The sequence below is a fragment of the Musca domestica genome, unplaced genomic scaffold (assembly GCF_030504385.1).
Source record: "Musca domestica strain aabys unplaced genomic scaffold, Musca_domestica.polishedcontigs.V.1.1 5, whole genome shotgun sequence".
NCBI classification, from domain to species: domain Eukaryota; kingdom Metazoa; phylum Arthropoda; class Insecta; order Diptera; family Muscidae; genus Musca; species Musca domestica.
In genome coordinates, this window is record NW_026712346.1 from 20,873,246 (window position 1) to 20,998,570 (window position 125,325).

At 32.8% G+C, this 125,325-nt stretch overlaps 1 protein-coding gene and 4 long non-coding RNA genes across 20 annotated transcripts; 3 read left to right on the plus strand and 2 right to left on the minus strand.

Annotated features, from left to right (window-relative positions):
• Positions 1-16,630: 16,630 nt before the first annotated feature.
• On the minus strand, positions 16,631-17,364 carry LOC105262289 (uncharacterized). The gene is made up of 2 exons (XR_891735.3): positions 17,320-17,364; positions 16,631-17,257 (listed from the first exon to the last, which is right to left on the minus strand). It is a non-coding gene; the product is annotated as an uncharacterized LOC105262289 (long non-coding RNA).
• A 2,182-nt stretch (positions 17,365-19,546) lies between these two features.
• LOC109614093 (uncharacterized) lies at positions 19,547-69,676 on the minus strand. Of its 8 annotated transcripts, none has more exons than XR_009343431.1 (8): positions 69,509-69,676; positions 69,367-69,451; positions 69,247-69,307; positions 69,016-69,189; positions 65,788-65,867; positions 65,646-65,732; positions 20,223-20,375; positions 19,550-20,042 (listed from the first exon to the last, which is right to left on the minus strand). It is a non-coding gene; the product is annotated as an uncharacterized LOC109614093 (long non-coding RNA). The 8 variants fall into 8 exon arrangements; XR_009343430.1 differs by having other exon boundaries at positions 19,552-20,042; positions 65,788-65,887; positions 69,509-69,674; XR_009343427.1 differs by having other exon boundaries at positions 19,553-20,042; positions 65,788-65,929; positions 69,509-69,674.
• On the plus strand, positions 49,851-52,693 carry LOC131804964 (uncharacterized). Its single transcript, XR_009343433.1, has 3 exons — positions 49,851-50,881; positions 51,818-52,057; positions 52,148-52,693. It is a non-coding gene; the product is annotated as an uncharacterized LOC131804964 (long non-coding RNA).
• On the plus strand, positions 54,765-57,197 carry LOC131804963 (uncharacterized). The gene is made up of 3 exons (XR_009343432.1): positions 54,765-55,795; positions 56,735-56,974; positions 57,065-57,197. It is a non-coding gene; the product is annotated as an uncharacterized LOC131804963 (long non-coding RNA).
• Positions 69,677-72,369: 2,693 nt separating the features above from the next.
• LOC101896598 (uncharacterized) lies at positions 72,370-110,118 on the plus strand. 9 transcript variants are annotated; one of them, XM_011296468.3, is made up of 8 exons: positions 72,370-72,608; positions 76,705-77,150; positions 91,528-91,579; positions 103,676-103,734; positions 103,847-104,003; positions 104,076-104,256; positions 104,324-104,632; positions 109,437-110,118. In XM_011296468.3, exons 2-8 carry the CDS (start codon positions 77,057-77,059, stop codon positions 109,482-109,484), a joined length of 900 nt encoding a protein of 299 aa, XP_011294770.1. In that variant the 5' UTR covers positions 72,370-72,608; positions 76,705-77,056; the 3' UTR covers positions 109,485-110,118. The 9 variants fall into 9 exon arrangements, with proteins under 9 accessions (XP_011294770.1, XP_011294767.1, XP_019894299.1 ...); XM_011296465.3 differs by having other exon boundaries at positions 72,370-72,543; XM_020038740.2 differs by having other exon boundaries at positions 72,370-72,543; positions 76,770-77,150.
• Positions 110,119-125,325: the final 15,207 nt, after the last annotated feature.

Consider the following 125,325-nt stretch of genomic DNA (forward strand, 5'->3'; position numbering starts at 1 on the left):
CATTTCCGGTTAATAACTTGCTGCTGGAAAAATAAACATGTGTGCAAAATTTTAGCTTTCCATCTTAATTCGTTCGAAAGACAGACAGTCAGACAGACAGGCGGACGTCGCTAAATCGACTTAGAATTTTACGCTGATAAAGAGTATATATACTTTGTTGGGTCTGACATGAGTATTTCCAGGAGTTACAAACGGAATGATAAAGTTAATATACCCTCCATAGTATGATGGATATGATGACTGAAAAAGCGTTATGGGACTCATTTCAAAAAGTGGATCTACTTCTTTCATATGACAATAATCCGTCCAATGAAACATTTCCAAATTTGAAACATTTCCGGTTAATAACCTGCTACTGGAAAAATAAACATGTGTGCAAAATTTTAGCTTTCCATCTTAATTCGTTCGAAAGACAGACAGTCAGATAGACAGGCGGACGTCGCTAAATCGACTTAGAATTTTACGCTGATAAAGAGTATATATACTTTGTTGGGTCTGACATGAGTATTTCCAGGAGTTACAAACGGAATGATAAAGTTAATATACCCTCCATAGTATGATGGATATGATGACTGAAAAAGCGTTATGGGACTCATTTCAAAAAGTGGATCTACTTCTTTCATATGACAATAATCCGTCCAATTAGAGCTCAAAATGCAAAATTCTTTGGGACTGCAATCAGTAAAATACCGAATATAAATGGTGCAAAATAGTAGAGCGCATTGGACATTTATTTCTTTCCAGAAATTCTTCCCAAACATTCAATATACCTTAAATCGCTTTTGCATAAATCGCTGGGTCATAATCCCCGTATAAGGGTACAAAACAATCCCAATTACGTTTTACATTTTAACCATATTCTCATGCTAAATTGAGAAGAAACCATCCTTGCAATAAATGATCACTTTTTGGTATAACCATCATATGTTTTAAACTATTTTCGGAGCCTTGGCCACTTTTTATTTTATTTTTTTGTCCCTTATTTGGCACCTTTGTTTCTAAGGGGGTCGAAAACCATTTCTCATAAAATTTTTAATTTTCGCAGTAGGGTCCATTTTAGTCTTGACTACATTCATCAATTGATTTGGCTAAAAAATTGTATTTATGCTACTCTGGGGCAGAGAGCCATCCTTCAGGTAATTGTCCACATAGACATTTATGTGTACCCCCATGTCCACTTTCCTAACCAATGTGTGCTCAGAAAAGAAAATTTTGTATTCTATTGAATTTGTAACCCCCAAGACAATTCAGGGTTGCCATATTCGACGGACCCATCTGGCAACGCCATAATTTTTGACAGAGATGTCACATCGCTTAATGACATACCGCGTTTGAAGCGTCAGTCCAAGCAGATTTTTACCATGAACCAATACACGCGCTCTGAAATAGTTGAAATTTACAAGAAGTTAATTGTGAAAACTCAACGTGCTTTTAAAACATTAAAAAATGTGAGAAGTGCGCCTTCTAAGAACACCATTAAGCGTTTATACGAACAATTTTCGACTGGTAAGGCTCTTCTAATCCGAAGAGGCCATATAAAAGTCGACCAAGGCGATCGGCCGAGAATATCGCTGCCGTACGAGCCAGTGTTGAGAGGTCCCCAAGAACATCCCAAAAACGCCGTTCTCAACAGTTGGGCATGACTCGGTCCACTTTACAACGGATTATTCGTATTGATTTGCATTTGTTCCCGTACAAAATTCAATTGACGCAAATAATGTTGCCTGCGGACAAGCCTCGTCGATTGGAATGGGCCCATGGTTCCGTCGAATATGGGCAACCCTGTATATGAAATAAACTGTATATAAATGTTAAACTGGGACTCATTCAGTCGGAAATTGTGGCAGAAACATGAAAAAAATACGAATATTAGAAAGTAGCATGAGACCGATCATTTGTTCAATCGTCATTGAATCATAATATGATAAAAAAAACAGACTTTATGGGGTCTCCAACGCATAATTTAAATGCCCAAAAAATTACTCCCATCTTACGGTAATGGGTGACTATTCTAAAATCATTTTGCCCTTAATTACAAGGTGGGCAAAACTAAATACCACGCAGCACGGTATTCTAAACGTTGGAAATACAAAAAATATGCCTTAAAGACTACAAATACGGGCCGGTAACGAGAAACGGGCCAGCTAGTTTAAAATATTTACTTTCGATGTTCCAACTCTTAGGAAGGTAAATTATATTTATCTTGTATTTAGCTTTAACTTAAAAATAGAGATTTTAAATACTTTATATTAAGGAAAATTCATGGTAGAAGAATATAGGTAGATGCATCAACGCTTAGGAACATTGATATGTCAAATTTTTAAAAATGTCTTATAAAAAATAAGTATATTTTTAAATATTTTCTTATACGACGCAAATCGGTGGTTGTTATAATACCAATTTTTCAACAACTTTTACAAATTTCAATAATTTTTCATTCAACATTTTCAATTCCAAAATCGGTTTGACAGTTCATTGTCCCAGCAACTGTGTCGATGCGACTACTTGTATTCTTCTACCATGGGACACTTTCTCAGTGCTGTTAGTTCCTGTATAGACTTTGAATGACGTTTTATTTTAGGGTAGTCTTTAAAGATCAAACCCCTGAATAACCAATAATCGGTATTTTGATGATGTTAGCCACATTTTTCAATGGAATTGTCTGAAAATCCACACAAGTAGTTCCTTGTGGGTACATTATACCTCGGCAGAGAATTATCTATATAGGTCCACAATATCGTATAGCCCCTATAAAACGGTACCACCCATTGTTCGGCATTTTGATGATTTTAGCCACATTTTTCAATGGAATTGTCTGAAATTCCACAAAAGGAGTCTCTTGTGAGCATTTTACCCCCTCAAAAAGAATTGTTTATATAGGTCCACGATATCGTATATCCCCCATATAACGGTACCCTCCGGTATTCGGCGTTTTGATAATGTTAGCCACATTTTTCAATAGAATTGTCTTAAAATCCACACAATTAGTTCCTTGCGAGTACTTTACCCCCTGACAGAGAATTGTCTATACCACGATATCGTATATCCCCCATATAACGTTACCCCCCGATATTCGGTATTTTGATGATTTTACCCACATTTTTCATCGGAATTGTCTGAAAATCCACACAAGGAGTTTCTTGTGGGTACTTTATACCTCGGAAGAGATTTATCTATATAGGTCCACGATATTGTATAGCCCCCATATAACGGTACCCCCGATATTTGGCATTTTGATGTTTTTAGCCACATTTTTCAACGGAATGGTCACAAGGGGTTCTTTGTACACAAGGGGTTCTTTGTGAGCACTTTACTCCCCGACAGAGAATTCTCTATATAGGTTAACGATAACGTATGGCTCCCATGTAACGGTATCCCGCGATATTCGGTATTTTGATGATTTTAGCCACATTTTCCAATCGAGCACTTTACCCCCTGAAACGGAATTGTCTATATAGGTCCACAATATCGTATATCCCCCATATAACGGTACTCCTCTATATTCGGTATTTTGATGATTTTAGCCACGTTTTCCAATGGAATTATGTGAAAATCCACACAAGGAGTTCCTTGTGAGTACTTTACACCCAGACATAGATTTGTCTTTATTGGTCCACAATATCGTATATCCCCCATATATCGGCACCTTCCGATATTAGGTATTTTAAAGATTTTAACTGAATTTTTAATGGTTTTTATTTTTTGAAAATTTTCTTATTCGTTCCAAATGGTGGAGGGTATTCATGTGAATACCCTACTTGGTTTTTCCAATGTTCCTACAGCTAACTTCATATTGTATTTACATACGCATTCATAACTATGAGTTTCTTCAGATACAGTTAGTTATTCTCATGCCATCAGACGTCATACTTATCTCAGCAAATGGACAAAATTCTTTTCCTAAAATCACCTCGACGTCGATTGAAGAATTTGATACGACATGGAATGTAAAATTATATTGTTCGTTGTCTATTCTACGTTCAAGTTTCCTAAAAGTTTGACTTTATTCTTATACGCGTTTTTACCGAATCCAACTAGATAAAAATTTGTCGTGTCGCCGAACTTCACATTTTTTCTCACAATGTCATCCGATATTAAATGTACATTACATTTTTCAAACATTCATCAGATTTCGATGGGCAATTTCTCGATATGTGGCTGAACTTTCCACAACTGAAGCACCTTTGAACTTTTAATTTATCTTTAGACGATTTCGACTAGTTATTACAGAGCAATTAGGACACAAAACTTTATTGTAAGTTTTGTAATTCGATTTTTCAGTAGAATGTGTTGTATGTATTGTTTCTGTATTTAAGCCACATCATTTCGTTATGTGTCTGAACTTTCCACAACTGAAGCAGTTTTGAACTTTTAATTTGTCTTTAGACGATTTCGACGAGTTATTACAGAGCAATTAAGACACAAAACTTTATTGTCAGTTTTGTAATTCGATTTCTCAGTAGAATGTGTTGTATGTATTGTTTCTGTATTCAAGCCACATCATTTCGTTGCACCCCAGTTTTTCTTTGAATTTCGTTAAGTTACGCGCAAAGCACTGTCTTCAATGAAATAGGAAGTATTCATGCACACTTTCGTCTTTGGCTATTTTTCTCTCAGTTAGAAATTTTTGTAATTGAACACTATTCATAGACGATCCGAACTCACATAACAGAACTTGTTTAGTTTTGTCCATTTAGTGAAGCCTCTTTTTCCCGTCAGTAATTTTTTTCACGAATACAAGCCTCTGGAAATCATCCCAATACATCACGATTGCCATTTCTTCCAACTAATCTTTTATGCCCTTTACCATACTATGGAGGATATATTAACTTTGTCATTCCGTTTGTAACTCCTAGAAATACTTATTTTGGACCCAATACAATATTTATATATTCTTGATCAGCGTAAAATTCTAAGTCGATTTAATGATGTTCGTTCGTCTGTGTGTCTGTTTGTTGTAATCTCGCTATATTTGGAACGAATTCAGATTGAAAGCTTAAACGTGTATTTTGCAGTATGCAGGTTAAGCTCGGTCCACGTTTACATATAGCCCCCATATAACAGTACCTCCCAATATTCGGTACTTTGATGATTTGCTTAAAATTTCGTATTTAAAGTTCGTATAGGTACTAGCATGTGACAAAAATCGGGTATGCACGTTTTCCTGTTGTCCCTATATAACGATGCCTCCCGATATTCGGTATTTTGATAATTTTGGCGGCATTATTTACGTGTGCCCGGCCGTAAAATCGGTTGCTAAGCCGACAAGAAATCCCTCCCCCAACAGAAAAGAAAGCGGATAGAGGAAACGAGTAAGTAGCCGCCATCTTATGCCAAAACAGCCAAGAAACATTATAGGGACGACGAAAGGTTCAGGCAATTTACCAAAAGACCACCTGGAAACAATAAAGGAAATTGTCAACAATAAAATCTTGGATCACATAATGGAAGGCGGTGATCAATTCCCATCACGAACAGCGACATAAAGAACGATAAAAGGTTCTTTAAGCTTGCTGCACATGCAAACACTGACGCCCTAAAGGAGATTATCGGGAAGATAAAGTCCTCTTGGGAAAACGGCATCCTCAAATTGGTGAAGAAGAGCGAAATTCCTCACCTAATAATTTGGATTTGGCAGCAAGTTTAAGACGAAACGTATGCTTGAAGTCTTTTCAAGACAAAACAAGGCTTTGGACGTGAAGAGATGAGAAGTCTTCGAAAGGGAGGAGAAGGAGGATGGCACTCTCCGTGTGATTGAAGTTGACGATCTCTCCATGGTCAGTCTGACCTAGACTAATATCATTGCTTTCTATTTGTTAGGAAAAGAGGTCCGAAGGCTTTACAATAGAGCTCAACGTAAAAAAACTAAGAGTATTCTGGTATAGCTGCCATAACAAACTTAAAGAATACAACAAAATAGTACGAACAGTAAAAAGCACCTCCTGTAAGCTTTTATGCGGATGTATGATGATGATAATGTATCAAAAATTAAAAAATTCTTTCAAACCTCCATATACAAGGCGAGGCAATGGTGGGTGATATGGGTAACAAGATGGAAACAATAGAAAAGACCCTAGGGCTTTTGATGGGCACACACTTCCCGCTGAGCATCATAACACACGTTGATATATCGGAAGACAGAGGAAATGGGACAGCAGGACGATTGGATAAGTATAAATAATCAATGGAACACCTTGTACATTAATTTCTACCTGAGACTAGTGGATCGACGGATTCCTATCGCAAATGCTGACTGGAAACTGTTGTTATACAGACGGCTCAATGCTAGGGTAGAGCGGGACTAAGTCTTTTTTATTCAAGAACCAAAAACCGTAATCCCTTTCCGCTTGTCCGATTATAATACGATCATTCATGGTGAGGTCAGGGAGATTTTAGTATCTGACATGGCTTAATGCTAACACGAGAGCGGCTACATTAAACGTTCTAACGGACATGGATATGGGTATCAGGTCATGCGGGAGTTAGAGGTAACGAGATAGAGAACTGTCCCGCCAAAACAGGCAATGCCGCTAAATACGTCACGTCTAGAGGTAAGAAATAGGGAAAAAAACGCCCACATATCCCTGTGAAACAATGAAGGCGTAGGAAAACCCAACAAAAAAAAAAAAAAACAGATCATGGTAAATGAAATAAAACAATTAAGGAATTTTGTTAAGGCAACTGAATTTCAGATATAACACACTGTAAACTACCGGTCTTCTTACAACAACCTTTTAGTCTAGAGCTCACAACAGCCCTGTACTGGCTCAAGTGTATGTCCACCAGGACATGTGGCGATTGTTTCGCCCCTCTTTTCAACTTAACGTAATCTATGTTTTGAACACTAGGCAAACTTTGTTCTTCGTAGTTGTCATTCTCTTCGTTTCGGTGCTCTCGTCTTCACCATCATCAACAGTAGCAACAGTCAGCAACTTCCGCTTTTTCAAATTAATAAAAACATGTTTGATCAATCATTCCGCATCCAACAAAGAGCAAATAGAAAAAAAGGTCTGACGTTTTCATGTTTGTCGTAACATTTTCCTTTTTTGTTGTTGTTGTATTGTTCTTCGTCGTCTTCAACAAAAGAAAAACCTCCGAACATCTTTAGCCGTTTACTATTATCTCTGTCTCCTTCATTTTCATAAACAAATTTATGAAACGTTGCCAAGTTGTTTCGAACCAATGCACAGTGGTCGACGTCGTATGGGAACAGCGGCCAAAAATACTTTCAATGCAGATATCAATATGATTCTTTGGTTATGGTACCTTGATGGGATAAAAATAAAAAATATGACAAAATGGATATGGTCGATGCATGTTTTGGCATGGTCGCCTTAAAACGTACCTCCCGAATAAGGGTTATTTGCCCAATTTTTGTCACATTTCTACACTAGATTGTTCTGTTATTTGACATTTTACGTTCTAAAGAGCTAAAAAATAGTCTTACTGAAAATTATTTGGAACGGCCCGCCTTTAGGTAGAGTCCCCATGTAAAGGTACCTTCAAAAATAGAGGTATTTTTTATACAAATCAATTCCAAATTTGAATATTTTTTTGTAAACAAAATAGACAATTTTGCTGTAAACAAAATAAACAATTCAATATAAAATTAAATCAAAGTTACTAATGGATATTTATATTATATTCTAGTAAATCAAATGCAGATTTTAATAATATAGATTTTTTATTGATTGGTAACGTTCGCTGTCCCGTTATAAAAGGGTCAGAGCTCAGAAGACGACGGACACGAGAATTTTTTCGGGTATGATTTAGTCGAAACTTTTTTATATCTTTGTTTCTAGACTCCACGGCCACCTCCTATAATTCTCCAATCGATACAATGGCATATTTTATAATGTCGGGAGCATGTATTAACATTTTATTAGCTGCGGGTGGAACATAGTGCCATGGATATCTATTTGTTAACTCTTTAGCCGTTTCCTGTGCAGAGTCCTTAAATTTTTCGACATTAATATTATACCCAGAAGACAATGCAGGCAACATTATTAAACACCCCTCAATTATATCCTTATCAATCCCAAACAACAATAACATATCCTATGTTACTAGCACCATAGAACTGACAAAATTGGAGCGAAGTCACTTCAGTATATTGGGCATAACATGCAAATCTGACAAAATCTGAAAGTTAAATTAGCACTTCTAGAATCTTAGGACCATTACTAATGGCGTGAAAAAAATCACATTGGAGGATTCAGGGGGGAAAACAATTAAAACTTTAACTGAAATCCAATTTTATTTTCAAAATTAATCTTAAAGGCCACTCAGAACACTCACATCGTCTATATTATACACAACTACTAAACACACAAATTACTGCACTAAAAATAAGTCAATACCTTGCTTTTCAATAATAATGCCAAGAGTTGTCATTTTAAAATGTATTTAATTTTGTAATACAGATCTATTTTTACTCTTTTTTTTACTGATCCCACTAAAAAAAGCAACTAACTACATTTTCTCTTTTTTGATGCTAATTTCGAAGTGTACCGTTAGAATGAAGTCAAGATTATTATGTTTTCTAAAAAGTTTAACCTCTTAAGAGTTCATATGTACACATTTGACAATAAATATCTGATTTTTAATTTTTGAATTTTGGCCACTGGTAGCGACCACTGTGCAATGTAAAATCTCCGAGCACAGTTATTTTGGCAGTATCTATTTTCTTTTATACGCCTCTTCACTTGAATGTTATTAGACAAACTCTCTGACGCTCGCGACTCGTCGTTTTTTTCCATCGCCGTCGTTTTAGAGATTTTGGTTGCCTAACCCTAATTTCACAATATAAAGTATTTCGCTCTGTAGTTCAAATATCATTATTTTGTCCATACAATTTTTCATTATGAACATATTCTTTTACCGTCTTCCTTAAATCTTAGATTATATTATATATAATAATCATATTAATATAATTATCATATTGCCATAATAAGTCTATTTTTTAAATTTCTTCCTTTAAGGTTTTCATTACATTGTTGCATCATATTTGCAGCATGCATTTGCGAATGCAAGAGAGTAAAGAATGCCTCATTATCAGAATTTGTCTCCAAAATTAAAATAAGCTAAGCTATCTATGTATATTATTATTGATTTACCTTGGATAAAACAAAATCGCGTAAAAATGCGAAATTTTAACATTTTCATTTTGACTTTTGAAATGTACAATAGTAATGTTTTATATTTCATGATTTTTTTTCCACTTTGACTTACTATTTTCGAATGTATATTTGTAGAGTTTTTTTTTTTTGGTTTCATGTATCATGTGTAGTCTGTTTGGGGAGTATAAAGCGACAACGGACAAAGATTTTATGATAGATTTTATGTATTTAAGTGGAACTATACGAATAATATCATTTCAGAAGAAGCTAAGAACAAAAAAAAATCAGTATTTAACCATTTTACCCTACCGTTTTTTCAATTTGATGAACTTCAATTAATCTACTCAATTTCTTTAAAACTGAAATTGCAGGCGAGTTACATAAAAGTGTAGTATCGAATTATGTGATGTCGAAACTGAATAGACGATTTCGAAATAATTTAACGTTAAATATACCTACTTACTTTTTGAAAATCGCTAAAAAATCACGAAAAACTCTTTCATTGCAAAAATTCTAAAATCGAGAAAATTCAGCTTCAGCTGGAAGATGCGAACACATTTGAACAAACAACAAGCTAAAAAGCAGTAAGTTCGGCAGAGCCGAACTTTGAATACCCTCCATCTTTTGGAACGAATATGGAAATTTTCAAAAATAAAATCCTTAAAAAAATCTGTTAAAATTTTAAAAAAAAGCGAATATAGCCGTTATATTGAGGTCTGTACGACGTGGAGCTACATAAGCCATTACCATATTCAAATTCGAAACTTGATATAAACGGTGAATAATGTAGCTAAAATTTTCTGTCACAGGCTGTAGCATCCATTACGAACTTCAAATACGACATCTCAAACAATTTCGGTGGGTATTGTACCTAAACTCGTCAAAATACCGAATTTAGTATATATATACTGTAGTTCCCATTACAAACTTCAAATACCAAATTTGAAACATTTCCGGTTAATAACCTGCTACTGGAAAAATAAACATGTGTGCAAAATTTTAGCTTTCCATCTTAATTCGTTCGAAAGACAGACAGTCAGACAGACAGGCGGACGTCGCTAAATCGACTTAGAATTTTACGCTGATAAAGAGTATATATACTTTGTTGGGTCTGACATGAGTATTTCCAGGAGTTACAAACGGAATGATAAAGTTAATATATCCTCCATAGTATGATGGATATGATGACTGAAAAAGCGTTATGGGACTCATTTCAAAAAGTGGATCTACTTCTTACATATGACAATAATCCGTCCAATGAAACATTTCCAAATTTGAAACATTTCCGGTTAATAACCTGCTACTGGAAAAATAAACATGTGTGCAAAATTTTAGCTTTCCATCTTAATCCGTTCGAAAGACAGACAGTCAGATAGACAGGCGGACGTCGCTAAATCGACTTAGAATTTTACGCTGATAAAGAGTATATATACTTTGTTGGGTCTGACATGAGTATTTCCAGGAGTTATAAACGGAATGATAAAGTTAATATACCCTCCATAGTATGATGGATATGATGACTGAAAAAGCGTTATGGGACTCATTTCAAAAAGTGGATCTACTTCTTTCATATGACAATAATCCGTCCAATTAGAGCTCAAAATGCAAAATTCTTTGGGACTGCAATCAGTAAAATACCGAATATAAATGGTGCAAAATAGTAGAGCGCATTGGACATTTATTTCTTTCCAGAAATTCTTCCCAAACATTCAATATACCTTAAATCGCTTTTGCATAAATCGCTGGGTCATAATCCCCGTATAAGGGTACAAAACGATCCCAATTACGTTTTACATTTTAACCATATTCTCATGCTAAATTGAGAAGAAACCATCCTTGCAATAAATGATCACTTTTTGGTATAACCATCATATGTTTTAAACTATTTTCGGAGCCTTGGCCACTTTTTATTTTATTTTTTTGTCCCTTATTTGGCACCTTTGTTTCTAAGGGGGTCGAAAACCATTTCTCATAAAATTTTTAATTTTCGCAGTAGGGTCCATTTTAGTCTTGACTACATTCATCAATTGATTTGGCTAAAAAATTGTATTTATGCTACTCTGGGGCAGAGAGCCATCCTTCAGGTAATTGTCCACATAGACATTTATGTGTACCCCCATGTCCACTTTCCTAACCAATGTGTGCTCAGAAAAGAAAATTTTGTATTCTATTGAATTTGTAACCCCCAAGACAATTCAGGGTTGCCATATTCGACGGACCCATCTGGCAACGCCATAATTTTTGACAGAGATGTCACATCGCTTAATGACATACCGCGTTTGAAGCGTCAGTCCAAGCAGATTTTTACCATGAACCAATACACGCGCTCTGAAATAGTTGAAATTTACAAGAAGTTAATTGTGAAAACTCAACGTGCTTTTAAAACATTAAAAAATGTGAGAAGTGCGCCTTCTAAGAACACCATTAAGCGTTTATACGAACAATTTTCGACTGGTAAGGCTCTTCTAATCCGAAGAGGCCATATAAAAGTCGACCAAGGCGATCGGCCGAGAATATCGCTGCCGTACGAGCCAGTGTTGAGAGGTCCCCAAGAACATCCCAAAAACGCCGTTCTCAACAGTTGGGCATGACTCGGTCCACTTTACAACGGATTATTCGTATTGATTTGCATTTGTTCCCGTACAAAATTCAATTGACGCAAATAATGTTGCCTTTTCATCGGAATTGTCTGAAAATCCACACAAGGAGTTTCTTGTGGGTACTTTATACCTCGGAAGAGATTTATCTATATAGGTCCACGATATTGTATAGCCCCCATATAACCGTACCCCCGATATTTGGCATTTTGATGTTTTTAGCCACATTTTTCAACGGAATGGTCACAAGGGGTTCTTTGTACACAAGGGGTTCTTTGTGAGCACTTTACTCCCCGACAGAGAATTCTCTATATAGGTTAACGATAAAGTATAGCTCCCATGTAACGGTACCCCCACGGTATTCGGTATTTTGATGATTTTTGCCAAATTTTTCAATGGAATTGTCTGAAATTCCACAAAAGGTGTCCCTTGCGAGCATTTTACCTCCTCAAAAATAATTGTCTATATAGGTCCACGATATCGTATATCCCCCATATAACGGTACCCCCCGATATTCGGTATTTTGATGATTTTACCCACATTTTTCAACGGAATTGTCTGAAAATCCACATAAGGAGTTCCTTGTGGGTACTTTGTACCTCGGCAGAGAATTACCTATATAGGTCCACAATATCGTATAGCCCCCATATAGCGGTACCCCCGATATTCGGTATTTTGAAGATTTTACCAACATTTTTTCAATGGAATTCCCTGAAATTCCACAAAAGGAGTCCCTTGTGGGCATTTTACCTCCTCAAAAAGAATTGTCTATATAGGTCCACGATATCGTATATCCCCCATATAACTGTAACCCCCGATATTCGGTATTTTGATGATGTTAGCCACGCTTTTCAATGGAATTATCTCAAAATCAACACAAGTAGTTCCTTGTGAGTACTTCACCCCCTGAGAGAGAATTGTCTATACAGGTCCACGATATCGTGTATCCCCCATATAACTGTACCCCCGATATTCGGTATTTTGATGTTTTTAGCCATATTTTTCAACGGAATGGTCACAAGGGGTTCTTTGTGAGCACTTTACCCCCCGACAGAGAATTCTCTATATAGGTTAACGATAACGTATAGCTCCCATATAACGGTACCCCGCGATATTCGGTATTTTGATGATTTTAGCCACATTTTCCAATCGTATTGTCTGAAAATCCACACACGGAGTTCTTTGTGAGAACTTTACCCCTGAAACGGAATTGTCTATATAGGTCCACAATATCGTATATCCCCCCATATATCGGCACCTTCCTATATTAGATATTTTAAAGATTTTAAAAGAATTTTTATTGGATTCTATTTTTTTGAAAATTTTCTAATTCGTTGCAAATGGTGGAGGGTATTCAAAGTTCGGCCCGGCCGAACTTACTGCTTTTTTACTTGTTTTTTAATCGTTTCGTACTCCAAACAAAACGAAACCACAAACATTTCAATGCCAGAAGTACACAAACAATACGATTGCCTTAATGTACTTCGGGTGTGTGCAGCCGAGCTGTATCGTTTACGAACCAATCGCCACGAAACTTTTGCAAACGTCTGCTTGTCTAAATGATGACAGGTACGTCAAGAGTTGTTATTCTTAATATTGTTTTTTTTTGCGCTTTTTACCTTGTATGATTGTCAAATAAATGAATAAAAATAAATAATTCTAACTTTTAATTAGTTTGTACATTATGTGTATTGAGTTAATATACAGGAAAACGTTTGCAAACATTAGCAATGAGTATTGTACTGTTTCGTTTCCAATGTTGCGTCATCCACCAGAGTACATTTCAGTTTAGTTTTTCTTTTCACTCATCTACACAAACAGTACAAAAGAAGAAACAAGTCCCGTTATCTTAATATCGGTTTTGTTTCGTTTCGTACTTCGAGAAAAAACAGAACGAAACGATTGCAGACGTTTCCAATAGTTCATTTTCGTTCGTTGATTCTATGGAGGGTATATTAGCTTTGTCATTCCGTTTCTAACTCCTCGAAATATTCATAATAGACCCTACAAAGTATATATATATCCCGTCTGTCTGTCTGTTGCATTCACGCTATATTTCGAACGAATTGAGATAGAAAGCTAAAATTTTGCATACAAGGATATTCGGTATTTTCACGATATTAACGACATTAATTACCTGAATTATTTAAAATTTAGTATTTGAAGTTCGTAAAGGGACTACAGCCTATGACAAAAAATTTCGTATGCAGGACCACGTCTTCGTATAGCCCCCAACGGTTTTCAATTAAGTGTTAGTTTTCTGTTTTTTATACCCTCCACCAAAAAAGGTATGGAGGGTATATTAATCTCGTCATTCCATTTGTAACTCATAGAAATAATCATTTTAGACCCAACAAAATATATATATTCTTGATCAGCGTAAAATTCAAAGACGATTTAGCCCTGTCCGTCCGTCTGTCCGTCCGTCCGTCTGTCCGTCTGTTGTAATCACGCTACAGTCTAAACGAATTAAGATAGATCTTTTGTCTGCAGGCAGGTCAAGTTCGAAGATGGGCTATATCGGTCCACGATATCGTATATCCCCCATATAACAGTACCCCCGATATTCGGTATTTTGATGATGTTAGCCACATTTTTCAATGGAATTGTCTGAAAATCCACACAAGTAGTTCCTTGTGGGTACTTTATACCTCGGCAGAAAATTATCTATATAGGTCCACAATATCGTACATCCCCCATATAACGGTACCCCCCGATATTTGGTATTTTGATGGTTTTACCCACATTTTTCAACGGAATTGTCTGAAAATCCACACAAGGAGTTCCTTGTGGGTACTTTATACCTCGGCAGAGAATTATCTATATAGGTCCACAATATCGTACATCCCCCATATAACGGTACCCCCCGATATTTGGTATTTTGATGATTTTACCCACATTTTTCAACGGAATTGTCTGAAAATCCACACAAGGAGTTCCTTGTGGGTACTTTATACCTCGGCAGAGAATTACCTATATAGGTCCACAATATCGTATAGCCCCCATATAACGGTACCCCCGATATTCGGTATTTTGATGATGTTAGCCACATTTTTTAATGGAATTGTCTGAAAATCCACGCAAGTAGTTCCTTGTGGGTACTTTATACCTCGGCAGAGAATTATCTATATAGGTCCACAATATCGTATAGCCCCCATATAACGGTACCCCCGATATTCGGTATTTTGATGATTTTACCCACATTTTTCAACGGAATTGTCTGAAAATCCACACAAGGAGTTCCTTGTGGGTACTTTATACCTCGGCAGATAAATGTCCATACAGGTCCACGATATCGTATAGCCCCCATGTAACGGTACCCCCACGGTATTCGGTATTTTGATGATTTTTGCCAAATTTTTCAATGGAATTGTCTGAAATTCCACAAAAGGTGTCCCTTGCGAGCATTTTACCTCCTCAAAAATAATTGTCTATATAGGTCCACGATATCGTATATCCCCCATATAACGGTACCCCCCGATATTCGGTATTTTGATGATTTTACCCACATTTTTCAACGGAATTGCCTGAAAATCCACATAAGGATTTCCTTGTGGGTACTTTGTACCTCGGCAGAGAATTACTTATATAGGTCCACAATATCGTATAGCCCCCATATAGCGGTACCCCCGATATTCGGTATTTTGATGATTTTACCCACATTTTTTCAATGGAATTCCCTGAAATTCCACAAAAGGAGTCCCTTGTGGGCACTTTTACCTCCTCAAAAAGAATCGTCTATATAGGTCCACGATATCGTATATCCCCCATATAACTGTAACCCCGATATTCGGTATTTTAATGATGTTAGCCACGCTTTTCAATGGAATTATCTCAAAATCAACACAAGTAGTTCCTTGTGAGTACTTCACCCCCTGAGAGAGAATTGTCTATACAGGTCCACGATATCGTGTATCCCCCATATAACTGTACCCCCGATATTCGGTATTTTGATGTTTTTAGCCATATTTTTCAACGAATGGTCACAAGGGGTTCTTTGTACACAAGGGGTTCTTTGTGAGCACTTTACCCCCCGACAGAAAATTCTCTATATAGGTTAACGATAACGTATAGCTCCCATATAACGGTACCCCGCGATATTCGGTATTTTGATGATTTTAGCCACATTTTCCAATCGTATTGTCTGAAAATCCACACACGGAGTTCTTTGTGAGAACTTTACCCCTGAAACGGAATTGTCTATAGGTCCACAATATCGTATATCCCCCCATATATCGGCACCTTCCTATATTAGATATTTTAAAGATTTTAAAAGAATTTTTATTGGATTCTATTTTTTTGAAAATTTTCTAATTCGTTCCAAATGGTGGAGGGTATTCAAAGTTCGGCCCGGCCGAACTTACTGCTTTTTTACTTGTTTTTTTTTTTATTAACTGTTCGGTCCGGCCAAACTTAGCTGCTATTTTACTTGTTTTAAATTAAACTGGAGATAAAGCATTAAAAACTGAGATACCTCTAGAAAATTTTGTTATCTCATTTTCAATACCAACCATCTTTGACACAATACAAATTATTCTGCTAAATTTTGACGCTCTACGTCAAATAATGTGGGCTGTACCGTGATTTCAACAGACAGACAGACAGACGGACAACGTCACATCGATTTAGAATTTTATGCTGATTATGAATATATATATTTTATGGGGTCTACGACGAATATTTAGGAATGTTACAAACGGAACGACAAAGTTAATATACTCTCCTTTCCAAGGTGGAGGGTATAAAAAATGTTTGCCAAATTATATAAAAATCGGTTCAGATTTGGATATTGCTCCCTTATATATTTTATTCAAACACTGTAGGTTTGTCCGATTACCATAAAATTCAAAATGAGTGATGAAATTTGGTACCAAAAGTAAATTTACCAATTAGGTATATTGAAATCAGTTCAAATTTGGATATAGCGTTCATATATATTTAAGGCCGATTTCGTATATATTTGATGCACCAAACACGCTTTATATCTCAAATTTTAATCAAATTTGGTACAAAAATAAATTTGAAAATTATATTGAAATCTGTACAGATTTCGATATAGCTCCCATATATATTTTGTTGCGGAACCACCAAATTCTAAGTCCCAAGCAAAAAAAAATTTTGCGTGACGGGTACTTAGGAGAGGCATATTTTTGCATCGTGGAAGCCTTTAATCACCTTAATAATTGAGCCCAGTTTTAAGTTCTTTTTTTTTTTTTGCGTTGTGTGTATATTCATGAAAAAGGCACTTGCTGAGGGTAAACTTAAAATGACGGCAATGGTTAGCCATGCCTGTAAAACAGACATTTGATGCGGGTAACCTTTAATTGTGGTCAGGTTTAGCCATGCCATTAATTTAGGTTGTGGAAATGCTGACCATTTAATGGTAGGATTCTGCAGGGGGATACTTTAAAAAACGCAGTACTTTATCCATATAGAACCATCAACCTCTGTCGGTAGAACAATCTACGTTCCTAAAGAAATGAAGAATTGATCTACCAAAAGTTTGTGGGGCTTCCTTCACACAGCAACATGCGGCAAAACCTGAAACGAAAAGAAAAATATATATTAGTAAAAATAAAGATAATATTTGTTTGGACGTATACGAAGAATGCCGCAGCTGCTCGGTTATTAAAATACCTTTTGTTCTTTGTTTACATTCTTCTATTCGTCATTTGACAGCAGACTATCGCGTTGCCAACGAAATGTTTTGATAACAATGTATTAGGTGTGTCTGGTTACCCTAAAATTTGTAACAATTGTTACAAATTGTTACTGGAAGTCGTCTGTTAACCCGAAAGTTCTGCAAAAAAGAGCGGTTGGAGAGAGATTTTGACAGTTCTTTCAGTGAGAGTTTGCAAATTCTTGCTGGACAAATTTCTTCTTGCAATCTCTTGCAACTCTTCTTCTTCTCATTCATCGACATACAATCAGATGTTTTCTATTGTTTATTTATTTATTTTTGTGATTTTAATTTGCAAATATTGTTTTGGAATTAGCAAGACTAATTGTTTTTGAAGAACAACTTTACAAAATGTGAAAAACATAAATATTAATATGTAATAAGAAAATAAAAGACTATTTCCAACATTTTTAGACAAATGCCATTAGCAACAGGTTTAAAGGATTTCGCGGAACACATCAAATCTATCTTCCTTTTATTGCTCAAATTTTCATTTTATTGTCAATTTCCTTTTTATTTATAAAATTTGTGAAATTGGTGGTGGTACCTTTCGTTTAATTCTTTTAATGGGGGACAAATTGGTTTGTTTTGACAAATCAGCTGATTAGTTGCAAATTTCTGCAGGAATACCGTCTGTTTACTTTTCGCAATTTGCTTGCAAAAGAGAATAACACTACCTTACTCTCTCAGAAAGATGTTGCTGGATAATTCCTGCAGGAAAAGTAACCAGACACACCTATTATCAGCACAATGGCGGAATATTCATTCTTGGTGGAGACCAAATAATTGAAAGCTTTCTGAATTAAGAGGAAAACCTATGCATAAGGGTACCGCCCAGTGAAAGGGACAAATACTAGGGACAAAAGAAGGATAACAATAAGGGATAGATCAATATGTCGGTTAATGGAAAGCTGCCATTTTTTCTCTCTAAGCTTATAAATAAGTGTTAAAACCAGAGAACGGTGATTTTAAGCATTGGTGCTGAGTGAGAAACATTAACTTCTCTGTGGGAATAAAGTACAAAGTTTTTGAAAAATTATAAAGTGAATTTAAATATAATAAAGGCGATATCTGCCGAACATTGATTTGATTAAGATAAAGGTAAAATAAGAAAACAGTGTCTTATGAACGAAGAAGTTGAATTTTTTTATCGTGTAAAATAGGTGACTATCGCAGGGTGTTGTTATATATAAAGTGGTCAAAGCCCAATTTTATCCTCAGACGCATTATTGAACCAGCAATTAAGAAAGGTAATATGCAGATTTCGGCGTTTAATAAGTATAGAGTAATGGTAAGACATGGTTTGTTTCGTTTAGGCCACCAGAAACCTTGTTTGTTGGACGGAAGTATCGTAGAGGAAATATAGCCACTAAAATAGATTACCCAAGTAAAAAGTCGGAAAAAAGGTAGGACATTAGTATTGCCAATTACCTTACGGCGCATAGCCCACTGCCACCTAGAGGAAACACCCGAGCTGACAAAAACTTTGCAAAAGCTCAGTACCAGAACTTTACCTGAGAATATATAACTTTGTGCCCGAGCGAATTTACGTATAACAGTTATAATTCGCCGAAGTATCTCTGCCACAGTCAGTCCCGTATAAAAAGACTGGCATTTGGTTATGTGACGACTGAATGAGATCAAAATAAGCATAACCAGTTAAAATCGTCAAAGAAAATAATTTTCATAAATTATCTTTAGTTTCTAAGTGTATAACGTATTGTATGATTTATTTATATTTTGCTTTGCATATTGTTTTTATTTTTTTATCCAAATTGACTATTTTTATTTGAGTGTAAATGATAACGTTTCCTTTCCTCGTCTAGTTTACGTCGTATTTGCTTCACACTAGGAACCACAATTGTGCATCTGGCGATATAGTTGATCCTAAGCCTATAATAGAGCTCTATTAGGAAATCTAGGGTATTGGAGTTTATTGAGCATTGTCCACTGATAAGGACGTAGTTTTGCAAAGTATTGTGGGTTCTAATAGACCAGTCGGTCAATCGTTCTGTTTATCAAGACTTCTTTTATTTGGTTCGAAGAACCTTTCGACATTCCTTTGGTCAGAGAGAAGATATTATAAAAAAGGAGAACATCAAACTATATTTTATTAATTTTTTTGTTCTATATTTATTTTAATGTTTCTCAGTTTTTTTATTAGTTTTAAATAGTAATAATTAAGGAAAAAGGATACCTAATCATAAAATAAAATCAACATTTTTCAATAAATATAATGTGAATCTTTAGACAATTAGAAATATGATAGTTTAACTGAAAAGGAAAGGAGGGAAAGGAAGATGAGGTGAGTGGTGGTACTTCCAGCGGTAATAGGGGTCATCAAGGCAAGATTGGTAGGATGACTATGGTCGGGTGGGCGGCTAAGTTTGACTCTGAACCCGGAGTCCGGAGTTTTGATGGCAGAAGTTAAAGTAAATTATCAATAGGAATAGACCAAATCGATTGTGTGCGTTCCTGGGCAAGAGATGTCGGGATGGAACCTGCCCCAAGAGAGTCGGCGATATAGAGGCATCGATCTGGCTCCGCTTAAAAGGACACGTAACAATATGGCGCCCAAACCAAAGAAACCCTTGCGGTGTATTAATATAGGAAGTGTACGTCATCAACACACTTAGCAATAGCCAACTAAATAAAAAGAGAAAAAGACCAACATTAGTTTCTTGGAATCTGAATAGACAAATCAGTGAATGTAGTAGCCATTCTGGACAATGGGCCAGAAAGTGATGTACTACAACCACTGATAATGGATAAGTCAGAGAAATAGAGGCAATGACAAGTACAAACTGGGGATAAAAGGTGACATACCTCTTAGATTATTAACAAGAGTATCCGCACTGACCATCCTAGATAAAACAAAAGTTATAGAATTAGCAGTATGTTTGGTAGTGATCCAGTTTATATGTCTGGGTATCCGCTCTGGAGGAGTCTAGAGGACCGTTGTACCTAAAAATATATAAACTAATATCTGATGAAGTATGGAATCAGTGCATATATCAAATCAAACGTTTTGCATTTTCAATTTATTTTGTATTTTTGGTAGTAGTTGAATGTACCATCACAACCATAGCGACGGATATAGCCAAAAAACCGCGTACCCCACACCTCATCATAATAAACCTCCTAATAAAAAAATTTATACATATAAAAGAGATTAAAGGATTATAAAAAAAATTACTCTCATTTTAAAATTTTTTTACTTTTGAAATTTGATTCTAGAAAGTGATTTAAGAAATTGTTTTTTTTTTAGAGATACTTCGTTGTTTTTATATACCTGTTAAAAAGTCTTTGTGGTAAAAAAATAAAAAATATAGAGACCAAGGGTAATGAGTAGGGAGACTCGCTCCAAATCTAAAAGAAGAAAAAGAGATAGGCCAATTTTATTTGACTTGAATAGGACCATAAACATCTTGGAAGAAAAACAGCAGAAATCTCAAAATCTAGAAAAAATGGCAGAAGAAAACCAGCATGGCGAGGGGCAAATTAAGGATTTTTCTCAAACCATTAATTCGAGAGCCCCGATGTCCAATGCCTTAGGTCCTTTATATCTTCAGGGGGCTGGAGAGGGGTCGGAGACCCAGAGAACTGTTCATAATCCTGAACAGATTAAGGTCTTAGAAACATCCATTAAAAGGGTTCTGTCCGAGATGGGTGATATAAGAAAGACACTTGGGGACTTGACATCCGCAATGGACCAACTTTTGAGAAAACAGGGTGGAAATGTCAGCAACACACCTGAACGTAAATCCAATGGAATGCTAAACCATGGGGGAATCACAGCGCTCCCGTCTACGGACACTCGTCCAGAAAGGCGGCCAAATGAGACAAAACCTAAAGAGGTGTCCATAGCACCAACATCGTCTAGTTCAAATAATGGCGGAACAAATGGTTCGCACACTAGGACGGTAACCATGGAGACTGGAAAAGAGTTTAGTATAGTTCGACTTAATAAATTGGGTCTTACGTTTGATGGAGGTTCCAACAGTTTAGGAGTTGAAGAGTTCGTTTACCGATTGGAATATTATCAAAAGCAATATAACATACCATAGTCGGAAGTCATAAGACACTTTACCCTTATATTGTCCGGTAGAGCTGAGTCTTGGTATTGGCTATTACAAAAGACGCATGAAATCCATAGCTGGGACCATCTTAAATATAGTATTTTGAGCCAATACCAATCGTCTAAGTCAAATTTTGAAATCCTCACGGAACTTGCCCAAAGGAAACAGCAAATCAACGAATCGGTAGACAATTTTTTTCATGCAATGGGTCAAGTTCGAGCCAAATTGGTGCAACCTATCTCGGAATGTGACATGATGAAAATTCTGAAGAAAAACGTTACAGACGGTATAGGAACAATTGTATATCCGATTCAAGTGTCATCAGTTGAACAGCTAAGAGTGGAGTGTATTGAGGCCGAGAGGAACTTTTTAAGGCGGGAAAACCGACTGACATGTTAGGTTTTCGGATGAACAAGAGGAGGGTGAATTGAAAGAATTGGCTGATATGCAGTACAACAGGCAAGTAAAACCCCAACTAACCTGTTGGAATTGCAGGCAATTAGGACATTTTTTCCGCGATTGTGAGGAAGCGACTAGGGAATTATTCTGTTATAAGTGCGGCAACCCTGGAACTACTACCCCCAGATGTAGAATGTGCCAGCAGGAAAATGGGAACAAGGGCGGGGATCAGGAAGGGAGACCCCGTCCGAATTAGACATCCCTGTGGTAAAACGTTTCAGCCTAAAAAAAGTAAAAAGTAACATTAATATTATCCCGGGTATGAGACACTATTTATCTGTGAATGAACGAAAAGAAAATTATGTCAAAGTGAGACAAAAGATATTTGGATGTCCACACAAAAGTCAGATAAAAAAATTCCGAAAGTAGGGGAAAAATTTAATTCGAAACGAAAAAATTATCAAATTATTAGTGAAGCAATTAGCAGGGCTAGAACCCAACATGACCCCAGACCTTTTGCGGAAATCGATATAGATGGTCATAAATTAAAGGGCCTGCTGGACACCGGTGCTTCAGTAAGCTTACTGGAAAAGGGCTGTAGGGAACTAATAGAAAGTTTAGACTGCGACTTAAAACCGATATTCTCTAATATAAAAACCGCCACAGGAAGTCAACACAGATTGATTGGAAAAATTATTAATATAAGTTATAATAACGTTAAGAAAGAAATGGAATTTTACTTGTGTCCCGACCTAGAGCAGGAATTGTATTTAGGGGTAGATTTTTGGAGAGTGTATAATTTAGCCCCCCAAGTAATACCAGTGGAGGAGATGAAAATAGAACAGTTCCAAAAATACATTATCGACGGAGATATTTACAAATTAAACCCTCACGAATTGTCCAAAGAACAACAAAAACAGTTGGACAAGGTAATCAGGGGCTTCGATACCTTTTCGACTAGCCTGGAGAAGCATTCTATAAAGCTCGTCGAGGGTGCTGAACCGGTCAAAGACAGGTATTATCCGATCTCTCCGGCGGTACAGGCCATTGTCTATCAGGAAGTAGACAATATGCTATGTCTAAATGTGATAGAGGAAAGCAATAGTCCATGGAGTAATAGGACCACAGTCGTGAGGAAACCCGGAAAGAACAGGTTCTGCTTGGATGCCCGTAAATTGAATAAACTAACAGTAAAGGATGCATACCCGCTCCAAAACATAGACGGCATTCATTTCAATCGATGAAACCCATTATATAAGCAGTGTCGATTTGAAATACGCCTTCCGGCAAATCGAACTAGATGACACGAGAAAAACCTACACAGCGTTTACAGTCCCAGGTCGCCCTTTATACCAATTTAGGGTAATGCCTTTCGGCCTTTGCAATGCGGCTCAACGCTTGTGTAGGCTTATGGATAAAGTTATACCATCACATCTAAAAGAAAATGTGTTCATTTATCTAGATGATCTGCTTATAATATCGGGGGAGTTTGAAAATCATTTGAAATTACTGAAAGAGGTTGCAGAATGCCTCAAGAGGGCGAATCTGACGATTGGGTTAAACAAGTCCCAGTTCTGTTTCAGGGAACTTAGATACCTGGGTTTCATTGTAGGTATAGACGTTTTATTAGAAACTTTGCCACAATTTCCGCTCCCCTCACAGATACTTTAAAAGGGGTAAGAAATTTGAGAGTAATGATGGTGCGGTGCAGACTTTTGAAAACCTTAAAAAAGCCTTAAAATCCGCCCCGGTCCTTCGACATGCTAATTTTGCGAGGCATTTCTACATTCAATGCGATGCGTCCGAATATGGCATAGGGGCGGTGTTATATCAAATAAATGATAGGAATGAAGAACATCCAATAGCTTTTTATTCCCAAAAGTTAAATGCCTGTCAACGCAATTATAGCGTGACAGAGAAGTAGTGTCTGGCAGCAGTTATGGCGATTAAAAAGTTCCGACCATATGTCGAACTAATGTCATTTACCGTAATAACTGACCTTGCCTCACTAAAATGGCTGATGGGCTTGAAAGACTTGACTGGAAGGTTAGCTAGGTGGTCGTTACAATTACAAGCCTTCGATTTTAACATAGAACATCGAAAAGGAACTGAGAACCTGGTTGCCGATATGTTCTCCAGAGCACCAACGCTCGATGTTAATGAGATTACTCCTGGGGAAATGTTAAATTTTGAGACTACGGAGTTCGAAAGTGAAGAGTACAGGGAATTAATCAAAAATATGGATGAAAATAAAAACATGTTACCCGATCTGGAAATAGAAAATGGGTACATGTATAAGAAAGTATTTCCGGGTCAAGATGAGGATGAGGAGGTCCGATGGAAGCTATGAATTCCCTCAGGCCTTACTCATGAAATAATCAAAAATGCTCATGACATAACTACGGCGGCACATGGGGGTATGGTAAAAACTCTAGAACGAGTTCGAAGATTTTACTATTGGCCCCGAATGACCGTGCAAGTGAAGCAATATGTAAGAAATTGCCAATTATGCAAAGAATCAAAACCTAGTAACCAACACATGATGCCGAGTATGGGAAAGGAGGTGATAACTGATAGACCTTTTCAAAAAGTATATGTGGACTTCCTCGGGAAGTATCCTAGGTCCAAAAGAGGGAATGCTTATATATTTATCGTTGTGGATAACTTCACCAAATTTATATTTCTTAAAGCCATGCAAGAGGCCACTGCAAGAAATGTAGCAAAATTCCTCGTCAAGGAAATTTTTCACAAATTCGGCGTACCTGAGGTCATCCACAGCGATAATGGGGCGCAGTTTGCATCCCAGACCTTTAAGGACCTAATCGAAGGTTATCAAATCAGCCATATAAGAACAGCAGTGTATTCACCCCAATCCAACGCTTCCGAACGTGTCAACCAATCGGTAATAAATGCAATTAAGACTTACCTTGATAAGGATCATAAGGATTGGATATGTATTTGACAGAAATAGAGTGTGCCCTCAGAAATTCGATACATTCCTCAACAAGTGTAACTCCCCATTTCGCACTTTTTGGTTTTCATATGTTTTCCAGTGGGAAAGACTACAAGTTAGCCCGAAAATTGACGTCACTGACTGATCATGAACTAAAGGCAATGAATAGACCGGGAAAGCTCGAAATTTTAAGGGAAACAATTAAGGAAAATTTACACAATGCATTTGAGAAGAGTTCGGAAAAATACAACAAAAGAGCGCGAGTGATAAGTTTCGACCGGTACAGGAAGTGTACCAAAGAAACAATGTATTGAGTTTTGCCTTGTTAAGGCGAAGATCATATGTTTTATGATTTAAGTGTTTGTTTTCTCTTTCGAGACGAGCTTAATGATCTGAAATTTGCAGTGAAAAGGAAAGCCAGATAGACACTATCACACACTCACCACTATGCGACGCGTTTCGCCGTTGGTTAAGCAGCTCATCAGGCATATTTGATGTGGATGATGGCTTACAAGGGCCGTTCTCTGGAAAGTAGTATATATTTCGAACTTATTGCAAATTAGCATATGCGAATTATACACTAGAAACTCTCCAGGTTCGACTCAAGTTCTATTGGCAGATCTTTTTTCTTTTTCTTTCCTTTTCACTGCAAATTTCAGATCATTAAGCTCGTCTCGAAAGAGAAAACAAACACTTAAATCATAAAACATATGATCTTCGCCTTAACAAGGCAAAACTCAAAAATTCAGCCGAGCCTGGCTGTGGGATTTGAACCGCGGACCTCTGTGTGCAGCCAACTAGAAGTTGCCGTCTCTACGTTCAGAGCCATTAACCCGTCTTCCTAAAGCAGCACTAAAACAAGTGTATGCATTGGAAGCAATGTAGTTGTTGTGGACAAAAAATCCATCACTACAAAAAACAAAACGTTGCTGTGAAAAAAGATCTTCCAATAGAACTTGAGTCGAACCTGGAGAGTTTCTAGTGTATAATTCGCATATGCTAATTTGCAATAAGTTCGAAATATATACTACTTTCCAGAGAACGGCCCTTGTAAGCCATCATCCACATCAAATATGCCTGATGAGCCGCTTAACCAACGGCGAAACGCGTCGCATAGTGGTGAGTGTGCGACAGTGTCTATCTGGCTTTCCTTTTCACTGCAAATTTCAGATCATTAAGCTCGTCTCGAAAGAGAAAACAAACACTTGAAACAATGTATTGTCGGATTTTTCAAAAAACATAAATGCAAAATTCTGTAAAAAGTTCATAAAATGTCGGGTCGTCAAGCCCGTAGGTCAAAACATGTACGAATTGGAGAATTTGCAAGGGAAAAGTATTGGAGTTTATCACGTAAAAGACATAAAATATTAATGCAATATGGACAATTCTGTGATATGATAAGTGCAATATTAGAAATAAGAATAGGCTTAATATATGTTGTACTTGTCCATATCCATAAATAAGTATCTATAGGCAGTATTATTTTATATCTGTGATACACTACCGATGAAGTACCTGGGTGTAACATGTATATTTTTTGTCCCTGTGTGTGGATAAATTTGTATACCTTAATCTAGCTAAGTGATGATCTCAACGACTTACCTGGGACCAAAACTTTTTCCTATCTCACAGATGTTGCACAAAGATCCCAACAGAAGTCCTGAAATGAATTCCAAAAATTAAAATTGTAATAGTGAGAGAGTTAAACATGTATACTTCCCTAAAGTCTAGTTAAGCTGTAGAGCCCGGCTAGAAACTCAGGGCGTGAGAGTTCCCCACGTTGGAATTACGCAACTACATCATAACATAGCTTTATCCGCACACCAGTCCTGACTTTATTCAACACCAGCCCTGGAGTTTTGTTGCGGAACCACCAAATTCTAAGTCCCAAGCAAAAAAAAATTTTGCGTGGAGGGTACTGGAGAGACATATTTTTGCATCGTGGAAGCCTCTAACCACCTTAATAATTGAGCCCATTTTAAGTTTTTTTGGGCCTTGTGTGTATATTCATGAAAAAGGCACTTGCTGAGGGTAACCTTCAAATGACGGCAATGGTTAGCCATGCCTGTAAAACAGACACTTGATGCGGGTAACCTTTAATTGTGGTAAGGGTTAGCCATGCCATTAATTTAGGTAGTTGAAATGCTGACCATTTAATGGGAGGATTCTGCAGGGGGATACTTTAAAAAACCCAGCACTTTATCCACGTGTTGCGATGTAGAAGCCATCAACAGGTGATTTTAAGTATTGGTGCTGAGTGAGAAACCTTAACTTCTATGTAGGAATAAAGTACAAAGTTTTTGAAAAATTATAAAGTGAATTTAAATATAATAAAAGCGATATCTGCCGAACATTGATTTGATTAAGATAAAGGTAAAATAAGAAAACAATGTCTTACGAACGAAGAAGTTGATATGCAGATTTCGGCGTTTAATAAGTATAGAGTAATGGTAAGACATGGTTTGTTTCGTTTAGGCCACCAGAAACCTTGTTTGTTGGACGGAAGTGTCGTAGAGGAAATATAGCCACTAAAATAGATTACCCAAGTAAAAAGTCGGAAAAAAGGTAGGACATTAGTATTGCCAATTACCTTACGGAGCTGACAAAAACTTTGCAAAAGCTCAGTACCAGAACTTTACCTGAGAATATATAACTTTGTGCCCGAGTATAAGTATAACAGTTATAATTCGCCGAAGTATCTCTGCCACAGTCAGTCCCGTATAAAAAGACTGGCATTTGGTTATGTGACGACTGAATGAGATCAATAAGCATAACCAGTTAAAATCGTCAAAGAAAATAATTTTCATAAATTATCTTTAGCTTCTAAGTGTATAACGTATTGTATGATTTACTTATATTTTGCTTTGCATATTGTTTTTACTTTTTATTGACTATTTTTATTTGAGTGTAAATGATAACGTTTCCTTTTTGGGCATACTTTTTTGTGCCTAAAATTCCCTCGTCTAGTTTACGTCGTATTTGTTTCACATTAGGAACCACAATTGTGCATCTGGCGATATAGTTGATCCTAAGCCATAGGTTGTCTATAATAGAGCTCTATTAGGAAATCTAGTGTATTGGAGTTTATTGAGCATTGTCCACTGATAAGGACGTAGTTTTGCAAAGTATTGTGGGTTCTAATAGACCAGTCGGTCAATCGTTCTGTTTATCAAGACTTCTTTTATTTGGTTCGAAGAACCTTTCGACATTCCTTTGGTCAGAGAAAAGATACTATAAAAAAGGAGAACATCAAACTATATTTTATTAATTTTTTGTTCTATATTTATTTTATTGTTTCTCAGTTTTTTTATTAGTTTTAAATAGTAATAATTAAGGAAAAAGGATACCTAATCATAAAATAAAATCAACATTTTTCAATAAATATAATGTGAATCTTTAGACAATTAGAAATATGATAGTTTAACTGAAAAGGAAAGGAGGGAAAGGAATATGAGGTGAGTGGTGGTACTTCCAGCGGTAATAGGGGTCATCAAGGAAAAATCGGTAGGATGACTATGGTCGGGTGGGCGGCTAAGTTTGACCCTGAACCCGGAGTCCGGAGTTTTGATGGGAGAAGTTAAAGTAAATTATCGATAGGAATAGACCAAATCGATTGTGTACTAAATAATTAAATATAGTAGACAAATAATTTATAAATATAAATTTAATTATATTTTATGAAATAAATCAAAATTAAATTTTTAAATTTTTAAAAATTTTTTTTTTATAAAAATAAATCAAAATTTAAATTTTTAGATTTTTAAATTTTTTTTTTTTTTAACTGTGCTAGAGATGTCGGGATGGAACCTGCCCCAAGAGAGTCGGCAGAGTTAGTCGGCGATATAGAGCCATCGATCTGGCTCCGCTTAAAAGGACACGTAACAATTTTCGGCCGATTTAAATTAAATTCGAAATGTATGGCGGAATTCGGACTAAAAATAAATTTTGTCAAAATATATTGAAATAGACCCTAAATTTCTCATGGTCAGCTGAATTTGGCATGTTCACACGTGCGCAGAAAACAAATAAAAGAAAAACAAGTAAAAAAGCAGCAACGTTTGTCCGGACCGAACTTTAAATACCCTCCACCATTTCAAAGGTACTTAAAAATTTTCAAAAAATCCGTAGAAAAATGGAATCCCTTTTATAGGTGCTATACAAAGACGTGGTTTTTCATAAGTAATTTTTAAACAATTCCGGTGAATAAGACGCGGACCTTCACGGGCAATTTTAAGTCATAGGTTGTAGTAGCCATTACGAAATTTGATTTGATCGAGTTGATCGAGAGGTATCTTTATATGAGGGATATACGAAGACGTGAACCTGAGTACGGGATTTTTTGTCATGTAGTACTCATTAAGATCTTCCAATGCGAATTTGAAACACTTCGAAATAGGTTGGCACCGTTATATGAGGGCTATAGGAAAACGTGGACCAACATGGCCAATTATAACCTTCCTACTGGCAAAATACACCTGTGTTCAATTGTAGCTTTCTATCTCAATTCGTTCCAAAGATAGCGTAATTAAAACATGAGTATTTCTAGGAGTTAAAAACGGAATGACAAAGTTAATATGGTGGAGGCTATATAAAAACAAGTAAAAAGTCAGTAAGTTCGGCCGGGCCGAACTTTGAATACCATCCACCATTTGGAACGAATTAGAAAATTTTCAAAAAAAATAAAATTCATTAAAAAATTAGTTAAAATCTTTAAAATACCTGATATTGGAAGGTGCCGATATACGGGGGATATACGATATTGTGGACCTATAAAGACAAATCTATGTCTGGGTGTAAAGTACTCACAAGGAACTCCTTGTGTGAATTTTCAGATAATTCCATTGGAAAAAGTGGCTAAAATCATCAAAATACTGAATATAGGGGAGTACCGTTATATGGGGGATATACGATATTGTGGACCTATATAGACAATTCCGTTTCAGGGTGTAAAGTGCTCACAAAGAACTCCGTGTGTGGATTTTCAGACAATACGATTGGAAAATGTAGCTAAAATCATCAAAATACCGAATATCGCGGGGTACCGTTATATGGGAGTTATACGTTATCGTTAACCTATATAGAGGATTCTCTGTCGGAGGGTAAAGTGCTCACAAAGAACCCCTTGTGACCATTCCGTTGACAAATGTGACTAAAAACATCAAAATACCGAATATCGGGGGTACCGTTATATGGGGGCTAAACGATATCGTGAACCTATATAGATAATTCTCTGCCGAGGTATAAAGTACCCACAAGGAACTGGATTTTCAGACAATTCCGTTGAAAAATGTGGGTAAAATCATCAAAATACCGAATATCGAGGGGTACCGTTATATGTGGGATGTACGTTATCGTGGACCTGTATAGACAATTCTCTCTCAGGGGGTAAAGTACTCGAAGGAACTACTTGTGTGGATTTTAAGACAATTCCATTGAAAAATGATGAATGACGATATACGATATCGTGGACCTATATAAACAATTCTTTTTGAGGGGGTAAAATGCTCACAAGGGACTCCTTTTGTGGAATTTCAGACAATTCCATTGAAAAATGTGGGTAAAATCATCAAAATGCCGAACAATGGGTGGTACCGATATATTGGGGCATACGGTATTGTGGACCTATATAGATAATTCTCTGCCGAGGTATAATGTACCCACAAGGAACTACTTGTGTGGATTTTCAGACAATTCCATTGAAAAATGTGGCTAACATCATCAAAATACCGATTATTGGGTGTACCGTTATATGGGGGCTATACGATATCGTGGACCGATATAGCCCATCTTCGAACTTGACCTACCTGCAGACAAAAGAGAGATCTGTGCAAAATTTTAGCTTCCTACCTTAATTCGTTTAGACTGTAGCGTGATTACAACAGACAGACGGACAGGGCTAAATCGTCTTAGAATTTTACGCTGATCAAGAATATATATACTTTGTTGGGTCTGAAATGATTATTTCGATGAGTTACAAATGGAATGACGAACTTAATATACCCTCCATACTATGTATGTTGGAGGGTATAACCATGTGTGTCCTAAAGTGTTACAATAAATACGTTTTTCATATTCTTGGCCATACATTTTTATACCCTCCACCATACATAGCATAGAGGGTATATTAAGTTCGTCATTCCGTTTGTAACTCATCGAAATAATCATTTTAGACCCAACAATGTATATACATTCTTGATCAGCGTAAAATTCTAAGACGATTTAGCAATGTCCGTCCATCTGTCTGTCTGTTGTAATCACCCTACAGTCAAAACGAATAAAGATAGGAAGCTAAAATTTTGCACAGATCTGTCTTTTGTCTGCAGGTCAAGTTCGAAGATGGGCTATATCGGTCCACGATATCGTATATCCCCCATATAACGGTACCCCCCGATATTCGGTATTTTGATGATTTTAGCCACATTTGATGATTTTAGCCACAGTCAATGACGATTAAAGAAATGTTCGGTCTCGTGTTGCTTTCTAATTTCGTATTTTTTCATGTTTCTGCCACAATTTCCGACTGATGGAGTCCCAGATTGACATTTCATATAGACGTACATCCCAAATCTTCGTTCCAAACCAATATTCTCTTGGGGGTTATAAATTCAATAGAATACCAAATTTTCTTTTCTGACCACACATTGGTTGGGAATGTGGACTTGGAGGTATGCTAATGTGGGGACTATACTTAAATAAATGCCTATGTGGATAATTATCTGTAAGATGGTTTTCAACCCCAGGGGTTTTTACCCCATGTAGCCTCAAGACTAAGATGGGCCCTTTTCCGAAAAATAAAAATTTTATGAGAAGAGGACCAAATAAGTGCCAAAAAATGGAAAAAGTGGCCAAGACCCCGAAAATACCTTAAATCATATGATGGTGATACTAAAACGTCATCATTTCTTGCAAAGATCGTTTTTTTTTTAAATTATCGACATAAGGCAAAATTAGTACGAAAAATATGGTTAAAATGTAGAATATACTTGAAATCGGTTTATTCCGTTATTGGGGGTTATGATCCATATCATAACCTGCCCAAGCGATTAAAGGTATCTTGAATGTTTAGGAAAAATTTCTGGAAGGAATTCGCTCTACTATTTTGCGTCCTTTATAGTCAGTATTTTACGGATTGCAGTCCCAATGTATTTTGCATTTTGAGTTCTCATTGGACGAATTATTGTCATATGAAAGAAGCAGGTCCACTTTTTGAAGTGAACCCCATAACGCTTTTTCGGTCATTTTTGTTTGTATGAATGTGTTCGCATCTTCCAGCTGAAGGCCCTGGAGTTGAAAGGTAGATGCCAATTTTATACATGAAAGATCAACATTTAACATCGTATTACGCACTCATTTCATTTTTAATATTATTCATTCAGAATTTAAAACAGTAAGAAATGTACACTTCAATATAGAAAAAAGAAAGAATTGAAAAAAATAAAAATAATCTTCAACTGGTTCGCTGATTTTTTTAACGGTAAATTTTTAAAGGTCCTTATGAAGTTTGTCTGTAGAATGTACTATCATTTTGAAATTTGATTCCATTGAAAAATTTTCGAGTTTTCCCGATTTTAGAATTTTCATATCTTATTCTCTTCTGAAATGATATTATTCGTATTACAAAATAAATACATATAAGCTATAAATAACAGTTTTATCCGTTGTCGCTACTAACTACACATCATATTAGAATTCCAAAAAAAAAAAAAAAAAAACTACAAATGTACATTCGAAAATAGTAAGTCAAAATGGGAAAAAAATCATGCAAAATAAAACATGACTATTGTACATTTCAAAAGTCAAAATAAAATTAAAATGTTCAAAATTTCACATTTTTATGCGATTTTTTTGGATTTTATCCATTCCTGCCAGGAGGCAATTCCGAATTTATCTGAATCGTTAAAATCTGACCGGCGGTCTTTATGTTATAAGCGTAGTAACTAACACAACTTTCTTTTACATATAGAGAGACAGATTTAAAAGTAGGCGTGTTCCTCAGCCCCAAAATAAATACTTACGGTTGGATGGGAAGCCAACAGTATCTCATGTAATAATTCTCAATCCGATATCTTCATTATTTTGGCAAATATAAGGATTTTAGATAAATCGAAATAGTGGGCGTAAAAGTAGGCATGGTCAATATTTTTTTCTTTAAAAACCTAACTCGGGGCATGACGAATGTTTGTACAAAAATTTAATCAAATCGGTCCACCCGTTCTTAACTGATTCCATTACCAACAAACAACAATTGATTTTTATATATATAGATATTTAAGGTAATATATATAGAAAGGAAATTACTTTTTGTATATATTGCGTTAATAAATCAATTTAATATAATTTGTGGTGCAACCTTATTGGGAAAAGAATTAACTGCACTGAAAACCAAAATATAGCCCAAAATACTCTATTGACTAATTTGTGTCGAATTCGAAGTTTGTGGTTCGAAAATATTAAGATCAGTCGGTCATCGGAGTAGGGGACTGTGTATTAGCTTTCGTTTCAAGGAAATGAGAACATTGATTACACTTAAATTGGTTAACAATGCTCGCAAAACATATGATTGCATGTAAAATGCCATATATATTTTTAACGACAATTTTCGACAAATCTTGTATACCACCAAACACAAGCTATTGGCCGTATGAATTCAAATCAAGTTGAGCCAAAAGTTTTGCCTAACTTTTAATAGAATAATTTCAATTGTAATTCCTCAAAAATTATTTTATATTCATACAATTCCATGCATAATCAGAATTATTCTATTTATTTTTCGGGATTTGAAATGTGTGTGAACTGAAATGTGAAAATATAATTTGCTAATAGAAAAATATGAACCTCCAAGTAAACATATGCTCTGTTCCAGAACAAGAATTGGCTAGCTTTGCAAATTTAGAACATTCTTGCAGTTCCGGAGCATAGAAATAATAATGGGAAAATTTGAATGTAATCTGTATATGAACTGAATATAATTCGATAAAAAAAAAATTGTTACTGTCCCTGATATGGCGGCGCTAGATTGGACCATCCCGTCGACCTGCGTTCTCTGGTTCTTGGTTCTCAACCATCCATTCTAATGCATCAGGGTGAACACCGATATTTTGAATTCGAACAAATAAACTTAGATAATGAAGTATTGGTGTCATTACTCTAGCATTTTCCCGGTCTTCCTTTTTTTCAATGTTCCTCCATTTGATATTGTTGGAAACCCCACTAAACACACTCACCTCATCACCTTCCCAGGGAATTCCCCTCACTCACAAACAAATTAACACATTTTAAGTTTTCTTTACAAAATCAAAACATTAAAAACATATATTTATAAAAAAAGGTTTTAAGTCTAGGTAATCTATACATTTTTTTATTATTTATTTTTTTGTCCTCTAGCAGAATGGAACTCCTAACACCAGATTGGTTATCATATACAAAGTCAAATGATCACAAACAATACATATTTTAAAACCTAGAGGAAGTCACTTGTTCCCAAAAAATGTGAAACAGTACTTACCTATTTAAGGAGCTCTCTTAAATTGGGTTTAAATTCGACAACATGGCTATATATGGAATAACAAAAACACCTCTCTCTAGTTTTTGATTATTTATAGATTGTTTTCTTTTATCAAGAATGTATATGTATATAAGAATGAAGTCAAAATGTATAAGACAAACACAAAAGGACGGCACAACACAAACAAGGTTCACAAATATAGTTTTCTTTGCTATAACATTTTTCTAATATGTCTTTAAGGCCATGGCGTTATTTATTATTAATTTATGACTTTTCTTTGTTGAAATGTAGCTTTTTTAAATTTTCTTCCTTTACTAAAACTATACCCAACTGTAGGAACCTGCTCACTATTTAAAGACTGAGCACCTTCGAAATTGGCAAGACGTCAAAACGGAAACCAGGCCGTCAATATCGCAACGGTCAACCTTGTAGCTGCTGACAATCCGTAGTCTTTTGGGAATTTATTTTTTTATTTATTTATTATTATGATCGTTTTTGTTTCACCGGCTACATTGCTTGTTAGCAAAAATATATAGGAGAAAACTTTAATTTTATTGGTTTTAAGTTACAATACCAACACGATATATGCTTTGGCAACGCTTTTCATTACTTTTATTCATTTAGTTTTTTCGGTCCGCACGGTCAGTTAAGGTATGCAACCCGCCTCATTTTAATTCAAAATTCGGGCAGTAAATTTATTTTATTTTTTTTTTATTCCAGGACATATTTTCGGGTAAGTTCGAAGTATTCGGGAACATAATTTATATTTGTATTTTGCAGTTGCATAGCGCCACCGCCTATTTTGAATACCGTCTTAAATACCACGCATCAAACTAAAAGAATAAAAGCCGGAGAAAAATACTTAAGTTCTTATATGGTTTACCGAAATTTTTTAAAAGCAAACGTTTTTGGAATTTTGAGTGTGCAATGTTTCCTTCAACCATTCTTTTATATCTGTCGCCATTGCCGTAATCTACATAGCCTCATAACATCAACTGACCTGTTGTAGTCCAAAACGGTTTGAGTATCCACTTTGTCAAGGCCCATGAAACATATGCGGTCTTTTTTATTTTTCCTACCTGAGCCTTATAATTACAGCATGGTCTATGCAAGGGTTCAATTCAATGTTTCACTGGCGTTCCCAGGTTCCCATCTCTGATTTGTATATGTATAATGGATTTACAAGTATAAATTTTGACAAATGAAACATTTTGGAACAATTTTCTTCATGCTACCATGGTTCTAACCATGGTACAAGAATACAGGTAGATGCATCAACGATTGGGAACATTGATATGTCAAAAAATTTTAAATGTTTTTTCAAATATAAATATAGTTTTATATGTTTTCTTATACAACGTCATTCGCAGGTTATTATAATTCGCGTTTTTCAACAATTTTTACAAATTTAAATAATTTTTCATTCATAATTTTCCATTCCAAAATTGGTCTGACAGTTCATTGTACCAGCAGCTGTGTCGATGCGTCTACCTATATTCTTCTACCATGATTCTAACATTGAATTCAAACAAGATGTCGTCTTATTTACTCAAAACTTTTATAGAATTTAAATTTCAGTATAACCATGGTACAATAAAAAGGTAAGGTAGAGCTATCAGCAGATTGCAATTTTTTTTTAAGTGTGCCTGACTTCTGCCAAAATTTGTATATGTATTTATTGTTTTGAAAAATGAAAATATAATATTTTAAAAACCAATGTTTGGAACAAACGTACATTGCGGCTTGCAGGTTTGAACAGTTTGGATCATATTTTTGAGAGAAAATCCCGGCATTTCATTCATTTTTCGCGCTATTTAACTTATTTTAAAAATGAAAATATGAAAAAATGAAAACAACTTGTTGTATATAATTTTGAATGAGTCTGATAGGAAGCGGGCATAGCCTCAGGGCTGTATTTCTGTAGTTTTACGAAGCTATTCTTCCTCCTTATTGTATCATGAGTATAACCCTTTTCAATGTGCTTCAAACTTTCGATTCAAGGAAATGAAAACATTGACAACACTTAAATTAGTGAATAATGCTTGCTAAACATATGCTTGCATGTAAAATATATTTGTATGTTTTTTAACAATTTGCAACAAATCTAGTATACTACCAAACACAAGCTATTGGCCATGGTAGAAGAATATAGGTAGACGCATCGACACAGCTGCTGGGACATTGAACTGTCAAAAAAATTCTGTAATTGAAAATATTGGGTAAAAATTATTTAAATTTGTAAAAATTGTTGAAAAACGCGAATTATAATAACCTCCGAATGACGTCGTTTAAGAAAACATATGAAATATCTACTTACATTAAAAAAACATTTAACATTTTTGGACATATCAATGTTCCTAAGCGTTGATGCATCTACCTGTGTTCTTCTACCATGCTATTGGCCGGACATGCTAAAGGTTACCTGCATACAAAAATGTTTGTCATAGGCTGTAGTACCCATTACGAACTTCAAATACCAAATTTGAAACAATTCCGGTGAATAATGTCGCTAAAATCATCAAAATACCGAATATCGGGAGGAATCGTTATATGGGTGCTATACGAAGACGTGGACCTGTACAGACAATCTCCTGTCATAGGCTGTTGCATCCATTATGAACATTAAATACCAAATTTGAATAAATTCCGTTGAATAATGTCGCTAAAATCATCAAAGTACCGAATATCGGGAGGTACCGTTGTGTGGGGGCTATACGAAGACTTGAACCTGCACAGGCAATTTTCTGTCTTAGGCTGTAGTATCCATTTCGAACTTCAAATACCAAATTCGAAACAATTCCGATGAATATTGTCGCTGAAATCATCAAAATACCGACTATGGGGAGGTACCGTTATATGGGGGCTATACCAAACCGTGGACCTACATGGCCCATTTTCAATACCAAAAGTCCTGCAGACATAATATTGATTTGAGTAAAATTTGAACAAAATTTTATCAACCTACTTCAATTCTTTCGGAAGCTAGAGTTATTTCCACACGGACGAACATCGCTAAATCGACATAGAATTTTATGCTGATCAAGAATATTTGTACTTTGTGGGGTCTAAAATGTATATTTCGAGATGTTGCAAACGGAATGACAAACATAATATACCCTCCATACTATGGTGGAGGGTATAAAAATCGGTGAATAATGTCGCTAAAATCATCAAAATACCGAAAATCGGGAGGTACCGTTATATGGGTCTGTACGAAGACGTGGACCTACACAGACAATTTTCTGTCTTAGGCTGTAGAATCCATTACGAACTTCAAATACCAAATTTGAAAAAATTTCGGTGAATAGTGTCGCTAAAATCAACATATTACCGAATATCGATAGGTACCTATCGATACAGACAATTTTCTGTCTTAGACTGCAGTATCCATTTCGAACTGAAAATACCAAATCTGAAACAATTCCGTTGAGTAATGTCGTTAAAATCATCGAAATACCGAATATCGGGAGGTACCGTTATGTCTGCAGGACTTTTGGTATTGAAAATGGGCCATGTAGGTCCACGGTTTGGTATAGCCCCCATATAACGGTACCTCCCCATAGTCGGTATTTTGATGATTTCAGCGACAATATTCATCGGAATTGTTTCGAATTTGGTATTTGAAGTTCGAAATGGATACTACAGCCTAAGACAGAAAATTGCCTGTGCAGGTTCAAGTCTTCGTATAGCCCCCACACAACGGTACCTCCCGATATTCGGTACTTTGATGATTTTAGCGACATTATTCAACGGAATTTATTCAAATTTGGTATTTAATGTTCATAATGGATACAACAGCCTATGACAGGAGATTGTCTGTACAGGTCCACGTCTTCGTATAGCACCCATATAACGATTCCTCCCGATATTCGGTATTTTGATGATTTTAGCGACATTATTCACCGGAATTGTTTCAAATTTGGTATTTGAAGTTCGTAATGGGTACTACAGCCTATGACAAACATTTTTGTATGCAGGTAACCTTTAGCATGTCCGGCCAATAGCATGGTAGAAGAACACAGGTAGATGCATCAACGCTTAGGAACATTGATATGTCCAAAAATGTTAAATGTTTTTTTAATGTAAGTAGATATTTCATATGTTTTCTTAAACGACGTCATTCGGAGGTTATTATAATTCGCGTTTTTCAACAATTTTTACAAATTTAAATAATTTTTACCCAATATTTTCAATTACAGAATTTTTTTGACAGTTCAATGTCCCAGCAGCTGTGTCGATGCGTCTACCTATATTCTTCTACCATGGCCAATAGCTTGTGTTTGGTAGTATACTAGATTTGTTGCAAATTGTTAAAAAACATACAAATATATTTTACATGCAAGCATATGTTTAGCAAGCATTATTCACTAATTTAAGTGTTGTCAATGTTTTCATTTCCTTGAATCGAAAGTTTGAAGCACATTGAAAAGGGTTATACTCATGATACAATAAGGAGGAAGAATAGCTTCGTAAAACTACAGAAATACAGCCCTGAGGCTATGCCCGCTTCCTATCAGACTCATTCAAAATTATATACAACAAGTTGTTTTCATTTTTTCATATTTTCATTTTTAAAATAAGTTAAATAGCGCGAAAAATGAATGAAATGCCGGGATTTTCTCTCAAAAATATGATCCAAACTGTTCAAACCTGCAAGCCGCAATGTACGTTTGTTCCAAACATTGGTTTTTAAAATATTATATTTTCATTTTTCAAAACAATAAATACATATACAAATTTTGGCAGAAGTCAGGCACACTTAAAAAAAATTGCAATCTGCTGATAGCTCTACCTTACCTTTTTATTGTACCATGGTTATACTGAAATTTAAATTCTATAAAAGTTTTGAGTAAATAAGACGACATCTTGTTTGAATTCAATGTTAGAATCATGGTAGAAGAATATAGGTAGACGCATCGACACAGCTGCTGGTACAATGAACTGTCAGACCAATTTTGGAATGGAAAATTATGAATGAAAAATTATTTAAATTTGTAAAAATTGTTGAAAAACGCGAATTATAATAACCTGCGAATGACGTTGTATAAGAAAACATATAAAACTATATTTATATTTGAAAAAAACATTTAAAATTTTTTGACATATCAATGTTCCCAATCGTTGATGCATCTACCTGTATTCTTGTACCATGGTTAGAACCATGGTAGCATGAAGAAAATTGTTCCAAAATGTTTCATTTGTCAAAATTTATACTTGTAAATCCATTATACATATACAAATCAAAGATGGGAACCTGGGAACGCCAGTGAAACATTGAATTGAACCCTTGCATAGACCATGCTGTAATTATAAGGCTCAGGTAGGAAAAATAAAAAAGACCGCATATGTTTCATGGGCCTTGACAAAGTGGATACTCAAACCGTTTTGGACTACAACAGGTCAGTTGATGTTATGAGGCTATGTAGATTACGGCAATGGCGACAGATATAAAAGAATGGTTGAAGGAAACATTGCACCTTCAAAATTCCAAAAACGTTTGCTTTTAAAAAATTTCGGTAAACCATATAAGAACTTAAGTATTTTTCTCCGGCTTTTATTCTTTTAGTTTGATGCGTGGGATTTAAGACGGTATTCAAAATAGGCGGTGGCGCTATGCAACTGCAAAATACAAATATAAATTATGTTCCCGAATACTTCGAACTTACCCGAAAATATGTCCTGGAATAAAAAAAAATAAAATAAATTTACTGCCCGAATTTTGAATTAAAATGAGGCGGGTTGCATACCTTTACTGACCGTGCGGACCGAAAAAACTAAATGAATAAAAGTAATGAAAAGCGTTGCCAAAGCATATATCGTGTTGGTATTGTAACTTAAAACCAATAAAATTAAAGTTTTCTCCTATATATTTTTGCTAACAAGCAATGTAGCCGGTGAAACAAAAACGATCATAATAATAAATAAATAAAAAATAAATTCCCAAAAGACTACGGATTGTCAGCAGCTACAAGGTTGACCGTTGCGATATTGACGGCCTGGTTTCCGTTTTGACGTCTTGCCAATTTCGAAGGTGCTCAGTCTTTAAATAGTGAGCAGGTTCCTACAGTTGGGTATAGTTTTAGTAAAGGAAGAAAATTTAAAAAAGCTACATTTCAACAAAGAAAAGTCATAAATTAATAATAAATAACGCCATGGCCTTAAAGACATATTAGAAACATGTTATAGCAAAGAAAACTATATTTGTGAACCTTGTTTGTGTTGTGCCGTCCTTTTGTGTTTGTCTTATACATTTTGACTTCATTCTTATATACATATACATTTTTGATAAAAGAAAACAATCTATAAATAATCAAAAACTAGAGAGAGGTGTTTTTGTTATTCCATATATAGCCATGTTGTCGAATTTAAACCCAATTTAAGAGAGCTCCTTAAATAGGTAAGTACTGTTTCACATTTTTTGGGAACAAGTGACTTCCTCTAGGTTTTAAAATATGTATTGTTTGTGATCATTTGACTTTGTATATGATAACCAATCTGGTGTTAGGAGTTCCATTCTGCTAGAGGACAAAAAAATAAATAATAAAAAAATGTATAGATTACCTAGACTTAAAACCTTTTTTTATAAATATATGTTTTTAATGTTTTGATTTTGTAAAGAAAACTTAAAATGTGTTAATTTGTTTGTGAGTGAGGGGAATTCCCTGGGAAGGTGATGAGGTGAGTGTGTTTAGTGGGGTTTACAACAATATTAAATGGAGGAACCTTGAAAAAAAGGAAGACCGGGAAAATGCTAGAGTAATGACACCAATACTTCATTATCTAAGTTTATTTGTTCGAATTCAAAATATCGGTGTTCACCCTGATGCATTAGAATGGTTGAGAACCAAGAACCAGAGAACGCAGGTCGACGGGATGGTCCAATCTAGCGCCGCCATATCAGGGACAGTAACAATTTTTTTTTTTTATCGAATTATATTCAGTTCATATACAGATTACATTCAAATTTTCCCATTATTATTTCTATGCTCCGGAACTGCAAGAATGTTCTAAATTTGCAAAGCTAGCCAATTCTTGTTCTGGAACAGAGCATATGTTTACTTGGAGGTTCATATTTTTCTATTAGCAAATTATATTTTCACATTTCAGTTCACACACATTTCAAATCCCGAAAAATAAATAGAATAATTCTGATTATGCATGGAATTGTATGAATATAAAATAATTTTTGAGGAATTACAATTGAAATTATTCTATTAAAAGTTAGGCAAAACTTTTGGCTCAACTTGATTTGAATTCATACGGCCAATAGCTTGTGTTTGGTGGTATACAAGATTTGTCGAAAATTGTCGTTAAAAATATATATGGCATTTTACATGCAATCATATGTTTTGCGAGCATTGTTAACCAATTTAAGTGTAATCAATGTTCTCATTTCCTTGAAACGAAAGCTAATACACAGTCCCCTACTCCGATGACCGACTGATCTTAATATTTTCGAACCACAAACTTCGAATTCGACACAAATTAGTCAATAGAGTATTTTGGGCTATATTTTGGTTTTCAGTGCAGTTAATTCTTTTCCCAATAAGGTTGCACCACAAATTATATTAAATTGATTTATTAACGCAATATATACAAAAAGTAATTTCCTTTCTATATATATTACCTTAAATATCTATATATATAAAAATCAATTGTTGTTTGTTGGTAATGGAATCAGTTAAGAACGGGTGGACCGATTTGATTAAATTTTTGTACAAACATTCGTCATGCCCCGAGTTAGGTTTTTAAAGAAAAAAATATTGACCATGCCTACTTTTACGCCCACTATTTCGATTTATCTAAAATCCTTATATTTGCCAAAATAATGAAGATATCGGATTGAGAATTATTACATGAGATACTGTTGGCTTCCCATCCAACCGTAAGTATTTATTTTGGGGCTGAGGAACACGCCTGCTTTTAAATCTGTCTCTCTATATGTAAAAGAAAGTTGTGTTAGTTACTACGCTTATAACATAAAGACCGCCGGTCAGATTTTAACGATTCAGATAAATTCGGAATTGCCTCTTGGCAGGAATGGATAAAATCCAAAAAAATCGCATAAAAATGTGAAATTTTGAACATTTTAATTTTATTTTGACTTTTGAAATGTACAATAGTCATGTTTTATTTTGCATGATTTTTTTCCCATTTTGACTTACTATTTTCGAATGTACATTTGTAGTTTTTTTTTTTTTTTTTTTTTTTTTGGAATTCTAATATGATGTGTAGTTAGTAGCGACAACGGATAAAACTGTTATTTATAGCTTATATGTATTTATTTTGTAATACGAATAATATCATTTCAGAAGAGAATAAGATATGAAAATTCTAAAATCGGGAAAACTCGAAAATTTTTCAATGGAATCAAATTTCAAAATGATAGTACATTCTACAGACAAACTTCATAAGGACCTTTAAAAATTTACCGTTAAAAAAATCAGCGAACCAGTTGAAGATTATTTTTATTTTTTTCAATTCTTTCTTTTTTCTATATTGAAGTGTACATTTCTTACTGTTTTAAATTCTGAATGAATAATATTAAAAATGAAATGAGTGCGTAATACGATGTTAAATGTTGATCTTTCATGTATAAAATTGGCATCTACCTTTCAACTCCAGGGCCTTCAGCTGGAAGATGCGAACACATTCATACAAACAAAAATGACCGAAAAAGCGTTATGGGGTTCACTTCAAAAAGTGGACCTGCTTCTTTCATATGACAATAGTTGTGTTCCAGAACCTGCAAATTAGTACTAATTAGCACTAATTCTGCTACAACGCGTTCCCGTACTCCAAATACTAGCAAAACTTGCCGCTCTCTCGAGAAAAAAATGGCGCTGAGTGGTGCACATTTCTGCTTGTTTTAGCTACATGAATTTGGCCGAGCAGAAATGTGCATATTGTAAATTTGACATTTAATTGGCAGGGCTAACAAGGTTGAAAAATGTATTGATACATTTCAATAAAGAAAATGATCAACTTGAAAACTAAAGGAAAAACTAATATTTGTCGTGCAAAAAACAAAAAGAGAAAATATGGAGCAACTGATGTATTCACTTTTGGATGATTCCAGCAGTGAAGAGGACTGGCTGAATGAGGAATCAGATTATTAATTATTATTATAAATTATTAATTTTAACTTATCGTCTTCAATACTCATTTTTTAAATGTTGGCGCTCTTTTCAGTAAGGTTTCACCAGTCCGATTTAGGCTGTTCACTTTTGAAATTTTGAATTTTGACATTTTATCGCATTTCTGCTAATTTTCCGTTCCCTTATTTTTTGAGCAAACCTAAATGAGAATGACATTTCGAACTGTTCTCTCTTCTGCTAGTTTTACTACTAAAAAAGTACTGGAACACAACTAATAATTCGTCCAATGAGAACTCAAAATGCAAAATACATTGGGACTGCAATCCGTAAAATACTGACTATAAAGGACGCAAAATAGTAGAGCGAATTCCTTCCAGAAATTTTTCCTAAACATTCAAGATACCTTTAATCGCTTTGGCAGGTTATGATATGGATCATAACCCCCGATAACGGAATAACCCGATTTCAAGTATATTCTACATTTTAACCATATTTTTCGTACTAATTTTGCCTTATGTCGATAATTTAAAAAAAAAAACGATCCGTGCAAGAAATGATGACGTTTTAGTATCACCATCATATGATTTAAGGTACTTTCGGGGTCTTGGCCACTTTTTCCATTGAATAATGTCGCTAAAATCATCAAAATACCGAAAATCGGGAGGTACCGTTATATGGGTCTGTACGAAGACGTGGACCTACACAGACAATTTTCTGTCTTAGGCTGTAGTATCCATTACGAACTTCAAATACCAAATTTGAAACAATTCCGGTGAATATCGATAGGTACCTATAGATACAGACAATTTTCTGTCTTAGGCTGCAGTATCCATTTCGAACTGAAAATACCAAATCTAAAACAATTCCGTTGAATAATGTCGTTAAAATCATCGAAATACCGAATATCGGGAGGTACCGTTATATGGGGACTAATGTTTTATATTGCATGATTTTTATTCCATTTTGTCTTACTATTTTCGAATGTACACTTTTTTTAATTCTAATATGATTTAAAGTCTTTTTGGGGACAAAACGGACAAAACTGTTTGTTTATTAGTGGAGAACGATGGTAATGTTTACCAGGGGGTAAGGCAGGGAATACCTAGGTTTTGGAAAGAGCCACCAATTCTCATCAGTTCCCTTGATTTTTTGTCTGGGATATTCTCCCCAGAAGTTGTTTTAAAAATAACTTGTATGACAAAGAACTTTTTTTACCCAAGTGACGAGATCGTACGCTCAATAGAAGAGGAACCAAAGAATTAAATAAAACTAGAATTCTGTTGGAAAATCTTCTAAATCTTACAACCGCACTTATAAACATTTTCATCTTTCTCCACTTGTTATGCTTTCGTTTTGCATGAACCAAGTAGCATAACCATGTGAGTTTGTTGTAGCAGGCAAAACCAAGGCTACAATTTTGCACGCATTCATTTTTGTCAATAATATACACAGTTTGTATACATATATATATATATATATATATATATATATATATATATATATATATATATATATATATATATATATATATATATGCGTGTGTGTGTGTGAAAAAAAATTAAATTAATTCACATTTTGAGGCAACATAAATGCATAGACTCCAGTACCTCCCAGTATTCGGTATTTGTAGAGACATTATAGACCGTTTTTTTTTTCAAATATATTTAAAGTTCGTAATGGGTACTATGGCCTCTGACAAAAAATTCATGTAAATCTTCCTAAATTTACGCGGATTAGCCACATAAATCAATATAATGCTCTTAATCATCGTATAGTCTAAATGCGCTCTTTAGCTGCTATCAGACCTGATATATGTACTGTCACTTTTATTATCCATGTGTGTTTACGTGTGTATGCCAAATTTTTATTTTGCATATGTCTCATAAATCTTGCTACCACACACTTGCATATGTTTCTTTTATTTTCTTTGTTTACAATCAAGGTGTATTTATAAGATGTATGCATCGTCTACAGAAACTAACATTTTACAAGAACAACATTGTTCTTATAGAAACTAAGTCATTTTGACAATTAGTTTATTATATTGCATTTTCTAAACATTTATACTACCACCAACAATTAATAAGGTGTAATACCCAGCTAGCATTTGGAAGATTGTTTTTGAAAAAATCACTTTGGTGAGTCTTCTTCGAGTCCTTTTGGGGACCAAAAAATGATTAACTGACTTGTATGATCGAAAAGCGACTCAAAAATGACTCTCTCTAATGAGTGAAAAGAGATCAGTTTAATATACAACAACAAAATGTAGGGGAATCGCCAATCAATTATTGAGATGTGCAAAATGTGACTATTTTTCCATTATTTATTATCGTATTGCCATCATCTAGAGATTGAAAAATGATTAGCCTTAAAAAGATATTGCAGCTGTATGAAAAGTGATCAAAATTATGTATTTTTAACATGTTTTGCACAGATAAGTGAATAAATGCTGTTTGTTATGTTATGTAAGCGTCATTTGTTTCTGGAGTGACTATCAACAAGTTGAATTATTGTTCGTTTATAAAAAGTGCTTGGAGCCGTCTACAGCAAAAGTGTATAATATTGAAAAGTAAATAAATATAAAAAAGTGTACGGTTATTTCTTTGTTTATTTATTAATTTCTATAAATATTATATACTTAAAGTCTGAAGTTTTAATTTAATTCAGTTTATTTCATTAAGAAAGATTGTGATGTACAAGTTACAAGAGTAAACTATGAACCATGGCCCAATTATAAGGTCTTCCTTCGAGAGAATTAATCTAAAAACAGCTGTTATTTTACTACATGAAATGTCAAAATTAACGCTTGAGGCGAAAATAAATATTTTTGCCTTGACAGAAGAATTTTGTGGCGAATACGTTTGCTGTCAATTTTTTGTATGTATAACACATGGTAGAAAAATACAGTTAGACGCATCGACGCAGTTGCTGCTCGACGCAAACTGACTTTGAAATTAAAAATATTGAATGAAAAATTATTATTTGTAAAAATTGTTGAAAAATGCATATCATAACAACCTCCGATTGGTGGCGTATAAGAAAACTTATAAAATGTAAAAAACATTTTAACAATATTGACATATCAATGTCCCCAAGTGTTGATGCAACTACCTATATTCTTCTAGCATGGTATAAAAGCTCTACTGCATTGTAGATATTTAAAAAATTTTATTTTTTTTCTCAAAAATAAGTGCATTTTATAAATTTTCTTATACGACACCAATCGTAGGTTGTTGATATGTACTTTTCAACAATTTTTGGAAATTTGAATAAATTTTCATTTAAAATTTTCAATTTAAAAATTGGTTTGACAGTTCATTGTCCCAGCAGCTATGCGATGCGACTGCCTGTATTCTTCTAATATAGTTTTTAAGTTCGTTTTGGTTGCAGCGAATTCAAATCTAATTGACAGATCGTGTGGTAATCAGTTGAGCTGGAAGGGGGACCTTATACTTGGATCATGCTATGAACTAATAACTAAAGAATACGGCATTGAGAATGTTAGTGAAAATAGGGTTGCCAACTGGCAGATAAAAGTGATGTCAATATCGAGTTTACATATACAACAATAAAGAAAATTTAAGTGTCAGAAAGTTAAATTACAAAAATAGAAAAGGCTAAAATAAAAAGGATGGCAGAAAATTTAATTTTGCAAAAAAGAATTAAAACTGAATATGAGAAAAATTAAGAGAATGTCCAGGAACGTGAATTATTGCAGCAAAATGAGACAGAACTTGAACAATTTGTAAGTATAGCAAATTGGGTATTTGATTGATTTATTCACTACTTTATAAACTATTAATAATTATATAATTTTTTGATAATCTATTTCCAGAAAGAGTTTATTACAAAAACCGAAAGATTTTTTTTGGATAAATTAGCCCGCCAATACAGCTGGAAGTGGACCAGTGTAAATCCGAGTGCAGAAAAGTATTATTTAGTTACAGTAATCAAAAGAAAGTTTGTCTTTTTAACACGTATAAAAAGAATTAGTAAAATGGACAGACTTGTACTTATTTTATTTCAAATATTTGTCGTCTCAAATGCAAGCAACGACAAGGATAGGAACACATTTCTTCAGAAACATTTTGTTCATGCTAGGGACCGAGTTACGAAAAAAAACGATCCAATTACAGTACCTTTTTTACTTTACTTCTTTTTTCCAAGTCTAGAAAAAACGGTATTTACTGAAATGAAGAATGTTGTTTTTATTACACATGAAAATGAACACAAAATTAAATAAACTTTTTTATAAACATGTATGAACATATTCTTTTTTTCATGGTACATCCGAATATTTAGAAATCACGTACGTAATTCGTAGAATCGTAAACTCATACAAGACTCATAAATGACTCGAATTTAAGACAAAGGTGACTTAAAAAAGACTACTAAATTAATATATATATATATATATATATATATATATATATATATATATATATATATATATATTGGATAAAATGTACAGTAGTCATGTTTTATTTTGCATGACTTTTTTTCCCATTTTGACTTACTATTTTCGTGTACATTTGTAGTTATTTATAGCTTATAGCGGATAAAACTGTTATTTATAGCTTATATGTATTTATTTTGTAATACGAATAATATCATTTCAGAAGAGAATAAGATATGAAAATTCTAAAATCGGGAAAAATCGAAAATTTTTCAGTGGAATCAAATTTCAAAATGATAGTACATTCTACAAAGAAAACTTCATAAGGACCTTTAAAAATTTGCCGTTAAAAAATCAGCGAACCAGTTGAAGATTATTTTTATTTTTTTCAATTCTTTCTTTTTTCTATATTGAAGTGTACATTTCTTACTGTTTTCAATTCTGAATGAATAATATTAAAAATGAAATGAGTGCGTAATACGATGTTAAATGTCGATCTTTCATGTATAAAATTGGCATCTACCTTTCAACTCCAGGGCCTTCAGCTGGAAGATGCGAACACATTCATACAAACAAAAATGACCGAAAAAGCGTTATGGGGTTCACTTCAAAAAGTGGACCTGCTTCTTTCATATGACAATAATTCGTCCAATGAGAACTCAAAATGTAAAATACATTGGGACTGCAATCCGTAAAATACTGACTATAAAGGACGCAAAATAGTAGAGCAAATTCCTTCCAGAAATTTTTCCTAAACATTCAAGATACCTTTAATCGCTTTGGCAGGTTATGATATGGATCATAACCCCCGATAACGGAATAACCCGATTTCAAGTATATTCTACATTTTAACCATATTTTTCGTACTAATTTTGCCTTATGTCGATAATTTAAAAAAAAAAAACGATCCGTGCAAGAAATGATGACGTTTTAGTATCACCATCATATGATTTAAGGTACTTTCGGGGTCTTGGCCACTTTTTCCATTGAATAATGTCGCTAAAATCATCAAAATACCGAAAATCGGGAGGTACCGTTATATGGGTCTGTACGAAGACGTGGACCTACACAGACAATTTTCTGTCTTAGGCTGTAGTATCCATTACGAACTTCAAATACCAAATTTGAAACAATTCCGGTGAATAGTGTCGCTAAAATCAACATATTACCGAATATCGATAGGTACCTATAGATACAGACAATTTTCTGTCTTAGGCTGCAGTATCCATTTCGAACTGAAAATACCAAATCTAAAACAATTCCGTTGAATAATGTCGTTAAAATCATCGAAATACCGAATATCGGGAGGTACCGTTATATGGGGACTAATGTTTTATATTGCATGATTTTTATTCCATTTTGTCTTACTATTTTCGAATGTACACTTTTTTTAATTCTAATATGATTTAAAGTCTTTTTGGGGACAAAACGGACAAAACTGTTTGTTTATTAGTGGAGAACGATGGTAATGTTTACCAGGGGGTAAGGCAGGGAATACCTAGGTTTTGGAAAGAGCCACCAATTCTCATCAGTTCCCTTGATTTTTTGTCTGGGATATTCTCCCCAGAAGTTGTTTTAAAAATAACTTGTATGACAAAGAACTTTTTTTACCCAAGTGACGAGATCGTACGCTCAATAGAAGAGGAACCAAAGAATTAAATAAAACTAGAATTCTGTTGGAAAATCTTCTAAATCTTACAACCGCACTTATAAACATTTTCATCTTTCTCCACTTGTTATGCTTTCGTTTTGCATGAACCAAGTAGCATAACCATGTGAGTTTGTTGTAGCAGGCAAAACCAAGGCTACAATTTTGCACGCATTCATTTTTGTCAATAATATACACAGTTTGTATACATATATATATATATATATATATATATATATATATATATATATATATATATATATATATATATATATATATATATATATATATATATATATATATATATATATATATATATATATATATATATATATATATATATATATATATATATATATATATATATATATATGCGTGTGTGTGTGTGAAAAAAAATTAAATTAATTCACATTTTGAGGCAACATAAATGCATAGACTCCAGTACCTCCCAGTATTCGGTATTTGTAGAGACATTATAGACCGTTTTTTTTTTCAAATATATTTAAAGTTCGTAATGGGTACTATGGCCTCTGACAAAAAATTCATGTAAATCTTCCTAAATTTACGCGGATTAGCCACATAAATCAATATAATGCTCTTAATCATCGTATAGTCTAAATGCGCTCTTTAGCTGCTATCAGACCTGATATATGTACTGTCACTTTTATTATCCATGTGTGTTTACGTGTGTATGCCAAATTTTTATTTTGCATATGTCTCATAAATCTTGCTACCACACACTTGCATATGTTTCTTTTATTTTCTTTGTTTACAATCAAGGTGTATTTATAAGATGTATGCATCGTCTACAGAAACTAACATTTTACAAGAACAACATTGTTCTTATAGAAACTAAGTCATTTTGACAATTAGTTTATTATATTGCATTTTCTAAACATTTATACTACCACCAACAATTAATAAGGTGTAATACCCAGCTAGCATTTGGAAGATTGTTTTTGAAAAAATCACTTTGGTGAGTCTTCTTCGAGTCCTTTTGGGGACCAAAAAATGATTAACTGACTTGTATGATCGAAAAGCGACTCAAAAATGACTCTCTCTAATGAGTGAAAAGAGATCAGTTTAATATACAACAACAAAATGTAGGGGAATCACCAATCAATTATTGAGATGTGCAAAATGTGACTATTTTTCCATTATTTATTATCGTATTGCCATCATCTAGAGATTGAAAAATGATTAGCCTTAAAAAGATATTGCAGCTGTATGAAAAGTGATCAAAATTATGTATTTTTAACATGTTTTGCACAGATAAGTGCATAAATGCTGTTTGTTATGTTATGCAAGCGTCATTTGTTTCTGGAGTGACTATCAACAAGTTGAATTATTGTTCGTTTATAAAAAGTGCATGGAGCCGTCTACAGCAAAAGTGTATAATATTGAAAAGTAAATAAATATAAAAAAGTGTACGGTTATTTCTTTGTTTATTTATTAATTTCTATAAATATTATATACTCAAAGTCTGAAGTTTTAATTTAATTTAGTTTATTTCATTAAGAAAGATTGTGATGTACAAGTTACAAGAGTAAACTATGAACCATGGCCCAATTATAAGGTCTTCCTTCGAGAGAATTAATCTAAAAACAGCTGTTATTTTACTACATGAAATGTCAAAATTAACGCTTGAGGCGAAAATAAATATTTTTGCCTTGACAGAAGAATTTTGTGGCGAATACGTTTGCTGTCAATTTTTTGTATGTATAACACATGGTAGAAAAATACAGTTAGACGCATCGACGCAGTTGCTGCTCGACGCAAACTGACTTTGAAATTAAAAATATTGAATGAAAAATTATTATTTGTAAAAATTGTTGAAAAATGCATATCATAACAACCTCCGATTGGTGGCGTATAAGAAAACTTATAAAATGTAAAAAACATTTTAACAATATTGACATATCAATGTCCCCAAGCGTTGATGCAACTACCTATATTCTTCTAGCATGGTATAAAAGCTCTACTGCATTGTAGATATTTAAAAAATTTTATTTTTTTTCTCAAAAATAAGTGCATTTTATAAATTTTCTTATACGACACCAATCGTAGGTTGTTGATATGTACTTTTCAACAATTTTTGGAAATTTGAATAAATTTTCATTTAAAATTTTCAATTTAAAAATTGGTTTGACAGTTCATTGTCCCAGCAGCTATGCGATGCGACTGCCTGTATTCTTCTAATATAGTTTTTAAGTTCGTTTTGGTTGCAGCGAATTCAAATCTAATTGACAGATCGTGTGGTAATCAGTTGAGCTGGAAGGGGGACCTTATACTTGGATCATGCTATGAACTAATAACTAAAGAATACGGCATTGAGAATGTTAGTGAAAATAGGGTTGCCAACTGGCAGATAAAAGTGATGTCAATATCGAGTTTACATATACAACAATAAAGAAAATTTAAGTGTCAGAAAGTTAAATTACAAAAATAGAAAAGGCTAAAATAAAAAGGATGGCAGAAAATTTAATTTTGCAAAAAAGAATTAAAACTGAATATGAGAAAAATTAAGAGAATGTCCAGGAACGTGAATTATTGCAGCAAAATGAGACAGAACTTGAACAATTTGTAAGTATAGCAAATTGGGTATTTGATTGATTTATTCACTACTTTATAAACTATTAATAATTATATAATTTTTTGATAATCTATTTCCAGAAAGAGTTTATTACAAAAACCGAAAGATTTTTTTTGGATAAATTAGCCCGCCAATACAGCTGGAAGTGGACCAGTGTAAATCCGAGTGCAGAAAAGTATTATTTAGTTACAGTAATCAAAAGAAAGTTTGTCTTTTTAACACGTATAAAAAGAATTAGTAAAATGGACAGACTTGTACTTATTTTATTTCAAATATTTGTCGTCTCAAATGCAAGCAACGACAAGGATAGGAACACATTTCTTCAGAAACATTTTGTTCATGCTAGGGACCGAGTTACGAAAAAAAAACGATCCAATTACAGTACCTTTTTTACTTTACTTCTTTTTTCCAAGTCTAGAAAAAACGGTATTTACTGAAATGAAGAATGTTGTTTCTATTACACATGAAAATGAACACAAAATTAAATAAACTTTTTTATAAACATGTATGAACATATTCTTTTTTTCATGGTACATCCGAATATTTAGAAATCACGTACGTAATTCGTAGAATCGTAAACTCATACAAGACTCATAAATGACTCGAATTTAAGACAAAGGTGACTTAAAAAAGACTACTAAATTAATATATATATATATATATATATATATATATATATATATATATATATATATATATATATATATATATATATATATATATATATATATATATATATATATATATATATATATATATATATATATATTGGATAAAATGTACAGTAGTCATGTTTTATTTTGCATGACTTTTTTTCCCATTTTGACTTACTATTTTCGTGTACATTTGTAGTTATTTATAGCTTATAGCGGATAAAACTGTTATTTATAGCTTATATGTATTTATTTTGTAATACGAATAATATCATTTCAGAAGAGAATAAGATATGAAAATTCTAAAATCGGGAAAAATCGAAAATTTTTCAGTGGAATCAAATTTCAAAATGATAGTACATTCTACAAAGAAAACTTCATAAGGACCTTTAAAAATTTGCCGTTAAAAAATCAGCGAACCAGTTGAAGATTATTTTTATTTTTTTCAATTCTTTCTTTTTTCTATATTGAAGTGTACATTTCTTACTGTTTTCAATTCTGAATGAATAATATTAAAAATGAAATGAGTGCGTAATACGATGTTAAATGTCGATCTTTCATGTATAAAATTGGCATCTACCTTTCAACTCCAGGGCCTTCAGCTGGAAGATGCGAACACATTCATACAAACAAAAATGACCGAAAAAGCGTTATGGGGTTCACTTCAAAAAGTGGACCTGCTTCTTTCATATGACAATAATTCGTCCAATGAGAACTCAAAATGTAAAATACATTGGGACTGCAATCCGTAAAATACTGACTATAAAGGACGCAAAATAGTAGAGCAAATTCCTTCCAGAAATTTTTCCTAAACATTCAAGATACCTTTAATCGCTTTGGCAGGTTATGATATGGATCATAACCCCCGATAACGGAATAACCCGATTTCAAGTATATTCTACATTTTAACCATATTTTTCGTACTAATTTTGCCTTATGTCGATAATTTAAAAAAAAAAACGATCCGTGCAAGAAATGATGACGTTTTAGTATCACCATCATATGATTTAAGGTACTTTCGGGGTCTTGGCCACTTTTTCCATTGAATAATGTCGCTAAAATCATCAAAATACCGAAAATCGGGAGGTACCGTTATATGGGTCTGTACGAAGACGTGGACCTACACAGACAATTTTCTGTCTTAGGCTGTAGTATCCATTACGAACTTCAAATACCAAATTTGAAACAATTCCGGTGAATAGTGTCGCTAAAATCAACATATTACCGAATATCGATAGGTACCTATAGATACAGACAATTTTCTGTCTTAGGCTGCAGTATCCATTTCGAACTGAAAATACCAAATCTAAAACAATTCCGTTGAATAATGTCGTTAAAATCATCGAAATACCGAATATCGGGAGGTACCGTTATATGGGGACTAATGTTTTATATTGCATGATTTTTATTCCATTTTGTCTTACTATTTTCGAATGTACACTTTTTTTAATTCTAATATGATTTAAAGTCTTTTTGGGGACAAAACGGACAAAACTGTTTGTTTATTAGTGGAGAACGATGGTAATGTTTACCAGGGGGTAAGGCAGGGAATACCTAGGTTTTGGAAAGAGCCACCAATTCTCATCAGTTCCCTTGATTTTTTGTCTGGGATATTCTCCCCAGAAGTTGTTTTAAAAATAACTTGTATGACAAAGAACTTTTTTTACCCAAGTGACGAGATCGTACGCTCAATAGAAGAGGAACCAAAGAATTAAATAAAACTAGAATTCTGTTGGAAAATCTTCTAAATCTTACAACCGCACTTATAAACATTTTCATCTTTCTCCACTTGTTATGCTTTCGTTTTGCATGAACCAAGTAGCATAACCATGTGAGTTTGTTGTAGCAGGCAAAACCAAGGCTACAATTTTGCACGCATTCATTTTTGTCAATAATATACACAGTTTGTATACATATATATATATATATATATATATATATATATATATATATATATATATATATATATATATATATATATATATATATATATATATATATATATATATATATATATATATATATATATATATATATATATGCGTGTGTGTGTGTGAAAAAAAATTAAATTAATTCACATTTTGAGGCAACATAAATGCATAGACTCCAGTACCTCCCAGTATTCGGTATTTGTAGAGACATTATAGACCGTTTTTTTTTTCAAATATATTTAAAGTTCGTAATGGGTACTATGGCCTCTGACAAAAAATTCATGTAAATCTTCCTAAATTTACGCGGATTAGCCACATAAATCAATATAATGCTCTTAATCATCGTATAGTCTAAATGCGCTCTTTAGCTGCTATCAGACCTGATATATGTACTGTCACTTTTATTATCCATGTGTGTTTACGTGTGTATGCCAAATTTTTATTTTGCATATGTCTCATAAATCTTGCTACCACACACTTGCATATGTTTCTTTTATTTTCTTTGTTTACAATCAAGGTGTATTTATAAGATGTATGCATCGTCTACAGAAACTAACATTTTACAAGAACAACATTGTTCTTATAGAAACTAAGTCATTTTGACAATTAGTTTATTATATTGCATTTTCTAAACATTTATACTACCACCAACAATTAATAAGGTGTAATACCCAGCTAGCATTTGGAAGATTGTTTTTGAAAAAATCACTTTGGTGAGTCTTCTTCGAGTCCTTTTGGGGACCAAAAAATGATTAACTGACTTGTATGATCGAAAAGCGACTCAAAAATGACTCTCTCTAATGAGTGAAAAGAGATCAGTTTAATATACAACAACAAAATGTAGGGGAATCGCCAATCAATTATTGAGATGTGCAAAATGTGACTATTTTTCCATTATTTATTATCGTATTGCCATCATCTAGAGATTGAAAAATGATTAGCCTTAAAAAGATATTGCAGCTGTATGAAAAGTGATCAAAATTATGTATTTTTAACATGTTTTGCACAGATAAGTGAATAAATGCTGTTTGTTATGTTATGTAAGCGTCATTTGTTTCTGGAGTGACTATCAACAAGTTGAATTATTGTTCGTTTATAAAAAGTGCTTGGAGCCGTCTACAGCAAAAGTGTATAATATTGAAAAGTAAATAAATATAAAAAAGTGTACGGTTATTTCTTTGTTTATTTATTAATTTCTATAAATATTATATACTTAAAGTCTGAAGTTTTAATTTAATTCAGTTTATTTCATTAAGAAAGATTGTGATGTACAAGTTACAAGAGTAAACTATGAACCATGGCCCAATTATAAGGTCTTCCTTCGAGAGAATTAATCTAAAAACAGCTGTTATTTTACTACATGAAATGTCAAAATTAACGCTTGAGGCGAAAATAAATATTTTCGCCTTGACAGAAGAATTTTGTGGCGAATACGTTTGCTGTCAATTTTTTGTATGTATAACACATGGTAGAAAAATACAGTTAGACGCATCGACGCAGTTGCTGCTCGACGCAAACTGACTTTGAAATTAAAAATATTGAATGAAAAATTATTATTTGTAAAAATTGTTGAAAAATGCATATCATAACAACCTCCGATTGGTGGCGTATAAGAAAACTTATAAAATGTAAAAAACATTTTAACAATATTGACATATCAATGTCCCCAAGCGTTGATGCAACTACCTATAATCTTCTAGCATGGTAAAAAAGCTCTACTGCATTGTAGATATTTAAAAAATTTTATTTTTTTTTTTCTCAAAAATAAGTACATTTTATAAATTTTCTTATACGACACCAATCGTAGGTTGTTGATATGTACTTTTCAACAATTTTTGGAAATTTGAATAAATTTTCATTTAAAATTTTCAATTTAAAAATTGGTTTGACAGTTCATTGTCCCAGCAGCTATGCGATGCGACTGCCTGTATTCTTCTAATATAGTTTTGAAGTTCGTTTTGGTTGCAGCGAATTCAAATCTAATTGACAGATCGTGTGGTAATCAGTTGAGCTGGAAGGGGGACCTTATACTTGGATCATGCTATGAACTAATAACTAAAGAATACGGCATTGAGAATGTTAGTGAAAATAGGGTTGCCAACTGGCAGATAAAAGTGATGTCAATATCGAGTTTACATATACAACAATAAAGAAAATTTAAGTGTCAGAAAGTTAAATTACAAAAATAGAAAAGGCTAAAATAAAAAGGATGGCAGAAAATTTAATTTTGCAAAAAAGAAGTAAAACTGAATATGAGAAAAATTAAGAGAATGTCCAGGAACGTGAATTATTGCAGCAAAATGAGACAGAACTTGAACAATTTGTAAGTATAGCAAATTGGGTATTTGATTGATTTATTCACTACTTTATAAACTATTAATAATTATATAATTTTTTGATAATCTATTTCCAGAAAGAGTTTATTACAAAAACCGAAAGATTTTTTTTGGATAAATTAGCCCGCCAATACAGCTGGAAGTGGACCAGTGTAAATCCGAGTGCAGAAAAGTATTATTTAGTTACAGTAATCAAAAGAAAGTTTGTCTTTTTAACACGTATATAAAGAATTAGTAAAATGGACAGACTTGTACATATTTTATTTCAAATATTTGTCGTCTCAAATGCAAGCAACGACAAGGATAGGAACACATTTCTTCAGAAACATTTTGTTCATGCTAGGGACCGAGTTACGAAAAAAAACGATCCAATTACAGTACCTTTTTTAATTTACTTCTTTTTTCCAAGTCTAGAAAATGACATGAAAATGAACACAAAATTAAATAAACTTTTTTATAAACATGTATGAACATATTCTTTTTTTCATGGTACATCCGAATATTTAGAAATCACGTACGTAATTCGTAGAATCGTAAACTCATACAAGACTCATAAATGACTCGAATTTAAGACAAAGGTGACTTAAAAAAGACTACTAAATATATATATATATATATATATATATATATATATATATATATATATATATATATTGGATAAAATCCAAAAAAAATCGCATAAAAATGTGAAATTTTGAACATTTTAATTTTATTTTGTCTTTTAAAATGTACAGTAGTCATGTTTTATTTTGCATGATTTTTTTTCCCATTTTGACTTACTATTTTCGTGTACATTTGTAGTTATTTATAGCTTATAGCGGATAAAACTGTTATTTATAGCTTATATGTATTTATTTTGTAATACGAATAATATCATTTCAGAAGAGAATAAGATATGAAAATTCTAAAATCGGGAAAAATCGAAAATTTTTCAGTGGAATCAAATTTCAAAATGATAGTACATTCTACAAAAAAACTTCATAAGGACCTTTAAAAATTTGCCGTTAAAAAAATCAGCGAACCAATTGAAGATTATTTTTATTTTTTTCAATTCTTTCTTTTTTCTATATTGAAGTGTACATTTCTTACTGTTTTCAATTCTGAATGAATAATATTAAAAATGAAATGAGTGCGTAATACGATGTTAAATGTCGATCTTTCATGTATAAAATTGGCATCTACCTTTCAACTCCAGGGCCTTCAGCTGGAAGATGCGAACACATTCATACAAACAAAAATGACCGAAAAAGCGTTATGGGGTTCACTTCAAAAAGTGGACCTGCTTCTTTCATATGACAATAATTCGTCCAATGAGAACTCAAAATGCAAAATACATTGGGACTGCAATCCGTAAAATACTGACTATAAAGGACGCAAAATAGTAGAGCAAATTCCTTCCAGAAATTTTTCCTAAACATTCAAGATACCTTTAATCGCTTTGGCAGGTTATGATATGGATCATAACCCCCGATAACGGAATAACCCGATTTCAAGTATATTCTACATTTTAACCATATTTTTCGTACTAATTTTGCCTTATGTCGATAATTTTAAAAAAAAACGATCCGTGCAAGAAATGATGACGTTTTAGTATCACCATCATATGATTTAAGGTATTTTCGGGGTCTTGGCCACTTTTTCCATTGAATAATGTCGCTAAAATCATCAAAATACCGAAAATCGGGAGGTACCGTTATATGGGTCTGTACGAAGACGTGGACCTACACAGACAATTTTCTGTCTTAGGCTGTAGTATCCATTACGAACTTCAAATACCAAATTTGAAACAATTCCGGTGAATAGTGTCGCTAAAATCAACATATCACCGAATATCGATAGGTACCTATAGATACAGACAATTTTCTGTCTTAGGCTGCAGTATCCATTTCGACCTGAAAATACCAAATCTGAAACAATTCCGTTGAATAATGTCGTTAAAATCATCGAAATACCGAATATCGGGAGGTACCGTTATATGGGGACTAATGTTTTATATTGCATGATTTTTATTCCATTTTGTCTTACTATTTTCGAATGTACACTTTTTTTAATTCTAATATGATTTAAAGTCTTTTTGGGGACAAAACTGTTTGTTTATTAGTGGAGAACGATGGTAATGTTTACCAGGGGGTAAGGCAGGGAATACCTAGGTTTTGGAAAGAGCCACCAATTCTCATCAGTTCCCTTGATTTTTTGTCTGGGATATTCTCCCCAGAAGTTGTTTTAAAAATAACTTGTATGACAAAGAACTTTTTTTACCCAAGTGACGAGATGGTACGCTCAATAGAAGAGGAACCAAAGAATTAAATAAAACTAGAATTCTGTTGGAAAATCTTCTAAATCTTACAACCGCACTTATAAACATTTTCATCTTTCTCCACTTGTTATGCTTTCGTTTTGCATGAACCAAGTAGCATAACCATGTGAGTTTGTTGTAGCAGGCAAAACCAAGGCTACAATTTTGCACGCATTCATTTTTGTCAATAATATACACAGTTTGTATACATATATATATATATATATATATATATATATATATATATATATATATATATATATATATATATATATATATATATATATGCGTGTGTGTGTGAAAAAAAATTAAATTAATTCACATTTTGAGGCAACATAAATGCATAGACTCCAGTACCTCCCAGTATTCGGTATTTGTAGAGACATTATAGACCGTTTTTTTTTTTCAAATATATTTCGTAATGGGTACTATGGCCTCTGACAAAAAATTCATGTAAATCTTCCTAAATTTACGCGGATTAGCCACATAAATCAATATAATGCTCTTAATCATCGTATAGTCTAAATGCGCTCTTTAGCTGCTATCAGACCTGATATATGTACTGTCACTTTTATTATCCACGTGTGTTTACGTGTGTATGCCAAATTTTTATTTTGCATATGTCTCATAAATCTTGCTACCACACACTTGCATATGTTTCTTTTATTTTCTTTGTTTACAATCAAGGTGTATTTATAAGATGTATGCATCGTCTACAGAAACTAACATTTTACAAGAACAACATTGTTCTTATAGAAACTAAGTCATTTTGACAATTAGTTTATTATATTGCATTTTCTAAACATTTATACTACCACCAACAATTAATAAGGTGTAATACCCAGCTAGCATTTGGAAGATTGTTTTTGAAAAAATCACTTTGGTGAGTCTTCTTCGAGTCCTTTTGGGGACCAAAAAATGATTAACTGACTTGTATGATCGAAAAGCGACTCAAAAATGACTCTCTCTAATGAGTGAAAAGAGATCAGTTTAATATACAACAACAAAATGTAGGAGAATCGCCAATCAATTATTGAGATGTGCAAAATGTGACTATTTTTCCATTATTTATTATCGTATTGCCATCATCTAGAGATTGAAAAATGATTAGCCTTAAAAAGATATTGCAGCTGTATGAAAAGTGATCAAAATTATGTATTTTTAACATGTTTTGCACAGATAAGTGAATAAATGCTGTTTGTTATGTTATGTAAGCGTCATTTGTTTCTGGAGTGACTATCAACAAGTTGAATTATTGTTCGTTTATAAAAAGTGCTTGGAGCCGTCTACAGCAAAAGTGTATAATATTGAAAAGTAAATAAATATAAAAACGTGTACGGTTATTTCTTTGTTTATTTATTAATTTCTATAAATATTATATACTTAAAGTCTGAAGTTTTAATTTAATTCAGTTTATTTCATTAAGAAAGATTGTGATGTACAAGTTACAAGAGTAAACTATGAACCATGGCCCAATTATAAGGTCTTCCTTCGAGAGAATTAATCTAAAAACAGCTGTTATTTTACTACATGAAATGTCAAAATTAACGCTTGAGGCGAAAATAAATATTTTCGCCTTGACAGAAGAATTTTGTGGCGAATACGTTTGCTGTCAATTTTTTGTATGTATAACACATGGTAGAAAAATACAGTTAGACGCATCGACGCAGTTGCTGCTCGACGCAAACTGACTTTGAAATTAAAAATATTGAATGAAAAATTATTATTTGTAAAAATTGTTGAAAAATGCATATCATAACAACCTCCGATTGGTGGCGTATAAGAAAACTTATAAAATGTAAAAAACATTTTAACAATATTGACATATCAATGTCCCCAAGCGTTGATGCAACTACCTATAATCTTCTAGCATGGTAAAAAAGCTCTACTGCATTGTAGATATTTAAAAAATTTTATTTTTTTTTCTCAAAAATAAGTACATTTTATAAATTTTCTTATACGACACCAATCGTAGGTTGTTGATATGTACTTTTCAACAATTTTTGGAAATTTGAATAAATTTTCATTTAAAATTTTCAATTTAAAAATTGGTTTGACAGTTCATTGTCCCAGCAGCTATGCGATGCGACTGCCTGTATTCTTCTAATATAGTTTTGAAGTTCGTTTTGGTTGCAGCGAATTCAAATCTAATTGACAGATCGTGTGGTAATCAGTTGAGCTGGAAGGGGGACCTTATACTTGGATCATGCTATGAACTAATAACTAAAGAATACGGCATTGAGAATGTTAGTGAAAATAGGGTTGCCAACTGGCAGATAAAAGTGATGTCAATATCGAGTTTACATATACAACAATAAAGAAAATTTAAGTGTCAGAAAGTTAAATTACAAAAATAGAATAGGCTAAAATAAAAAGGATGGCAGAAAATTTAATTTTGCAAAAAAGAAGTAAAACTGAATATGAGAAAAATTAAGAGAATGTCCAGGAACGTGAATTATTGCAGCAAAATGAGACAGAACTTGAACAATTTGTAAGTATAGCAAATTGGGTATTTGATTGATTTATTCACTACTTTATAAACTATTAATAATTATATAATTTTTTGATAATCTATTTCCAGAAAGAGTTTATTACAAAAACCGAAAGATTTTTTTTGGATAAATTAGCCCGCCAATACAGCTGGAAGTGGACCAGTGTAAATCCGAGTGCAGAAAAGTATTATTTAGTTACAGTAATCAAAAGAAAGTTTGTCTTTTTAACACGTATATAAAGAATTTGTAAAATGGACAGACTTGTACATATTTTATTTCAAATATTTGTCGTCTCAAATGCAAGCAACGACAAGGATAGGAACACATTTCTTCAGAAACATTTTGTTCATGCTAGGGACCGAGTTACGAAAAAAAAACGATCCAATTACAGTACCTTTTTTAATTTACTTCTTTTTTTCCAAGTGTAGAAAAAACGGTATTTACTGAAATGAAGAATGTTGTTTTTATTACACATGAAAATGAACACAAAATTAAATAAACTTTTTTATAAACATGTATGAACATATTCTTTTTTTCATGGTACATCCGAATATTTAGAAATCACGTACGTAATTCGTAGAATCGTAAACTCATACAAGACTCATAAATGACTCGAATTTAAGACAAAGGTGACTTAAAAAAGACTACTAAATTAATATATATATATATATATATATATATATATATATATATATATATATATATATATATATATATATATATAATGAGTTATATGTGACACTTAAAACACTAATAAATTACTCACTAGAGACTCATAAATGATCACAAATTACTTTAAAAAGACTCGAAAAAGATTCACAAATTAAGAGTATTAGCACAATAAATGATTAGAAAACGACTTGAAAAAAAACTCTTAACTAATCTAGAGGATGACTCATATGTGATTTATTTAGAAGAGTCCCACAACTCTTCACGTTTTTCACGTTTTCGCGTCACGTTTTTCTCCCTACAAATGAGTCTTTTATGATCAGAAAAAGAGCTCATATTCCAGCTTCTTAATCGCGCAATGGGATCAAAAAAGACTCGAATGTGATTAAAAATCACATCAAAAAAAATGCTGACTGGGTAAGACCTCCATACCATAGTAGAAGAATACAGGTAGTCGCATCGACACAGCTGCTGGGACAATGAACTGTGAAACCAATTTTAAAATTGAAATTTTTGAATGAAAAATTATTCAAATTTGTAAAAATTTAAAAAAATGGATATCTTCACAAAATCCGTTTGACATCATTTAGGAAAACTTATATAGATATACTTATTTTTGAAGAAACATTAAAAAAATTTTGACATTTCACTGTTCCTAATCTTTGATGCTTCTACCTGTATTCTTCTACCATGGTCCATACTATGTAGACATTTTTAATGCGGTTGAACTCAGAAGTGTTGTTCTAACATTTAGTATTTTCTCCAAATGGTTGTCTGGAATGTTTGTTTTGTTATTTGTGTTTTTATGTTATTTAAATCAATACTAATTGTCAACCATGGTAGAATCAAGAAGGTAAAGTCATAAAATCATATGTTTACAATTTTTTCAAAATTATTCATTTGACATCTCATTGTCAAAATGTTCAGTTATAAATCCATTGCACATACACAAATCAGAGATGGGATACAGTTTTCTTAGACAGATAAATTTGACAAAGCAAATTACAAATAATGCGGAGCGAGTCGCTCATCAACATCTGTTGACACTAGACTGTTTTTTTTCGCGCTGGTCGCTTTTTTATTTCAAAACAAAAACAAATAAACAAATACCGCTAACACACACAAACATAAGTTATTGATACCGAGTTTTTTCCGTTTTATACCCTACACCACAAGGTGGTCAGGGTATTATGTCTTTGTGCATTTGTTTGTAACAGGCAAAAGGAAACAAGATAGACCCATAGTTCCTTTTGATGATCTGCATAGAATCACATTCTGAGTCGATTTATGCATGTCCGTCCGTCCGTCTGTCCGTCTGTCCATGTATTTTTGTAAACAAAGTACAAGTCGCATTTATTGCCCGATCTAGATGAAATTTTGCACAGATCATTTGTTTGGCCCAAGGACAAACCCTATTGAAATTGGAGATAATCGGTCAAAATTTAGATATAGCTCCCATATATATCTTCGTCCGATTTGCCTTTTATTGTGCACCAAACGTGTAATATCAGCCCGAATTGTGTGGAATTTTGCATATACACCCAAATTAGGCCTGAAAATAGGTATGCCAAATTTGATCGACATCGGTTCAGATATAGCTATAGCTCCCATATATATTGTTCATCCGATTTGTTATTTTTGTCCACCACCGCCGTAATATGCACTCTGCAACAACAATATTTGGGGAAATATATCAAATACAGCTCAGAAATACATTTGCTAAATTTTATCGAGATCGGTTCAGATTTGGATATAGCTCCCATATATAACTTCGTCCGATTTACCTTTTATTGTGCACCAAACGTCTAATATTTGTCCAAATGGGATGGAATTCGGTACTTACGACCGAATTGAGTCTAGAAGCTAGTATGTCAAATTTGGTGAAGATAGGTTCAGATATAGCTATAGCCATATATATTTTTCATCCGATTTGTTATATTTGTTACCCACAACAGTAATATGCACTCCGTAACAACGATATTCAGGGAAATATATCAAATAAAGCTCAGAAATATCTTTGCCAAATCTTATCAAGATCGGTTCAGATTTGGATATAGCTCCCATATATATTTTTATCCGATTTTAAATTAATTGTGCACCTCCTCCGCCTATACCACCTCCTCCACCGGGGGAACAAAATAAAAGAAGAGCTCCAAGTATTTCTAATGAAACAAAAACATTTAAAACCCATAATGGAACACCTGTTAAAGCATCTAACACAAACACAGAACTCACAACAAATAATGAAATATTAAATCAATACAATTACAACTCTTTAAACAAGGAAACCATTTTATATCCAACATGTATTAGTCTCCTCAGAAACACCAATCAGTACAAGGAGGAAGAATTGTGAATTACATCTTTATGCAAGATTCCAAATGATTAACATCACTGATTATGCTTGCAAGAATATTGGCTACAATCTTTTTAGATTAGCATTCAACAATGCTAGCTCGGCAAACTCTTTTGCAACAAATCCAAATTTAAAAGTAAAGATTTGTGCAACGATTTTATATAATTAAAAACGTACCAACAAGTATTAATGCCATTACAATTAAGCAACAAATTGAAGCAAATAATGATATGGACGTTGTCTCAGTATACCGCTTTACAAGAAAAACTGAAAATAACAAAATTGAACATTCCGAAACTATTAAAATCGGTATAATTTACGATGGTGTACCCACTGAAATATTCATGTGCGGTACAAAAATCTCACCAGAGCTATATGTGCCTCCTGTTCGTCTGTGCTTAAACTGCGGACGTCTAGCACACATATCAATTCGTTGCAGGTCGACGAAAAAATGTTTGAACTGTGGTAAATTTATCATATGCCCTAATCAATGCCCAAAAGAGCAAAAATGTCAAGAATGTCTGTCAACTACAACATGTAAAGATGTATGCAACTCTCCACGATGTATTCTTTGCAATAGTATTGACCACTTTGCAACTGATTCAAAACAGTGCCCAAGATGGAAATCAGAACGAAACATAAGAAGTATAATGGCCCTTTCCAATCTATCAAGAAAAAAGTCGTTCAAAACTACCCTGAGGCCCAAAACCGTTTCCAAATACTTTCAGAAGATGAATTTAACACTGCCTTTCCCCCTCTTAATATGAATAAAACTCCAAAAAAAAGCGTTTATGAGGAGATAAATAAAAGAGTCACAAAATTAAAATACAGCAAAGTTGCGTCACCTAGAAATCCAATTCATCACGTCACGAGTCCGATTCAAATAACACCGTCTCAACCAATTTTCCAACAAGCAAGTTTCTCAAAAGTATCTGAAATAGAAAAAACATTAAAACAGATTGCCAAAGAAATGTCAAAAGTCCTTACCTCACTAAATAGTGCCGTAGGTTTAAGTATATTAAACAAATTCCAGCAATCACTGCTCCCATCTGGATTAAACAACGCATCTATTAACACCAACAATACACTCAAAATAAATAATACAGAATCTTAAAGTTCACAATAAAAACTATAATTAAAAAATATGAATTTATTACAATATAATGTGCAAAGTCTAAAGAAAAATAAGAATTTTCTAGAATTCTTTCTTAAAAGCAAAAAATAAACATATGTATTATGAGTGAAATATTTAATATAGACGAAAGTCAAATCTCTTCATCTATACAAAACTATAATATAATCTCCAAAAAAAGTAGTGACAACTATGGTGGAGTTGCCCTACTATTCAAAAAAATATACAGTTCAAAAAGATCCCTTTCGAAACACCTTTGGATATTCTCATCTGCCAAACCACAAATTTAACAAACAATTTAACTCTGGTATCCATATATTTCCCACACTCAGTGAGATGTGCAACAATAAAAAAAAGAACTAGCAAAATTAATCATTCTTCACCAACACAATCTTGCCAATACAATGGAATACTTTTAGAAACATGATCGGTGGAAGCCATCACTACCCTGTAATTTTGAATATAAACAAAACAAAGTACAAAGGACATTTTTTTTTGGCAAAAAAACAATTATTGAGAAATCTTGGTCAGATACAACTAAACAAAAACTTTGAAGATTTACAATCTGCGATAAAAGGCGAAATCAGAAAATCTACATATGTTTTAAAAGGAAATAAAACACCAAAAGCTTAGTGGGATTCTTATGTGGAAAAACCGTAGTTGTGTTCCAGTACTTTTTTAGTAGTAAAACTAGCAGAAGAGAGAACAGTTCGAAATGTCATTCTCATTTAGGTTTGCTCAAAAAATAAGGGAACGGAAAATTAGCAGAAATGCGATAAAATGTCAAAATTCAAAGTTCCAAAAGTAAACAGCCTAAACCGGACTGGTGAAACCTTACTTAAAACAAGCAGAAATGTGCACCACTCAGCGCCATTTTTTTCTCGAGAGAGCTGCAAGTTTTGCTAGTTTTTGGAGTACGGGAACGCGTTGTAGGAGAATTAGTGCTAATTAGTACTAATTTGCAGGTTCTGGAACACAACTAATATAGACTTCAACTAGCTGCTCAAAAAACATATGACTTATGTAGCAATGATGCCAACGCAAGAAATCTAATTGAAAAGAAAAAAAACTTCAAAAATGCAGTACAATTTGCCAAAAAACACACTTTTAAAAATAAGATACAAAATTTGAATAAAGAACCCAGCTCAAAACATCTTTTTCAATTTGCTCGAGGGTGCAAAAACAGTTTATCATCAAATGTTAAAGGCAAATGGTCTCCAAACAACAGTAAACTATTTCTATCTCATCTAAAAGACCAAGTAACGGACAACAATCCATTTAATTATGTCTGTAAATCTATTAATAATCGCTCCGTTTTCACAATGGAGGAATTTTTACTGGTGCTAAAAAATAAGAAGAAACCCTCTGCTGCTGGCCTAGACGGCATAACTTATAAAATGATAAATCATCTATCTGACTCTGCAAAGACCAACTTTTTTGAAGCATTAAACTAATCTTGGAAGAAATGTGAAATCAGAGATGAATGGAGGAAAATAAAAATTGTCTAAATACCGAAAAAGGGCAAAGATTTAGAATTGTTCACAAATTTTAGACACATTGCTCTAATATCTGTCCCGTTTAAAATAATAAACTTTATGGTAAAAGAGCGTTTGCAGCAATTCATTGATGAAGAAAATATTTTGCCAACAAATACTTTTGCATATAGGAAACATCTGTCAACTTCAATGTGTATCAACAATTTACTGTACACCATAAACTACTACAAAAGCAAAGGTGAGAAAGTTATAATTCTATCTCTAGACGTTGAAAAAGCATATGATTGTGTCAGAATAGAAATGCTTCTCAAAATACTATGTGAAATTAACTGTCCGACAGATATCGCTGATTGGATCATAAATTTTCTAAGCAAAAGAACCATTGTAATGGGAATTGAATCAATTGAAATCTACAACGGGCTACCACAAGGCAGTTGTCTAAGTCCCCTTCTTTTTAATATATATACCCTTGGTCTACATGGGATATCCGATGAAAACACGCATTTGTTTCAATTTGCAGATGATTTTATATTACTATCAGCTCATAAGGATTTCGAATTGCCTAATCAAAATTTGCAACAAAAAGCCATCGAACTTCAATTTCTATTATCCCGCCTGAACCTCACCTACAACACTAATAAAACGTCCGCTATGTATATAGCTGAAGGTCCACGAAAAATACCATCCATCGCCTTACAAGGTACCCAAATTATACCTGTCAGCAGCATAAAGTTTTTAGGAAGACACATTAAAAACAGCTTATCCCTGAAAGAGCATTATGAGGAAGTTTTTCACTCAAGCAATTCTTCATTGAATGCAATAAAAATGATCAACAATTTAAAACATGGTTTACTTCCATATATATCAATAAATCTAGCCAAATCACTAGTCTTCTCGGAAACAGAGTATTGTATTTCTTCAATGGCTCATATGCCAACGTATTTGAACAAAAAGCTTACAACTTTTCAAAATCAGATGTTAAGAAGAAGTCTTGGTCTAACACAGTCAACACCTGTACATGCAATCTACGCACTAGCTGAGATGTTCCCACCAGAACAACGATCTCAGTATCTTACCGCAAAGGAATTAATAAAATTTAAGTGTCACAACCGACAGTTATACCAAAATATTGCAAACAACCCTACCAACAAGACCAGTTTGGGTTTAATCTACATGAAATTTAAACACATTTTCAACGAAACTATATTAAATCAGAGAGAATATCCCAGCAGTAAATTCACTTTCTTCTTAAATTTATTTAACTCTACAAAAAATACACAACCCAATGAATTTTATAGAGTAATATTGCAAGAAAAAACTGAACGACTTCAAAACACAGGACACACGATATGGGCAACCGATGCCTCGATTTCCAGTACTACGACTGGTTGTGCAGTATGCAATATCTCAAATAATCAAAACTTCTTATTCAAAATACCGGCAAAAATGTCATCACTTATGGGAGAATTACACGCCATCAATAAGGCAATAGACATAATGATAGAAGACAACATCAGAAAAGCCACCATTCTTACCGATAGTAAAAATGCATGTCTAATTTTAAAACAAAATGATACCCAAAACTACCTGGCCAACAATATTCTACAAAAGGTAAACAACTCAAGTCCTCGGATTCCCTCGCATATAGGCATTGCTGCTAATGAACGTGCAGACTTTTTCGCCAAACATGCAGCTGAAATCGGTTCAATCATACAAACAGGCCTCTCGATAAAAGATGCTCGCTCCCTAATCCACCAACATCTATGGAGTGAATGGAAGGAGAATTATAAACATATTTCAATCAGTAAAGGCACTTACTTCTCACAATTCTTCCCAGAGCCACCAAACCGCCATTGGTTTTCAGGATTCAACAGGTCACCTGGAGAAATTAAGGTTATAAACAGACTTCTCACTGGTCATACATATGGAAAAACTTACCTGTACCTCATCAATGCTGAAAACTCCAACCTATGCGAAATATGCAACACGCCAAATACGGAAAACCACCAGATTTTTATCTGCCCTAAATACAATAATGACAGAATGAATTACAATTTCTTTACAAAATTTTCAAACTTACCTGCAGTACTCCAAAGTTTTGCCTGTGAAAACTTTCGTGAATTGTGCAACTTCATTCATAAAAACCACATACAGCTATAACCCGGAATCACATCACTCACATCACAACACTACAAGAATAAAAAGAAATGGAAAACAACAAGGAACTCAAAATAATTATCGATAACTAAGAATCGACTACACAGCAATGGTACATGCATACTACGGGTATCGTACAAACCTCGTCGTGACGGCGTAATCAATAACCGATTCCAAAAAAAAAAAAGTCGGGCGGGGCCGACTTTATGATACCCTACACCACTTTGCTAATTAAGTAGAGCTCCACATAACAATTAAAAGTTTTTATGGGAGAATTCAATCATACACGCTATGATTATAATTATAATTTAAAGTTCAATGGACTAAATATGCCGAAGCATTTGTATCTTTTAAATTCGGAATTGTATTACCCATTTGGTGCACAGTTAATTTGAAATCGGATAAAGATATGTGGGAGCTATATCCAAATCTGAACCGATCTCGATAAAATTTGGCAAAGATATTTCTGAGCTTTATTTGATATATTTCCCTGAATATCGTTGTTATCGATGTTATTACGGTTGTGGGTAACAAATATAACAAATCCGATGAACAATATATATGGGAGCTATAGCTATATCTGAACCGATTTCGATCAAATTTGGCATACATATTTTCAGGCCTAATTTGGGTATATATGCAAAATTCCATACAAATCGGGCTGATATTACACGTTTGGTGCACAATAAAAGGCAAATCGGACGAAGATATATATGGGAGCTATATCTAAATTTTGACCGATTATCTCCAATTTCAATAGGGTTCGTCCTTGGGCCAAACAAAAGATCTTTGCAAAATTTCATCTGGATCGGACAATAAATGCGACCTGTACTGGATCGGACAATAAATGCGACCTGTATTTACAAAAATACATGGACAGACGGACGGACGGACATGCATAAATCGACTCAGAATGTGATTCTATGCAGATCATCAAAAGGAACTATGGGTCTATCTCGTTTCCTTCTGCCTGTTACAAACAAATGCACAAAGACATAATACCCTGACCACCTTGTGGTGTAGGGTATAAAAATAATAATAATGCGGTGATGGGAATGCTTAGCTTTCCCAGCTCTGCATTTTCTTTAATTTACCTTGTCAAATTTCAATGCATAGAAAACAGTTCCCATCTGCTGGGACAATGAACTGTGAAACCAATTTTAAAATTGAAATTTTTGAATGAAAAATTATTCAAATTTGTAAAAATTTAAAAAAATGGATATCTTCACAAAATCCCTTTGACATCGTTTAGGAAAGCTTATATTGACCTACTTATTTTTGAAGAAACATTTAAAAAATTTTCACATTTCACTGTTCCTAATCGTTGATGCTTCTACCTGTATTCTTCTACCATGGTCCATATTATGTAGACATTTTTAATGCGGTTGAACTAAGAAGTGTTGTTCTAACATTTAGTATTTTCTCCAAATGGTTGTCTGGAATGTTTGTTTTGTTATTTGTGTTTTTATGTTATTTGAATCAATACTAATTGTCAACCATGGTAGAATCAAGTAGGTAAAGTCATAAAATCATATGTTTACAATTTTTTCAAAATTATTCATTTGACAACATCTCATTGTCAAAATGTTCAGTTATAAATCCATTGCACATACACAAATCAGAGATGGGAACCAGTTTTCTAAGGAGATAAATTTGACAAAGTAAATTACAAATAATGCGGAGATGGGAATGCTTATTTAAAATGACTTTATCGTCTTAATTTTACTATGATAGTCAACATGCCTTTTTAGTTTCTATAATAACAATAATGTTATTGTAAAATGTTGTTGTTGTAGCTGGTGCATACTCCTTATTATGCACCTTGTATAATGCTTTATGGATGACTTTCTTTATTTTTCACACAATAATATAACAACCATGGTACAATGAAATAAAAGTAACCTCATTTCAAATTAGCTTTCCCAGCTCTGCATTTTCTTTAATTTACCTTGTCAAATTTCAATGCATAGAAAACAGTTACCATCTCGGATTTTGTGTGTACAAAATGGATTGATGAATATATATTTTGACAATGAGATGTTGTCAAATGTATTAATTCGAAAAAATTGTAAACATATGATTACGTGACTTTACCTTCTTAGTTTTGGCAAGATAACAGTCGTGGTAGAAGAATATAGTTAGTCGCATCGATATGGCTGCTGGGACAATGAACTGACAAACAAATTTTGGAATTAAAAATGTTGAATAAAACATTATTGAAATTTATAAAGATTGTTGGAAAATGTATGTTATATCAAACTCCGATTGGCGCGTATAAGAAAACATATAATAATATAGTGTTAATGCATCTACCTGCATTCTTCTATCATGTCAGCAGCACTCTTGATTTAATTATATGTTTCTTGATTTAATTATATTTTTCGCTGCGATCGAAAAAGTACATATGTACTGTACTAATGTATGTCACAGCTGAAATGTCGTCCATAAATCATATGATGTGTGCATATATAAGAAATTGACAATACATGTAAAACCCCAATCGTCGGCTTTAGCTTTAGATACATCAACACTTGGCATGCCAAGTATTTTAAAAAAATTCTTTAGAAATTTATGTTTTTTTTAATCAACGCCATGCGAAGATTGTTATGATATGTGATTTTCAATAAATTTATAAAATTTGAATAATTTTTCATTCATTTTGTTATTTTTTGAGAGTTCATTGTACAACCAACTATATTAATGCCTCTACCTGAATTATTGTATCATGGGTTGGCATAGATTCGAATTCCATATCCCTACTTCATTGTTGTTTAGTCAGTTCAATTGGAAAATTTCTTACGGCTGGTTCTATTGTCGCATGTATTGTTGCGCGTAGTTGTTTTGAGTGCGCCGCTCTTTTTTACACGGGCATTTTTTTGTTTTGAACTTTCCCATTGAGAAAAAACGAACCAAAACAAAAAAAACCAACACAACGCAGTTGTTTTTTCTAAATGTGTGGTAAATACATTAGAAAAAACGCGAATGAACTTAAAAAAGAACGACAATATTACAAAAAGTGCAAAGTATTTAGATATACCAAAAAGTTGCTATTGATAAAAATATTTTGCAATGAACAGGGAATGGAATAGAGTGAAATAAACTAATCAGCAAAATTATTTAGACATTATTTAATGGCCAATTTATACTGACAGTGCGTTATTCCTTCAAGTTTCAGAATTTGTTATATTTCGTATTATTTGGTGGATTGATAATTTGCAGTTACTTGCAATCCAGTGTTGAAATGAACAATAAGAAGTTCATCGGGGGTGTTGGCGAAGAATGCTTTGGACGTAGTTATAAAATTGAATGGGCGCTATGAATTTTGAAGCAAACCCATATAACTTTGAGATTCCATATTTGCGTCGCTAATTTCATTTTGGAAAATCAAGTCAATACCAAAAAATTACAAATGATACCTTTATGCACAATTAGAACACCCATTGATATTAGTGTTCTAATTGTGCTTTATTAAAAGGCAAGAGCACAATAGATTTCGATATGACGAAGTTTGAATATGAATAATTATTTAAATATCTATACACTATTTTTGAAACAAATGTGGGAAGAGAGGTCTAAATATCACATGTTAGTGTTTAATCCCAGTCTTTTTTCTTGGCTTAATTTGAATTTCACCCAGCTGGCTGAAAAATATTTACCAGAAAGTTTTTCCGGAAATAGGTTTCGGAGGAGGAAATCCAAATTTCCCGAGATATAGAGTTACAAAAATAACTTTTTTACATAGCTATTTATAATCCAATAATCGAAATGAAAACTTCAAAACATTACTACAAGTAGGCCTGATTACAAGAAATTACATTTTTAGATCTATATTTATACTTCCAGAGATATAGGGTTCCAAATTTGCTCAAGTACCTTCTTTTTAGTTTGTCATTTCTAAAGCGATTATGTTGTTCTTCTACAAACATTTTAAATTTAGGACATCTACTCTTTTGGATCTTTTTAAGTTTTCGAGATCTGTAAAGAACCTGCAAATTGTTATACCACGCTTGACTCCTCTGTTGGAAAAATCATCACATTTTCAACAATCTGCCACCTAATGTTAAGACATTTAATTCTTCCCTAACATGTTATAAGCGTAAATTATGTGCTCATTTCAATATTGTTTAAAATATATGGTTTTCTTGTGTTAATTTGTTTATTTTTCCTTGCATAGTTGATTTATCTATTTCTTCAATAAATTGTGATTTTTGCTCATTTTTTTTTTTTGGTATTTTTTTAATGTTAATTTTTTAATAAGATTTTTAAGATTAGGGATGTAATGAATAGTTTAGAGTAGTCATGTTAATTTTGTTCACTTTTTGTTAATTTGTTTTAATGTTTAATTTTAAGTAAGTCTTTTAGGATTAAGGATATTATAATTAATTTAGAGTAGTCATGTATAGAAGTTTTTGCAACCGTCCATGGCCCTGCTGGCTAGGTTTCTGTACAAATTGAAAATAAATAAAATACAATATTCAAAATGCTACCATAGGTAGTGCAGGAAATATCCAATGGGAGTAAATTCCAAGACCTAGCCGAAGGTCCACTACTGAAAATGTTTAAATTTAAATAAAAATTGATTCGCGTATGATTTCTCCCTGAGGAGAAAATTTTAAGCCACGGCCGAAGGCCGCCTACTTAAAGTAGCCGGTATTGGACATACCCCCGGAAATAATGTGTTGTAATCAGGATAAAAATAACTGCCCGTTGTAATATTTAAACGATTTTATTTCGTAACTTTATCCCAAATCTCGGGAAGTGTGGATATCCCATTGAAAAATATGTTGTTGTCTACATTAAGTAAAATTGCGAATTTTTTCGCCAGCTGGACCTAAACTAAATTTTTCCTCTTATTTCGATATGATAGTATTTCCATAACCATTGGTTTCTGGAATTTTGTGATATCACATCACTAGAAATTGTGATGCTGGTAGTTACAACAACTCCACTCACCTAACTCCAGTCTCGTTATGGACTCAACCCATACAGGTTGCATCCTTTTTGAGACTGAAGGCAGAACCAGATTGAGTGGAGTCAGGAAATGGAAATTGAACGAACACAGATGTATGAACTGCTACAACAAAAACAACAATAAATTCAAAATAATAAAATAAATTTGATAAATATCGAAACCCCATTTGTAAAAAAAATATATGAATTCCCACTTCCATCATAAACATACAATTTTGCCAATTTCTGTCGTTTCATTTTGAAGTTTTCATTCGCGTTTTTGAGTTTGTCATTCCGTTTCCAAAATCTCTACATATTTGTCGTATACCCCAAAATTGCTTCAAATTTTATTGATTCCAAAATCCGTAAACAATATTTCAATAACTTACGTTTAACAATAGGTCTTAATATTATTTAGCATATTCCTTTAGTATATATCGATTATACATACATATGATGTATCAGGTATACAGATATATCTGTAATACTAGTTTTATATCTTTATTTAGTATTTCTCCAATAAAGGAATCATAAAAATGAGTTCTTAACAGTTTTTTGCTTGTACTTAAAATTAACTTATACTATAGTTATAAATAATAAATGTTTGCAAAAGCAAAGAGCGTTTCATCGTTTACTGACCTGTGTTGGTAACCGAAAGTTATATACCTTCTATACCTTAGAAAATTTAAAGGAGACCTTTTCGGTTCAAAGTGGCAATGCTTCTAGGAGCATGATAGTTTGATTTGATTCAGTGTTCTATGCTACTATTTTCGACAAAACACTCAGTAACTAGATTATTTTTCTTCAAAAAACATTAGTTTTGTATGAAATTTAAGGAGGATTTCACTAAAAATACATCTATTCCTTCAAAGGGTGTATTTCTATGAACTTCCCGGCTGCATCCATATGTCATTACTTTTACTATAGCTTCAATGTAAGGGTACCTTACGATATGCGGTATTTTGATGGCTTTAGCAACATTTTACCACGAATATCTTTAAAAAGTGGTATTCGTAGTTCGTATAGGTCTACGGAAACGTGGACATTTTAGAACCTTCCTCCCAAAATTATCAAAAAATTGAGCTTACGACTTGAATTGGTCTGAAATCTAACACTCTCGCGGACGAGACAAATGTAGCTTCCATATTCTGACTAAGCTAAAAATAATTACCTGGATATATTTGCAGCTTTATATTCCCCTGAAAAGAAATAATAGAAAACAAATGTATTTTTTAGACAAATTGAATTTCATTCGCATAACCGGTCTTCGATCTGCCAAATAATTAAACTCCCAAACCTTTTCGTAAATCCTATATTTCATTTAACAACGAAGAATAAAATGATCCCAAAATATTCTGGTCATATCAATAATAAAAATAAATAACTATAATGAAGATACATTATAAAATCAGGTTTGATGCCTCTAACTTAGTCATGCTTTTACCTCTACGGGATAATCCATGCCCACTTAAGTTCATTTACTAATTTAGGGATATGACGATGATTAATGAAAAGTGTGTAATCTTTTTTTGTAAAGACTTAAGGAAAAAAAAAATATTATTAAATTGGTTGCAAATTGTTCCAAATCTTGCACTCATATTGGACCTACAACTAAGGTTATCCTACCATTTTGCGCACAATAGCTTTAAGCAATAATGTTATTTTTTGAAAAGGAAAGACCTTTTAATAAATTTTATTAATTGTTTCTTACATAAATATTTTTTTACAATTTCATGGAATCTAAAGCTAATTAGTAAAATATTTTACTTTTAAATTTCAATAAAAAAAAACAAAATCGAGAAGGAAAAATTGTTTTTAATTAAAGAATACGCACTTGATCGTAAAATAATTATGGTGAGTCTGACCCAACCTTAAAGAAATTGATTCCCGGATGAAGACATTTTATTCCAAACTTAAATCGAAATTATTCCCGGAGGAAGACATTTTTTTTCAAATTTAAATCGAAATTCAAATAAAGAATTACACTTATACATAATTATTAATCTACCCGTTGAACGCTTTCATACTAATAATGCAGTATTAACCCATGATTTAGGAATTGAAAAATATGAGTTGCTGTACTTACATTGAATTAAGTTAATATTTTTACTAGCTGATTTTATTGCACTTAAATGAACATAAATGATCATGAGTTTGTATTGTCTACAGCCGCGTATATTGATAACAGAAGACAACGCAAGTGCCTGTCTAGCGGATTATTGAAAACAACTTAGCTCTTTCAAGGTGAACTTGTCGCGCCTTCTGTTAACCCACCAACATTTTGAAAAGTAAATAGAAGACAAACATTCAATTCATTTTGGAAACGAACAGTTGTAGAGAAAATATCTGGCTTCAGAACAAACACTAAAGCAAGGGTATAATTTGGTGAAATTTGTGTTACAAAAAGTGCGGTCGCCGGTTTTATACTAGCTCCGCACACTATTGGTTTCATTCGCAAACGTTTAATAAATCCATCACTTTGCCGCGTGGACGTCGTTGTAAATCCACCACCTCCGGTAATATGGCCACTACAGGAGGAGGAGGTGGGGCGGCAGCTACAAGTGTTGTAGTTCTGGATCGTGGCAACAACACAACATGTACAATTAATTTGCATGGTAAGTTTTATATTTTTTGAATCTACTCTTTTTTGGAAAACATATATATATACCTACATAAATTCATATGTATTTGGTCATGATGTGTATTTTTTAAGAGTTCATTGCTAAAATTTGTAATTGCTGTCTCTGTTGAGATTTTTTTTGCAATGTTGTTCAAAGACTGTCATGTATGTGTCTACCTAATTTTATAATATAGATGAATATTTATTTGTTTTTTTTTTTATACCCTCCACCATACTATGGAGGGTATATTAACTTTGTCATTCCGTTTGTAACTCCTCGAAATACTCATGTCAGACCCAACAAAGTATATATATTCTTGATTAGCGTAAAATTCTAAGTCGATTTAGCGATGTCCGTCTGTCTGTCTGTCTGTCTGTCCGTCTGTCTGTCACGCTATTTTTCGAATGAATTGAGATAGATGGCTAAAATTTTGCACACATGTTTATTTTTCCAGTAGGCAGGTTAAGTTCGTAAATGGGCCATGTAGGTCCACGTTTTCATATAGCTACCATATAACGGTAACCCCCCTATATTCGGTATTTTGATGATTTTAGCGACGTTATTCACCGGAATTGTTTCAAATTTGGTAATTGAAGTTCCAAATGGATACTACACCCTAAGATAGAAAATTGTCTGTGCAAGTCTATGTCTTCGTATAGCCCCCATATAACGGTACCTCCCGATATTCGGTATTTTGATGATTTTAGCGACATTATTCACGGGAATTGTTTCAAATCTGGTATTTGAAGTTCCAAATGGATACTACACCCTAAGACAGAAAATTGTCTTTGCAGGTCCACGTCTTCGTATAGCCCCAATATAACGGTTCCTCCCTATATTCGGTATTTTGATGATTTTAGCGACGTTATTCACCGGAATTGTTTCAAATTTGGTATTTGAAGTTCCAAATGGATACTACACCCTAAGACTGAAAATTGTCTGTGCAGGTCCACGTCTTCGTATAGCCCCCCATATAACGGTATTTTGATGATTTTAGCGACATTATTAACCGGAACTGTTTAAAATTTGGTATTTGAAGTTCGTTATGGGAACTACAGTCTGTGACAGAAAATTGTCGGTGCGGGTCCAGTTTCGAATTTGAATATGGTAATGGCTTATGACAAACAATGCATATGTATGTCCATGTCGTATAGACCCCAATATAACGGCTATATTCGGTATTTTTAAAATTTTAACAGAATCTTTTAAGGATTTTATTTTTTGAAAATTTCCAAATTCGTTGCAAATGGTGGAGGGTATTAAAAGTTCGGCCCGGCCGAACTTACTGCTTTTTAACTTGTTTTTTTTTTTTTTTTTTTTTTTTTTTTTTTTTTTTTTTTGTAATCAATCATTATTACTAATTATACTTTGGTATGTTTTTACTTTTTTTTTGCGAACAAAAACGAGACTTTTAAAGCTAGCGCGAGCTAGTCTCTCATTTTTACATATCTCTTATGTTTTTGTTTCTCTGTTGAAGCTAAAAGCAACAACAATAAGTAGTAATTTCACATTTCGGGTTCTCAGTTCGCATAAACGGCACTTTCTGAACGGACACTTTTAAAAGTTTCGGTATCATACAACGGTACCGCTAAAATTTTTAGAAAACAAACCCGTACATCAGAGGAGTTCCGATCTTGGTTTCTTTGTTTTTCTTTTGACTAAATTCTTCAATTGGAAAGCATTGGGTGGTAGCACAACAATCATTCGGAGTGCCCGCAATATCGTAGTCTCCTCCAATTTGGAATCAGGTTTGATATCGGGGTTAGTAGTAAACACTGTGGATCTTATAGTGTCTTTGTAAAAAGTACAAGCTTTGTTTTAGATAGATTGACGCCTAGCGTTTTAATACATGTCAACATTAGTAATTTAACAAGAGCTCCTTGCATCAACTCTATGTCAATACCTAGTACGCTTTCCATGGGATCCTGTGTGAAGAACTTGGATAAAATAAGATTAAGCCTTTCCTTGGGTTTTTGCATTACCACCATAGTTCCTAACCCAGCAAACTCATTTTTACAAATATGGGGTTATGTTCACTTCGGTCTTCGTGAGGAAAATAAGGAGTTTTACATGTTGACCAGGATGCCGTGAAGCAGTTGCTGCTTACTTCCCCTGCTGTGGGAAAGTGCAGTATTCTTCCACGAGCCTACATCAATAGACGTTGATGAATTTAAGTTGTCTAATTGCCAGGTTGCGTGTATGTATTATTACCAGAATACTTCCATTTGCACGCATTCCTCCTTTCCAAACTAAAATATGTTGAGATTTGATTACGGTGCTTTTCTGTGTAATTATTTTTCCACATTTAAAATAAGTATCTTCTTCTATATATATAAAAATCAATTGTTGTTTGTTGGTAATGGAATCAGTTAAGAACGGGTGGACCGATTTGATTAATTTTTTGTACAAACATTCGTCATGCCCCGAGTTAGGTTTTTAAAGAAAAAAATATTGACCATGCCTACTTTTACGCCCACTATTTCGATTTATCTAAAATCCTTATATTTGCCAAATTATTAAGATAGCGGATTGAGAATTATTACATGAGATACTGTTGGCTTCCCATCCAACCGTAAGTATTTATTTAGGGGCTGAGGAACACGCCTACTTTTAAATCTGTCTCTCTATATGTAAAAGAAAGTTGTGTTAGTTACTACGCTTATAACATAAAGACCGCCGGTCAGATTTTAACGATTCAGATAAATTCGGAATTGCCTCTTGGCAGAAAAGGATAAAATCCAAAAAATCGCATAAAAATGTGAAATTTTGAACATTTTAATTTTATTTTGACTTTTAAAATGTACAATAGTCATGTTTTATTTTGCATGATTTTTTTTCCCATTTTGACTTACTATTTTCGAATGTACATTTGTAGTTTTTTTTTTTTTTTTTTTTTTTTTTTTTTTTTGGATTTCTAATATGATGTGTAGTTTTTTTGGGTAGTATATCGCGACAACGGATAAAACTGTTATTTATAGCTTATATGTATTTATTTTGTAATACGAATAATATCATTTCAGAAAAGAATAAGATATGAAAATTCTAAAATCGGGAAAAATCGAAAATTTTTCAACACATTCATACAAACCAAAATGACCGAAAAAGCGTTATGGGGTTCACTGCAAAAAGTGGACCTGCTTCTTTCATATGACAATAATTCGTCCAATGAGAACTCAAAATGCAAAATACATTGAGACTGCAATCCGTAAAATACTGACTATAAAGGACGCAAGATAGTAGAGCGAATTCCTTCCAGAAATTTTTCCTAAACATTCAAGATACCTTTAATCGCTTTGGCAGGTTATGATATGGATCATAACCCCCGATAACGGAATAACCCGATTTCAAGTATATTCTACATTTTAACCATATTTTTCGTACTAATTTTGCCTTATGTCGATAATTAAAAAAAACGATCCCTGCAAGAAATGATGACGTTTTAGTATCACCATGATATGATTTAAGGTATTTTCGGGGTCTTTGCCACTTTTTCCATTTTTTGGGCCTTATTTGGCCCTCTTCTCATTTTTCGGAAAAGGGTCCATCTTAGACTTGAGGCTACATGGGGTAAAAACCCCTGGGGTTGAAAACCATCTTACAGATAATTATCCACATAGGCATTTATTTAAGTATAGTCCCCACATTAGTATACCTCCAAGTCCACATTCCCAACCAATGTGTGGTCAGAAAAGAAAATTTGGTATTCTATTGAATTTGTAACCCCCAAGAGAATATTGGTTTGGAACGTAGATTTGGGATGTACGTCTATATGGAATGTCAATCTGGGACTCCTTCAGTCGGAAATTGTGGCAGAAACATGAAAAAATACGAAATTAGAAAGTAACACGAGACCGAACATTTCTTTAATCGTCATTGAATTACACTACGATGAAAAATGTGGACTTTATTGGATCTTCACCGCACAATTTAGATGACAAAAAATTTATGCCCATCTTACGGTAATCGGAGCAAAAGAGTAATTTTTTGGCTATTCTGATAACATTCTGCCTTCAAGTATGAGGTGGACAAAACTAAATACCACGCAGTATGGAATTTTAAACGTTGGAAATACAAATTCGAAATTATAGATCATTTGAATGAAAATGTTAAGTTTTTTACAATAATAAAAATTGTGCTGAATTTTCACATTGGGCTATTATAGATTTTCTTTATCATAAAGGTATTTAACACAAAAACTAATTTCTATTTAGTCATGGAGTCATTACTTATAATCAAAATTGGATTCATTATACTGGAGTCATTACTTATAATGAAAATTGTGCCGCTTATATAAGTCAGATCTGTGATTTATTATGCTTTAAAAAATACGCATTAAAGACTAAAAGTACAGTACAAAAGCCGTCAACGCGGACCGGGCCAGCTAGTAATTGTATAAAATATCTGTTTGCAATTAAATTTCAATATGAATTCTCATTTTGGTAAAGAGTAAATTTAGATCCTTCATATTTACTGAAAGGACTTTAGACACATTTTATTACTTAGGCACTTACCAAAGTTGTTGCGTGTGCGTACGATTTTATACCCCACAAAAGGAATATGGGAATATGCAAAAATGTTGTACGATCGTTAAAACTGAGTTTCACCATTTCATACTAGCGAACTGTTAAACTATTCCTATTAATGTGTCTAGTTAGTTGAAATGAAAGCTTTAGTCAAATGCTAATAATATAGACCTTTATGCTGAAGTTGTGTTACAAACTCTTAATACGATGTATGAAGTACAAATTCCGGATTTTAGACAAATCCGTTAGAAAAATATTGCTGAAATTGTCAAAAAAAAAAACGAATATCCGAAGGTACCCGTATATGGGGGCTATTGTAAAACGTGGGCTTATATAGGCAGTGTTCTGCCACCGGAAAAAGAAACTATTATGTTAAATTTTAAAGCTCTACGTTATATAATATGGGCTGCATTTTGATTTCAACAGACAGACATCATTAAAACGACTTGGAATTTTATGTTAATTATGAATATTTAGAGCTAATACAAACGGAATGACAAATTTAATATACCCTCCTTTCTATGGTAGGGGTTATTATCAAAATCAAATTAACGCTCTTTTTATTACAAAATATATTGTTTCAAACTGACTACATACATTTGAATAAAAGTATGAATGATTGATTATCAATGAAGTTTAATGGTTTGACAAAATGTGAAATCATTCCAAAACCTACATGCAGCTCTTCATCAACTGATTCGTAAATATCAAGGCACTAGAATATTTATACAATTGAAGATAAAATCATCCCACGTATAAATAACCATTAACAAGACAAAAACAGCAGCATTGACAAATGTTGATGAATATTTTTATTTGCTGTCTTCATGTTATATTTATTTTGGCAAGACTTTGTATAAAGCTATACATTACACAAATGTCCTAAAAAATCATGGTTGGAAACCCAAAATCATTATAGAAACATAAAATTTCTATCAAAGCCGTTTAAGTTGAATTAATATAGCACTATATTCAAAATTCCAGCTCTATTCCTACAATTTTGCACTTTTACAGCAACAATCACCTGCATACCAAAATCCATAATTCCAGATCTTTTTCACCCACTCTTTATCAAATGTAGTACCATTAAGTATTGTATACACATTTCCAAACTCTTATCCTTATCTAAACTTCATACACTCACAGCGATTCTATTCCAAAAGTGCCCAATTGCAGCATATTTCCTACTCTATATACCAAATTTAGCACCAGTAGTACGTACTACTATAGAGTATGCATTTCGAAATCCACTTCACAGTGGTTCTAATACCAAAATTCAACATTCCAATTGTTGTACTTTCGTACACTATGTACTGTTCTACGCATTTCCAAACCGACCTTAAAAACATTACACTTACAGCTCTATAGCTCTATAGCTCTTTTCCATCTCTTTATACTAAACTAGCTGGCCCAGTCCGCGTTGCCGGCCCGTAGTTTTTGTTTATTATGCATATTTTTAAAAACATAATTATTCACAGATATGACTGATATAAGTGTTCACGTACTGGTCGATTAAAAGTGTTTTAAAATATCTGTACCCATTTATAAGCCGTGGGCTTCAATATTTAAAACGTGTGCTTCAAATGTGTGGATGTGCTATACAAACCTATTAAAAAGTATATATCAATCTTATTCCCATGCAAGGGATCAAATTAATTTTTAGTATGGTAAAAATCGTAGCAAAATTTTCCAGTCAAATGAGAAGTAATTTGGAATTTACTGTATTTTGTACACCTCATATTTGAGGGCTGAATGATTTAAAAATAGGCAAAGTTAATTACTTTTTTAAACCCATTAGAACCTTAGATTGTGCATAAGAGTCCTCATAAGTCCCCCTAACCGTCCTCATAAGTCCCCCGGTCTGTTTGTCCGCCAAAAGGTGGACTTGAGGGGGTACTATTGCATGGAGAAAATTCTAAAATTTGTGAATATGTTGAAATTTTTGTGTAAGATTTTCACCCCCCAAATACACATTTTTAGCCGAATCCTTTGAAATATGGTAAAATCAGGAGGTACCTTTATATGGGCACTACTCCGAAACATCGACCTACATTGAAAACTTTCTTCTACCCCTTATAATCCAAGAAGACAAATAGAGACCAAATCAAAAATATAGCAGAAAAACATAGCATGTCAAACTGAAAAAAATTTCGCGTGATTTAAATAAGTAAAAATAGTTTTACCCACCTCATAATTGAGGGCAGAATGATTTCAGAATAGTCAAATATAATTACTATTTTACACCCATTACCGTAAGATGGGAATTAATTTTATTTGCCATTTAAATTGTAAGTTGGAGACCCTTTAAAGTCCATATTTTTCATAATAGTATAACTCAATGAGGATTCAACAAATATTCGGTCCAGTGCTACTTTCTTATATTTGTAATTTGTTCATGTTTTCACAATTTATTTCATATAGATGTACATTCCAAATATACGTTCGCAACCAATATTCTCTTGGGGGGTAGAATACAAAATTTTCTTTTCTGACCACACATTAGATGTGAAAGTGGACTTGGGGATACTCCAATGTGGGTACTTTACTTAAATAAATTCCTATGTGGCAATCATCTGCATGATGATTCCCTTCCCCAGGGTAGCATAACACAATTTTTTAGCCAAATCAATTGATGAATGTGTTCAAGACCAATATGGGCCCTACTCTGAAAATTTAAAATTTTATGCTAAGAGGTTCTCTACCCCCTTAGACAGAAAGATGCTAAATAAGGGCCAAAAAATAAAAAAGGGACTAAGACCCCAAAAATAGCTTGAATCATACGATGGTTATATAAATATAAAATCGGGTTGTACCCTTATCCGTGAGTTATTATCTATATCATGATCTGCAAAAGCAATTTAAGGTATCTTGAACGTTTGGGAAGAATTTCTGGGAGGATAGAAATCCTTTTCTTACTAAAAGTCCCATTCGCTCTACTATTTTGCACCTTTTATATTTGGTATTTTTCTGATTGTACTCCCAAAGAATTTTGCATTTTGAGCTCTCATTGGACGGATTATTTTCACATGAAAGAGGTATGTTCACGCTTTAAGATGAGCCCCATTAGGCTTTTTCGGTCATTTTTGATTGTTTAAATGTGTTCGCATCTTCCAGCTGAACCACGATATAGGCCCTGGAGTTGAAAGGTAGATGTCAGTTAACATCCTATTTCGCACTTATTTCATTTTTTTGGTGAAAAATTTTATATAGTGAAAAATTATTCTTTATTTTGTTCACAAAAAATCAACTGAATTCAATATGATAATACAAATTGAAAAAAATGACAAAAAAAGAATAACAAATTGTAAAACTTATTAGCTGATTTTTTACAGCAAATGTTAAAAAGATCCTTACAAAGTTTGTCAATAGAATGTACTATTATTTTAAAATTCGATTCCATTGAAAAAATTTTTTTTCGATTTTTTCCCGATTTGAGAATTTGTGCAATGAGATCTCTTTTTCGTGAGATTTTAGCGATTTTGAAAAAGTAATTATCTTTTAACTTTGGTGTGACCGCGTTTAATTATTTCGATATCCTCTATTCCGTTTCGCCACCACATAATTCGGTACTACACTTCCATGTAACCCGCCATCAATTTCAGTTCTCAAGAAATCAAGTCAATTAAATAAATTGGTATTAATTCGAATTCAAAAATAAAATATAAAAAACACTACAAATGTACATTAGAAAAAAGTAAGTCAAAATGGAAAAAAATCATGCAAAATAAAACATTACTATTGTACATTTCAAAAGTCAAAATGAAAATGTTAATATATCACATTTTTACGTGTTTTTATACCCTCCACCAAAAAAGGTATGGAGGGTATATTAAGTTCGTCATTCCGTTTGTAACTCATCGAAATAATCATTTTAGACCCAACAAAGTATATATATTCTTGATCAGGCTAAAATTCTAAGACGATTTAGCCCTGTCCGTCCGTCTGTCCGTTTGTCCGTCTGTTGTAATCACGCTACAGTCTAAACGAATTAAGATAGGAAGCTAAAATTTTGCACAGATCTCTCTTTTGTCTGCAGGCAGGTCAAGTTCGAAGATGGGCTATATCGGTCAACGATATCGTATAGCCCCCATATAACGGTACCCCCCGATATTCGGTATTTTGATGATTTTACCCACATTTTTCAACGGAATTGTCTGAAAATCCACACAAGGAGTACCTTGTGGGTACTTTATGCCTCGGCAGAGAATCATCTATATAGGTCCACAATATCGTGTAGCCCCCATATAACGGTACTCCCCTATATTCGGTATTTTGATGATTTTAGCGACTTTTTCCAATTGAATTATCTGAAAATCCATACAAGGAGTTCCTTGTGAGTACTTTACACGCAGACATAGATTTGTCTTTATAGGTCCACAATATCGTATATCCCCCCATATATCGGCACCTTCCTATATTAGATATTTTAAAGATTTTAAAAGAATTTTTATTGGATTTAATTTTTTTTGAAAATTTTCTAATTCGTTCCAAATGGTGGAGGGTATTCAAAGTTCGGCCCGGCCGAACTTACTGCTTTTTTACTTGTTTTTTTTTTTTTTTTTTTTTGATATTATCCTTTTCGGAAAAGAGACAATTCCGAATTTGTATGAATCGTTAAAATCTGTCCAGCGGTTCTTAAGTTATAAGCGTAGTAACTAACACAACTTTCTTTTATATATATAGATATTCAGTGTGGCCATTTTAGCATTTTTGCCGCTAAATTTAGCATTTATTTTTTGTATTTAACAGCAAAATTTTCATTTAGCATTTTTCGTAGCTTTTTGAAATTATTAGTTTAGCATTTTTTAGCATTTTCTTTTATTTTAGTACTTTTTTATAAATCTAATTTTTCTTAAATCTAAAAAATTAAATTACATGAACATTTTGAACGAAATTTCTATTTTAGAAAAGCAACGGCAAACGTTAAGTACATATGAATGGGCAAACATAAACTCAACGATTTATTTTTTATTGTATAAGAAATTAAAAGTGCTTTAAATGAAAACTCGTTCAAGGAATTCTCTTCTTTTGTTATGAATTGTCTAGTTTTACCTTTTAGTAACGCAGAAGTTGGAAGAGTTTTCAGTGGCATGAACCTTATAAAAGCAGAAATTAGAAATAGAATGATATTATACACTATGAATTCACATCTTTACTTTAGGTTAAATAAAGGTTGCGAATGTTTAAGATTACAAACGATCTCATTATAATCATCATTCGGTCTCTAACTTTCAGTAGCAGGACTTAGTACATTTTAATAAAATCATATTAAATTTCATTTAAATGATGGACCTTATTGGTCCTCCTTCCGAATAACCTTCATGAATCTGGAACCAAATTCTTTTTCCAAAAACCTGTCATCTCTAAAAAATTGCATGGTTTGGACCCTATATTAAAGCTTAAGAAAAGAGAGAACAATATTTGTAAATTAAGGTTTCTCTATATGAATTGTTGTAAAAAAGATAAGAAGTGCGCCATTCGTGTATTTCTTAATTCGCCTGGAATTCACTTTCAGCATTTCGGTGGAATAGACATTTTTGGTATTTTTTCCCACAAAAATTGGGGCCCATTTTATCCGCTAACTGTTATCCGATGGCCATCCAAAATGCTTGGCAGGGCCGATACCGAACTCCCACTTAAAATTTTCTAAGGATCGGACGATAATTATGACGTGTCAGAAAACCTTCAGTATTTGGTCCATTTGAACCCCTGAATATTTTGCAATCATCTCCAAAAACATAAGGCTTCTATTCTGACACTAACCCCACCTCCATCCAATATTTCGTGAGGATCGGGCCATAAATCTGCCCGGTATATAATATTCTAACCATATAGTGTTGTAAGGAGTAAAAATATTACAAAATGTAAAATTCAATATTGTAAGTCAAAATGAAAATATCTCATGCGACAAAAATGTGACAAAATGGAAATGAAAAATATCACAAAATCAATATCCACATCTTTATTGAGATCTTTTCATGCGTTGTGACCTGTAGCGTGATTGTAATATAACATAGCTAGTTCGGCTCAGCTTAGCGAGATTGGTAGATCAATATATACTTTCTTATGTGGGAAGCCAAAATTTCGAAGTGTTACATAATTTTTTACCCAATCAAAATTATAATACCCCCAACACATAGTGTTGCAAGGTTTAAAAACGTATTTATATTTAGCATTATTTTTTGGCATTTTAATTTTTTTGTTTGGCATTTTTTAGCATCATTTTTATGCTGTTTTAGCTGAAACACTACTTTAGATCTGGTCACACTGCAAATATTATAAAATTGAGAACTTTTCTTTAAACGTAATGTACGAGTTTCCAAATCATCCTGCCTGCTTACAGTGACTCGACAGTTTTGTATCGTTTAGTACATTTCGTACACATTTTTAAATTCATCTCATCGAAATGCTACATACTCACCTTGATCCCAAATTCATAATTCATTTATGCGAAATTTAGCACTATTTTACACTAAATTTATTACCATTTGTTACGATTGGTACGTAACCGCTCCTTTTTGTTTATCATAGACAAATCTACATACACAAATTCTAAGCTCTATTTGATCGGTACAATTTTGTACCGTTGTAGTACGTATTTCGAAAAACCCAGCTTGACTTCGCATCACCAAAATTTATTCCAGCTTCAGTGGTGTCTGGGCGTTGATTATTAGTTTAGATAGATAATTTCTGTCGGAATTGTTACTTTTTTTAAAGAAAAAGATGGCAAAAGAAAACGGTATGGACCCGTAGTTCCGTTTGATGATCTTTATAGAATCACATTCTGAATTGATTTATTTTTGTGAACAGAATGCATTGCTGGATTGTCATAACATTTTGGGCAGATGATTTGCTTGTCCCAAGGACAAATCCTAATGAAATTTGTGATAATCGGTCCAGATTTAGATATAACTCCCACATATATTTCAGTTTTATTTTGCGTCAAATGCATAATATAAGGCAAAATTTGATAAAGTTCAGATATAAATATCATATATATATATATTCAGATATAGCTACATCTCCCATATATGTTTCATCCGATTTGGGTTTAAGTCCCCGACATTGAAAATGAAATGATGAAAATCGGCAGACATAACTATAGAACCCACATTCGGAATATACACTTCATAACAATGATATTTGATACCAGATATCAGATACAGCTCAGAAATAAATCTGCCAAATTTTATCGAGATCAGTTCACATAGCTTTTGTATATAGCTCCCATATATATCTTTGTTCGATGTCAAGTACATTGTTCGCCAAATGCGTAATATTAGACCAAATGGGATTCTAAATTTCGGTTCAGATATAGCTATAACTTCCATATCCGTATTATAACAAGGATTTACGGTACAAGATATTGTGTACACCTCCTATATATATTTCCCTTTAATTTGATGTAAATAATACGTCAGGTCGATACATTTGACCAAACAAAGTTGTTTCATCCGATGTTATATTTTAGTGTTCTGAAAGTTATAACATTAACTCCATAGCAACGATATTTGGCTCGAGAGGTCACATACATTAAAAGTTTGCTTAGACGCTTTTATGGTTTAGATTTAACCTACTTCAAATTTAATGAACAATATGAAAGTTTATTTGCTACACGCGACTCTCTTAATATTCAAAGTGGTGTTGGGTATCATAAAGTCAGCACCGCCTTCTTCTTTCTGTCTTTTCTTACTGGTTTTTATAATGTGGTTATGTAAGTAATTTAAAAATTGTATGAATGAGAACAGAAGAGAGACCAGAAATCCCATGAGAATAAACGACAATTTAACATTATATAACATACTAAGATTTTTATACCTTCAACTACGGCCAAATGGTACCACGTCGCATCGTCTCCTTTTCTCTGTTCCAGGGAATTTAGAGTCAAGTTATCCATGTGAGCTTGTACCTATACTTTGTGTGTTTTATCGTATACGGGTAACGATGATTGATGTACAAATTTTATACTACCCACCGAGATTTAATTTTCGGCCAACTTTAATTTTTTTCAAATGAAATTGGTTACTGGTTTTGGTAAAAGTCTTCAAAATACCAACATTCAAAACAATTTTCTTGAAAAATGTGTCTAAAATATCAGAAAACTCAAATATTCCGAGATACCACAAATTTGGGGTATATAAGAAAACATGCACTTATTCGGACAACCTACTGTCACAGATACATACAATGTTCCCATAAAGAATGTAAATCCCATTACAAACTCTAGAAGTGGCTTACCAAATATCGAGAGGTATTATTATATGAGGTTTTAGGGAAAGATTTTCCTATGTGGACATTGTTCTACCACAAGATGTAGAACCCACAACGAACTCTAGAATTTAAAACTATTCCATTTGGAAATGTGACTTACCGACTATCAGGAAATACCGTTATATTGTCGCTTTACGAAAATTGTTTACCAATATACTCTTCAAAGTTTGGCCGAGGGTATATAAAACAATATCTTAATGTAAAAGAACTTAGTCATTACTAAGAAACTGACAGACACCACTGAAGGTAGAAATTTGAAATTTCTCATGTGGGCAAAAAGGACTTGGATCTAAATGCTTTGCCATCTTGTTGACATGTCTGGATAAAATAGAAACAGCTTTCAAATATAATAAAACGAGTACTAAATGCTGTGTTATGTCATTTGGAGAATGTATAAAGATAAAATAGTGAAAAATGGACCACTAATGATGGTTTATTTAAAAAAAAATCAATATCGTTTTGATTTTAGAAATGAAATTCTTCTTTTTGAATGTTAATACATTGCGTAGATATAAAAAAGAAACTACAATTATTTTCTCTTTTCCTGAACCTGCAAGAAACTACTAGTTACGCATTTTGTTTCGATATCATAAAGGGAAAATCGTTTCTCGTAGTAAAAACTTTTAAATTCTTGCAGTTCTGGAAAAGATACTTGATGAAAAATTAAAATATGGGATATGAATTAGGATTTAGCGTAAGGCTTTAAACCAAGATTGGTAGTTAGTGACAGTTATGAACTTAATTTGATATCCATGCTCAATTAACAATTGGTAAAGCGTAGAGAAACACAGTATCTGAAATAGGTATAGCATAATATGCACTCTTGGTGTGATCGGGAAGATAAAGTGGTTTAATTGAATTCTGAAGATAGAAGTTTAACATTTGGCTATAAAATCATTGTTTTGAATTTGAATAATATACCCTAGGATATAATATGGATATGGATAATAGACTAAATAAATGGATATCATAATGATTAATATTAGTAATGGCTTAGTGTTAAATGTTCACACAACCCATTGCACTCATAATTTTACTCAACAACTTTCCCAGGAGGCTAGTACAAAATGTGTACTACGGCACTGTATGTGAATATTTTTTTTTAAACGTACAATCTTCCAAGTTAATGGAAAGTTATCTGTTTTTAAGGGTGACTTTTGAAAGATTTGGTTAAGTTAAAGTATTTGAAATGCTTGTACGGCCCTTATAATTTAATGTATGAAGATTATTTTATGCAAATGTTTGCATGACTTCGCCTCAAATTGTCCAATTTTGGCATTTTTTTTCCAAAACTTCGGCGCTGTATTCCAACGATATGGCCATAATTGTGAATTTCACTGCACATGGGTCTAGAATAAGGTGCAATAAACTTTTTGACCCAATCGAACTTATAATACCCACAACATATAATACTGTTAAGTATAATATGTACGTGTTGTTTAAACTTGATAGTGATCAATCCTGATATAAAAATTAAAGCAACATTTATTTTTTGTGACATTTTACTCCGCATAAAATGCCATTAAAATTATCAAATCAATAAGAGAATCATGAACTATTTGGTAACTATCTTTCAGGTGCTACCGTTGTATCCTGGCGTGTAAATAATCAGGAGCAGCTGTTTGTGAGGTAAGTATAGATATATTTTAAGAGGTGAGAATAGATGTTTTTTTACAGGTTTCTTAATATATTATTCAATATAATAATGGATGGCAGTGATTTATATGAATTTATTATATGCGGATTTGTTGGCGAACTTTTTATGGCTATAGAGGCTATGAACTAAAATTTGTAAAAATACAGCATATTGTGAACCAATCCAACTACATGGACCTCAGCTTGTTGCATTGGACCGCAATGTGCAGTTTTTTTTACAAGTTTTGGTTCATATTATTTAAGAATTCCCATAGTAAGTTCAGTTCGACAAAATTATCTAATATTATATTATTATAATTATAATTAATTCCGTCAAAAAATATGGCTTAAATCGTTAAAATACCGAATATCGGAAGGTTGTGATATATAGGGTTACGCGAAAACGTGGGCTGCCTACTGACAAAATTCAAATATGCGCAAAGTTTTAGACTTTTGTCTCGATTGAAAGATAACGTGATTGATATTTGTGAATAAATCTTTTGTGACTCGTACCATCGCTCGTTACCATGATACTGACAGCGTACCCAGACGTTAAGAAAGTGACGGAAGAAAATAGCAACATCAGCATCAGCAGAAATGGTTCGAAAAGTAAAGAAGCGACTTGATCGACATAAACGAATTAATTGATATGACTAAAATCATCAAAATATCGAAGATCAGGGGGCCCCATCAACACGATTACATTCACTGCGTCAAATAATGTGAGCTGTATCGTGATTTCAACAGATAGGCGAACAATGTAAAATCGACTTAGATTTTTATGCTGGACGGAAGAAAACAGCAACATCAGCAGAAATGGTTCGAAAAGTAAAAAAACGGCTTGATCGAAACCCGCGTCGTAGTGGCCGAAAAATAACTCGTGAGCCGAACATATCGCAATATTCCTTTCGGCAAATATTGAAAAATGAGCTCGGGGTAAAGCCATTAAAAAAAGTGCAAAAACTTACATCGCAACAGAAAGAAAATAGACTTAAAAAAGCAAAGGATATTCCAACAGGACTCAGCACGTGCCACCAAGAATGGTTACAAAATGAGGTTCCTCGCTTCATTGACCACCAAAATCTCGGATACCAACCCGTTGGAGTATTGTGTCTGGAGTATTTTGGAAAGCAAGGTTGGCACTAAAAAATATCAAAGTGTCGATCACCCAAACAAACGCTTCACCGGGAATGGGCCAAAATACCGCAGAGTAACATTCGGGCAGCGTGTGAGGGTTTCATTGACCATAATTCGTGCCAAAGGTGACCAATTCGAATAAATCCTAACTTATTCTAAAATTTGATGCTATTCCCGACATTTTTTTTGCTTTCATTACATAAAATGTAAAAAAAGTAAAAAATTATGGCGTTTGACTTTGTTGCAGTTTTTTTATCCCACCCTGTATATATAAATCACACTTTCAAAGATGAACACTTTTTGATTTTTTGAAGTCACATACAAAATAACATTTATAATCATTTACATTTTAGACGTAAAAAGATACAAAGGCCACCAACATTACCACAAAATTACCAAATTCGAATGTTCCATCACTGTTATGTTTTATCTTCTCTACTTTACGTACTCTCTTATTCTGTTTTTTTTTTTTAACTCATGGCTTGCTCTCTCCCTACGTTTCTTTTGTATTCGCTTTGATGGTTTTTATGAATGGATTTGCGCGCCTTTATTAAAGTCAACACAAATCGATATTTTCTGACCAATTCTATATTCCAGACAACAAATGTGTTGAATGTTTTTCAGTTAAACACATTTATGTACGTTTGTTCTCTATACACTGGAATTAGTTGTACCTTAGTTGGTCATGTTTTTATTTGTAGAAATACCTTTGTGGAGCACATACACAAAATTTGGTTTGTGTTATCCCTACGTTTGGAATCCTGTTTGTTTCTTTCTATTTGTACAATGTAGCATGCTACTTTTTTGCATTTTATTTCAGTTTTGTATGTATGAGGTTTTCGTATTTGTTATGTTCCCGCCTTTTTAGCGCTTTTTTTGCATAGGTTTTTGCATTATACGTTTCGAAGTAGTTTTTCTCTCCAAAGTTCAGTGAAATCTGTTTTGTGCCTGCTTCTTTATTTAGTTGGACCCTCTGTTTGGTTGTTTGCGATTGGTATGGCTCCACATGGCTTTGCGTTTTTTCTAGAGAATTTTTCTGCCAGACTTTTAGTATCTTTTCTCAGATATTTGGCAGCTTTTTCGCTTCCGCCTTTACTACTAGCGACAACATCTAGTTGCATACCTTTTTCCTCGGTTAAAATATTTTTTGGGGGAAGAAAGTGTTAACATGACTACAAATTTCGTGAAATCCAATCTGGGTGTGTACGATTTTGGCGCTAACGTAAATTTAAAAAGTAAAAACAGCTGCAAAGTTCGTTCTGGCGAAACTTAACTTGCAAAATGTAAAAAGTCTGGTGAAAAATGACGAAAATTTTAAAAAATGCCAAATATCGAATGTGGCTAGAAGAAAATGTGGACTTCTATAGCCAATTATCTATTCTTGGCTATTACGAACTCCGAATAACAAGTTTGAGATAATTCTCTTAAAAAATGTAGCTAAAATCATCAAATTCGCACGGACCGTAAGTCCATTCAAATTAACCAAAGTTCAAAAATTTTAGAAAAATATTAAATTGCTTATACAAAAAAATAAATAAAAAAATAAATGTTCACATGTTTTCAATATTTGCTCTCTTCCAGAAATTTAAGAATGTAAAACTCTTTACTACGACAACCAGTTTTTCCTTTATAATATTGAAAAAAATTGCAAAACTAGTAGATTCTTGCAGGTCCTGGAATAGATCAAATATATTATATATTATATATAAATATGTTTGTAATCTATTTCGAATAGCACCAATACACGCTCTTATTTATAATTGTTTTAAACATTTCGTTTTTGGGTTACGTTCATTGAAAACATGTATTTAGATATTGTGGTAAATAAAATATATAGTAAAGGCCTTGCACCCTACACCACACTGTATAAGTAAAGGGCCCAATCAATATCAATCTTGCTGTGCAAAGTCTGTGCACTGTGTGACAAAGTCTGTTATCCATATTCCATTTTAAATTTTCACTAAAAATGTGTCAAGTTAAAATAGTAGTACATTTTATTGCATTCATGTAGGGAATTTATTTTGAGTACCATGACATGCAACCCTGTAATTTGAGAATGTAACGTATTTTGAGATTGAAAGAGAAAGTTGAACAGGAGAAACCAACCCAACAACTAGGGCTGCCAACAAAATTTCAAGAAAAATCGTCAATTTTTCAGAAAAAAAAAACAGCTTAATCGTCATTTGCATTTTTAAAAATCGGCAACGTATAAATTATTAAATTAATACATATTTAACAAAACAAAAGTGTCTATTTCATGTAGAGAACAGGAAGTGAATATGCATAACTTTGCATTTTAATATAAACGTATAACATAGTCAGTTTTGTATAAAAATTAACATTGAAATAAAAACATAAAATGCAATTTAGCATAAACATAAAAAATAATTTTTATAAAAATGTAGATTTTTATAAAAAAAAGTTATCAATTATATTATATTATATCTTTGGTGAGATCTACGTATAAAACAGTGTATTTTTTTAGTCATGGAAGAATAATCACTTTGTAGAAGAATACTAAAATGAACAGTGATTTCCGAAACGGGCAATTTTTTAAAGTTTGTCTGTATGTGATCATTTTTTTCTACTGAACTCTAATTACGTTACAAATATTACATGTTTCTATTATACATTTTAAATAATTTAGTATTAAAAATTTTGAACTATTTAATTTTAGGTAATCTTTAGAATAAAGTATTTCTTCGAATTAAACGTGCTCAAATAAATGCAATTTTGTTAAGGTTTATATAACTAAAAATTCATTCCAAAGTTGTACGAATTCAGACAAAATTGGGAAAGCCAAAATGGAATCGCCACATTTAACTTCAAAACTTAGAAAGTTTAACTCCCTAAGCTCGGATTCGAAAAATTGTTCATCAGTTTTTAAAATTAGAGTGTGGACATTTTTAGAAATATCTAACAAAGAATTATTTCTCTTCTCATTACTCTTCAAGTATCAAAAACCTTAAACTTTTAAATAAATTTAAATTAGTTCCAATATTTGATTTGCAAGTTCTATATAAAAATTCAAGTACTAATTTTAGAGTGAAGTTTTGTTCAGGAAATAACTTATTTTGCATATAAACCTAAATATACTTAATCATATTATAATTTTTTTTGTATCTATAAAGTCAGTCAACATTATATTTTATAGAATTACTTAGAACACTTCTAAAAAGTAATTCCATTTGACTATTAATTAGTCTATTCCAGAACTGCAAAAATGTAAAAATTTTACTACGATAACCGATTTTCCCTTTATAATGTCGAAAAATATTGCAAAGCTAATAGATTCTTGCAGGTTCTGGAACAAACCGTATTTTGTGAATTGAGATTGATTCTTTTTGAAATAATTTATAAGTCTCATTATTAACATTGAGAATATTCTTCAGAAAAGACAGATATATTTTATTTTCTTAATTTAGATGTTATAAAATCAATTTAGCAACGTTTAATTCCGTAATGGGACACAGTGTCGATCGTTAAAATATCGTCAGGCAAATATCGGAAAATCCATATATAGAGTGTAAAATCGTCAAAATGCCGGTAAATCGGCAAAAATTGCAGCCCTACTGACAGCACGAGTATATTTGATCTCTGAACGAAACATGTCAATGAATCTCTTTAAACTACATATAATTTTATGTTTTACTCAGTCAGTGATCTGTTGTGAATATTGAATTTATGGATCCACTCCTTCAAATCTTTTGAAATTCAAAAAAAAAAAAAAAATATTTATAAATTATTGTTAGTCCAAAACTGGTACGTCGTAATACTTATTTCAGACTTATAAACGGACGTGGGCTGAGGGTATACATCTGTTGGCAAAACCGACTTATATTTTTTAACTTGGTTTCAATTTCTCGTTTATTTCTACACAATGATTTCTACCAAAATTCAAAAATTCGTTATTGACCACTTTTAAAATGAACTGAGTTCATGAATTAACAAGTTTCTATTTTAAAAAAATTGAAACTATTTTGTTTTTTTTCAAGCCTTTTAACTCATTTGAATGAAAGCATAGAATGAATAAGAAGAACTTGTTGCACTAGTGTTACACCTTACACCGCACTGAGCTTAATGAATTATGTCTTTGTGAATTGTTTGTATATAGCTGGCATATATATTTTATATTGCACCAAATATATTTTATTGTGCACAATTGTGTAATATCAGCCTTAATTGAGTGCATTTTGTCAGGTACCACCGATTCCAACCCAAAATTTAGTGAAAATCGGTATAGATATAGCTGTCATATATATGTGTTTCATCCGATTTGGTGTTTAAGTATATATATATATATATATATATATATATATATATATATATATATATATATATATATATATATATATATATATATATATATATATATATATATATATATATATATATATATGTCGGATCAAATCCGACTACCCCTACAGGTACACCTTACAAAAGATAACTAACTATCTTTAATATTTACAATCCTTATAACTTACGAAACATGTCAATGAATCTCTTTAAACTACATATAATTTTATGTTTTACTCAGTCAGTGATCTGTTGTGAATATTGAATTTATGGATCCACTCCTTCAAATCTTTTGAAATTCAAAAAAAAAAAAAATATTTATAAATTATTGTTAGTCCAAAACTGGTACGTCGTAATACTTATTTCAGACTTATAAACGGACGTGGGCTGAGGGTATACATCTGTTGGCAAAACCGACTTATATTTTTTAACTTGGTTTCAATTTCTCGTTTATTTCTACACTATGATTTCTACCAAAATTCAAAAATTCGTTATTGACCACTTTTAAAATGAACTGAGTTCATGAATTAACAAGTTTCTATTTTAAAAAAATTGAAACTATTTTGTTTTTTTTCAAGCCTTTTAACTCATTTGAATGAAAGTATAGAATGAATAAGAAGAACTTGTTGCACTAGTGTTACACCTTACACCGCACTGAGCTTAATGAATTATGTCTTTGTGAATTGTTTGTATATAGCTGGCATATATATTTTATATTGCACCAAATATATTTTATTGTGCAAAATTGTGTAATATCAGCCTTAATTGAGTGAATTTTGTCAGGTACCACCGATTCCAACCCAAAATTTAGTGAAAATCGGTACAGATATAGCTGCCATACATATGTGTTTCATCCGATTTGGTGTTTAAGTGTATATATATATATATATATATATATATATATATATATATATATATATATATATATATATATATATATATATATATATATATATATATATATATAATATATATATATATATATACATATATATATATATATATATATATATATGTCGGATCAAATCCGACTACCCCTTCAGGTACACCTTACAAAAGATAACTAACTATATTTAATATTTACAATCCTTATAACTTACGAAACATGTCAATGAATCTCTTTAAACTACATATAATTTTATGTTTTACTCAGTCAGTGATCTGTTGTGAATATTGAATTTATGGATCCACTCCTTCAAATCTTTTGAAATTCAAAAAAAAAAAAAAAAATATTTATAAATTATTGTTAGTCCAAAACTGGTACGTCGTAATACTTATTTCAGACTTATAAACGGACGTGGGCTGAGGGTATACATCTGTTGGCAAAACCGACTTATATTTTTTAACTTGGTTTCAATTTCTCGTTTATTTCTACACAATGATTTCTACCAAAATTCAAAAATTCGTTATTGACCACTTTTAAAATGAACTGAGTTCATGAATTAACAAGTTCCTATTTTAAAAAAATTGAAACTATTTTGTTTTTTTTCAAGCCTTTTAACTCATTTGAATGAAAGCATAGAATGAATAAGAAGAACTTGTTGCACTAGTGTTACACCTTACACCGCACTGAGCTTAATGAATTATGTCTTTGTGAATTGTTTGTATAAAGCTGGCATATATATTTTATATTGCACCAAATATATTTTATTGTGCACAATTGTGTAATATCAGCCTTAATTGAGTGAATTTTGTCAGGTACCACCGATTCCAACCCAAAATTTAGTGAAAATCGGTATAGATATAGCTGCCATATATATGTGTTTCATCCGATTTGGTGTTTAAGTATATATATATATATACATATATATATATATATATATATATATATATATATATATATATATATATATATATATATATATATATATATATATATATATATATATATATATATAAGGCGTTCACCCACCGTCGCTGCAGTGGTCGCTGCCATTCTCCAAAATTTGACCACTTTACGTTCTAAAGAGTTAAAGAATAATATTTTTGAAAATTATTTGCAACGGCCCACCTTTAGGTAGAGTCCCCCTGTAAGGTTCCTCCAACAAAAGAAGTATTTCTTATACAAATCCATTCCAAATTATATTATCTCCACATTTTTGGTAAACTAAATAAGATAACAAAGTTCTCTATATATATAAAAATCAATTGTTGCTCGTTGGTAATGTAATCTGTTGAGAACGGCTGAATCGATTTGCATATATTTTTATTTTTTTATACAAACGTTCGTCATACACCGCCTTAGATTTTTAAAGAAAAAATATTGACCACACCTACTTTACGCCCACTAATTCGATTTACGTAAAATCCTTATATTTGCCAAATAATGAAGATATCGGTTTTAAAATTATTACACGACGTACAGTTGACATTCCCTCCAATCCCAAGCATTTATTTGGGGGCTGAGGAACTGACCACGCCTACTTTTTAATATATATATATATAAACCAGTTGTTGTTCGTTGTTAATTGAATCAGTTGAGACCGGCTGGAACTATTTGGCTATATTTTTTTAAATGTCCGTCCTACCCCGATTTAGGTTTTTATGCAAAGAAAAAGTGACAACGCCCAATTTTGCGTTTCGCTTTATCTAAAATCCTAATATTTCCAAAATCATGAAGATATTTGTTCCACAGTTAGTATACGACGTAATCTTGACTCTCTCTCCAACCCTAGGTATCTGTTTGGGGTCAGAGGAACTGGCCACACCTATAAAAATTTATATGTAAAATATTTTAAAAAGTATAGTAACACATCAGTACAGGACGGCTGGGCCGGTTTGACTCAAATTTTCTTTTGGTTATTTGTAATTACAGTGGAAACGTTGTCATGAAAGAAAATTTTGAGAAAAATCGCGGAACTGAAAAAATTGACTGATCTATTATGATATGGAATTTTGTGTAGAATTTTTTCAGAATGCCTTTTGGAATTAAAAATTAGTATTGAAAAAACCGAAAAAATCGAGAATGTTTGCATATTTTCTATACATGTTGTTATATGGTCGCCATACCCAAATTTAAAATTTTGATTTGATATGGAAATAATCCATCCCTTAGAACTCGAAATGCAAAATTCATTGGGACTTTAATCAGTGAAATAACGAATATAAAGAGGCACTGTATTATGTGGACTATAAAAAATAGTGGAGTGAATTGAAAATATAGTAAGAAAAGGATTCATACACTCGGAAAATTCTTCTGAACCCTTAAAAGTAACCTTAAATCATAGGTAACGTTATATGGGCACTATGCGCTATCGTCAGTAATTACACTGTGCTGCAGATAATCTTGGGTTTAAGAAATTTTTCGGTTGGTAAATAAAAATCCCAAAAGAGGGTTCCCAGATCAAACTTTTTAGAGTCAATTTTATATAGCTTAACCATACACAAAGGGCCGCAAATATTTTGCCTATAGTCCGCAAAAGTTACGATAAAATTTTAAATTTGAAAAATACCTAGGGGTTTACATGAGGAATCATTTGTACAAAATATGTATCAGGTTGGTCTACATTGTGATATAGCCCCCCTCAATTGATATAGCCCCTTTCAAATTCCTCAAATGTTGGTAATTTTTGATTTTAGTTATTACCAGGGTCTTGGTCACAAAAAGACGGTTAATAAGATCTGTATTTATTGAAACATGAGAATTTTTTCGGAATGATTTAGTCTAAATTTTTTTTGTATCTTTGTTTCTATGTTTGTTAGAGAATTATCGGAGGAGACTGTGGAGTTCATCCGATAATTCTCCAATCGATGCCATGTCGGGTGCATGTATTAAAATTTTATGTACTGAGGGTGGAAGATAGTACCATGGATATCTATTTGTTAACTCTTTAGAAGTTTGCAGTGCAAGGGCCTTACATTTTTTGAAATTAATATTGTACCCAGAAGACAATGCTTGTAACAATATTGAAGACCTCTCAATTACATCTTTATCAATCCCTGTTATCTTCGCAGATAAGCTCGCCATAAAACTGACAAAATTGCAGCGAAGTCACTTCAGTATTTTGGGTGTAACATACACATCTGACAAAATCTGTTAGATAGTTAAATTAGCACTTATAGAATCTTAGGACCATTGCTAATGGCATGAAAAAAACATATTGGGGGATACAGGGGGGAAGACAATTAAAACTTTAAGTGAAATCTAATGTTATTGTCAAAATTAATCTTAAAGGCCCATAGTTTTAGTCTTAATGTATAGTTTTTAAGCATAATAATTCACAAATCTGGCTCACATAAGTGGCACAATTTTTAGTATAAATTATGACTCGATTAAATAGAAATAAATACGTCTTTCAAAAAACCTGATCCTATTTTTCAGTAAGAGGTTTTAGTTTTACAGTTAAAAATCTAAATAATATAGCATATATATTAAAATGTATACATTAACTGTTTATAATAGATACATATTTTGTACAAATGATTCCAAATGTTACCCCTAGGACTGTTTCAAATTTAAAACTTCATCGTATCTTTTGCGGAGTATAGGGAAAATATTTGCGGCCTTTTGTGTATGTTTAAGCTATATAAAATTGACTCTAAAAAAGTTTGATCCGGGAACCCTCTTTTGGGATTTTTATTTACCAACCGAAAAATTTCCTAAACCCAAGATTATCTGCGGCGCAGTGTAATTACTGACGATAGCGCATAGTGCCCGTATAACATTACCTATAATTTAAGGTTACTTTTAAGGGTTCAGAAGAATTTTCCGAGTATATGAATACTTTTCTTACTATATTTTCAATTCACTCCACTATTTTGTATAGTCCGCATATTACAGTGCCTCTTCATATTCGGTATTTCGCTGATTGAAGTCCCAATAAATTTTGCATTTCGAGTTCGAAGGGATGGATTATCTCCATATCAAATCAAAATTTAAAATTTGGGTATGGCGACCATATAACAGCATGTATAGAAAATATGAAAACTTTATAGATTTTTTCGTTTTTTTTTTAATAAGAATTTTCAATTCCAAAAGGCATTCTGAAACAATTCTACACAAAATTCCATATCATAATAGAGCAGTCAATTTTTCAGTTCCACGATTTTTCTCAAAATTTTCTTTCATGACAACCACTTCCACTGTAATTACAAATAACCAAAAGAAAATTTGAGTCAAACCGGCCCAACCGTTCTCTACTGATGTGTTACTATACTTTTTCAAATATTTGACATATAAATTTATATAGGTGTGGCCAGTTCCTCTGACCCCAAACAGATACCTAGGGTTGGAGAGAGAGAGTCAAGATTACGTCGTATACTAACTGTGGAACAGATATATTCATGATTTTGGAAATATTAGGATTTTAGATAAATCGAAACGCAAAATTGGGCGTGGTCACTTTTTCTTTGCATAAAAACCTAAATCGGGGTAGGACGAACATTTAAAAAAATATCCAAATAGTTCCAGCTGGTGGTTTAAGGTTTATATATAGATTAAAAAGTAGGCGTGGTCAGTTCCTCATCCCCCAAATAAATACTTAGGATTAAAGGGTATGTTAACAGTACGTCGTGTAATAATTTTAAAACCGATATCTTCATTATTTGGCAAATATAAGGATTTTAGATAAATCGAAATAGTGGGCATAAAGTAGATTTTCTTAGATTTTATCTTTTTTTGTGAACAGGCCATTCCGAATTGGGGAGAATGATCAAAATCAATCCAGCGGTTCTTGACATATAAGCGGAATAACTAACATAAATTTCTTTACATTGAGATTGTACCTATTTCGAAACTATAAATATTGTTCCCATAATGTTTTGAAAATACTACAACAATAGCATACGAAAGAAGGAAAACATCAATAGTCTTAAACTGTGTAACCGGCCCGATATAGAAATAAAAAATAAGCCAAATTATATGGAAATAGGGTCACATTTGGTCAGCTCATATTTTTCTTTAATTTTATATGCGTTTGTTTGTATAGTTAGGCAAAAAAGAGTATGAATCAAACAGCTTGAAATATAGCTATAGCTCCGATATGACTTAAACGATTTTATATTTATGCAATTATATTTACCATGGGAATGATTGCATTTGAAAAATACAATCCCGAAGCTAGGGCCTTATAACTTCTAATTTAAAATTCTAATAACAAATGCAACATGTTATTTTTTACCATTTTTCCCAACATTTTTATACACGCAGAATGGATACGCATCTAACGTCGAGAATTTTTCACAACATCGAGCTCTAATACAATTGCAATTGTCTTTCATCCCAAAACAGAAACATTTTTTCTGCCCAAATGCTGTAATATGATTTTAAATTTCAGCAGAATTTGAAATTATTTTGTTTATTATTCGAAACAATACATACATATACAGAAACTGTATACATGTTCTGACATTACAAGACTACCAAAAGAAATAATTGTACTCATGTAATTGCTATGTCCTACCTTGTCTTCATTGTACCATGATATTTACTAAGAGAGAGAAACTAATATTTTTGCCTCAATCTAATTTAGTGAACATCGGTTCAGGTTAAGATATAATTTCTATACGATTTCAAATTAACAACACTGAGACTTCAATCCTTCCATTCTTAATATTTGACTTAAAACTCTGCAATAAAATATTTAATTTTAGAACATTATTTTAAATCATCATTTATTAGAAAAAAAAAAACAATAAATAACAATTGGTGTTTTTCAGCAAATTGGCCTCTTTTGACGGAAAGAAGGCGATACGTGGGGGCATACCGTTCGTATTTCGTAAGTATTAATTAAAAAAAATAAAATTATCATCAAATGTTTTTCAAGTTCGTTATTCTGTTCGCCTTTAGACGTTGAACTCCACCATAATCTCTATATTTCTATTTTGTAGCCCAATTCGGTCCATGGTCATTTGGAGCACAGCATGGTTTTGCTCGTATCACACGATGGAATTTAGAACGACCTCCCGAAAGACTGCATAATGGTGACGTAGAAGCCATTTTTTCTTTAATGGACAACGAATTTACCCGATCTATGTGGAATTATCAGTACGTAGACATGAAATCAAGAGTGTAATATCACTATATTTTTTGTTTTGTTTTTTTCAAATATATTTGCAGATTTCGTATCACATACCGTTTAATATTACGCGAAAAAGAACTACATTTCCATATAGGAGTTTATAATCCTAGCAAAGAATTAACAATGACTTTTAATTTACTGCTGCACACTTACCTCAAAGTTCCTGATGTAAGACGCTGTCAAATAACTGGTTTGCATGGTTGCACATTTATGGACAAGGTAATTGAAAATACCACAAAATATATCTCCCATTCATTAATATGAAAATAATTGTTAAATATTGTAGACCCGCAACGATGCCATGTATCAAGAAGGTCGCGAAGTAGTAACCGTCAATGAATGGACAGATCGTATTTATCAACACACACCTCAGGAACATATTATAACGAACGTTGTGTCGGGGCGCAAAATGCGTATACATAAATATAATTTTCCAGACACCGTCATTTGGAATCCATGGATTGATAAAGCAAGGGAAATTGGTGACTTTGGCGATGATGAATTTCCTAACATGTTATGCGTCGAAGCTGGTCACGTTTCATCGCCAGTTATTCTTTTGCCAGGAACTGCTTTTGAAGCAAGCCAAATTTTGCAGGTAAATTGTGAGGCAAAAAAAGCCTAACACACACATATATATATATATATATATATATATATATATATATATATATATATATATATATATATATATATATATATATATATATATATATCTATATATATCTATATATATATATATATATATATATCTGTGGTCTGCTAGCAATTGTGCTTACCCAGTTGGAGACAGACAGAGGATACTGGTTAAGCGCAATTGCTAGCATCCTATATATATATATATATATATATATATATATATATATATATATATATATATATATATATATCTCCCGTAATTAGACCCACCATAACCTCGAAGACCACTGGCCATACTTATTTGCAGACATTACATCCCTTTCCAGTCAGCCAGTTCTGATTGAATCTCCCAAAATAGTGTTTCGGCAATACTTAGAAGATCCGCGTCTGGTCCATTCATCTGCTGATTCATTGCCACAATGGTCAGGGCCAGAGTGCCCAAAGGACTGACTCCACCATTAACCTAGTTCATTGAGCCGCAGGCCACATCTAGCAATTTGTTCCGAGTGCAGGCTAGGCGTTCTTTTAAACGCACCTGTAATTAGTAACTACGCTGTTCTTTGAACTTTATCAATGCTTTTGTTGAAGATAGTTTTACCCACCATACTAGCCCTCCATAAGTTAGAATTGGTCAAAATATTGATTCATGTATCCATTTGATTATATATGGTTTAAGTTCTCAGCTCTTTCTTAAGGAGTTTCTGCAAGAATGGAGTGCGATTAAGCCTCTCTTCGCTCGCTCCTCGATATTCCTTTTCCAATGTATTTCTTTTTGCCAAGGATGGTACCGAGGTAATTAGTTTCCGTTGATAGGCTTAACCTAACTCCATCCAACAAAGGTAGCGAAAAACCTGGGATTTTCCGCGTCCTAGTAAAAAGCACGAGCCAGTTTTAGCCCAAGAATTCACTGCACAAGATCTTAAACAGTTTGCAAGAATTTACCCGCAATTAGCAGAACCACATCATCAGCGTAAGCGACTACTTTTGTTCCGTCATGTTCCAGGTCTTTTAGTATGTCGTTTATCACCAATGGCCAGAGTAATGGTGATAGAACCTCTCCTTGCGGGGTGCCCCTAGTAACCGATTTCCTGACGGAGCACTCCCCGATGCATGAGTTCATGATTCTGCTACTGAGCATAACACCAACCCATTCAATTAGGTGTGGTGGTAAACTAAATTTTGTAAGGGAAGCATGAATTGCATCAAGTGTGACATTGATGAATGCCCCTTCTATGTCGAGGTGTTCTTCTCCACAAATTTCCCGACTCATGTTGCGTGTTTCAACCGATTTTCCTTTCATATAGGCATGTTGAGCAGCGCTTATTGAAGTTAAAAATATCTATTAGAATCTCCAGAGTTTACAATAGAAAGGACGAAAGACTGATAGGCCTGTAGTCTTTTGGAAGTACGTGACTCGGATTCCCCGCCTGTAACTTCCCTCCACAGTGATGGAATATGAGAGAGACGCAAAAAAACCTTACAAATCACTTCCAGTATTGGTACTATTGCCGTCAATGCATGCTGTGACATGGCGGGAATAATGCCGTTCGGCCCCGGTAACTTGAAAGGTTTGATAGAGTTATTCCCCCAATCCTATAAATTAGACTCACATCCTCTGCCACACAGTGCTGATTATGATGCTATGCCGATTGTTCATTTCTCGCATCGGCGCAGTTAGAAAAGTGTGAGTGTGAGAGTGTCTAAACCAGAGTCAGTCCAGCTTCCATCTTGTCGTTTTATACATCCAATAGTTTTAGGGTCCTTTGAAAGAACTTTACGAAATCTGGAAGCTTCATTGACATCCTCTGTAGACTCAGTTAAGCTCACCCATGATGATTTTTTGGCCTTCTTTATCTAACTGTTGTTGTTGAAAGCAGATCTATATGTTTCTTGGTTTCCTATGAGGTTTCTGATGATGTCCCACCGGTGACCCTCTGCTTGTTTATATATATATATATATATATATATATATATATATATATATATATATATATATATATATATATATATATATATATATATATATATATATATATATTTAACTACATTTCTAATTCTTTCATTAATACCTGTACCACCATATCACAGTGGTCGCAGCCATTGGCCAAATGTGTACACATGAACTCTTAAGAGGTTAAGCTTTTTAGAAAACAAAATAATCTTGGCTTCATTCTAACGGCCCACTTCGAGAATAGCATCAAAAAAAGAGAAAATATAGTTACTTGCTTTTTTCAGTGGGATCAGTGAAAAAGTGGAGTAAAAATAGATCAGTATTACAAAATTAAATACATTTTAAAATGACAAATCTTGGTATAATTATTGAAAAGCAAGGTATTGTCTTATTTTTAGTGCAGTAATTTGTGTGTTTAGTAGTTGGGTATAATATAGACGATGTGAGTGTTCTGAATTGCCTTTAAGATTAATTTTGAAAATAAATTTGGATTTCAGTTAGTTTTAATTCTTTTCCCCCCTGAGGCAATGTGATTTTTTTCACGCCATTCCTAAGATTCTTGAAGTGCTAATTTAACTTTCAGATTTTGTCAGATTTGTGTGTTATGCCCAATATACTGAAGTGACTTCGCTGTAATTTTGTCAATTCTATGGTGCTAATGACATAGAATATGTTTTTGTTGTTTGGATTGATAAAGATGTAAATGAGAGGTGTTCAATATTGTTACAAGGATTGACTTCCGGATGCCATATTATGTCGAAAAATTTGAGGACTTTACGCTGGAAACAGCTAAAGAGCTAACAAATAGATATCCATGACACTATCTTACACCCACAGTTCATAAAATTTCAATACATGCTCCCGACATTATAAAATATGCCATTGTATCGATTGGAGAATTATAGGGAGGCCGCGAGGTCTGGCAACAAAGATATAAAAAGTTTCGACTAAATCATACCCGAAAAAATTCTCGTGTTTCAACAAACACAGATCTTATTAAACGTCTCCTTCTGAGATCTGATCCAATAGTTTTAGGGTCCTTTGAAAGAACTTTACGAAATCTGGAAGCTTCATTGACATCCTCTGTAGACTCAGTTAAGCTCACCCATGATGATTTTTTGGCCTTCTTTATCTAACTGTTGTTGTTGAAAGCAGATCTATATGTTTCTTGGTTTCCTATGAGGTTTCTGATGATGTCCCACCGGTGACCCTCTGCTTGTTTATATATATATATATATATATATATATATATATATATATATATATATATATATTTAACTACATTTCTAATTCTTTCATTAATACCTGTACAACCATATCACAGTGGTCGCAGCCATTGGCCAAATGTGTACACATGAACTCTTAAGAGGTTAAGCTTTTTAGAAAACAAAATAATCTTGGCTTCATTCTAACGGCCCACTTCGAGAATAGCATCAAAAAAAGAGAAAATATAGTTACTTGCTTTTTTCAGTGGGATCAGTGAAAAAGTGGAGTAAAAATAGATCAGTATTACAAAATTAAATACATTTTAAAATGACAAATCTTGGTATAATTATTGAAAAGCAAGGTATTGTCTTATTTTTAGTGCAGTAATTTGTGTGTTTAGTAGTTGGGTATAATATAGACGATGTGAGTGTTCTGAATTGCCTTTAAGATTAATTTTGAAAATAAATTTGGATTTCAGTTAGTTTTAATTCTTTTCCCCCCTGAGGCAATGTGATTTTTTTCACGCCATTCCTAAGATTCTTGAAGTGCTAATTTAACTTTCAGATTTTGTCAGATTTGTGTGTTATGCCCAATATACTGAAGTGACTTCGCTGTAATTTTGTCAATTCTATGGTGCTAATGACATAGAATATGTTTTTGTTGTTTGGATTGATAAAGATGTAAATGAGAGGTGTTCAATATTGTTACAAGGATTGACTTCCGGATGCCATATTATGTCGAAAAATTTGAGGACTTTACGCTGGAAACAGCTAAAGAGCTAACAAATAGATATCCATGACACTATCTTACACCCACAGTTCATAAAATTTCAATACATGCTCCCGACATTATAAAATATGCCATTGTATCGATTGGAGAATTATAGGGAGGCCGCGAGGTCTGGCAACAAAGATATAAAAAGTTTCGACTAAATCATACCCGAAAAAATTCTCGTGTTTCAACAAACACAGATCTTATTAAACGTCTCCTTCTGAGATCTGACCCTTTTATAACGGGACAGCGAACGTTACCAAGCAATAAAATATATTATTAAAATCTGCATTTTATTTACTTGAATAACACTGAAATGTATATATATCCATTAGTAACTTTGATTTAGTTTTATATTGAATTGTTTATTTTGTTTACAAAAACATTGTCTATTTTGTTTACAAAAAAATAATCAAATTTGGAATTGATTTGTATAAAAATACTTCTATTTTTGGAGGTACCTTTACAGGGGGACTCTACCTGAAGGCGGGCCGTTCCAAATAATTTTCAGCAAGACTATTTTTAGGTCTTTAGAACGTAAAATGTCAAATAACAGAACAATCTAGTGTAAAAATGTGACGAAAATTGGGCAAATAACCCTTATTCGGGAGGTACGTTGTAAGGGGACCATGCCAAAACATGCCTCGACCATATCCATTTTGTCACATTTTTTATTTTTATCCCATCAATGTACCATAACCAAAGATTCATATTGATATCTGCACTGAAAGTATTTTTGGCCGCTGTTCCCATACGACCTCGACCACTGTGCATATGTTAGGTAATAACTCCTGTGTAATCCAATCAAACGTATCTTTCTCTCAAATATCTACAGATCATCATCGAGGGAAATGTCAGCAGAAAAACTAAACGGAATCGCTAACGTTTAAAGAATCGGAACCCGCTAAGGTGAACCGATTCGTAAAAAACATAACAACTAAAATTACAGTTAAACCTTCAGAAATAAAATGAAAGCAGTGAAATTATCAACAAGCATAGAAATTTAGCGGAAATCAAAATATTCTTCCATTTAGCAACTAAATTACCAGCAATAACATTCACATTAACCATCAAAATCAAAATAATTGTTCGATTGACTTCGTATAAAGCAATAGCAAAATATATTTCACATATTAGGTATATATTTCTTAAGTTTTATGTTGTATAAAATCGTAGAATCCTGGATTAAAATATTTGTGTAGAAAAATTGCATAGGATAAATAAACATTACGTTTACTCATCAGTACGATAAAGTTGAACATATGCCGTTTGACAATGAAACAACGATAAGAAGCTGCATTTTGCATTTCCTGGTAATATGTAGTAAATTATTGAAATGCATTCTACATATTACACAATTGTTCAACACATTTTAGCAACATAAAACATATAGGGCTTAAACTACTGTAGGTTGCCTTTATAAAATATATATACTGTACAATTTCATTTATCATTAAAAATAATTAAACTATTTTTACAAAGTAAAATTAAAATTATGCTTTTTGTGTTGTGCTAAATTTATGATCATCATTTAACTTCTAGGTTGTCTTTTCCAATATTAGCAATAATGAATTTAAATGAAGATTTATTTAAAAAAACATGTAACGGTTGTGGTAGTTTGCATTATATAGTAATACAAACAAAAATTTAAAATCCTTTATACGACATCTGGTGCAAAAATGTTATTTGTATAACAATAAACTCCCTGCTGAACACAGTAAACGTTTTACACAGTTATTTAGCATATTATTTACTTGCAATCATTAAATTGGCAATTTTTTATCCAAATAAATAAAAAAAATTCTTCAAGAATGAAACACAAATATTTAACGGACAACAACATGTGTGATAGTTTTGTTAAAAACTAAATTTATTCCACTGCACAGATTCGTTTTTTATTTACATTACACACAATGTATGATCAAAGGCTAACAATATTAGTAAACCTATGTATACGATTTTATTGATTAAAAAAACAAATATTAAAACAACAACTTTAAAAATTTTACATATATATATATATATATATATATATATATATATATATATATATATATATATATATATATATATACAATTTTGTTCATGATATCAACAAACAACTCTATATATATAAAGTTTTAATTTTTTACCGACGTTCGCATTATATAATTATCAATATACGTATACTGCGCATACTAATAAAAAATCCATATGATATATTATAAAGAGTAGATATATATTCTTTAAGAATGATTGTAAATTTGTCTACTTGTATAACCTTGCAAATAAATAAAGATATTAATAATTATAAGTAAATGGTTTGTTTGATCCTAATCAGAGAAATTAGATATTTATAACGTAGGGTAAGTGTACCAGTAGTCGGCAGTCTGAGTGGAACATTTCAATTATTACAAAGTTAATTTATTCAGATTCGAAATTTTGTATAGTTTTTGCAATAATAAATAAAGTTTTAATAATTTTTTATTAAATTTCATAAATTTGTAGTTTTATTAAAACAATGCTTTTTTGCTAGTAGTCGGCACCACTTGCCAATTGTCGGCATGACATTTTCCAACAGTCGGCATACCAATTTTTTTTTGTAAGAATAATTAATAATAATAATAATAAAGTAATTCATTAAAATATAATATTTTTGTTTAGTTAAACTGATACGACGTCTTTATTGTACTTATCTTAAGAATATGAATTGTTGAGGACCTTCACAGACAAAAATTTAATTTTTATTAGAATAATTCATCTTTTCTTAGCGAAATTGTGCACAAAGATAGCTGGCAATATATTTGAAGTAAACAAAATATATTTAGTTATAATAGTTTCATTTATTTGGGCTTAAAAATAAAAAGTGCCGACTACTGGGACATGCCGAACTTAGGCACACTTACCCTATACAATGTTTTGAAATATATGAAAATGAACCAAAGCATTTTTCAAAATAAATTAGTACAAATTATCTGTCATGCCAAAAAATCGAATCGGAATGATTTAAATTCTGTAATTTAAAAATCGATCTTTTTTGTTTTAGCTTCTCCACTTCCGATCGATTTGGAATAATCTCATTCAGTGTAAATGTGGCAACATTAGAGAAATGAAAGAACGAATGAATGAGGAATGGAGGGTATATTAAGTTTGTCATACCTATATTAGGTATTTTGATGATTTTAGCTAAATTATTCATCGGAATTTTATCAAATATCGTATATAAATTCCTAATGGGTACTACCATATTTGACAGAAAATTAACTATGCAGGTCCTCGTAGGCCCTAATATAACGGTAACTGCCTATATTCTTTTATTATTTAGCAATATTTTTCAACGGAATTTTTTTTTCGAAAGCTGCAAATTACTTTCATATGGTGGAAAATATTAAAAGTTCGCCTTTTCGACTGGATTAAATCATCGGCTGGTTTCTTCGTAAAGAACAAAGGAGCGCAGAGTCAAAATCGAACTTTCACGAAGAAACCAGTCTAATTATTAAAAAAGATCAAAAATTTTTAATTTAATTGTATATTCGTTATTAAAACAATATTTTTATTACTTGAAAGTGTTTTAAAGTTACAAGTTCCCATAAAAATTAAATTATACTTGCAAATCCAATGTGATTTTCTGAAGAAGCTAAATACGAAGTTACGGCGTTGCCTAAAATTCGATATAGCGTACACAAATTTTCAACTTCCTCACTATGGTAAAATGTTTTGTAAGTCCGTATTACCCAAATACTAGATCCCTATCTTAGAATTTATCAAATAAAACCGTTGTAGAAATTGATACTTTTCTAATTCAGCCATATGTAATGTTTTCTTATGCAATCACATTCTTTTGTAATATTCTATTCAATTTTCAACACACAAAAAAGGAATTGTTTCTATTGTCAAATTTGAAAGTGTTCAACTTTGAAATTTTGTACGTCCAGCTGATTACAATTTTTTTTGGTGTGCCCGACTTCTGCCAATTTTGTGTATGTATTTGTTGTTTTGAAAAATAAAAACAAACAACAAAACTAAAATAGCGGGGCGCGCAATAATAATATTAACCAGATTTGCAATGGAATTGAAAGATTGAACACTTAGGATCATATTTTTGAGAGAATTTCATTCATCTTTAACGCTATTTTGAAATGACTCATTTTGAAATGAACAAAAAACACCAAATAAATAAAAACAAATTGTTGCCTATAATTTTGAACATGGTAGAAGAATATAGGTAGACGCGTCGACACGGCTGCTGGGACAATGAACTGTCAAACCAATTTTGGAATTGAAAATGTTGAATGAAAAATTATTTAAATTTGTAAAAATTGTTGAAAAACGCGAATTATAATAGCTTCCGAATGACGTAGTATAAGAAAACATATAAAAATCTACTTATATTTGAAAAAAAAAACATTTGAATTTTTTTGACATAGCAATGTTTCCCAGCGTTGATGCATCTACCTGTATTCTTTTGCCATGATTTTCAATAATTCTGGCAGGAAGCATGCATAGCCTCAGGGCTGTATTTCTGTAGTTTTACGAAGCTGTTCCACCTCCTTATTGTACCATGGTCCGACATATTTGGATAACAATCATATAAATACATTTGTTTACTGGTGTTGTGAAATACGATTGATGTTTGAATTTTTTAAACAAATTTAAAATTTGTGAAAATGTCTAATTATATATGTTTGGATGACAATTATATTATGTATTCTCCATGGCACAATTACAGAAGATAGAAGAAAACTACATTCTAAACACAATTTTTTTCTTTTGGTACCTCAATTCTGTCAAAACATACATCCAAAGGCACGGTCGACGAAGGGGTTTTTGTTGTAACAGTCAAAACCAACTTACATGGTTATGTTACTTCTTTTGTTTTTTGTCATAGGAGTTATTTTTAAATTAAATTACAGAAAAAAATAAAAGTAATAATAATTCAGAAATATTTTAGAGGGGAAAGGTCTTAATATTTTTGGCGTGACAGAATCTTGGTTAAAACCTACAATTTCGAACGAAGCCATAAAAATACCAGATTACATTTCTTACAGAAGTGATAGACCTGGTAGCAGAGGAGGTGGTGTTGTTTTGTATGTTGCACAGAATATGAGTCATAAACTTGTGTGTAGAGGTAATTCTTATGGTGATGTTGAATATGTTTTTTGTGAGGTTATTAGGTGTGTCTGGTTACCCTAAAATTTGTAACAATTGTTACAAATTGTTACTGGAAGTCGTCTGTTAACCCAAAAGTTCTGCAAAAGAGAGCGGTTGGAGAGAGAAATTTTGACAGTTCTTTCAGTGAGAGTTTGCAAATTCTTGCTGGAAAAATTTCTTCTTGCAATCACTTGCAACTCTTCTTCTTCTCATTCATCGACATTCAATCAGATGTTTTCTATTGTTTATTTATTTATTTTTGTGCTTTCAATTTGAATTTTTTTTTTTGGAATTAGCAAGACTAATAGTTTTTGGAGAAAAACTTTACAAAATGTGAAAAACGTAAATGTTAATATGTAATAAGAAAATAAAAGACTATTTCTAACATTTTTATTTAAAAAACTTGTAAAATTGGTATTGCTTCCTTTGTTTTAATTCTCCTCATGGGGGACAAATTGGTTTGTTTTGATTTGATCAGCTGATTAGTTGCAAGCTTCTGCAGGAATACCGTCTGTTTACTTTTCGCATTTTCCTTGCAAAAGAGAATAAAACTACCTTACTCTCTCAGAAAGAAGTTACTGGACAATTCCTGCAGGAAAAGTAACCAGACACACCTATTGTTAATAATATTGTTTTCTTAATTGGCGTTGTTTATTTGCCTCATGGTAATATATTGGCTTTGGAAGATGAAATTTCTGACCTTGTGGTAAAGTATTCCAATGTCATCATTATGGGGGACTTTAACAATAACATGTTTGATTTGAACCGAAGTGTATTGGTGCGTGATGTTTGTAGTCTTTTGAATTTATCTGTTGTTCATAATTCAATGCCGACACATGTCGATGTTGCGCACAATTCTACTTCTTTGTTGGATTATTTTTTTGTGTCGAATTTGAGTTTGTTAGCATGTTCAAATCAATTCTCTTGTCCTGGCATTTCTGACCATTCGTTTATATTTTTGTCTCTCAATGTTCCTAATTGTCGTAGTCGTCTGTTTTATGAATATTCGGACTACAGTTCTGTTGACCCAGTAGCGATTTCGGATGCTTTGGATTTATGCAAATTTGAAGAAGTGTTTACAGTGACAGATGTTGATTCACAGGTAAATATACTAAATTGTGGTCTTCAATGTTTGCATACAGTTGTTCCGATAAGAAGAAGATTTTATAAGAATAATAATAGTGATTGGTTTAAATCTTCTGACATCCGTTATCATGTTTCCCTTAGGGATTCTGCATATAAGGCGTATCTTCAAAATAGGACTTTAGATAATTGGAGAAATTTTTGTCGTTGTCGGAACCGTGCTAAGAAAGTCATAAGGAGGTTGAAGTATATTGCTCACAAGGAATTGTTTATGAATAAAACCACAAAGGAAGTGTGGTCAATATTAAATAAGAATGGTTTGAGTGATGAGGAATGTGAAGTTGAAAATGTGGATGTTGAGATGTTGAATTCTTGTTTTGTCTCCAATCAATCTATGGATGTCTGTGATATTTCTTGTGTTCCTGTAGGTGCTTATGATGGTTTTTCGTTTCGTGCCATTAGTTATGATGAAGTTATTAGTGCCTTTAATAAAATTAAGTCAAAAGCAGTAGGTTACGATGGCTTTAAACTTAAATTTCTTAAACTTGTTTTTCCCTTTGTTGGACTTTTTGTACATCATGTTGTGAATACGATTTTGACAGTGTCTGTGTTTCCTGAGCTCTGGAAAATTGCTAAAATAGTGCCTATTCATAAAAGTGGTGATTCTGATGAGTACAGACCCATATCAATAATGCCAATTCTTTCTAAAATGGTTGAATATGTTTTGAAAGATCAAATGTTTGAATATATAAATGAGCATTCACTATTACACCAGAGTCAACATGGATTTAGAAGTAATCGTAGCACCACATCTCTTCTGGTTGGATTGACTGACAATATAAGAAATTCTGTCAGTGCTGGTGATTGCTGTGTTTTATTATCACTTGATTTGGAGAAGGCATTTGACAGGATTAATCATGCCAATTTAATTAGTAAGTTACATCATCTCTTCAATTTTTCATCCTCGGCTTGTAAGTTAATGTTTTCTTACTTGTTCGGGAGAAAACAGTATGTCTCTGGTAAAAATGTTGTTTCCAATCTTCTTCCAGTGAGTAGTGGTGTGCCGCAGGGATCTGTTCTTGGCCCTCTATTGTTCGTTATGTATGTTAATGATTTGCTGAGTTGTATTAATGGTAGGAATTGTATGTCGTTTGCATTTGCTGATGACATTCAAATTTTGTTTAAAGGAGAATATGTGTTTATGGATGTGTTGCAGTCGTCAATTGATTTTAATATTAATATGTTGGTAACTTTGTTGTCCTGTAACGGTCTCTCAATAAATACTCAAAAATCTAAAGTTATGTTTTTTGGGAACTTGCAAGAGGATTCAATTAGAGTTTCCATTTATAGGACGCCTATAAATGTTGTAAGCTCGATGAAATGTCTTGGTTTGTTTCTTGATTCTGGTTTGGTGTTTGATGTGCATGTGAATTCTTTAGTGTCCAAAGTTAACTTTATTTTAAAGAAGTTGTACTGCTTGGGCATAGTTTTGCCTAAGAAGGTTAGAATTCAGTTGGTACATGCATTAATAATGCCTCACTTTTTATATTGTATTGAGATTTTTGGGGGTAGCTACGGTTTTGTTTTTCGTAAGTTAAAACTATTGTTTCATAGGGTAATGCGATATGTTTTTTGTGTCAAACGTCGTGATCATATATCTCCTTCTGTGAAAGAGTTTCTTGGTTGTTCGTTTGAGTGTTTTGTGAATTTAATGTCAATGTTGTTCTTCTACAAACATTTTAAATTGAGGACATCTTCTACTCTTTTGGACCTTTTTAAGTTTTCGAGATCTGTAAGAAACCTGCAAATTGTTATACCACGCTTGACTCCTCTGTTGGAAAAATCCTTCTATGTAAGAATTGCTCGCATTTTCAACAATCTGCCACCTAATCTTAAGACATTCAATTCTTCCCTAAAATGTTATAAGCGTAAATTATATGCTCATTTCAATATTGTTTAAAATATATAGTTTTCTTGTGTTAATTTGTTTTTTTCCTTGCATAGTTGATTTATCTAAATCTTCAATGAATTGTGATTTTTGCTAATCTTTTTTTTTTTGTTATTTTTTTAATGTTATTTTTAAGATTAAGGATGTTATGAATAGTTTTGAGTAGTCATGTATAGGAGTTCTTGGAACCATCAATCAATTGTTAATTTTATTCATTTTTTGTTAATTTGTTTTAGTGTTTAATTTTAAGTAATTCTTTTAGGATTAAGGATATTATAATTAATTTAGAGTAGTCATGTATAGAAGTTTTTTGAACCGTCCATGGCCCTGTAGGCTAGGTTTCTGTACTAATTGAAAATAAATAAATAAATAAATTCCTTGATTTAAGGCAGAAAAAGTCAAAAATAAACAAGATGATATTTACAAATTTAAAAAAAAAATTGTTCAAAAATGTAAACTGTCATCTAGGTCTGTCTACCCCATGGTAAAATTAAGAAAGTAAAGTCAGTTGAAATAAACATATCCATCTCTGCATTTTCTGTAATTTACCATGCCAAATTTCACTGAATAAAAAACAGTTTCCCATCTCTGATTTCTACGTATAAAATGAGATTATAAGTATTAATTTTGACAATGAGATATTGTCAAATGAATATTAAAAAAATGCAAACATAAGATTGTATGACTTCACCTTCTTAATTCTACGATGGTCTATCCATTCAAAAATTATAGTGATTACCACGAGCGGACACACAGATATTTATAATCTTATAAATTTATGTTCATAAGTGATGGGAACCTGTTTTTATGTAGTGAAATTTAACAAGGTAAATTACAGAAAATGCATAGATGGGAAAGTTTATTTGAGTCTTAAATTGTAATATGCCCTCCCTCACATTGTTGAGAGTATAAAACGTTCCTGGTTCAGATTTTACACATCCTTTTATTTTCCAAATATTGCACTAATTTAGAAGGGCAAACAATTTCTAAAAATATCTTGAAACTCAAAAATATTTTAATTATTTTCCTATCATGTAAATGGGTATACACATTCTTTCAGATAAGTAATTCAATTCATAAAGATAAATTTGGAAAGCTTTAATTTTCACTATTACGGAATTTATTTCTAAATATTACAAGCCGTATTTGTGTCTACAGTATTTCATCATAAAAATAACCCATCGTTTGTCTTATGCCAGACTATAAAAATTTTCATTGAAAATGTTTTCCCCATTTTCATCTAAATTTGCATTGTCGTCTACACACAAATGTTTTTCTTATGAAAATTGTTGATATTTTCTTTGTTGCTTTACACTTTTACAAGAAATGACGTGCAGCCATCTTGATTTGAGAGTTACGAATTTAAGCACAAAGAATAATTTCAGATTACAGAAGGTTGTATACATAGTTTCACCCTCTCCATACCTCTTGCCTATAAACTCATTTTCACATTAATGAAAATTTTCATAGTCTGTCATAGGACTATGCTTAAAAAACTAAACATTGTAGAAGAATATTGGTAGATACATGGTACAATAAAAGGTAAGGTAAAAGTACCAGCTGATTACAATTGTTTTCTAAGTGTGCCCGACTTCTGCAAATTTTCTGTATGTATTTATTGTTTTGAAAAATAAAAACAAAATATTTTCGAAATAAGTGATTGGAAGAGGTGTACATTGCGGGACGGTCATTGAAGCTATTCACAAGTTTTGCCATGTAATTGAAAGATTGAACTATTTAGATCATATTTTTAAAGTAATTCCTGGCACTTCATTCATTTTCGCGTTATTTAACACATTTTTAAAATGAGGAAAAATAATGATTGAATGAAAACAACTTGTTTGCATGCAAATTTGACAGAAAGCGGGCATAGCCTCAGAGCTGCATTTCCGTAGTTTTACGAAGGTATTCTACCTCCTTATTGTACCATGGGTAGATGCAACGCTTGGGAACAATAATAACTCAAAAAATTTGAAGTATTTTGTCAAAAATAAATAGATATTTATACATTTTCTTATAAGAATCAAATTGGAGGTTGTAATGATATATATTTTTCAACAATATATACAAATTTGAATAATTTTTCATTCACGATTTTCAATTCCAAGATCGGTTTGAGAATGTCCCAGCAGAGAATTGTTTCCCGGTTTGAGAATTGTCCCAGCAGCTGTGTCGACTTCTACCATGATTCTACACAAGGCTTACATAAGGTCGGCCAGAAAGCTCATCTGACAACCAAGTTTGCCGTCAAAAACACAATTTTGATTTAAAATTCTAAGAGTCAAATCACAATAGTACAAAAACAACAACAAGTTTATCGTCGAACCGTTGTCAAAAGTAATCTTTCTGGCCGACCTTATGTAGGCCTTTATTCTACCCAAAACCATTTTGATAGAAAATTCAAAACAATTTATATTTAATAAAGTTACCCAAGGTCGCGGAGTACACAAATATTCAACTTCTCTGTGGTAAAATGATGAAATTGTTAAACTTTGAAATATTGTACGTCCTTTATATGGTAGAAGAAAACAGGTAGATGCATCAACGCTTTGGAACATTGATATGTCAAAATTTTTAAAATGATTTGCCAAAAATAAATTGTTTTTTATATTTTATCTACCAATCGGAAGTTCTTATGTTATGCGTTTTTCAACAATTTTAATTAATTGGAATAGTTTTTCATTCAAAATATTCAATTTCAAAATTGATTTGACAGTTCATTGTCTCAGCAGCGTCTACCCATGGCTCAATAAGAAAGGTTCCTCAACTTCAAAGAACTGGAAAATGCAACTCTGTACTGAAGTCTTATAATGTCATATAGTCTTTTAAATATGCACAAGTTGGTTTTATTTATTTTTCATTTAAAAAAAAACTCTTATGTTGCGATAACCCGCGAAACAAGAATAGAATTTTGGGGTTATTCCACAAGATTGAATCTAAAATAGTAGGACATATAGTTTAATACCAATATTTTACAATATGTTGTCCATTAACATCGAGAGTATGCATTTATTTTGCGACCGAATTTAAAATAATTAATATAATACACACACATACACAAAACTTGTATATGTTTTGACAGAATAAGGGCACCAAAAGAAAAAAATTGTGTTTAGTAGGTTTATTCTACCTTCTGTAATTATGCCATGCGTCTACCTATATTCTTCTACCATGATAACTTTCATATAACTATATGTGTTTTACTTGTGTGGTATAAACGTAGACTTAGTACGTCGGATTTTAGGTAATGCTTTAAAGGTGTAAGTACATAAGAAGCTTGGAGTCATGAAGTCGGATTTTAGGTAATGCTTTAAAAGTGTAAGTACATAAGAAGCTTGAAGTCATGGCTAGGCATATTTTGTGACATTACATAAAGGGATTACAGAGCCGCACTAAAATCCTGCCGTCGTTTTCCATTATAATTTGACATTAATATGTCTACCCATTACTTCAAGCTTTTTATGTAATTGCACCTTAACAGTTGTGTTGGTGAACACACAGAAATCCCATTACTTAAAATAAATATTTCAGCCAATGATCATCAAACAACACAACATATCAAAAAAAAATAGTAGAGAATACAACTTAAGAATAGTATTAAAAACATAATTTTTGTCAAATCTATCCTTTGTTGGCAAATATGTTTTTTTTTTTGTGAAATTTTTGAGAATGAAAGAACGGAAAGAATCAGAACAAACAATAGATTAGAAAACACTGTAGAAATGAAAATTGTGATAAATATTCAGTTTAAAAGAATGTTAGTTCTGTTCATTTTTGGTCAATACCGGGAGATTCGGTTGTTTCTGTAATTGAGACACAAAGTAATGATCACAATATAGAAAAAATACGCCAGAGCGATTTAATAGATGCTTCGGACCCTCTGTCCTACCGCAGTGCATGTTTAATAACATGTTTAGTTTTAACTCTAAATTAATACCTGTACTTAACCCTAACAACATTTAACATTTCATAATACGTATTTTAAACATACTTAAATTTTTGTACAAAATACGTTTTTTTCAGTTTTTTTCAATCTTTGCTTCCGTTTAGCATTATTTATGCCAGGTACATGATAAAATTAAGAAGGTGAAGTCATTTCAAAAAAGCATATCCATCTCTGCAGTTTCTGTAATTTATCTTTTCAAATTTCGCTGCATAGAAATCAGGTTCCCATCTCTGATTTCTGTATATACACTGGATTTGTAAACATAAATTTTGAAAATGAGATGTTGTGAAATGAGTAATTTCGAAAAAATTGTATACATTTTTTAAATAAGAAATGACATTTATTATTGGTATTTGTTATTACAACATTTTTTACATTAAAGTTTTTTGAGAGCGTTTTAAATTGCAAGTTTTCATAAAAATACGATTTCACTTGCAAAATCAATTGCTAAGGTAATCTCATGCTATCATACAATTACAATTTTTTTCTTTTATGTTCCTTCATTGTAAAATTTTTATTTTGTAGTTCCCCTTTAATATGGGCGTACGCGGGCAAGAGTTTTTCATTAATTTCAGTCGAAATATTTTGTTATTTTCACGCCTGTTGAAGGGTATAAAAGTCAAGTAAAAATATCATCTAAAACAGAAAACTAAAATATTAGTCTGATAAGTCATGTACAAAATACTTTTTACATACTTTTGAGTGCGGGTGAGGCGCTGGGAAAATCTAACAACTGAAAATTAATATTTGAAAATCATCAGTCTCCTAGCAGCGATAAACCATCACTTGTGTAGAATTCAGTGATCTTGTGCGCTGTCGCATACGATAATGTGTAAGATAATAAAGGTCATGACCCATACACACAGTATCGATGCGTACAGTGGATAGCCAGGACCACTTGAATGAAGAGCCAGGCAGCCATGTAATGTTTCCTATTAAAACTAACAATAAATAAGGATAATTGTGCGGCTGCGATTAGGTTAAGCTAGAATAGTTTTTGTAGAAGAAAAGTATCTTTAAATAAACATTAGAATTGAAATTACACCCTAACGAAGCGGGTGTGCATTTGATCCTTCGAGCCGGATCGAGAATTGAATCAACATCCAAAACATTCGGTCGTGCAACTCTACTCAATTTTCTCAATTAAGTCTTACATGACTAATTATGGAATGGTTGAATGAAACCAAACCAAAGGAATAATATGAAGACAACATCAAATGTAGCAAATGAGTTTAGCTTTATTGTTTTGCCACGGTTGTTTTAAACCGAAAAAAAATATATTTCTGACATACCTGATAATATAACTTCGGTAGCAGCAAATCCCACCTGGTTTGATCCTATAGTAATACTAGTGTCAAATATCTTGGATTCATCTTTGTGGAGAAATTCCAATATTCCATGGTAGAAGGATATAGGTAGACGCATCGACACAGCTTCTGGAACATTGAACTGTCAAACCAATTTTGGAATTGAATGAAAAATTATTTAAATTTATAAACATTTTTGAAAAACAGGAATTATAATAACCTCCGAATGACATCGTATAAGAAAACATATAAATTAAAAATGAATAAAGAAATGGAAGAAGATATTACCACTTTGGCAGACTATTTCCATTTATTAACGTCGACGTCAGCTTTTGAAAAGGTGAAACACGTCGCGGCAGGGAAGGTACTGGTAGAAAACACATATTACCAGTTACGACGGTACTTGAGGATACACCAAAAATATCTTCCAACCAATATGAAGACATTACCCTGTGATGTGGATATGTGTATGTTATCGGCAATGAAGCTTTTAGCAACCCGGAGTCGCAATTACACAGACTTGGACATCAATGAACAAATCGAAGATTCGATGAAACCTCCAATACGATGGATACTCTCGCTGAAATGTGACTATTTAACTTGGGAAGAGCAAGTGGAAGAAAACAGACAACTTAAGTATGTCGAAACAAAGGAAGATTACGACAGAGAATTGGAAGATGGTTTGCACGAACAAATGCAAGTCTATGAAAATAATTTACAATCTCTGCAGGGACAAGCAATCGAATTGCGTTCTCAACTAATAACCGAAGTGGAAAAAAGTGAAACAATATTGAGAAATGCGAAGGCCCACGAAAAATATCTGCTCCCCAAATCTAAAGAAAACCTGCGGGGCAAAGATGAACAATTCGAAGAAAAACATCGACTTCAGAAAGATCAAGTGCGACATCTGAAAACGAAGTTAGAGAAAGTCAATGAAAAATTGGCTAGCTCGGAAAGAGCGCGGCAAGTCTTGGAAGCTGAGAAAGATGACCTGTCCAAGCAACTAGCAAGTGTAAGAAAGGGACCTAATGCTGTTAATCTAAAACAGATTCGATGTTTAGAAGGAAATATTGTGAAGTGTTCCCCGCCGGCAATTCCTCATTTTAAGGAACGGGAAGAAGGAGAACATTCTGGTGTCGTGTCAGTGCTGAAATATAGAAAACCATTTCGGGAGGAACCTCTCAATTTACTAAAAAACAATTTGTGCAATGGCAATGAGGATGACCGTTCTGTAAGAAAAGTAATAAATATATAATATATTGCAGAAGAGGAAAAAGAAGAAAAGCTGCCACGCACAGAAGATCCAAAAATTGTCGACGAATGTGATAAATTAGCAGGAAAAGAATGCATCGAGGAAGTAGAAAAAGCCAAAGAAATGTCTCTGGTTCTGGAAGTATATTACCAGAGAGAACTCAATTACAAACAACCAATAACCTTAAGAACGGAAGACGACAAAGCAGAGCGTACCACGGAGCCAATGGTAATCCTTTCCGACGTGGGTAATGACGGTCTGCAGCGATGTACTACTAATTCGGTAGCATGGAAAATGAAGCCGGCAGATAAAGGTGGTGGTATCGGAAAGAGAGGCTGGATAGAAAAGTGGAGCCGTTTCCTGCCAGCGGTCACCTAGGATAATTTATATAATATAGTATAATTAGTTTTAAATCTAAATATTTTTTATATAGTCCTGTTCTACACCCATTTAATTTCTAATACAGTCCACTAAAATATAGGGACACAAAATACTTTGTACATACATCCGAATTTGAATGTTTTCTGAACAATTTTTTTGTTATTGAAAAGAAAACACATACATAAACAAATAAACATGACATATTAAGCCAAGAAAATAAAAAATTGAAATCATACCTACCTACCTTGATATCTTTATACCATGGATGTATCTAGATCTACCTTGGGCTATGCGAAAGAAAGAACGAATGTTAGTGGAACACATTCTGATACAAAAGTGAGTGACTAGCCTTCGTTCGCACAAAATTTCTTTCAATATCTTCCTTCGAGCGAATTTTGTGGCGAATACGTTTGCTGTCAATTTTTTGTATGTATAACACATAATAGAAAAATACAGTTAGACCCATCGACGCAGTTGCTGGGACAATGAACTTTGAAAGTAAAAATGTTGAATGAAAAATTTTTAATATTTGCAAAAATTGTTGAAAAATGCATATCATAGCAACCTCCGATTGGTGCCGTATAAGAAAACTTATAAAATGTACTTATTAAAAAGAAAACATTTTAACAATTTTGACATATCAATGATACCAAGCGTTGATGCATCTACATATATTCTTCTAGCATGGTATAAAAGCTCTACTGCATTGTAGATATGTAAATTTTTTTTCAAAAATAAGTACATTTTATAAATGTTCTTATACGACACCAATCGTAGGTCGTTGATATGTATTTTTCAACAATTTATGGAAATTTGAATAACTTTTCATTTAAAGATTGATCATGATATCGTGGACCAGGGTGAGTCTTTGTTGCAACCAGTGCTGCCAACCAAATTTCAGGAAAAATCGTCAATTCTTCAGAAAAAAAATCGGGATAATCGGCACTTGCATTTTTAAAAATCGTCGAAACATCGGCACCATATAAATTATTAAATAAATATAAAAATTCTGTATCGGTTGGTTTAAATTGTGTGATCAGGAAATTCTTTCTGTTTTTGATTCATTTAAACCCCTAAATATTTTGCGATTATCTCCAAAAGCACGAGGCCCATCTGTATCTCCAAATTTAGATTCATCTATATGATTTACTTGACTACGATATTTGGCTATATTCGTCAACGAAATCAGCATAAGAAGCCAGAAGTTCGCCATTTGTGTATTTTGGATTTCGCCTGCAAGTTATTTTCGGTAGAATGGGAATATTGGTATTTTTTCATACAAAAGTAGTGGTCCATTCTGCCATAGACAAATGAAGGTATAGGCCATGGCAGAAGAATACAGGTAGATGCATCAACGCTTGGAAGCATTGATATGTCAAAAAAAATTAAATGTTTTTGTCTTTTTATCCAGGTGGCTCTGATCATGTTTTGCATAGTCAACATTGCTGATTTACGCGTTCAACCCACTCGACTTCGAAAACACATTTTATCGTTTTCGATGTCATCACTAACTTTTCACATTTCTTTTTCACATGGAACAATTTTCAACTGACACAAATTCTACAGTTTATGTTATTTTTAACGTTTAAGAATTGAGTTACTTCAATATTCTCACTCAAACCCCTGAAACGATATAGACGACATCTGCTGATTTAATTTTTTTTTCGAATTTTCATT

What these genes read in the sequence shown, in the direction of transcription:
- LOC101896598 (XM_011296468.3), top strand. Translation starts at nt 77,057, where the DNA reads ATGGCCACTACAGGAGGAGGAGGTGGGGCGGCAGCTACAAGTGTTGTA. An exon ending in CAGGAGCAGCTGTTTGTGAG is followed by an intron (nt 91,580 to 103,675) that starts GTAAGTATAGAT and finishes GGTGTTTTTCAG; the next exon opens with CAAATTGGCCTCTTTTGACG. An exon ending in AAGCAAGCCAAATTTTGCAG is followed by an intron (nt 104,633 to 109,436) that starts GTAAATTGTGAG and finishes AAATATCTACAG; the next exon opens with ATCATCATCGAGGGAAATGT.